The 106405-nt window shown below is 41.3% G+C and overlaps 3 protein-coding genes and 1 pseudogene across 9 annotated transcripts; 3 read left to right on the top strand and 1 right to left on the bottom strand.

The window, feature by feature from the left end:
- Positions 1–1013: 1013 nt before the first annotated feature.
- Positions 1014–19459, top strand: LOC110557856 (zinc finger protein 426-like). Of its 6 annotated transcripts, none has more exons than XM_060369922.1 (9): positions 1015–1511; positions 1760–1829; positions 7137–7228; positions 8559–8693; positions 11402–11481; positions 12301–12427; positions 14093–14173; positions 15117–15181; positions 15616–19459. In XM_060369922.1, the coding sequence occupies exons 4-9, from the start codon at positions 8669–8671 to the stop codon at positions 16855–16857; spliced, it is 1620 nt and encodes a 539-aa protein (XP_060225905.1). In that variant the 5' UTR covers positions 1015–1511; positions 1760–1829; positions 7137–7228; positions 8559–8668; the 3' UTR covers positions 16858–19459. The 6 variants fall into 6 exon arrangements, with proteins under 6 accessions (XP_060225936.1, XP_021508161.1, XP_060225944.1 ...); XM_060369940.1 differs by having other exon boundaries at positions 7133–7228; XM_060369953.1 differs by having other exon boundaries at positions 1014–1829; positions 8668–8693.
- On the bottom strand, positions 8838–8932 carry LOC132651346 (U6 spliceosomal RNA; annotated as a pseudogene).
- Positions 19460–34071: 14612 nt separating the features above from the next.
- Positions 34072–62793, top strand: LOC110557848 (zinc finger protein 26). 2 transcript variants are annotated; one of them, XM_021652470.2, is made up of 10 exons: positions 34072–34183; positions 34438–34516; positions 46187–46340; positions 46771–46862; positions 47165–47273; positions 49413–49498; positions 50238–50364; positions 51393–51476; positions 52195–52277; positions 53199–62793. In XM_021652470.2, the coding sequence occupies exons 3-10, from the start codon at positions 46316–46318 to the stop codon at positions 55476–55478; spliced, it is 2886 nt and encodes a 961-aa protein (XP_021508145.1). In that variant the 5' UTR covers positions 34072–34183; positions 34438–34516; positions 46187–46315; the 3' UTR covers positions 55479–62793. The 2 variants fall into 2 exon arrangements, with proteins under 2 accessions (XP_021508145.1, XP_060225831.1); XM_060369848.1 differs by having other exon boundaries at positions 46184–46340.
- A 1655-nt stretch (positions 62794–64448) lies between these two features.
- Positions 64449–84008, top strand: LOC110557843 (zinc finger protein 26-like). Its single transcript, XM_021652463.2, has 6 exons — positions 64449–64781; positions 75406–75488; positions 77353–77479; positions 78473–78556; positions 80517–80611; positions 80824–84008. Exons 2-6 carry the CDS (start codon positions 75486–75488, stop codon positions 82282–82284), a joined length of 1770 nt encoding a protein of 589 aa, XP_021508138.1. The 5' UTR covers positions 64449–64781; positions 75406–75485; the 3' UTR covers positions 82285–84008.
- Positions 84009–106405: the final 22397 nt, after the last annotated feature.

The raw sequence follows: 106405 nt of genomic DNA, 5'->3' as shown, positions 1-106405 counted from the left end.
TAAATTCATGTTGCCAGGATGTAAATGTTTGTTCACCAGGATTGCACAGCCATTACTCCATCCTCAAAGAACCATGCCTCTAACAGGAAGTTTAAGGGGCAGAGCACAGTCACAACGGACATTAAGCCCTGGCATGTGTCATAAAGCTGCCAGTTTTTGAAAAAAGCACAATTCTGCCGTCTGGACAGCATGATCCTGGGTCTCATCTACTTGAGAAGAAGCACACTGGTGTACTTAAATAATTCTGGCAATGTTTGTGCTGTTTAAATCTCCCATCTGCCCAAGTGGCTAAACTTGGAAGTCTCCTGTCTCTGTTTAAACTGTTCAAAGTGTAACCTGGGGTTGGGAGCGAAAAAATTTAAGATGATATGGTGTGTAAAATGGGTAACTCTAAAGTGTGTTAGCAAAATCTGTTCAATACCCCAGTCGGTGTGTGGGTGTTAGCCCCAGTTGGCCGGATGCTTTAGTAAAAGAGCTTTTCCTTCAGCTCTGTGTACAGTGATTTCTCCATGAGAAACCATTGGTATATTGTTTCTAAAGCAACACAAGTCCCTGAACAAATCCATGGCAGAGGGGACAAGTGGGTCTCTTGACGGAAAACCCATTATATCCTGGGATCACAGCCAGACATTCTTCTAAGTTCATCAGAAGGTGGTTAAAGCTCCTTTTCTCATTTACAAGAGCTGGTCTTGACTCACTTTGCCCAACAGATGTCAGAATTCAGTCCTGAAAGTTCCTTAAGAAGCTTCTAATAAACATCCCAGTTTTCAGCTATTCAACTGTAGGGTTGGTAAACTGTCCCTTCCTGTATCGGGAGCATCGGTATCAGGTTTTGAATGACTGGACATTTTTTCCTGTGACTTGAGATGACAAATGCCAAGACTCGAGCTCACGTTTTGCTTAGGGATCCGAGGGCATTCAATAAAACTGGGGGCTAGGTAAAATAATTGCTGGGAAAGATGTCGGTATTGGGTTAGGAGAAGTCTGAGACACTGCAGGATTCTCAGTCAGAAACCTCTAATATCTCAAATTCTTCGCATTGGCTCCATGAGCCTGGTGGAATAGACTGTGGTAAGGTCAATCTGCTGAAGCACTTTGAAGGTCCAGATAATTACAGCCGCGAGACTAGGAAACAGGGGTTCTAAGAACGTGGCGGAGGCAGACAGAACAGTTTCTGATGAGCTTCCTGTGGTTTGAGTACCCACAAGAAAACTTGTGGGTAAAGGGCTTGCGGGACCTGGGCGCCACCGGTTACTTCCGCCTCCTCCCGTTGTCCGGCTCATAGCCTAGGTTCTAATTCTGTCCTGTCCTCGAGGCCACCGTTGGCCTCCAGCCTCCAGCCTCCAGCCTCCACCCTCACACAGTGGAGAAACCAGAATTCTGACAGTGCCACACTAGGCCCCCAGCCCTGTCTCTGCAGCAAACGGAGCACGAGCGGAAGTGACGTCAGAGCCCGCGCCCGTCTCTTCCGGCTCTTATCTGCACTAGAGTTCCCGGGAGAACCGCCTTTTGTGAGTTTTGCGGTTCAAGGACCTACAGGTTGAGGGGGAGGCTAAAGGACGAGGGTGCTGAGCTCTGCCGCGTGCGCCCCGGCGCCTCTGGGCGCCACCTTCTCTGAGGCGTCTCAGCACGCCAGTCTCCAGGGTGGGAAAATGCCCGGAGGGCGCGTCCTGGCGATGGCTGCATCCTCGGTGCTCCCGCTCTTCAAAAGCCTCCAAAGCAGCCTTTATGGAAAAAGCTGTTTCATTTTTCTCCTCAGAAGGAAACGAATTTTTGCCGGAGTAGTTGGAGTGGCCGCCGTCATAAACCTTGCGATGCCAGCGCCTCTGGTGAGCACTTAATGAAAGGTGGCTTTTGGAAAAGGCTGTATTCCTTGGAAAAAAAAAAAAAAAAAAAGGAAACTACAGACAAATGCCTCTTGTGAGAACTTGACTCATATTGTTGGATTGTATTTTATTGTATTTCATTTTGACTGTTAGCTTCACATACAAGGGCATACTTCTTACTTGGTTACTTAGAATGTACGTCCTCCTTGCAAGAGTATAAACGTTGGTAGACCTCAACCCACTCCAGAAAACCCAGCTCGGCGTGTCTGTGCAGGCCTTTAATCTCAACACTCAGGAAGCAAGAGGATGTGAGTTCAAGACTAGCCTGGTGTACATACTGAGTTCCAGCCAAATCAGTGCTACATGGTAAAACACTATTAAAATACAAACAAGCAAAAACCCAACAAGCAACAATAGTGAGCTCTTCTCCACATCCAAAGTTTCTAGGCCTGTGTTTGTTTCTTCATCCCTTTATCCACCCTGTGCTCTTGATCAAATCCAGGGCCTGTGCATGCAATAACATTTTCTCTTAGTTCTTAGGCCTGTTAATCGCTGAATTACTTAAAAATGTGAACCTCACAGAAGAAATGTGGAAAGCTTTATTTTTAAAAATCATAGAGTTAACTATTAAGAAAATTGATAAATTAGCGTTCTCTTCCACACAATCCCCTCATTTTTCTTAAAAAAAACAAAACAAACAACAAAACCCAAAAATCTTAACTGTATTTGATGGCCCAGCTTCTGTTGTGACACATTCACCTCTTTGCAGCAGTCTGTGTGTTTGCTCTTTCCCCTGATAGATAAATATATTCTATAGTAATTTATTGCTAAGATGTAAACTGGAAAAAAAAAAAGGTGTCATGGTGGCATGTACCAGTAATCTCAGGAGTTAGAGCAGGAGGAACATGATTTCTATGCTAGGATAGTTAACATAGTTCCAGGCCAGGCTAGTCTGCGTGGTTGTACATCTGTCTCCAAATAAATAACCGTAGATACCAACACTTAACTCTTAAATACTTGCTAATGCATTACCTAGATTAGAACATTGTCTTACTGAAAACAGAATACTATTAGATTTCCATCAAGAAGATTAAAGAATAGAGTTGGGTGTGTAGTTTTGTAGAGTGTTTGCCTATTATGCACAAATCCCTAGGTTCAATCCCTAGTACCACATAAACTGAGTACAGCAGCCCACACACTGTAATCCCAGCACTCAGCTGAGAGAAACAGGAGGATTAGGGTTCAAAGTCATCCTTGGCCACATAGTAAATTGTAGGTCACCTGAACCACATAAGATCTTGTCTCTAAAAGAGAAAAGAAGGCAATTTCAAACTGGCTGGCAAGTGGTAGAACACTTGCCTAGCATGCGTGAGGCCCTAGGTTCAATTCCCAGCACCACAAAAAAGAACTGAAAATTAAAAATGATGCTATATGATACGTGGTCTGTAAACATTCAAAACTCTCCACATTGTTAAGCAACTACCACAAACAAGCTTCTGGGTGTTTGGAGGAAGTGTATGATCCGTTCAAGGTTTCTATATTGTACTGGGCTTGGTGGCAGACTCCTGCAATCCCAACAACTGAGAGGTAGAAACAAGAGTATCGTTGTACATTTAAGGCAGGTGTCGTGTAGGTCAGGCTAGTCCACCTAATATTGGCTCTAGCTGACCTTGAACTCCTACCACCATTCCCAAGTGAACAGTCACGGCTTGCTTCCAATAAATTTGGGGGCCAGACTTTTCCAGTGCCAACTCCAAAGATTTCAAAAGATTATGTGAAAGCTGATTTGTAGATGTTACATAGTTGGGTTTTAGTTTATTAGGAAGGCATCCGATTGTTTTGTCCTAATTTCGATGCTTCTGAGGGCTTTGCTTGTCTGTAGTGCTGGAGATCAGCCAGGGACGTGGGTATGTTAAGCACTGTGCACCAAGCCAAAGCTCCAACACTGTTTTGCTGATGTTCTTTTTAGCTTGAGATGGAACCCAGGACTTCCAGACTTACAGTTGAGCCACCTGAGGCTTCTGCTGGTGTTTTTCTTTTTGAATAAAAAAGTAATCGTTAGGCTGATAGTTTGACAGGGGCAATGTCTTGTGCCCCAGCTCTTATCCTACCTTTTTTTAATTTTTAATTTTTTTTTTTTTTACATCTCTTAGTTACTTGCAGTGAGTACATGTCCCTGCTTTTTTTTTTTAATTTTAAAAATAAATTGTTTATTAGTATATGTGCATGTTCATGCCTGAATGTAGGGGGCTTGGTTGTGGTCAGAGGACAACTTTGTAGAGGTGGTTCTTTTCTTCTTTATAACCCAACTCAGATAGTCAGGCTTATACTGCAAGTGCCTTCAGTCAATTTACCAGCCTCCTCCGTCCCCCTTTCCTGTATTTATGAAAGTGTATTGCCAGAATAAGCTTTTAAGGTTGTGTGTTCTAGGTTAGAGAACAAATGTATGTTTTATTTTTTACATACATTATTTTTTCCCCTTTCCCCGGGTCTCTTACCCATGTAGCAATTTCCGAATCAATCTTATATAACTTTACTTAAAACTTAGTCTGGAGAAACTAAGAAACAGATTTTTAGTTGTAACTACACGCATTTGTTTTGAAAAAGGAACGCACCTGGCCATTTCCTGGGTGGTTTGAACACTCGGCTGAACACTCAGCTGTAATCTCAGAAGCGTTATTTGCATGGCTGACACACCTGTAATCCCAGTGCCTGGGCAACTGAGGCAAAAAAGTCAGTGATATATACCTGTAACCCCAGGATTTGGGGTTACAGACAAAAGTCATTGAGTGATACACACTTGCAATCCCAGGACTTAGGAAACTGAGGCAGGAAACCACAAGTTGGAGGCCACCAGCATTACATTGTGAGACTGTTACGTTTGAGCTTATATTTTTGTGGGATGATACTTTACAAGTGTTACCTAATTTTGCTTTGTAATCTTGGTCTGGTGAATAGTTTCTTTGTGCCTCCCCCCCCCTTCCCTTTTTACCCAAGCAACATTTTTGCTGACTGTCAACTCAAATGAGTAAAATAAAGGAACGTTTAAACTTCAAGTTTTAGTTTTTTTTATTATGGGGTCTTGCTCTGTTGCATGGGCCAACCTTGGACTCTGTCCTCCTACCTCAGGCTCCCCAGCTTGTGACAGGTGTTTCCATCTTGAGTTAATGATTTAAAAGTAAGCCCTACTCCAGAGCTTGAAATACAACGTGTTGTAATAGAGTATGTGTATATATCAGTCTTTACATTTTCATTTATGTTTGTTGAGATAGATTTCTACTGTGTATCTGTAGATGGCCTAGAATTCACTATGCAACCCATTCTTCCTCTAGTCCTGCCTCATGACTGCTGCGTTTTATATATTTCTATATGTTTGTATTTTAATGCAAATAATATAAAGTGTATATACAATAAATTTTTGCCATGTGTATCAAAAAACTTTTGTTTTGATCTAATTCAAAATCCAAAATTTACATAACTTTCATGGATCAGATGGCTTCATGAATAGTCCCTTGCAGTGTTTTACTGTACCTCCCTATTATGGTTTCATAACCAAAACTTCCATGTACAATATTGAATATTGCTACTAATTCAGTCAACAACTGGCATATATGTTTTTACTTATATATTGGCTAATGTATTCCTTTTAGTACCTGTTTTATTTATTATTATTATATGTGTATGGGTGTGTGCACGTAGATCAGAGGACAACGTGGTAGGGTTGGTGGGTTCTGAGGCTTGAACTCAGGTCAGCTTGCTTGCCTGGCAAGCACTGTGCGCACTGACCATCTCAGCCCCTCATGCCTGTTTTAACAGCTTGTTAACTGTAGTGTGCCTCAGTCTTTCAGCGTGAGCATAGTGTACTGCCTTTGAGGTACCTCAGCAACTTTGTCATCACACGCAGTCTGTTCAGGTGGCACCTTAACTGCATACGCTTTTTTCTAAGACTGCAAGTATGACATTGATAGCATCTAACGGGATTTTCATTTGACACACTTTATTTTTACCTTAAGAGAGAGAGAAAGCGAGAGCTTGCATGTATGCGTGCATGTGTGCTTGTGCAGGAGCGCCACAACGTTTATGGAAATCAGTTGTCTGTTACAAAGGCTCAGTTCCAGAGATAAAACTCAGTTTTTCAGGCTTGGTAGCAGGTTCCTTTACCCACTGAATCATCTCTCTGGCCCTGGCACACTTATATTAATGACAAATAATGCAACATTTTTAACTCATCCTGTATTTTTCAAAGTCTTTTTTGTTTGTTTGTTTGAGACAGGGTTTCTCTGTGTATCCTTGGCTGTCCTGGACTCACTTTGTAGATCAGGCTAGCCTTGAACTCACAGAGATCTGCCTGCCTCTGCCTCTCTGAGTGCTGGGATCACAGGCAAGCACATGCACCCGGCTCTTCTTTATTTTTTAATTACATTTATGGGGTGGGGTGATTGTGATCAGAGGGCAACTTGGGAGAGTTACTCTCTCCTACCCTGTGGGGCTCTGGGATCGAATCTCATTCGCCAGGCTTGCTTGTGAGCACTTTTATCTACTGAGCCATCTTGCTGGGCCTTCAGTTTAGTTCTGATGGGAATACATTTAAAATTTTACTGACAAATGAAACTAGTGGCTAATCTTGTTAGTGCCCTTTGACTGTCCATCACTGTGGTGGTTTTATCAGTATTTTTCATGCCTTGTGGACTATCTGTCCAGAAAGCCTGTTTGTTGCCTTATTCTTCTGATAGAAGAAACTGCCCTCCCAGTTTTGAGCCTATACGTCAAGACAGCAGATGACATCACTTACTGGGAACAGATTATCACAAATACTTAGTCTTTGACTCTCCATACCCAGCTGCCCATAATATTCCAGGTCAACGGTACCCCATGAAAGAAATCTGGCATGAATATGAAGGTTCAAGCCAGTGTTGAATCCAATCTGGGCCTTCTGATAAATTATAGCTGTAGGATCATTGCAGTCCCTGTACCCAGGTGGAGTCTCTCAGGCTCGTAGAGAGAGCATCCTGGGTTTGCTCTGAGAATAGTAATGAGGGTTTGTGTCTCTAGGGAAGACACTGCTGCACTATGAATGTGATGTACTCAGTATGATGCTGCTGCTTTTCATACCTTAGTCTTAATATCCTTAATAAAAGACAAGTACAGGAAGTAGCACACATGTTCAAACTTTACATTGTTGTTCTTAGTCCTAAACGCTGTGGTCAGCCAGCTGTCCCATACTTACATGTATTTTAAACTACTGAACAATTGCTAAGTATATTCTCTTCTGTTTACTATAATGTCATATTTGGTTTTGTTTTGAGACAGCACTCAGGCTGGCCTTGAACTCCCTGTGTAGCTGAGGATGACCTTGTACTCACGGACTTCCTGTTTCCACCTCCTAAGTGCTGGGATTTCAGGTCTGTATCACCATACGTTGCTCACATTACCACACAGTGTGTACATTTCCCCGTTTTATAATAGCATCTTTGGTTTCAACTGAGGCCCCAGTCAGCAGCATATAGATTTCTTTTTGCTTATCTTCACATGTTTTCCATACTGAAACTAGTCCCAGTGTACAATGTCCACGTGAGTCTTTCCACTAGGTACCCCCTCCATCATCAGGCTTCTGAGTGAAATGAATATTATATTGGGCCCCCTTATCTACAGGAGAGGCTCTCTTTTATAATAAATGTGCTTTGAAATAATTTAATTATTTGTGGTTTTTGTGCATGTATGCATGTGTATTTTTGTGTGTTTAAATACACACGTGGAACTCAGAGGTCAATATCCTGTTTTTTTTCACCTATCTTAATTCTTGAGAGGATTTCTCATTATAACTGTAGCTCACCATTTCGATTAGACTAGCTGGCCAAGTCTCTAATCCCACCCTCCTCCAGCACCAGGGGTTAAATGGGTGGAGGATAGGAAAGGGCCTTAGACACCTGGCCCCTGCATGTACACATACATAGAAGACACATATACAGAAATAAATAAGAAAAGTAATGATTTTCTTGGTGTACATATAATTTTACCACTTGCTAAAGATGGGAGCAAGTTTGCATACTAATGAAAGAAACCCTTAACTGCCTTCAAGTCATGCATCACCATTTCTGAACTGGATGATAAATGAGCAATTGCTAATGAATCTGTGAATACGGACTCTTTCCTGTTTTGTTCTGTTTTAAACTTTAGGATTATTTTCTCTGTGTGTGTTATGTATGATGTGGGCAGAAGGGTGCACATGTCACCTCAAGAGTAGATGTCAGAAGACAGTTTATAGAGTTGGTTCTCACCTTCCACCTTTACCTGGGTCCTGGAGACCAAACTCAAGTTTTCAGGCTTACATTATCTAGTGACAGGTAACTTTATCTGCTTAGCCATCTTGTCGGCTCCCTGTTTGGGATGAGTTTTTTTTTGCAGCAATCCCCCTGAGTCAGCCTCCCAAGAGTTGGCATTACAAGCATGCATAACTGGCTTTGACTGTAGATCTCTTTAGGGCAGTGGTGTCTACTGTGAAGGGTGGTTATAATGACTCATTGAACATAGACACACACACACACACATCTCCTTCCTCAGTGTCTGTTACATAGCATTTCTCATAGCATTGACAGCTAGTATCACTAGATTCATGTTTCAGAGAGTACTGTGGTGAGTGGTCTTCCTGTGTATTTCCAGCATAGAATTAATGTATGACAGTTGACAGATGATAACTAAGTAATTCAGTTTAATTAGTGATTGATATTACAGGAATGCTAAAGTTGTGTACAACAAACAATAAGAGTGCCACTGTCCACAGAAAGTCATCAGCTGTACTAACATGACGAAAGGAATATTCAGATACACTTCTGTGTTACAGGATGGCAGCTCCTGACTTGTCCCATGGTAAGTTCTACTGATACTGTTTCTCAGAATGTCTAAGGTTCCCCTAATTAGCACTGTATATAGTAGCACAGTGGTCTGAAGAAAAGCTTGTGTTGCTGATTATGTTTTTATTTATTCTTCTCTCATATTTTACATCCTAAATGCAAAAACATGGAATACTTCAAGAGTTTGTATCATTCTTGTGCAGGGGCCAAGCTAATCTCTATTGTTACAGTGATTTAAAAAAAAAAAAAATACTCTGAAAGAGTTCTCAGGAGAGATGGCTCTGCTGTAAAAAATACTTGTTGCTCTTGCAACCCCAGTTCAGCTCCTAGCACCTAAATGGTAGCTTACAACTATCTGTAACTCCAGTTCCAAGGGATCCAATGCCTTCTTCTGACTCTGCGGGCATTAGATACATGTGTGATACACAGATATATGTGCAGGTGAAACACTAATACATATGAAATCTAAAAACATAAAGTAGTTCTTTGAAAAGCTATTCAGTAAGTAACAGCTGTGAAGATTCTGAGTCTGCTTTGACCGCAGGCCAGTGAAGGGGAGAGGGCATGTTTATATGATTCAAGGGTTTTCAACCAAGTATCTAGTACTTGAAATGTGCTCTAAGGGTTTTGTTTTTAATTTTTATGGGTTTTTTAATTTTAATTTTTTTCTTTTATTAATTACACTTTATTCACTTTGTATCCCCCCATAAGCCCCTCCTTCCTCCCCTCCCAGTTTCACCCTCCCTCCCTTTCTTCACCCAGGCCCCTCCCCAAGCCCACTGATAAGGGAGGTCCTCCTCTCCTTCCTTCTGATCTTAGTTTATCAGATCACATCAGGAGTAGTTGTACTGTTATCTTCTGTGGCCTGGTAAGGCTGCTCCCCCATCAGGTGAAGTTGATCAAAAAGCAGGCCAATCAGGTTATGTCAGAGGCAGTCCCTCTTCCCATTACTATGGAACCCACCTGGACACTAAACTGCCGTGGGCTACATCTGTGCAGGGGTTCTAGGTTATCTCCATGCCTGGTACTTAGAGTATGAGTCTCTGGGAAGTTCGCAGTGTTCAAATTTTCTGGTTCTATTGCTCTCCTTGTGGGGTTCCTGGCCTCTCCAGCTCTTACTGTTTCCCAGTTCTTACATAAGATTCCATGCACAATTTTTGTGGTTTTTTTGCATGTATGTGTGTCTATACATGTGCATATGTGTTGTGTGCATGTGGAGGTCAGAGGTCCACATTAGGGGTTTTCCTCAGTCATGCTCCACTCTTACCTGTCTATCTATCTGTCTGTCTGTCTATCTGAGACAGGGTTTCTTTGCATAACATCCTCTTCCTAGACCAGGCTGGTTTTGATCTCGTAGACATCCACCTGTCTCTGCCTGACAAGTGCTGGGATTAAAGGTTTGTGCCATCACACCCAGCCACTTTTTTTTTAAAGGAATGTCCTTCCTTCCTTCCTTCCTTCCTTCCTTCCTTCCTTCCTTCCTTCCTTCCTTCCTTCCTTCCTTCCTCATTTTTTGTGTGTGTATGTGTCAGAGACAGACAGAGACAGACAGACACACAGACAGAGAATATAACTTTTAGGAGCCAGTTCTCTCCTACCTGGAATTGAACTCAGGTCGGTAGGCTTGGCAGCAAGTGCCTTTATCTACTTGCTGGCCCACAAATATATCTGTAACTTTTCTGGAGTATGTTAAAAGGGAAGAGATGCAGTCTTCATTATGAGTTTTATAACTGTGACAAAGAACACTTTTTGTTTAGATTTATTTTTGTATATATGAGTATTTGTCTGAATGTATGTCTATCTATCATATATATGTAGGGCCCACAGAAACCAGAGGAGGGTGTCAGATCCCCTGGGACTGGACAGTTGTGAGCTGCCATGTGGGTGCTGGGAATTGAACCTGGGTCCTCTGGAAGAGAAGCCATTGAACCATCTCTCAGCACTTTAAAAAAATTATTTATTATTATTTATACTTTGCCTCCATGTGTGCCTGCATGCCAGAAGAGGACACCAGATCTCACTATAGATGGTTGTGAGCCACCATGTGATTCCTGAGAAATGAACTCAGGGCCTTTGGAAGAACAGCCATTGCTCTTAACCTCTGAGCCATCTCTCCAGCCTAGCACTTTTCTATTTTGAGATAGGGCCCAATGCAGCCTGTGAATTTGCAGGGTATCTGCTGGGAGCCTTGAATTTCTGGTCCTCCTGCTTCCACCTCTGGGGCTGGGGTGACAGGTTTGCACTATCACACCCGTTTTTATGCTGAGATGGAACCTGGGGCTTCATGCATGCTAGGCAAGTACTGTACTATCTGAGCTAGAGCCCCAGCCCTGATAAAGTAACATTTTCAGGACATAAACATCCTTACTTGTGAAATGAGCTTATTATTAATAAATAGAGTTATCTAGTAAGCAGCATGCCTTGCCCTCCTTTCAGGTTGTAGGTGGGACAAGACTGTTGTAGCACTCTGTGGCACATGGGGGTGGGAAAGAGTACTCAAATGTGTATCTAACAAAGAGGAGGGAAACAAGGGAGGGAGAAAGGAAGGAGAGAAATGGGTTGAGAGACACAGAACAAGAAAGATGGAGAATGGGAGGGAGGGAGAGATCAGTATGGCATTAGATTGATTACACAAGGCTTTTATAGTTCAGTGGAATGACTTCTGTGTTTTTGAATGAGAATTCTGATCAACTGAGTATTCATACCTCTTCCTTTTTCCATAAGGTCTTTCAGGGGACTCAGTCTGCTTGCAGAAAGAAGTATCAGCAGAAAGGATGTTAGTTGACTACCTGACAAATTATCAGGTAAACAAACACACACAATCTCTCCCCCGCTTCTCAAAATGTCTGTCTTGTAGACAGTTTCCTTTTGGTAAACTTATCTCTAGAGCTGTTTAAAGCAAATAGAGCCTCCCTCAAGGATCTAGTTTCTTGTTCAAGTTTCCTGGGAGACAGAGCCTGTCTTCATTTGCCTTCTGTTGCTGTGATAAACACCATGACCAAAAGCAACTTGGAGAGAAGAAAGGGTTCATTTCAGCTTTTCAGTTCTCAATAATTCATCACTGCCAAGGCAGCAACTTGAGGCAGGAACTGAAGCAGAGACCAGTGGTGGAATCTGTTTACTGACTGGCTCATGCCCTTAGCTTGCTCAGCTGCCTTTCTTACACATCCCAGGTCCACTTGCTCAGAATGACAACACTCACAGTGGTCTGGACCTTTCTTCATCAATCAGGAACCAAGAAAATCTCCAACAGGCCGCTCTGGTCTATAATGACATTTGTAGGTGCAGAAGAATGTATACCCATTGAAATAAATTAAAGCACATAGTCAAGATCTCATACTTTACCATAAGCTCACACAGCTTATTTCACATCAGGAAACAGACAGACAGATTCAAGACACTCTTTATGTCAAATGTCTGTTTATGGCATTTTCTCAGTTGAGACTTCCTCTTTCCAGATATCTAAATTTGTATCAAGTTGACAGTATTTCTGATAAAAACTGTTCCTATTAAGTAAGTTGGAAGCCAGGACATTTTCTGTAGATGTTCGGTCACACTTCATCTTCCCATGTTTATTAGCAAAGATCTTACTTGCTCAAACCAGCATGTCTGCAATATTTCAGGGGTTAGTGCGCTTTGAAGATGTGACTGTGGACTTTACCCAAGAGGAGTGGACCTCACTGAACCCAGCTCAGAGAAACCTCTACAGAGATGTGATGTTGGAGAACTACCAGAACCTGGCCACAGTGGGTAGGACTGCTGTTGCTACTTGTAGCCCCTCATGGACTGACTGTGTTCAGCAATGGTGATGGTAGCTCTGAAGAAGACACAGCTCCATCCCTAAATATATTCTCTTGTTTTGTTTTGAGATGGAGGATATTATTTTAGCCTTGCTGGGCTAAAACTTGAGATCTAAAATAGGCTGGCCTCAAACTCAAAGAGATTACCCTCGTCTCTGCCTTCTGTGTGCTGGGGAAAAGGTGTATACCACCCTAAATATGTTTTAATCTATTGAGGTAGTTTTGGGAAAGTCCAGGGTCTCTCTTCATATTTTTGCTGGGTGTGGTGGCACATGCTTTTAGTCCCAACTTGGGGAGGCAGAGGCAGGTAGACCTCTGAGTTTGTGCCCAGCCTGGTCTACAGAGCAAATTCCAGGATAGCCAGGCTGCACAGAGAAACCCTGTCTTAAAACTCTGTCCCCACCCAGCCCCCCAAAAGTATATATTTTCCCTCTCCACATTTGATAGACTAAATCAGAAACCTGAGTGTAAGTCTTACGCCATTTATGTGCCAGTAAGTTCTCAGGGATTCGAGAGATGGCTCAGTGGTTGAGACACCTTGCTTAACAACTCTGAGGATCTGCTTTCAGGGCCCCAGCACCTATGGAAAAAGCTGGGCGTGGTCTTGTAGACACCTGTAACCCTAGTGTGGAATAGAGGGGATGGTGAAATGAGGATCACTGAGACTTGCTGGCTGCTGGCCCAGCTGGAAAAGTACAAGCCAAGGTTCCAGGAGAGACTGCCTTAAGGAAGTAAAAGACAGAGTGATAGAAAAAAGCCGCTAACACCCTTCTTTGTCCTTTGCATGTGGGCACAGGCATGCACATCTGCCACACATGTGCGTATACCACATAGCATATACCACACACATACATACACATAAATACATATATTTAATTAAAGGTGTTGGAGGGGTGGCTCATTGCTGGTTACTGCTCAAGCATTCCCGACCCTAGTTAGATCCCCAGCTTTCATGTAAAGGCCAGGTGTGTTGTTAATCACTGCATACACAAAAACACACCCACATACATGAGCACATATACACACAAACAAAATAATAAGTGCATTAGAAATTTTAATTATCTTGGTGACTATGATGAATAATGGTTTATATGACCCACTTGTAGTTACTTTCCCTATAGGAACAAAAAGCTCTTTGTTGTGATTCTCTTCCTTCCTGTTTGGATTAAAGTAAAGGCCTGGGTTAAGGTATGACTCAGTGGCCAACCATCTACCTATCACATGGACCTTGGGTGCTATCCTAGGGCTGTAGAAAGCAAACTCTAGTGCTCTATAAATGTGCATATGGCTAAATTAAAGTTTTAGGCTCCAGAACAACTAAACTTTTGAGGCATAGACAGGTACTACTTGCATTATTAGCCCCTGAAAATAGTTTCTCTGTCATCACTACAACTCAGGTTCCTGGCCAGGCTTGTTGGCACACTTCTGGAATTCAAGCACCTCCAAGGCTGAAAGAGGAAGATTTCCATGAGCTTGCAGTCAGCCCAGGCGATATAGTCTCATTTGTCTCAAAAAACTGGAGAAAAAAAGCAAAAGTTCTAATTCCTGAATCCTGGGAAGTTTTGTCATTTTTCTGTATGCGCCTTTTCACTAATGTGTTTTACCTTGTGCACAGGAGATCAGCTCATCAAACCCAATTTGATCTCTTGGTTGGAACAAGAAGAGTTTAGTACAGGTCAGAAGATAGTTTTCCCAGGTCAGTATTCATGGAAATTCTATTTAATGAAAGTTTAGTATGTTTGCAACTGAAATAAACTTAAAATAAAAACAAAACCTTTGAGAGATGGCTCAGTAAGTAAATGTACCTGCAGCCAAGCCCAACAACTTGAATTTAATCCCTGGACCCCACAGAGTGGAAGGAGAGAACGAACTTCCATAGTCCTGCATGTGACCCCCACATGCAGGCTGAGGTGTGTGTGTGTGTGTGTGTGTGTGTGTGTGTGTGTGTGTACGTTCGCGTTCATACACACTCAGTAAGTGAATGAATGAATGAAAAATGCTTGTGTCTTTGTTTGTGATGTTGTATGTGGGGCATGCCTGTGCTGCATAGTCCATGTGTTAAGTTAAAGGACAACATTTGCTGTCAGTCCTCACCTTCCACTGTGTTTGACAGTGTCATTGTTTGTCACAGGAGGAGGGGGATGGGGAGGGGGAAGAAAAGAAGGAGGACGAGGGGGGAGGAGGAGAACCTTTAACTTCCAATGCTCTTTCAGTTTACTTCTGCTCAAACCTTTCCTGAAGTTTATTCCTTTGAGATATACTCTTCTCCTTGAAATTTTTTACTCTCTTTTCTTGGTAATTTCTATTTACTGTCGGTTTTAACTTTTGTATAATCAACTCTTAATATGATCTAAAAGTTCAGTCTGGTGTCTTTACCTTTGCCTGGCACGGTGGCGTGTTCCTGAAATCCTTCCCGGGAAGCTGAGGGAAGAGCTTAGAGGGAGCACAGTGTAGGCTATGCCGTGAGCTCAGGCTGCTGAATCTCACAACAGAACAGAAAACAAAAACCAAACCTTCATCTCTTTCTACCTTCTAAAATTCAAAATGAAAATAAATGAGCCCTATTATTTAACTCCTGTTAAAAACTAACTCCATTTCTTTCTTGAAACTCTTACATTTGTTTTTCTGTTTTACTTCAGAATGGAAAATGCAACTTGAAACCAGATGTTCAGCATTCCAGCATAACATTGGTGGTGTGCAGATGGTGAGAAAAAAATGCTTTTTATTTGTATCTCAAAGAGGCCAGAGATGTGTCTCTTGTGGAGTACCTACCTGCGTGCTTGAAGCCTTCTGGGGGAGAAAGCTAAGAATTTCTTTAAAGGAAATATTGAGATAAAGCAGTTAACACACAAGAGCAAATGTTGTGCTCCCAATGTGTAATGAGACTCACTGCTCCAGAACTCATACAGAGTACATCTTTTTCTTGGTATAGTACGGAAATCTCTCAGAGATTGGACCAGATGACACAGCATTCTGGAGTAAGTGTTTAATCTCACTGCTTGAGAATGTTTAACAGAGTATAAACTGTATGCATGTAGTGAAAAATAATTCTGATTATAATGTTTTGTTACCAAATGTTTATACTCCTAAGCAATCGGCTGCAGAAAAATCTTGTTTATCCCTCTATCACTCTCACAGGCAGGAAGCCAGAATGGAAGAGAGCTCTGGGACTGGACGCAGCATGGATACTCCAGTGAACTCTCATCCCTTAAGACACATATGAAAAATCAAACTACACAGGATGATTATGATTGCAGTCAGTACAGAAAAGACTTTCCAGTGCTTCCGAATAAAAACTGTGCTGGTGAGAAACTTTCTGACCTCAGTCAGAGTAAAGAAACCGGTATCACACACCCAGTTAAAGTTTATCAGAAAATTGCCACACAAGAGAAATCTTTTGAATGCAATGACTATGGGAAGTCAAACTTTCAGACACATAGGAGAACTCACAATGGAGACAAACTTTATGAACGTAATGAATATGGGAGAAGTTTTATAAACTCAAGACTTGCTGTGCTTATAGAAACTCTCAATGCAAAGAAACCGTACCGATGTAAGGAATGTGGGAAAGGCTATAGATACCCTGCATATCTAAATATTCACATGCGAACTCACACTGGTGAGAAGCCCTATGAGTGTAAGGAATGTGGGAAAGCCTTCAATTATTCCAATTCATTTCAGATACATGGAAGAACTCACACTGGAGAGAAACCCTATGTATGTAATCAGTGTGGGAAAGCTTTCACTCAGTACTCAGGCCTTAGTATACATGTAAGATCTCACAATGGAGACAAGCCCTATGAATGTAAGGAGTGTGGGAAAGCCTTCCTTACATCCTCCCGACTTATTCAACATATAAGAACTCACACAGGAGAAAAGCCTTTTGTGTGTGTCAAATGTGGGAAAGCCTTTGCTATATCTTCAAATCTTAATGGACATTTGAAAATGCATGCTGAAGAGAAGACCTGTGAGTGCAAGATTTGTGGGAAAGCATTTGGATATCCTTCATGTCTTAATAATCACATGAGAACTCACAATGCCAAAAAATCATACACATGTAAGGAATGTGGGAAGGCCTTTAACTATTCCACCCACCTTAAAATTCACATGCGAATCCACACAGGAGAAAAACCCTATGAGTGTAAACAGTGTGGAAAAGCCTTCAGTCATTCCACTTCATTTCAGATACATGAAAGAACCCACACTGGAGAGAAACCATATGAATGTAAGGAGTGTGGGAAAGCCTTCATCTGTCCCAGTTCCTTCAGAATTCATGAAATAAGTCACACTCACACTGAAGAAAAACCCTATAAGTGTCAGCAGTGTGGAAAAGCCTACAGTCATCCTCGTTCACTTAGAAGACATGAAAGGACTCACTAGTAAGAAGCCTAGTTGGTTTAAGCTATGTGAGAAAGCTCTTGTTGGCTTCTCGTTTACCTTGAAGACATGCTGGTGCTCACACTGGAGAGAAACTATTAAAATTATATACATGGCTTAGATCAATGCTGTATTGCCATGTTGGGCAACACAAATATTCCATGTCGAAAAATAAAAATTAAAAATGAACGTTGGCAAGATGGCTCAGTGGATAAAAGCACTTGATGTCATGCCTGACAGCTTGAATTTGATCCACATCCATGTAAAATAGACAGATGTAGTGGCATGCATCTGTTCCCAGCACTCCTACAAGGGAGGAGACAGAGGCAGGAGAATTTCCTGGAAGCTTGCGGGTCAGCTTGCCTGGAGTATACAGCATGACAGAAAGAACACGAGAGACCTTGCCTTAACAAGGTACAAAGAGAACTAATGCCTTAAAGTTGTCCTCTGACCTCCATGTATTTGCCCACTCTCCCACATATATCACAGTACTAAATAAAGTTTTAAAGAACTGAAATGAGGGCTATGGAGATGGCTCAGCAGATGAAAGCATTCTCCATACAATCCTGACTTACCTGCATCCTATCCCTGGATCCCACAGTGTAAGAAGAGAATTAGCTCCTAAAAGCTGTCCTCTGACCTCCACATGAATGCTGCGGCATGCATGCCCCACGACAATATTACATTTTAGAAATTAAAACGAGGGACTGTAGAGATGACACACAGGGCGCCTGCTGCTCTTGCAGAGGACTTCCTCTTCAGGGCCTAGCACTCATGGTAGCTTGCAGCCATCCGTAAGAGATTTGGTGACCTCCAGCTGCTGTGAGCATGCAGCATACAATTGAGTGCACACATGTAGTCGGTCAAAACATGTATAAAGGAAAAATAATTAAAAGGAAGTTGCAATGAGTCTGTTAGGGTGGAGTGACTGATGTCCTCAGACGGTTAAGATGCAGCAGGATGCATGGAGAGAACATCATGGAAAGCCTGCAAATAGAGACAGATGGCTACCACAAGTGTTTCTACTAATGCCTCCAGAGGAAGCCACCCGAGTTACACTGATCTTTTCTTTCCAGTCTCCAAATTGTAAGAAATAAATAACTGTGTTTAAGCTACCTGGCCTGTTACTTTGTTGCGTCAGCTCTCTCTCTCTCTTTGAGAGAGAATATATATATATATATATATATATATATATATATATTCATATATATGTGAATAAGCCTTTAGAGTACCCAAATGCTTTAGTTATATGCAGATCTGAGTGGTGGCCCTTGTTTCTATAACCCTCCAATATGAGAGGTGTAAGCAGGATTTTAAGTTAAAAGACCTGCAGTATATAGAAAGATCTTGTCTTTCTTTTTTCTTCAATATTCCATCTTTAAGTTATCAAATCAGAGGGTGGGGCTAAAATGATGTCTTATGGGTTAAGAACACTTGTGGAGGACAAGGTTTCCTGTGCCCACAATCATGTCTGTAATTCCAGTTCCATGTCATTTGACGCCCTTTTCTGGCTCCTGGGTGTGTGTGCACCATACATTCATGTGCATGCACACTCATTCACACAAAATAATAAATCTTATTAAGACAGATAACGTGAAAATGATGGCACATTAATATAGTCCCAGGGGGTTGAGGCCAGAATGATCAGGAATTCAGGCCCAGCACTGGCTACATACTGAGTTTGAGGTCATCCTGGGTGCCAGAAGATCCCATCTCAAAATGAAAATAAAGCTGGGTGTGGTGGTGCATGCTTGTCACCCCAGCATTCAGGAGGTGGAAGCAGGAGGACTTCTGGGTTCAAGGTCACCCTTGCCATGGTAAGGGTGAGGCTGGCCAGGCTAACTGAGATGCCTGTGGTGGTTTGAATGAGAAAGGCTCGTTTGAATGCTTGTCCCGTCAGTGAAACTGTTTAGGAAGGATTTAGAGGAGGGCTTTGGGGTTTCAGAAGTCCATACCAGTGTTTCTCTCTGCCTGCTGCCTACACATCAGGGTGTAAAGCCCTCAGCTACTGCTCCAGCAGCAAACCTGTCTGCTTCCCACCATAATGATTATAGACTGGCCCTCTAAAACTGTAAGCAGGCCTTCAGTAAATGCTTCTTAAAAACTGCCTTGGTCATGGTGTCTTCTCAGCAATAGGATAGTAACTAATACACTGTCTCAAAACAAAAGAAACTACCTGGCAGGGGAAATATGATTAAAGGGTGGTTTTCCTATGGCTTGACCTATTTATTGCACTCCAAATGTTCAGACATTTCAAACTGCATCTGCAGTTTCTCCATATACGGGAAATTTGTATAATTTGTAGTAATGGGGAACTGTACAGCTGCTAAGCCACTCTCTAGCCCACAAACAGACTTCATAACATGTTTTAATATATGTTATATGTATGTATATGTATGGAATGTATGTATGTATACATATGGAATGGAGAAAAGCTTTTGTATACTCAATAGCCTTAATATTCACATGTGAAACCACAGTTGAGAAAAACAAATGTAAGCAATGTGGAGAAGGCTTTCACTTACTTCAGTTCAAGTACATGAAAATACTCAAGTTGTAGGAGGCCTCATATATTTAAGGAGTATAATAAATGCTTCAATTCACAGTTTCCTTTGATGTATTTTTTCATTTCTTTTAAGATAAGGTCTCTATATAGCCCTGCCTATCCTGGAACTTGCTAAAGATCTGCTTATCTCTGCTTACTGAGTGCTGAGATAAAACGTATGTACCACCATGCTCAATTTTTAAATTTATTTATTACAATTTATTCACTTTGTATCCCAGCTGTAGCCCTCTCCTTCATCCCCTCCCAATCCTGCCCTCCCTCCCTACTCAATTATTTTTTAAGACTGATTTTTTTATGTGTCTCTGTGGGCATGTGCAGATGAGTTTCATTGCCTGTGGAGGTCAGAAGAGGCTGTTAGGTACTCTGGAGCTGGAGTTACAGGTGGTTGTGAGCTGCTTAGATATGGATGCCGGGAGTCAAAATATGGATCTTCTGCAAGAGCAGTAAGCTGTCTAACCACAGAGCTATTTTTCCAAACCTGGTATTTCCATATACTGACTGATGCCGGTGGGGCTGTGGGCATGTACATGCCATGGTGTGCAGATGGCAGTCAGAGGACAACGTGTAAATCAGTTTTCCTTCAGCCACGGGAGTCCTAGATTGAACCCGGGTCATCAGCCTTGGTGGAAAGCTGGTCTAAGGCTGAGCCATCCTGTCCAGTCTGGGGCTTTCCCTGCTCAGATCTAGCAAGAGTACATATGTCTCTTGTGTGCAACTGTTCATATCTTTCCCTAGATGTGAGATTTTTTTTTTCTGATATAATTTCACTTGGGTATTTGTTTTGTGCTGTTAGTTTTTTAATCTCAGCTCTTTCTTCCCCATGGTTTCTCATGTGTTATCTCTTTTTTTTTTCATCTCCAAGAGTGCTTGAAAATAGTATTTATGTTTTTTTCTCCATTTTAAATATTTGAGGAGCTGGAGAGATGGCTCAGAGGTTAAGAGCACTGGCTGCTCATCCAGAGGTCCTGAGTTCAATTCCCAGCACCCACATGGTGGCTCACAACCATCTATAATGAGATCTGGTGCCCTCTACTGGCGTGCAGGTGTACATGCAGACAACATTGTATACATAACATTGTATAAATCTTAAAAAAAATATATTTGAATATGGCTTCCCTTGATTTTATTTTCAATAACTGATATTCTTTTGATACTTGCCACCATGTTTTCTTGCTTGATTTACTGAGAATTTGTTTCTAATATTTCTCTTTTCTTAAAAAAATCTCCAATTCATTGCTGATTTTTGTTTTTCAGGACAGGGTTTCTCTAAGCAGCCCTAACTGTCCTGGAAATCACTCTATAAATCTGCCCCCCAAGTGCTGGAATTAAAGGCATCCATCACAATGTCTAGCTTCCTTGCTGAATTTTTCATCCACATTGCTATCTTCCTTTTCCAGTTTCTGAACTGACTGCCTTACTCATTCTTAAGCTATTTATAATTCTCTCCCTGGTCACTGATCATTTTAAAAACTGGACTTTTCAGGACTAGTGAGGTAATTCAGTAAAGGCACTTGTTGCCAATTCTGAGGACCTTAGTTCAATATCTAGTATACACCTGGTGGAAGAAGAGAACTAAGATACAAACAAAAACAAAAACAAAACAAAACCCCCAAAACTAGAATAAATTGACATTACTTGTATCACCAATGATCACAGAAAATAAAATGTCTAAAATATTGAAATATGTTAAATTAAAATAAGGTAAAAGTGGGCCATGTATGGTGGCACATGACTTTACTGCCCACACTTGAGAAGCAGAGGCAGGCAGATTCATGTAGCCAGTTTCATCTTGCTGGCCTGGTATCCTAATTTTTCAAATAAAAAATTTAAATAAAAAGTTTGAGGCCAGCATGACACATACACACACATATCCTCATGCAAAACTTCTGAATTCAAGAGTAACAATCCAACTCAAATATATAAAAGGACTCGAATAATTTCATCAAGTACGCAAAGGAGCAGCAAGTACAGCAAAAGATGGTCAAGTCACTAAATCGAAAATACATCCAAATCACAATGAGAGGGCTGTACTGTATCATATGTATTTAGCATGGGCAAGGGTATAGAAGTAAAAATGAGATCACCTTACCTCACTGATGATGGCTATTATCAACAGCAGATAGGAAAAAAAAATTAAAAAGAAATTTTAAAAAGAAAAAGGGTTGGCAAGATGGTTCAGCAGGTAAAGGTACTTGCTGCGAAGGATGATGACCCCAGTCTGATACCTGGAGTTCATATGGCAGGAAAGAACCAACTCTCCCAGGTGTCCTCCGACCTTTGCACACGGGCCCATCCCCATGCAATACGAAATGAAAACTAAGAGACAGAAAAAGTGAAAAGGTCAGGAAGTTCGCGTGACTGTTAGTAAACAGTGTAGCGGGTCTGGAGAACTGTGTGGAGGTCCTCCATTATTAAACCTCTCTATTACGTGATTCGGTGACACCTTTCCCCTCCTGCGAATCCTGTAAATCCCTCCCTGAGAACTGGAACTTAAAGATAAATTTGTACCTCAATGTTGATAGGATAACTACTGGCAATAGTGATTGTTTCAAAGCCTAAGCAAGCATCTTTTTAAAATGAAGTTTAAAATTATTGATTCTTTGTGAATTTCACACCATGTACCCAATCCCACTCATCTCCCTGTCCCTTATATCTGCCCTCTACCCTTGCAAGCTAGCCATCTAAAATAATAAAAATAAAAATTAAAACAAAACTAATTGTTGTAGAAGCTGCATTGTACCACTGTGTGTCCCACAGTATGTCCGTTTGTCCACACATTTTTGCTTGCAAATGTTCATTTCAATGAATCCTTCATTGGTCTAGTCCACAGCCTCTGGCTTCTGCTACATTATCAACACTGGATCCTCACCAGGACTCTTCCTGTCCTGTGTCATGGAGATCCTACAGCCTTGGATCTGCAGGACCAGCCCCTTTCTGTGCTCCAGCAGTTCATAGGTGGGGTGGGCTTGGTGGTGTGGGTCTGGGTGGTAGCTGGGTTGATCAGCCTGACAGCTCTCCCACACCCACACCGCTAGGGCCAGTTCTCCAGCGGTGCCCGGGCTAGCTCATCCAGGGCCATATCTGGCAAGGGATGGAGGACCAGCTCTCATGTTCTCATACCCTTGGGGGCAGTGCTGCCACCAGGGCCAGCTCTGCTGTGCTGCCCAGGTGAGATAGCGGGGCCCCCAAGCAAGCAGTGTCTTCTTCATCGTGCTTTTGAAATTGTGGTAATCTCGGTGGCTGTGAAGATCCTAATCACTTAATGCTTTCAGATCTGACACAGAAACTCCTGGATAAATTGCCAAGTAGCGTCATCTAGATGGGCTTGCAAGCCACTTCTGCCTGACTGCCTTCTCCGCTGGGAATTTTATTCTACACATTGGTCTACATGGTGATTACGAAGGTTGCAAAGGACTTGCCTCGCCTGCTCAATTGTTCAGATGCGGCCCAAATTATGCCTGTGTGCTACTGCCACCTTGTGGCCACATTTTTTCTTAATCTGCTAAAGCATCACTTGAACACAATACATTCTGTAGTTGTATTTTTTACATTTAGATTCCTAATCAATGTTAGTTTACTATTGTATATGGTATAGGGTATAGATTTTTGATTTTACATGTATTTATTTATTGGGGGTCTGCACACGACACAGCACTTGTGTGGATGTGAGAGGACAGCCTGGGGGTAGGGGGATGGTCCTCTCCTTTTACCACGTTGGTTCCAGGAATCAATCTCAGTTCTCGGGCTTGGAAGACAGCCCTCAGGGATAGCTTTTATATAACTTCAGCTTTTCCTGGATATCCTGACCATTTTTCCTTTTAATATGTGTTTGTGTGGGGGGGGCATTGATACAAAATACTTTTTAAAAAGTTTTTTTTTGTGTGTGTGTGCCTCTGTGTGTGTGGTGTGCAAATGTGTGTGTTTGGCTGCACACACCTGTGACTACATTCAGAAGCCAGAGGAGGACATTGGCTGCTCTGTTCTATTATGCTCTTCCTTATGCTCGAGATAGGGTTCGCTCACTGAATCTGGACCTCGCTGTTTTTAGACTACGCTGGCAAACCTCGCCATCCTCCTGATTTTTCTTCCTCTACCGTTGCTGGGGTGACAGGTGCACAGGATCATTCCCAGCTTTTATACGGGTGCTTGGGATCCAAGCTCAGCACTCATGCTTACACAGCAACGACTCTCCTGTCCGCCGAATCATCTCCCTAGTCCATCTTTTAATATTCTTAGTGATAGTACATTTTTCTGTATAAACTCTTGGCGCAATAGCTGGCCATATCAGTATTTTCACAATGCACAGATGGTCTCAGTCCATATGGAGAGAATACAGTATAACATGAAAATATGCAGAACAAATTATCAAGCCGCACAGTATGCTGGCGAGCATTTGTCAGTGTGATACAAATGAAAGTCATCTGTGAAAAGTCTTAATTGGGGAGGTTTCCTCATTAGGTTGGCCTGTAGGTCAGTCTGTGGGGCCATTTTCTCGATTACTGATTGATGGGGCTCAGGTCGATGTTAGGTGGTGCCACCTCTGGGCAGTTGATCCTGGATGGTATAAAAAGCAAGCTGAGCAAGCCACGAGGCAGCATTTCTCCATGGTCTCTTGCTTCACTTCGTGACTCCAGCGTTCTTTTTTTTTTTTTATTTCCTGCCCTGACCCCATCCAAAGATAAGCTAGGATTAAAATATATAAGGCAAAGCTGGGCAGTGGCAGCACCTACATTTAATCCTGGCACTTGGGAGGCAGAAGCAGGTGGATCTCAAGTTTAAGACCAGCCTGGTTTACAGAGTGAGTTCTAGGACAACCAGGGCTACCCAGAGAAGCCCTGTTTGAATGAGAATTTGTGATTTCTGCTCAGCTGTTGCTGAAGACCAGCATTGGTTCACAATAGAACACTACTACTGACAATTGCTGACTAGCTGGAGCTCAAAACTCAACTGTGACTAAGGCCACTGGTATCATTGAGGTGAAACCTGGGAATATTTCTTTAGGATCAGCACAAAAAAAAGTTGTGGTCCAGAGGAGTCAAGACTCCATCTCAAGCTGGCGGCTGAGGTTGGTAAACATTTCCTAGGTGGTAAATGGTTTGGGTGACGAGAAGGCTACAGGATGGAAGGGGTCTTGGAGAGTCACAAGGCTTGAATCACATGGCACAGAGTCAGAGTCCCTGAAGAAATGCCATTGGTGAAGGTGCAGCCTCAGGTGCAGTAGAGACCCCAAAAACTGGAGGGGACAGGACTGGCAGGTGGGTAGACTCAGTCCAGATCCATTCCACAAGTTGGGTGTGCTGTGGATGGCAGAGCTGACAAAATGGAGCTGCTTAGGCCTTTTGGAGCCCCGAAGATCAAGACTGGGTCCCAGATGGACTTTGGTTTTGCTTATTTGTTTTCAGTCTTGTTTCCCTGCAGCCCCCAGCCCCTTTTGTCTTTTTGGTTTTTTAAGACAGGGTTTCTCTGTGTAGCGTTGGCTGTCCTGGAAGTTGCTCTATAGACCAGGCCAGCCTTGAACTCAGAGAGATCCACCTGCCTCTGCTTCCCTGAGTGCTGAGATTAAAGGTTTGTATCATCATGCTTGGCTCTAGCCCCATCCCGAGGCAAGGGTATTGCTCACAGGTCTGGCTCTAACCTCAACCTTGGTGTTTCTTCCCCTACATGACTGACAGATCGTAATCCAATCATCCTAGGAGAAAGGTTTAATTTTTGTGCCTGATTCAGTTCAAATTGCTGATCCCTCAGGTACCACCTATTGTAGATTTCTAGTTATGTGAGGCCTGGGCTCTAAACATGGATTCCTTTTGAGCCTTCCCAGTGCTAGGACTGACCTGACTTCTATGATTTCCACATGACACCACCCACACTAGGGGAATGGGTGTCAATGCTGCTAGAGGACCTTAGACTCAGAAATGATTGCTTATCTCTGGTTACTAGTCTACAGGATTTATTGAGCTGTGAAAGCTCATGTATAAACCCCTTAAAATACTTAGAATTGTGCTGGGCATGGTGGCCCATGCTTTAATTCTAGCATTTAGGAGGTAGAGGCAGGCAGATCTCTGTGTGTTCCAAGGCCTCAAGCCCATTCTGTTCTCCACAGAGAGACCCTGTCTCAAAAACAAACCAAGTTGGGAGGCAGATGAATGTGGATTTCTGTGAGTTTGAGATAAGCTTCGTCTACATAGTGAGTTTTCAGGACAGCCAGAGATACATAATAGAAAGACCACCCTGCCTCAAACTGCCTGCCCTCCGCCAAAAAAGAATAGGAAAAAAAAGAATACATTAAAAAAAAAAAAAGACTTGTAAGTAGCTTTAGTAAGGGGCCAGTGAAATAGAGCAATAGACTAAGGTGCTTGCTGCCCAGATTACTGATGTAGATTTGATTCCTGAGACCCATGAAAGGAGAGAATCAATGCCTGCAAGCTGTTCTCTGGTCTCTGGAGCACACTAAGGCACATGTGTGCACGCACACACAAAACATAGAATTGCAATAAACGTTAAACAGTGTTTAGCAAGGTTTATTGTAAAATCTCTAGTGAAAAAGGTCAACTACATTTTTCATATTTACTACCAGAAATCAGCTGCTGGGGTGGCCAACTCTAGACTGTGAGAACAGGATTCTACTTGTGAATGATACGTGGGTTTCAGTGACTCACAAATGTTCCAACTTAGGCATCTGTGAGTAAATCTTGCAAGGGCCCACAGATCTTATTTCAGACATTTGGGATAGCATCCAAGGCTAGTTCATAATAACAACTCACACAAGACATTCAAAATGTGGTTGCCAACTACTCAAGTCAGTGACAGACAGGCTAAGTCACAGCACACACAGAGAAAAGGAAACCTGCATGACCACGTTCATTTCAAGAGCAGACATAACATGAAGGTGTAAAGCTCTCCTACAGGGCAAGGGCTCATTTTCCCTCTCACGATATTGTTTGTTTAAATGGAATTAAAAGTATTTCAAATGGATGCTTGGACTGCCATCCATTTTACTGCCTTCATTTGAGCTTCCTCTCCTTTGTTGTTGTTGTTTTTTAATCTGATGTATATGGGTGTTTTGCCTGCATGTGTGCCTGTATGCATAATACCTTCAGAGGGCAAAAGGCAGTGCTGGGAGCTGGAGTGACAGATAGCTGTGAGGCACATATAATTGTCAGGAATTTAACTCAGGTCCTCCGAAAGAGCAGCTAGTGGTCTTAACTGGCAAGCCATCTCTCCAGATTTTCTTTTTTAATTAAAATTTAAAGTAAAATTTAATAAGTTTTTTTTCACACATATGGAGATCAAGAGAAAAACTTTTGGGAGTTGTTTCTCTCTTTCCACCACATGAATCTTAGCAATTGAACTCAGGTCATCAGGATAGGTGGCAAGGACCTTTACCTAATGAAGCAGCCTGAGCTTCCTTTTCTTATAATTGGACTGAGGTCACCCACGAAAAAGCGAAAAGGGTTACTGCTCTTCCATCCAAAGTCCCCACAAAGTCATGTGAATCAACAGGCTCCAGTCTGGGGCTGGAGGGTTGGCTCAGCAGTTAGGAGCACTGGCTGCTCTTGCAAAGAATCTGGATCATTCCCAGCATATACATGGTAGCTCAGAACCATCTGTAGCTCCACTTCCATTGGTTCTGGCACCCTCTTCTGGCCTCCATTGATACTAGACATGCATGTCATGTACATATGTACCACAGGCAAACCATTCATACACATAACAATGATATTTAATAAAAGTGATTGGCTTTATTTTTCTTTTGTCTATGTGTGTGTCACCTGGGTGCAAGTGCCTGCAGCAGCCAGAAGAGGGTATTGGATTCCCTACATCCACAGTTACAGGCAGTTGGGAGCTGAGTGGGAGCCAAACTCAAGACATCTTCAAGAACAGTATATGCTCTTTCTTAACCTCTGAACCATTTCTCCAGCCCCTCTTTCCCTGAACTTCTGTTTCCTATTTCACTTTTTAAAATTTCCTCCTTTCCTGAAAATTTCAACATTCTAGGTTTACCTTTGGTGCTTGTAGTTGGGTCAGATTTACATTCTTGAGAGATCCACCCCAAGGTCAGCTCCTCTCATGATCTCCAGTTTGTGCTGCATGTTTTCAGGAGTGTGATGGGGGGGGGGAAGTCACTGGGTAGAGACCTTTAAAAGCTAAAGACCTTGTAAGTATGTCTTCTTAGCTGAGCCAACAAGGTTTCCTCAAACTCAGGAGTGCGGTAGGTTTTCTTGGACTTTTCTCTGAGGTGTTTTCTCTTAACACTTGGGGACCTCACCTGACCCCTTTACCCTGTTGGCTGGAGAGAATATGCCTGTCACTTTATGGTCAGGTAACTTATGCAATTTATAAATTACAAAGGACAAGGGACCATCCTGAAGCTCATGAGTGGCTCACCAGGTAAGGAGGTAGGCTTTGATGTTTTAAACCTTCTTTATTGGGAGTTCCTAAATGCCTCTACCTCCCTTCAAACCCCCTACCCTAGGTAGGAAGTAAAGTTTGGTAGGGACAGGGAATACAGACCTCTTTAGACTTAGTTCCTTGTTGTTTCAGCCAAATAGCAACCTGAGAGCAGCAGCAAGGCCTCCTTGAAACATTCTCTGGAGTATCTCTCCAGGAGAGTCTTGAAGGGTCCTCCCTCTTCCCTCTTCTCCCCTCTTCTCCCTTCTTCCCCCTTCTCCCCTTTCTCCCTTCCCCCTCCCCTTCTCTCCCCTCTCCCTCTCTCTCCCTCCTTTCTCTCCCTTCCCTTCCTCCCTCTCCCCCTCCCCCTTCTCCCCCCTCTCCCTCCCTCTCCCTCCTCCTTTCTCTTCTCTTTTCCTCTCTCTCTTCCTCTCTGGGTTCCTAATTTATACCCTCTCAGAGTCCATACAAAAATGTTTTTCGCTGGCAAAAAACACATGCCTACACGAGGCAGTTTCCAGCTGACAAGGATCACGAGCCCTCTCAGGAGGCTGTTATCAGCTGTGGATAAACTAAAAGCATTCTCACATCCCACACTTGAGATTACAGCAAAAACATTTACATACCATAACTGAGTTTTTAAAGAAACCAAAACTTCCACCATATAAGGACACTTCTTGCTGATGACTTGCATTCAAGCCAGCCTTGTCTCGAGAGCAAGATTCTGGCCAGCTAGAACTACACAGTAATATCTCAAAAAACAAACAAACAAACAAACAAACAAACAACAAAAGCTAAGTAAAGGGCTGAAGAGATGGCTCAACTGTTAAAAACATTGGTTGCTCTCCCAGAGGAAATCCCTCCCTCTGCCCAGGGTTTATATTGCCCTTGACTTCACACGAATAAAGGTACTTGATTTCTCACTTCACAGCCATCTAGGATTTGTCATTTATCTTCCACCAGGTCTCATCTCACGGGGCCTGCCCTCTGGCCCAGTGGGTCTGGGCCTCACTGGACCTGTGTCTTGGCTGCAAGTCCACCAGGCTTGGGCCTTTGCTCAGCACAGCACCTTGACCAAGAGATTTAACACTTTGGCATCACCATAAGCTTTGGAACGCCTGAGCTTCCATTGCCAATGGGTGGCTTCATGCTAAAGGAACTAAGCTGTAACACTCTGTGGAAAACCTCTTCCATATGCCAGCTTAGGGCACTTGGGCCATACCCTAAGACGCTCTAGATGCCCCTGAGAAAAATGGAACCTCCATTCTCTGTCTGGAAGCCGAACTCCAGGACCCCAGCCTAGATCCAGGCCTCTGCCAAATGGCGAATGACACAGCGAATAGTGCTGCTGTGACATAAATGAAGTGTTTTTATTTCTGTTTTTCTAGTTTCACCTGCCTCTGCTGGGAATTAAGGCGAGTACCACCACACACAGTGCACCTCTTATATCTGAGCAGTGTTTTTCTTATCAAGAAGCAAGTGACCAGAGATAAATAGTGCCATCCCATATATGGATTTAAGGCTCATGTCTAGGGAGTGGGATTCCTTAGACTATTGAGGAAACAATGATAATTTCAGTCTTTGTTCACACTTTTCTGATGGGTATTTACAACCATGCAGGTGGCCAAAATTAATCATGTCCTCTTTACTGTCAAGGCCAGTTGAGAATGTAGTCCCGGGGGTCGCTTGGGCTGGAGAGGAACCTCTAGCTTTCCTTTCACCAGTTGTTCCACTTATGTGAGAAGACCTCACAGGTTTTGCTTGACCGTAGCTTAGAAGTGTGGAGAACATTTTCCTGTATGTTGTTGAGCATCTTGTAGACTGGATACTGGTTAGAGGTCACTAGGTGGGGCCCTCATGGCCTCTTTGAGCAAGAAAACAGGTGACTCTCCACAGTTACTGGGCATTTAGAGATATCCCATAGTTCCCTGGGCCCTAGTTGACCTTGGGGGGCAAGAAGAAAATACTCTCCCTCTAACAACATCAAAATTTATTTTTGATGTGGGTTATTGAATACCCAGAAGGTCAGTTACACCAGTCTGGTACCTTCAACTACTCTGTAGTATTTAGGTAAAGCTGAGGCAAATCCCCAAACATAAAAAATATATATATATACTTTGAGCCGGGCGGTGATGGTAGATGCCTTTAATTCCTGCAATCAGGAAGCAGAAGCAGGTGGATCTCTGTGAGTTCAAGGCCAGCCTGGTCTACAGAGTGAGTTCCAGACAGCCAGGGCTACACAGAGAAACCAAATATACACACCCACAGCCTCCCCCCACCACATTTTGAGTGGAGCCAGAAGATGGATCAGAAGTTAAAAGTACTTGTTGCTTTTGCTGAGGACCCAAATTCAATTCCCAGGATGGACACAGTCATTTGCAAGCAAGCATATCAGGCATGCATGTGGTACACCTATATACATTCATGGAAATACTTCTACATGGAAAAATAAAATAAATCTTCAAAAATATATACTTTGATTAGACATTAAGCAGAGTGTTGTCATTAATACAGTGAGCTTTGACCTTAGAAGATTTAATGTCACCTTACATAAAGTCTCATCTCCTAGACACTTTCATGTGACTTGTTCAAACCCTGTAGCTTGCTTAAGATTTTCAGCTTTTTTCCCTGAAAACAAACAAACAAACAAAGGAACCATACCTAGCCATGTCAATCTTTATCAATAACCAATAAGCCAAGCTGTGATATTCCTCATAACCATGCTTTGGGGCCTGAATAAATGCAAGCAGCAGGTAAAAGCAGCAATGAATAGTAAAGCATTGTCATGCTGATGTTAACAACATTCAGAAAAACTCAGCTCAGGACGTCTTGTGAAAACTCTCATGTTTGGGGCTGGAGAGCTGGCTCAGTGGTTAAGAGCACTTGCTGCTCTTGCAGAGGGCCTGGGTTAGGTCCCAGGACACACATAAGGTTGCTCAGAAACATTTGTAACTCTAGTTCCCGGAAATCTAACGTCCTCTTCTGGCCTCCCTGGACACTAGACATGCAAATGATACACATAAAATACATGCAGGCACTTACACACATACAAATAGAACTCTTTTAAAACTGGTGCCAGAGCTAAAGAACTTAGAAAGGGATGACATCACCTTGTTCCTTTTCCTTACCCTTTCCATGCTGGGTATGACGGCATAGAAAACTGAAAGCTGTAAAGGGCAAAAGGCCTTGTGCACAAAGATTAGCACTGGAGAGTCCAGGAAGGTTAAACACACAGCTTACCTCTTCAGTGGAATGAGAGCGGGCTGCTCTTCCTGGAACGCCAAGAATGATGTAGGTTTACAACCTGGTGATCCTTTCCTGACTGAGGAGACAAAGCTGTCCCCATATCCCCCAGAATTTTTGTCTCACTTATCCCAGACCATTTCTCCCTAAAATTTGAGAATTCCTTTTAGGACATAAAATCCATTCTTATGAACGACGTCACTGTGCTTTACAACAGTCTAAGTGACTTCTATGTTATCTTAGGGCCAGGCCAAAACCTCCACCCACAGACATTGACACCTCAGTCAAGCACCCTAGACCCTAGGCACTCTGAGTTAACAGTACCCATTCTTGTGAAAGAAGCCAGTTATACTTTGTAAAGAATCTCAATGTAAACATGTCTTAGTGCACTTGGGACTGAGTTAGTTAATTGTTATCTGAACACCTTTTTCCAAAACTGTGCTGGGCTTAAATATGGCTAAAGTAAAATGATCTGGGCCAGACTCTAGAAGTCCTGCAGCACCGGTTACAATAAAACTGGCCAAGCTGAGTTTCATTCTTACCTTACCCCGCAGCCTGCTGTAAAGCCTGCATCGGAATCACCATATAAAGCAAGTACTTAATGGGGCAGAAATAGAAACATAACAGACATGGAGCACAGGAGCGTTGAGAAGGGAAAGTGTAATGGAAGTTTTGGTTTCTTTAAAAACTCAGTTATGTTATGTAAAATTGCTTTTGTTTTAATCCCAAATGTGGGATATGGGACTGTCTTAGTTTGCCCACAGCTGATAATTGTCTTGTGTGGCTCAGAGAGGGGTGTGGTCTTTGCCAGCTGGAGTTAGTTTAATTCTGAGGATTCTAAGAGGATATAAATACCAGAGAAAGGAAAAGCTGCCTCGGGGACACTGTTGGAGGAGAAAGAAAGCTGCTGGTCCATTGGACTGTTGGATATCTTGACAATTGATATTGGTATTGCCCCCAAAGAACTAGATGACCCTAACTATCCAGAACTAAGTCTACAGAAATCTATGTCTTTTTCCCTTTCTAATCTTCTTTCTGTCTTACTTAGGGTCAGGGGCTTAGAAGAGAAGTAGAGAGGCCTAGGAAACCAAAATAAAATAGAGTTGAAAATAGCACCAACAGGAAAGCATACTTTGTCTCAGAGAAAAACAGGATTGGAGATGCCAGGCAGAAAGCGGGCATTAAGACCCAACATAGCCCACAGCTACAGCCTCACACTCAAGGAGGCTGATTTCTCTTCGCTCCAGCTGTTGTCGCTGCCTACTGGCAGCTGCCGTCGCTGCCTACTGGCAGCTGCCTACCTAATACCTGGCAATCTATTCACTTGGGTACTGTTTGAGTTCTGAATTTTTCCAAGTGTTCCCTGGGCTGCTGCTTATTCACATGAACTTTCAAGGCCAGCCATTTCAAAGCGTTAGCTCCCTCTGATACATTGCTACTATTGGGGGGGGGGGCGCATGACTGTGAAACTTTAAGTGTAACCCTTCCCCCCAGAAACCAGGAAATATATAAAACGTGTCAAAATTAAAACAAAACAAAACAATCTACTATGGAGGTCTGGCATTACTTCCTTATGCTGATATAAAAATGCATTTACCTTATTTATCACTTAGCAATATAGCCCTTGTTGCAGTCTCCCATGGATTCCATTTCCATGATCCCAGAAGGCGAAACAAACAAACCAACAAACCAACAAACCAACAAACCAACAAACCAAAACAACAAAACCCAAACCAAAAACTGAAACAACAACAAAAGTGGAAAGAAGAGGCCTGGGAAACCAGACTGGATACTCTGGTGTAGGACATTCTGGAGGTGTTCCAGCTCAGCCTGGTTTACATAGAGAATTCCAGGCCAACCAAGGCTACACAGTGAGTCACCATCTCAAAAAAATTAGAGGGTCACTGGAGGGTTTGGAGAGAAGAGAGCCAGGGGATGGAATATGTAGTATTTTAATAAAGTAATATTTAAAAAGATGGAAACTCCACAGGCTGCTGAAGGTGGCAGTATAGATCTGTATCCCTCACAACTGATGTTTAGAAAGTTTTTTGTTTGTATATATATATATATATGATCACACACACATATATATGACCTTGTGGCTTTCTAAGTTATATTTCTCAAAGGATGTAATTTATAGTAAGGTTTAAAGATTACGCAAAGCTTAAAATTTAAATAACATTTAAACATTAAGTACAATATATTATCTGATTTACTTACTCTTCTTAATGAAGTTCTATTTGTAAATGAACTTATAAGATGGTTCTATGAAGTATATTGCTCAGATTTAGGGTGGAGAGGAGTGCTAGTATGGTAAAATTAAAAATTACAGACATTTTGGCCCTAAGCAAGCATGCTTTCTTTGTTGCCTTAATACATTTTATTAGAAACGGGTGCTCATTCTGTAGCTCTGGCTGGGAGATCACACTGGCCTCGAACTCAGGAAGATTGCCTGCCTTTGCCTCTGGATGTTGTATTGCGGAGGTGTACTGCCATATACTGATGGTTTGTTTTTGAATTTTTTTTTTTTTTAACATTTTAGTTTGAGCTGTCTTTACGAAAACACACACTTTTCTCTGTAGGCAATTTTTGGCTTTATCCGTTGTGTTCACATTTTAAAGTTTTCATCAGAAAGTCTCAGGGTGAGAGGGATCTTCTTCACGTCTTCGTTTTTCCTGTCTCTCTAGTCCGCCTCCCTATCAACCAATAGAGTTTAGCATGGTGCCCTGATAATAAAAATAAAAGCCTAAAGACTGTCGTGGTTGAGTGGGGTTGACAGGCTGGTTCCCAGAGCTGGAAGTTCATCAAGAGGGCAGGAAGGAAAGGTTTGTGAGTCTCCTGAGACCCCGTCCTTCCCGGCCTGTGTTTTCAACTCCGCTCGGGACTGGTCTTCGGAAAGGCCGTTCTCGCTCAGAAATCTTGCTTAAACCTCACTCTCGTCCTTTGCCCCAGTTTGTAACGTCCGCTTCGGAATCAACCCACACGCAGATGCCGGGAACGGAAATTCCTGTCCGGAACCAGTCCGACTCGGAGAGCGGAAGTGAACCGCAGCCCGCCCCCGTCTCTTCCGGTGTGGCTTCGCGCGGCCCGTCCTCTGTTCTCCGCGGGAGCAGGCTGGCTGGGCGGCTTCTGGTGAGGACGGGTGAGGGGACGGACCTGGCGGAGGTGGGGAGTGAGGCCCGGGAGTGGCCGCCGCGCAGACCCCGCTCGCCGGGCCTCGCGTCTCGGCCGGGCCTGCCTCTCAGCGGCTCGGGCCCTACGGTCCTCAGGTCCCTGCCGGGGGCCATTTCGCTTAAATGTTACTTGAGCTCCCTGAGGCTTCGAATATAGTCCTTGCTTCCTCGAACGCCTTTAAGGTAGTCTTATAAAATGTTTTGCTTTTCCAGAAGGAAAAGTATTTCCGCCGTTGGAGTCCGGCTTGGCCCCCCCATCACCCCACGGACCTGGCCATCCCGGCGCTTTCTGGTGAGCAGTGGGTGGAATTTGATGGAACAGGAAAAGCCGCAGGGTCGGAGGGGCTTCTTTGTAATGTCTTCTTTCCCCTGTCTTTCTAGCCTGTCTCCCTATCAACAATTAGAATTTAGCATCCTTCCCTTTTGGAAACAAATGTGTTCATTTGTTTGAGTTCTGTTTTGTTTTCTACTTGTCAGCCTCCGTTGTGGCTTGTTACATTTAGGCAAAAAGAGAAAGTGTGTTTAAATGCCAGGCTCTGCATATTCGTGCGTTTTGCAGACCACAAATCATCTCTTGCCCCTTCCCTTCATCCTAACAAAGTGTTCACAAGTGAAAAATAGGGAAGTTGGCACGGAAGAATGGCTCACGAAAAAATGTAACTTCGGGCTGGAGAGATGGCTTAGTGGCTAAGAGCCCGTGGCACTTCCACAGGATCCGATTTTGGTTCCCACGAACCATGTTAGTGGCTTTTAACAGCCTGTAACTCCAGCTAAGAGGGGATGGGGAGACCAGAGGCTCCATGCACCTGCAGTCATGTGGCACACATTAACAGACACGCGCACACACGAGAATAAATAGGTGAGACTCTTATGGAATGGATGAGGCGTCATTTTTCTAAATTAGTACAATATCTGAACATAATTATTTCCTCTGGGGTGAGGGAAATGTTTTAGGAAAACTTACAGTCATTACCTTAAGTTTAATTGCAGGAAAACAATGGGTCTTATTATGTGTTCATGCATGCACATTGTATATTTTGATCTTATACTCTGTTGCCTCTTTCTGTCCTCCCCTTTGTCAATTAGTCCCTCACGTTTTTGTTTATTGGGCGGAGAGACGGCTCTGTTTTTAGAGCACTTGTTGCTCCTGCAGATGACTGGGTTTGATTCCCAACGCCATGTGGTGGCTCACAATCATCTGTAATTCCAGTTTCAGAGGACTGGACACCCTCTTTTGGCCTGTAGGGGCACCAGCGCTCAGATGGTACACAAATGTACATGTAGACAAATGTTTAAAATTAAAAAAAAAAAAAAAAAAAAGCTGGTCTGTACCTCACAGCCTCTGCCTTTGTGAGTGGTGGGAACAGAGGTGTGTGCCACTGTGCCTGAGCTTCGAGCTTCCACACCTGGCTTTGTGTTATTATTTTTTAAAATAATCCCATTAAGGTCAATTTGTGCTGCACATTATTTTAGGATGTGTGGACTTCCACTGGGATAAGTTTGACCTACCTGGGGCCATACCCTGAGAGAAATATTACTTTCTCTAAGCAGCCATCAATTGAAAATAACTTCTTAGCTGGGGTGGTACTTAAAAAAAAAGTACTTAACTTCTTAGCTGGGGTGGTACTTAAAAAGCTCATCTCCCTCTCCAGGCTGGAATTTGTCTGGCTTGAGCTAGCATAGGTCTACATGCTCTTGTAACTGATCTTGAGTTTGTATGTGCAACTTTCTGACGTGGAAAATACTGTTTCTTTGTAGTCATCTACTACCTGTCTCAGTATCTTTCTTACTACTCTTCTACTGTTATCCCTGGGCTTTGGGAGGAGGGATATTCTCTCTCTCTCTCTCTCTCTCTCTCTCTCTGCACACACCTTTGTTCCCACCACTCACAAAGGCAGAGGCTGTGAGGTAGAGGCCAGCTCTTTTTTTTTTTTTTTAATTTTAAACATTTGTCTACATGTACATATATATATACACACACACACGCACACGCACACGTACATATGTATACATACATATATGTATATATTCCATTTAGGACTGAATGACTCAATCCCTTACTCTCTGTACTTAGACTAGTTGTGGATCTCCCATTTTAATGCCCATCTAGTGCAAAAAGAAACTTCTGATTAGAGTTGAGAGAGACATTAATCTATGGGTATAATGACAAGTTATTAGGAATTTGTTTAATAACATATCTTTAGCAGAACAGTAATAGCAAGTTCTGCTTTAGGGCTTGTCATGTGTCACAGATTCTAGTGATTATATTACACTGTACAGATGCTACAAATTTCAGATATGATTTTATAAGTATATTTAATATTGAACATAGTTTGAATAAGCAGAATAACTCAGATTTACATTCTTCTTGCACATGTGGTCACTAAAGTTAGTAAAACTTTCCAGAATTAAAATGTGTGAAAATGGTTCTTGAGAGTTTTTGTAAGCATTTTCACTTTTTCTTGTAATTTTGATGAACTGTTTTTCTGATTCCCATAAAACAGGAGATACTTGTGGGTAATATCCGTATTTTCACGTACAAAAGGAAAATCTAATGCTTACATATTTTAATTGAAAAGTTTTTTTCACACAATACATTCTGATCATACTTTTCCTCTTCGCAAGTTCCTTTCAGATTCTCCCTACCTTTCTACCCACCCAACTTTATGTTTTCTCTTACTTTCTCTTTAAAACAAGGTGTGTCCAAACACACATACACACACTACTCCACAAAACCAGAAATCAGGATAAACAAGTAAAAGACTAATAAGAGAGAGAGAGGAAAAAAAAGGCCCAAGCAAAGCAAAATAAGACAGTCTAGAAAAATGCTGTTGATATTGTGTTAGCCAACTACTGTTGGGTATGGGGCCTGCCCTGTAGTCTGGTTAAGATTCTCAGTGAGACTCCACTGGAGAAAGCTGGATTTTCTTTCCTTTGTCAGTGGTTATCAACTGCAGGTCGTTTTTTTGGTTGGAGGTTGGGAGCGCATAAACACTTAATCCCTGGTAGGGTAGGGTCTGATCTGGCTTGAATCTGTGAGGCTGTGTGTGCGCTGCCACTGTCTCCCAGTTCATATGTACATTGGTCCTGTTGTGACTGGAAGACACTTTTTCTTGGATTAATTCATCACCTCTGGTTCCTAGAATTCTTTTCCAAATAGATTCCTGAGCCTTGTGGTGTGGTTTTGATGAAGACATCCTATATAGGATTTAGTGGTTTGGAGTCTGTCAGTCTCTGCACATTGTCCAGTTGTGGGTGTCTGTGTTGGTTCCTGTGTATTGCAAGAAGAAACTTCTTCGATGAGGCTTGAGTGCAGCACTGATCTATGGGCATAGCAGAATGTCATTAGGATTAGTTTTATTGCTCTGTATTTCTTTAACTGGATAGTAGTAATGGGTTTTCCTCTAGGCTCATGGCCCATTGAGTCTCAGGGTGTTGGCCACATTTGCAGTGCCAGATAAGACTGTCCGTGTCATGAAGGGGCCTGAAACCCAATCAGAAAGTAGTTGGTTACTCCTATAACATGTGCCACAGTTGCACAAGATTATCTTGCATGCTGTTGTAGGTTTGCTGGGAGATATTGATAATTGCCTTTCTCTGATAGCCATCAACATAATGTTAGCCATCACATTGGTTAGGTGTGTTCTATGGAGACAACAGATAGTTTCTAATCTAAACAGTATATAGCTTTTGGTGAGTTATAGCCATTTACATTTATTTGAGACTACTATTTAAAGGAGTTTAGTATTCCCTATCATTTTGTTGAGTGTTATTTTGACTCCTCCCCTCCCATTTATATTAGGAGTTTGCTGTTTTGGATGTGATGAGTTTCTTCCTGGTTCTCCTTTGATAATGCATGTGTTCATCTTAGGCAATGTCTTTTTTTCTTGTGCTCTTGGCCATGATCCTGTCTTCTATATATATTTTTTATTTTTGCAGTGTGGGCTTGTTTGTGATAAATTGTTTTGATTTGTGCTTGTCTCAAAATGTTATTCTTGTTGATTTTAAGATTTAATTTTTCAGGGTTAGAGAGATGTAGGCTTAGATTTTTCAACAAACCTACTGTATTTAGGATTTTTAAACATTTCTACCTCCCTTAAAACCCACTAACCAGAGATAGGGGGAAAAGAAGGTTATTAGGAAAGGGGGGCTGTAGACCTTTTTAGAAGTAGTTCCTTGGGTTATGAGTCCACTCTTTGTTTGGATACCAGTCTAAATGTCAACACCAAACAGCAGCACAAATCAGCACAATTCAGAAGATTGTTAAGAGTCAGTGAAAGCTGCTAGACTCAGTTGGATTACCCTGAGAAGTTCTCTGGAATGTTTCTCTTTGCGAAGTAAAGTGTTGAAGCACAAAAACCAGCAAAGTGATGTTGATCTGAAAAGCGGTGTCTCACTGTCTGTGGGGTTCTATGTATTTCCTCTTCCACCTACAGATGTTTTCAGCTGGCCAAATCATGCCCCTTGCACAACTCACAGCAAAACATTTCAAGTCCTTTCACAAGACGGCTTCTAGCAAAACATCACATGACACAAGTCTTCAGAAACTTCTACTTCAGAGAGATGACTCACTGGTTAAGGGGTACACTATTTTCAGGGGATCTGATCCCCTCCTACCCTCCTACCCTGTTCTAGATATACATGGTGTACATATATAGAAGCAGATAAGATACTCATATACATAAAAATAAACTAGATGAATCAGAGTTTTTTGTTTGTTTTGTTTTCTGAGACAGTGTTTCTCTTTGTAGTCCTGGCTATTTTGGAAGTTGCTCCGTAGATCCGTTGGTTGCCCTTGAATTTATGGAGCTCCACCTGCCTCTGCTTCCTGAGTTTCAGCTGGGATTAAAGGCATGTACCACCATGCCTGGCAGAATTATTTTAAAAAAGTGTTTTAAAATACAGTAATTTTGGTTGACTTATTTATATCTAGGACTTAAAATATGTCATTTTATGCTTTTTTGACTTTTTAGGGCTGTTGATGAGGTGTTATCCTAATGTTCTGTCTTTGTGTGTGAGTTACTATTACAGCTCTCTAGCCATTTTATTTCTTTTTTTTATATTTCTTGAGACAGGGTTTCTCTGTGTAGCTTTGGCTTTCCTGAACTCTCTTTGTAGACCAGGGTGGCCTCGAATTCAGTGATCCATCTGCCTCTGCCTCCCTGAGTGCTAGGATTATAGGTATTTGGCATTCAAGACCACACCTGGCTTGCTTTATTTCTTAAGACAGTGTTTCATGTAGGTCAGGTGTTGCTGTAATTAAAAAATAGCTTGTTGGGCTATATAATGTTTATTACTGTTAGCCCTAAGATTATCATGGTGGTATTATTTAACCCCCTATCACAAATAATAAGACACAAAAACTTGTTAGATTTATAATTGCCTTGTTTACCTTGGGCCAAGCAGCTCTTTCACTTACTCTGTCTCAGCCCCCACTCAATGCCATCTGTCATAATTATTCTCATCTGGATTATCTTCCACCCATAGTCTTATAAATACTTGCCTTTATTTTTCATCTGGGCTTTCCACTCCATTATTGGAGTCCTTCCAGCCCCACATGGTTTCTTCTCCATGCTAACCCAATGTGGCATCATCCTTCCTCCTCTCTTGCCGTCTGTCTTTTTCCCGTGATGCTCCTGTTGGAAGCCAAAGAACCTTAGACACGCCTACCCGATTCTGCCCTGCCCAGGTATAGGCTATTTAATCAGTCAACCAGATCTAATGACTTAGGCAGGTTTACACAACAAGGGTAGATGTTTCCAGATCTTGAGGGCTACCATCAGAAGAACATCCAACATTCATGTGTCCTTCAAAGTCATACCTTGAACTTCTCTTTCTTAAGTGCTGTGCTTATGTGATTACATTTTGTGTGTGGCACCAGTAAGTGGTCATGCATTTTGGGTGCCAAGTATACGTGCAGAGTACTTGTTCGGGGGTCAGAGAGTGACCTTGAGTGTTGTTCTAAAGCTGCTACCTTTTGTTTGTTTGTTTGTTTGTTTTTGAGTGTGGGGGAGTCTCTTAACATGCTTGCTGTGTGACAGAATTTTCCCAGAGATGTGCTACATCCATCCATCTACTTAACCCAGAAAGGGAGCCCAAGACAGACCACAGTAAAGATTGTGCCAGTGTCCAGTTTGATGAACCAGTGAATTTTTATTGGGGTTACTGTGGTGTTTCAAAAGAGAATGAATGGCCCCTTAAGTTCATGTATTTTAATATATGGTCCCCACTTGGTAGAACTGTTTGGGAAGGACTAGGAGGTGTGGTTTTGTTTGGTGAGATGTGTCACTGGGGTTAGCTTCAAACCAGAAGCTATTTCCTGTGTGTGCAAATCAGCTAACTTTTTTTCAGGTGTCTCTGTGTAGCCTGGTCTGTCTTGGACTCACATTGTAGACCATGCTGGCCTTGAGCTCACAGAGATATGCCTTCCCTTTCTCTCCTGCAGTGCTTGGACTATAAGCATGTGCCACTGGACCCGGCTGCAAATGTGTTAACATTTAAGTGTGTAGATTTTTTTTTTCTTCTGGGAACTTTGTTTTAGCATCCTATATGCAATACTCCTACCCCACCCCCATACTCTTCAGTGTTGCTTTTTATGAAGTATAGCTTGGCTGAAGCTTCCCCTGAAAATTCTTTTAGCTATTTTGGATATTTGTCATTTATCCTAAAGATAAATTTTTCTTGATGATGGCAAATAGTACTTTGAATGTAGCTACTGAGTTTGCTAGTGTTTTGTTGTTTTTCCATTTTTATTGGTTAAACCAATGTACTTGAGTTAGTTACTGACAACCACACTAAATTAAACCAATAAAAAATATTTTAAGTTCTTTTATTAGCCAGTGATTAAGAGTGGACTCATGCCTTTGAAAAGTCTCTTGGGTGCTTAAGCTCAGGGTACAGTGTATTTTAAAGACAAAAACCACAATTTCATCTCTCTTTGAGGGGGTTTGGAGTACCACCTGTCCTGCAGAGCTTTTTTAGACCCCACATGCCATTTTTTAATTTGCACTTCTTCTTAGTTTTATGTTTCAGCTTTATTCACAATATTCCTCATTGTGGTTAATACATCAGGGCCATGGTCAGAGTCATGGACAGTCCCAAAAGCATTGACAAGACAGATGAAGATTGGGAGGGTGAATGGCTTAGGCGTGTCTCAGCAGACACCAAATAAAGTCAGGGCAAGATGGTGTCACCTTAGCCATTCCATAGTCAGGGGATACTGATGGTCTTTAGTCATGGTGTTCTATGTCTGGCTTTGATAGCATAGTGATGAATTTGGAAGAATTTCTTTCTCTTCTGTTTTTTTGGAAGGGCACAAGTTTTCTTGAGTTATTTAGGTACTTTTTAGAATGCAGCTGTAAAGACACTTTCTCAGATGTTTCCTAGATGGGAGAATTTTTATGTGATTGTGTCATCAATAGTGGTAGATTATTTGTGTGTGTGTGTGTGTTTGTTTTTTTTTTTAAGATTATTTTTCAGCTGGGCAGTGGCTGCATATGCCTTTTAATCTCAGCACTTGAGAAGCAGAGGCAGGCAGATCTCTTGAATTCAAGTCCAGCCTGGTCTACAGAGTGAGTTCTAGGACATCCAAAGACAGAGAAATTCTGTCTCAAAAAAACCACACACACAAAAAAATGATTATTATCTTTTTATCATAAGGATAGTTACTAGAACAAGATGCAAAAATATGTAATTTCAGCATCATCATTAGGGAAGTGCTTTCAGAAGGCACATTTTCTCTTTATTTGTAGTTTCTTTGATTAGGAAGTTGCAGCTTCACTAACCAGGCAGAGAATTACCTTACCAAGTAATTACGAATATAGTCAGTACTAATCAAATAAAATGTAAAGCTGCTAAAGAAAAGTCCAGCATGAAATGAAGCTTTAAACAGAAAAAAGAAAAAGGAAAGATTAATAGATATGTGCTCCTGTGGAATGAGGGCTCTCATGCATTAAGTGTGAAATTGATAGTGGTCATTTAAAAAAGGACATATTTTAGAATCCTTTTCAGTTATAAGGAGAGGTACTACAGAATGCTGAATGAAGGAGGTAGAGGATAACAGTTACACAGAGGGCTTGGGTCCTGGCTACTGCCATCTTAATATTTATGTGGGTATATCCTAAAGAGTTAATGTATGTCACTCAAAAGCAGCTATACTTTAGAGAACCTTGAGGTCCTCATACTTCTAGTCTGTCTGTCAGTTTTTTATTTTATTATTATTATTATTATTATTATTATTTTTTTTTTGAGACAGGGTTTCCTCTGTGTAACCTTGGCTGACCTGGAATTCTGTAGAACAGGCTGGTTATAAACTCACAGTCATCCGTTTGCCTCTGCCTCTTGAGTTCATTTTCACCTTTCTATGAAATAAAGGGTTGTTAGGAAAAAAGATTACTTTTCTTATATTTTAGTTATTTGTATTTGTCTGTGGGCTGGTGCCCATAGAGGCCAGAGATGTTGAATCCCCCTGGAGCTGGATTTGGATATGTGAGCTGTCTGGTGTGGGTGCTGGGAACTAAACTCAGGTCTTAGGCAATAGCAGTACTTGCTTTTAACATCTGAGCTGTCTCTTCCTTTCCTTCTGTGTTTTCATTGGAAATGCTTATTGCTGTAAAATTTCCACTTACCATCAGCATGTCTTTTTAAAATTTTTATCACATTGTTCCAGGTGTGTTGTTAATTCCTATATATTTTTCAACTTTCTAATTTTGCTTCTATCGATTTCTAGTTTGAACCATTGTGGTGTTCAAAGATACTTGAGCAATTTCAGTCTCCTTACATTTGGCTTTTATGCCCTGTTTGAGAAAAATGTATTTTATGTATAGGTTCTTTTGGTATAACATGTTTTGCCCATCCAGTTTCCATGGTTTTGTGTTTTGTTTAGTCAGGATGAACTGTCTGTTATCACACATTACCTTTCTGACATCCATTAAAGCAGGCAGTAAGTCCATTCAGACTTCCTTGATTCTAATACTTAGGCATTCAATAATAGGCTGTTGGTATGTCTATTCTTGACATATATCTTTATATAATATTTACTTTTTCTCTTAGTATTGGGGATGCTAGACAAGTGCTTTACCACTGAGCTACATTCAGAGCCCTTCCTTTTGTCTCTTATTACAGTGTCAGATCTCAGGCTTAGCAGCAAATGTCTTTACCTGCTGAGCTATCTCACCAGCCCCTAAAATACAGTGTAACTTCCTGCTCCTTCTCTTCCTTCTCCTCCTCCTCTTTCTCCACCTCCTCAGTCTTGTCCCCTTTTTTTTGGTAGGCAGGCAATTTCCCCAGCACAAAAGTACTCTTTAGTGGTTCTTTGAGAATTCCTACCAAATAATAAATTTTTTTTGGCACACGGATGTCTTTTCTATGTGAGCACCAGATAGGAATCAAAACACCTAGTCTTCCTTACTGTCAGACTTCAGTGAAGCTAAACTGTGGTCAGTTCTTGCTCTAATGTATCTGTAAGACAAGGAGATTCTAGTTATAATTAATGCCTTACAGTAAAATTAAATTAAAAAACCTATATGAATATGTCCTGTTTTTTTGTGAGTGTGATATAAGCTAGGGTTGCCTGAGAAGGACCTCAGTTAAGAAAATATCTCTATAAGATTGGCCTATAGGGCAGCCTGTGGGGCATTTTCTTGATTGATGATTGATATGGAATGGTCCTGCCTACTACGGGTGGTGCTGTCTCTGGGTAGGTTGTCTTGGGGTGTATAAGAAAGCTGGCTGAAAACTTCAGTGGCTAAATTTCAGAGGCCAGAAGGGAATATTTTGTAAATAATGTATATATTCAAGCAAGATGTGGTGTCCCACATCTGAATTCTAGAAATGGTGTTTTCAGACATTTCTACATTAGTGTTATAGTGTTCACTTGGCTCACCCTGCTAGGTTTCAGTCACCCCAGTGATAATGTTTACTCATGGATGACATTTATTTTATGTTGACTCAGAATGATCCTTTGGTTTCTATAGCCATTTCTCTCCATTTTTAAGATCACACAGAAATCAAAGTCAGCTTTGTAAAACTGCTTCATTTCCATCACTTATGGTAGGCCAGCATTGAAGCCATTGTGAAATCTAGAAAGTTGTGTACCCTGAGTGTGTGGCTGAGGACCTGAGGCAGAAGCAGGTAGCAGAGGTGTTATCCATGTCACTACATTGCTTCTTTGTCAGTGTGTGGGATTTTATAGCCCTTTCAGCCAAATGGGGAAAACAATATGTATATTACCAGTGTTTTTAGTTACAATAAACAAGCCACCGTGATCACTGCTGACTCTCACCTAAAGTGAAACCGTCCTATAATGGCCATGGATGTTACAGTATATTGCTATAGCTGCATGTGTCATGACGTGTTCTATATCTGGCCAGGATAATCTAGAGGCAACACTTTTTTAATGGTAAAATAAATCTAATGGATGTAAACTATCACAGTAAACCTAGTTTTTTCATCATTGACCTTTTCAAGTGTTTAAATCAATAACTGCTGTGTACTGTGGGGAAAAAAAAAGCTGGCTGAGCACACCAGAAGGGGAAGCCATAAGCTAGTAATAGACAGCATTCTTCCATGACCTCTGCTTCAGTTCCTGTCTCTAGGTTCTTGCCTTGAGTTCCTGCCCCAACTTTGCTCAGTGATGAGCTGTTAATTGGAAATGTAGTGTGAAGTAAACCATTTCCTCCCCATGGTACTTTTGATCATGGTGGACTTTTTTTGTTTTTAAGATTTTTTTTGTTACTATGTATACAGTGTTCTGCCTGCATGTATACCTGTATGCCAAAAGAGGGCACCAGATCTCATTTTAGATGGTTGTGAGTAGCCATGTGTTTACTGGGAATTGAACTTAGGACCTCTGGAAGAGCAAGCGGTGCTCTTAATCTCTGAGCCATCTCTCCAGCCCTGATCATAGTGTTTTATCATTGTAGTAGAAACCCTAACTAAGATTGTGCTTTGTATGTATGTATATCTGTATATCATGTATTTACTGATGCCCAAGGATGCCAGAAAATGGTGTTGGGTCCTTTGGGGCTGGAGTTATAGATGGTATAAGGTGCTGGAAGTTGAACTCAGGTCCTCTGGAAGAGCTATTTTAACCTATGAGCCACCTCTCCAGTCCAGGATGTTATATTTTAAGAAACTCATGTGCTTGCTTTCTTGAGTCCTTTTTGTGTTGCTTCTTATGGAGTATAATAGTTATGCAAAATTACATTTTAGAGACAAAGTTACTGAGATTAACATTCCTGTTCTCCCTTCCCCACTACTTTGTGCTTGAACAGTCATTTATTTTGAGGGGATAGATTGCTTTGTTATATAGCGATTATGATATCTGCTGTTAAGGAGTGTTCAAGTAATTAATTAAAAGGAATGATTATTTTGTGCAAGCATCTGTCTGTCTACACACACACTTATAAATACATTCATAAAAAGGTTCTAGTATTACTTAGAGTACTGTATTATTTTTCTGTTGCTATAAGATACTATGACCAAAGCCATTTAAGGAAGAAAGGATTTTTTTTTTTTTTGGCCTCTGGTTCCAGAGGTATAGAGTTTATAATGGTGGAGAGGGTATAACATAGCAGCAGGAGCCAAAGCAGATAGATCACATTTTCAACTGTGCACAGATCAGAGCAGGAAGTAAGATGAGGCTTATAAAGCCTTACGGCCACCCTCAGTGATGTATACTCTTAAGCAAGGATCTACTTTCTACAGATTGTGTAATTTTTCTAAACGGGACTGTCAGCTGGGGACCAGTGTTCAAATACATTTGGACATTAAGCCTTTGGAGAACTTTTCTCATTCAAGCCACAAAAAATACATACAATTAATTCTTAGGCAGTGCAGGTGCTATTAATGAACTTACGTTATAGGGTATACACTTTTAGGGGTTTTCATTATCTTATCTGCAGAAAGCTAGTATATAATGTTTGATGACTGCTAAGTGTTGCTTTTTGGTTGTTGTCAGCAGGAATCTAAGTCATCCAGATTAAAAGAGAAATGAATATTGTCATTTTCCACTTTGATGCATAAGTTTCCCTGACATTTCCTTGGAGTCACAGAAGAATTTGTTTACATATTTTACCATCAGACTAATAGGATGGACATTTCCAGTTTGTCCTGTGGTAAGTCCTGTTGGTACTGTTATCCAGAGAATCTGTTGTAGGTCCCTCTTACACAAGTAGAGCAAGAGTATGGACTGCTGAGGTAGGCCAAAGAGGGCTGTTTTGTATATCAGCCCTCTAGTACATTCTTGGGAATAGACACTGCATAATCCATTACTGATTTTTTCTTTATCATTGGCAAATTCAGAGTTATATTTCTCAGAATTTAAGTTTCCTTGCCTTTAAAGTTGATGTACTTTTCTTGATGGTCAAGACAGTTCACCATTACATTTTCCTGCTGTAAGAATTGCTGCAGCATTGTAGGTTACTGGAGCTTTTATTTGCAAGTTATCCTGAGTGAACTGAGTTAGGTTGCAAATAGGTGAACTCCTGTTCTCACAGTGAATATGAACTTCTTGGCAGCTTTGTATTGCTGTTTCTTTTTTTCCAGGAAGTCTGCTTTCTGAGGACCAAGTCTGCAGTCAAGGAGAAGAAAAAGAGGGAGAAAGCACACTGGTTGATTGGCTGAAAAACTGTAATAAGGTACAAGTTCTAAGACAGATATGGCTATACAGAGAAACCCTATATTGGGGTGAGGGGAAAAGTCAGGGTGTGGTGAGGTAAAAATGTTTGAAATGTGCCATTATGAAACCATGATTAGAGTATATGGACATAGAATGAGTGTGAATACAGAGAAGCTTGGTCGTCTCTCTATTGAACAGTGGCAGTGCACAGAACTTGCAGCTCTCTCTAGGCATTGAGTTCTTACTCTGAGATGATTTGTGGGATATTAACTTGGTTGAAACAAGCTTGTGTGGGTGGTTTAGGATTTGATGACCTTTCAGGATGAGGCTGCGGATTTCACTCAAGAGGAGTGGAGTACAAAGGATCCAACTCAGAACAGCACACCTAGTGATGTGACGGTGGAGGATTACAAAAACCTGACCACCGTAGGTAAGTTATTCTCATATGATACTTCATTTGGGGCAGGCACATATATGTACTTAGTATGTTTAGAAACTATCAAATCCAGTGATAGAACAATGATAGCAGTTTCTCTTCTAATATGTTTAACATGTATGTTTAATGGGAGGGTACATCAAACTTCAGTGCCTCATATATGCTGTATAAGCTTCCTTACTGAGCTGCATGCTTAGCACACTGTAGGCTTTTCTTTTTTTCTTTTTTTTAGATTTAGGGTGGCAGTGATGTGCACCTTTAATTTCAGCACTCAGGAGGCAGAGGCAGGTGGATGTCTGAGTTCAAGGCCAGCTTGGTTTACAGAGTGAGTTCCAGGACAACCCAGGCCTACTCAGAGAAACCCTGTCTCAATAAACAAATAAAACCAGAAGAGATTCATTTTTATTTATTGTTTTGTGTGTGAGTGTGCAGGTGCACATGAGCCAGCAACGTACATGTGGAAGTCAGAGGACAACTCACTGGGAGTCAGTTCTCCACTCCCACCTTGTAGTATGAGGAAGGCTCATTCTCATTTTTGCCACTGTACTGCTGGTCAGTTCTTCTGTTTCTGCCTCATCTCTCATGATAAGACTGCTGAGGCTAGACTTACAGATAATGTACCATTGCCTTTGACTTTAATATTTGGTGTCTTAGTTTGCTTTCTGTTGCTGTGATAAAATCCTGAGTAAATAAGCAACTTGGGGAGGAAAAGGTTTATTTGGCTTACAGGTTATAATCCATTGTTGAGGGAAATTGAGGCAGAACCTGAAACCATGGAGGAACACTGTTTACTGACTTACTCCCTGACCAGCCTGGTCTACAAAGTGAGTCCAGGATAGCAGGCTACACAGAGAAACCCTTCCACCCCTACAAAAAAAAAAGAAAAAAAGAGAAACGTATGTTTTGTTCTTATCTCCACGTTTGATAAGTTGAATAGCACTTTTTAGTTCGTGTCTGTTCATTTTATGACTTTATTGGATTTGATGAACTATAATATTTATAAGTTAATGGCTTATTTATTGCCTAGCAAATATTGCTATGATTTATCAGAAATGTTAATATGAAATTGATTAGTATTTCAGTGGTCAGAGATCCTTGGAATCATGGGATTAAAGCTTTGTCTTTTTAGTCCTTTTGAAATAATTACTATTATTTTCTATTAGACTTACTGACCAAAAGCCAGGTTTGATTGTGCATGCTTGTAATCCCAGTAGGTTTGCAAATATGAGGGGCTAGCTTGGGCTACAGGACACCCTGTATTGAAAAAAAAATGCATTATAGGCCTGAACCATGGAAAAGTTTGTCATCTCTTTTATTAACACAACTTTGAGTGTAGGATGTCAGATAATTAAGAAACCCAGTACTTTGACTTGCTTGAAAGAAGAATTGGTGACCACACAGAGAGGAGTTGGTGAAGGTGAATGTTATTAAAGAACAACATTGACTAGTGGCATACATCATCAGCTTCCCTGTTTTTACTTTTTGTCTCCCAAAATTCTGTGATCTCATGAGATAGCATTTAATGTTTCAAGGTGATTATCTTTTGCTTTTGTGTTTTTTGTTTGTTTTTTTATTTTGTTTCGTTTTTGAGTCATTGTGTGGCCCTGACTGGCCTGGAATTCACTCTGTAGGCCAGGTTGATCTTGAACTCACAGAAATTCACTTGTTTCTGCTTCCTGGAGTGCCAAGTTCATTTGTGTGTTTGTGTGTGTGTTTGTTTGTTGGAAGGTAAGTGATAAAATATAGTCTCCAATTATATATCCTAGGATTTGCCTTGAATGCTTGCTCTTCCTTCCTTCTTTCCTTCCTTTTTTTTCTTTTTTAATTTTTTTATTATGGTGTAGCTTTAAATAGTTGATTCTCCAGCCTTAGATTTGTGTGTGCTGGTATTGCTGGTATGTACACCATGCTGTAGTTTCATGATATTTCTTCTTCTTTTTTTAAATCTCTGATAATATGTTTTTATTTTATTGCCATATATTAATTTTTGAAGAATTAATACTTTACAAATTTTCCTCTGAATCTTTAGTTTGCTCACCAGGTTTATTTAGAAAACCATGGAGATATCTTATACTTTTTTGCTATATTGTTTTGTTATTTAAACCTAATCTTATTTTGTGGGTTTAATTCCAGAATTGGAAAAGCAACTACAAACCAAAGATTTAGCACTAGAGCAGGAATTTTTGACAAGACATACCTTCATGGAGACAAAACAGGTGGTAAGTTCAAGGAAAAGTATATTTCCTATTTTATGCACTTAGCCAAGTTTGACAGTTTCGTTTTTATTATATAGGAAGTCATGGAGAGAAATGAGTTTCTTGGTAGAAGGAACAATCTCTTATCATATAATTTGAAGATGAGTATTAAGGGGATCCAAAGTTAATGTGAAACTGACCAAGAGGCACAGTTTCTCATAAGTAGACTTGCCCTTATAGCAAAACAAAACAGCAAACAAACATCCATGCCATTATTAAATTTCTAGTTGAATTTATCTGGAAAGACATGTGTCTTGTATAGGTGAGGGATTACCCTGAAAGTTATCTCAGTATTTTAGTAATCATGTATTTTAACTTCTATTAGTGATTAAGTATTTATTATTTTGTGTTTTGACAAATGATAAAGATGAGACTCTACATTTTAAAAGAAATAAATTTATTTATAATCACAAAACAAGTTTGAAATGTGCTTGGGAGTGTGCCACAACATAGGGGAGTAAGATGAATAGAGTTCCCTTTGTGGTTGTGGTGAGACAACTTTATTTGTAAGAGGTGTGGAAATCAATGAGTACAGATGGTCTACAGAGTGACTGTGGCTAAGATACAGTCTAGGAATATTGAGTCCTGAGATAGATTATGGGGGACCTTGGTCTCTTTTATAGCGTGGATGTTACTTCCTCATTCTTCAGTGAGCACAGGTGATGTTTACTTTGCTCAAGTTGGCGTTTATGTGATGGTTCAGGATGCAGTGACCTTTGAAGATGTGGCTGTAGACTTTACCCAGGAAGAATGGACTTCACTGGATCTAGTTCAGAGAAACCTGTACAGAGATGTAATGCTGGAGAACTACCAGAACCTGGCCACAGTAGGTAAGACTGCCATGTTTTTTTCTATCTTCATAAGAGAACAGAAATACTGTTCTAGAATGTGATTTTAGCTCAGAGAACACTGGGAAATAGCAGATTAAATCCCTTAACAATTTAATCCATCATGTTCGTCCTCAACTAAAGGTTATTAGAAGTACCAATATTACTATACCAATAATGTTATTTTGAGATTCTTCCTCTTTTTGATTTGTTTTTGTTTTGAGGACAGGCCTCACTCTATATACCACAGGCTAGCTTCAAGCGCTTGGCAATTTTCCTATCTCAGATTCTGAGAGCTGGGATAACAGATATGTGTTACTATACTTGGCTGTTGATACTTTAACAACCTTTATGAATCTGTTTCTAAAGATAAGAACTGGTGCTATCATTTTTCTCTTTAAGGATGAAGACCCGTGGCTAGGTATGTTTTTGTTATAGAATGCTTGTTTAGACATATAAGGCCTTGGGTTTGATCTGCATCCCTGAAGGGGTAGGGTGCAGTGACTTTATAACTTCATTACTTATATTAGATTTTATTGGAAGAAATGTTTTACTGCATTTTATTTTTTTAAAGCGTAGATTTTTTTTCATTAATAATGACGGCATTAGGAATTAATAGTATGTTTTAATTTATTGACAGTGGTGGAAGATTTAATTTAGGACCTTGTACAGTCTAGGCAAGTGCTCTATTACTGAACATTCTCAAGCATTTTTTGGTTACATGAGGCAGGTTTCATTTTGTTAGCCCTGTAGCCATGACTAGCCTGGAACTCTTGTTTCCTTGCCTTGTTAGCAATGGGATTACATCTATGCATAAACAGACTTGGTCTTCCCTAATGTTTTTTAACTGTGCATTTAGTTCTGAATGTAGATTTGATGGGTCATAGAAGATTTCTAGTCACCAAGAGCATAAATATTTGTATTCAAAGCTTTTTGTTAATAATTTTAAATCTTTCCTGAGAAATGTAGTTTTCTATCATTGGGGAATTTATGTGAACCTTTTCCATTAATGTATCTCTCTCTTTGTCTAGGAGGTCAGCTGTTCAAACCCAGCTTGATCTCTTGGTTGGAGCAAAAAGTAGAATTGACAGTAATGGAGCAAGGAATTCTCCAAGGTTGGTATTTGTTGAACACATTTCTTGTCATTGTCAAGTCGGAAGTGTCAAGTCGGAAGTGTATCTAGGGAACTGTTAGGAGACTGCCTTGATTCTGAAGGTTGAGGTCTTAGAGAAACACAATTTAATTTTCATAAAAAAAGCTAATGTATAGCATCTGTGATTCACCAGTTTTTTGTTTGCTTTCTCCTATTATTCTATATACCATCACATTTAATTTTAATAGAAAAAAATCTAAATTATTATAGCTATGATACCATATCCTGTGCTTGTCAAATTTTAGCCTTAGACATGTCTCTTCATTTACTGTTTAATGTATTTTAATATAAAAATACACAAGTGAAATTCTGGCCTGGAACTTGGCTTTATAGACCAGGCTGGCTTTGAACTTACAGAGATCTGCTTGCTTGTGGCTCCTAAAGGTTTGCTCCACCACTCCTGGCCAATCAAAATGGGGGTTTTGGCTGTTTTTAAAAATGTAGTCTTCTAGCCAGGTGGTGGTGGCACACACCTTTGATCCCAACACTTGGGAAGCAGAGGCAGGTGAATCTCTGTGAATTTGAGGCCAGCCTGGTCTACCGAGCAAGTTCCAGAACAGTCAGAGCTATACAGAGAAACTCTGTCTCAAAAAACCAAAAACTAAAAAACAAACCAAAAAACAAAAAAACCTTCTGTTTGTTGTATAAATCCTTTTATAAGCTTTTTGGTTTCACTTTAGAATGGGAAATGCACCTTAAGACAAAAAGGACAGCACCTCAGCAGGATATGTTTTCATCAGACATGTCAAATGGAATGCAACTGGTAAGACTCACAGAAATGAAATTTACTTTTATGTTTATGGGTGCTTTGCCTGCATATATGTCTTTGTACCATGTGCATTTCTGGTGTCCTTGGAGAACAGATGAGGACATCTGATTCTCTGGAGCTAGAGTTATAGACAATCGAGAGGTGCCATATGGGTGCTTGGAAACTAACCTGGGTCCTTTAGAAGAGCAGCAAGTGCTCTTAACCTCTGAGCCATCTCTTCTACCTCAGGATATTTCTTTTTTTTAAATACTTTCATTTGAGAATATCTCGTATAATGTATTTTGATAATATTCAACTCCTACTTCTCCTAACTCCTCGAAGATCCACCGCCACCTCTCTGTCTCTCCCAACTTCACGTTCTCTTTTAGAGTAAATAATCTATCAACTTGAATTTTTGCTAAGCAAACCGTTCCTTGGTGTACGTAGGGCCATTAGAGCATGGTTGATCTACTAGGAGCCGTATTCCTAAACCGTACCTTTTTCTCCCAGAACTCATCAGTTGTCCTTAGCTCCTTAGTCAGGGGTTGGGGGAAACAAGGATCCTAGTGTTCAAGGTCAGGAAAGATTATGGATTTGCTAATAAAAATAGATAAAATGAAAGATATTTGAGAGAATAGCTGTTATAGGCAAGGGAACTCTTTTATTTTTCCCTCCTTTTCTTAATTTTTTTTCTTTTTCGTTTTCTTTTTTTCTTCTTTTTTTCAGAGAGGGGCTCACTATCACTCAAGGTAGCCTTCACTTGTGACGCTTTTGCTGGAGCCTTCAGAGTTCTGGGACTACAGTAGTACTTTATGTACTCTGCATAAAGTGATGCCCCAAATGTATTGTGAAGTTTAGTTTATCAGAATTTCCACAATTATATGTTCTTGTACAAGCCTGAAAAATCTTAATCATGTTTTTACCCTTTATCAATAGGAAAGAGAACACAATGGAGGGGAGCTTGCTGACTCCCTAAAAGTCGGAAGAGTTTTCAGTGAAGATTCTTGCCCTCAGACTGATGTTAGTACTCCAGATACAGAGAACGCATCACCATGTAATTTGTATGAAAAAGACTTTGTACTACCACTTAAAGAAACTTCTACTACTGAAGAGAACATTTTTCAATTGAACCAGTGTGTAAAACCTTTCACTTTGACACCAGATGATTCCAAGAGAATGTGCCCTCTGGAAAAATCCATTGAATGCAGTGACTGTGGGAAAACTCTTGCTAATCAGTTAGAGTTTCAGGCACATAGTTCTTCTCATAGTGAAAAGAATCTCCACAAATCAGAGCAGTGTGGGCAAGCTCCTACTCATCCTATAAGCCATGATGGGCATGTTGTAATTCCCACTGAAAAAAAATACTACGAATGTAAGAAATGTGAAAAATTTTTTACGCATCCTCTATACCTTAATATCCATATGCAAAGCCACACCGTGGAGAAACCCTATGACTGTAAGGAATGTGGGAAAGCCTTCGCTGAGCGCTCAAGCTTAATTGTACATCTACGACAACACACTCGAGAGAAGTCTTACGAGTGTAAGGAATGTGGGAAAACCTTTATTCAACCCTCACGCCTTACAGAACATATGAGAAGTCATACCGGGGAGAAACCGTATCAGTGCGACCAGTGTGGGAATGCCTTTGCATCTTCCTCTTATCTTACTACACATTTGAGAACTCATACTGGAGAGAAGCCTTTTGAGTGTAACATTTGTGGGAAGGCATTTACACGTTCCTCTTACCTGCTAGGTCACATACGAACTCACACAGGTGAAAAGCCCTATGAATGTAAAGTATGTGGGAAAGCGTTTAGTGGCCGTTCTTGGCTTACAATACATTTACGAAAACATACTGGAGAGAGGCCCTATCCATGTACAGAATGTGAGAAAGCCTTCACCAGCTTTGCTCAACTAACTGAACATATAAAAACTCACACTGGTGAGAAGCCCTTTCGTTGTAAGGTATGTGCAAGGACCTTTAGAAATTCCTCATGCCTTAAAACCCACTTTAGAATTCACACTGGAATAAAACCATATAAATGTAATTACTGTGGAAAAGACTTCACTGCACGTTCAGGCCTTACTAAGCATGTACTGATTCACAATGGTGAGAAGCCCTATGAGTGCAAGGAATGTGGGAAAGCCTTCAGTACATCCTCTGGCCTTGTTGAACACATAAGAATCCATACAGGAGAGAAGCCCTTTGAATGTTATCAATGTGGGAAAGCCTTGGCTCATTCCTCATCTCTTGTTGGACATTTACGTACTCACACTGGAGAGAAACCTTTTGAGTGTAATCAGTGTGACAAAACATTTACACGATCTTCTTATCTTCGTATTCATATGCGAACTCACACCGGAGAGAAACCATATGAATGTAAAGAGTGTGGGAAAACTTTTCCTGAACGCTCATGCCTTACTAAGCACATAAGAACACATACTGGTGAAAGGCCCTATGAATGTAAGGAATGTGGGAAAGGCTTCATTAGCTTTGCTCAACTTACTGTACACATAAAAACTCACAGCTCAGAGAGACCTTTTCAGTGTAAGGTGTGCACAAAATCCTTTAGAAACTCTTCATCCCTTGAGACCCACTTTCGAATTCACACTGGAGTAAAACCCTATAAATGCACTTACTGTGGGAAAGACTTCACTGCTCGTTCAGGCCTTACTATACATTTACGAAATCACACTGGGGAGAAGTCGTATGCATGCCAAGAATGTGGAAAAGCCTTTAGTACTTCCTCAGGCCTTATTGCACATATACGAAGTCACAAAGGAGAGAAACCCTTTGAATGTGACCACTGTGGGAAAGCCTTTGCTTCTTCCTCTTACCTTAATGTGCATTTGAAAATTCACACTGGAGAAAAGCCCTTTCAGTGTACAGTATGTGGGAAAACATTTACATGTTCTTCTTACCTTCCTGTTCACATGCGAACTCACACTGGAGAGAAGCCTTTTCAGTGTATAATATGTGGAAAGTCATTTTTGTGGTCCTCCTACCTTCGAGTTCACATGCGAATTCACACTGGAGAGAAACCCTATGTATGTCAGTACTGTGGAAAAGCCTTTACAGAACACTCGGGCCTTAACAAACATTTGCGAAAACATACAGGAGAGAAACCATATGAATATAAGGAATGCAGTGAAGCCTTCACTACTTCTGCTGATGCTAATGAACATGAAAATCCCCAATGGGGGGAGAACCTTTGAATGTAAGGAATTAAGATAATTGTTCTGGAAGCCCTTGACTCCTCCTTTGGAATCAGAAGTCACAGTTTATACAAGTCTTATTAATACAATAAGTAATGTATAAAAACATTCAGTTGAGTAAAGACAACTCATTCTGAGGATGCTCTGGGTTGAAGGGTTGTGGGAGAGACCAGCATCTCACGGTGTATGAACTCACTTGAGGTTTGTAGTATAGGGAACAAAACCCTCTGGTGTTTCCATGTATGTTGATGCAAGACGTAGCAGTGTGTCACAGATTTTCACTTGCTCTGTTCACTTATGATCTCCAGAAAAATCTTACTAAAGTTTGGGAGGTAACTTTATATTGACTTTATGTGATATTTACAGACTGCACACAAAACTACATGTGTAATAGGGGATTTGCTTCAGTGTCCTGAAGTCTTGGATGGCAACACATGGATTTTCTGGGTGCTTCTAGATGAACTTTTGACTATTTCTACGTTTGTATATTTTTATGACTTCAATTATGTTTTTAAATTCCATATGGGATTTCCTTTTTAAGCTATTCCTGTTTGATATGATTGAAACTGTTGTTTATGCCTAGTGTTTATTATATGTCTCATATCAGCATTGTGAATGAACACAAACTCCCTGCTCACTACTTGTTAGTTTATTTTTTGTCATGTATTCTTGCACTGTTTCTTTCCTCTTTGTTATCCACCTCACACCCCTTTTAAAAAAAAGCCACAAAGTCTCACTTTGTGGCTTAGGCTAGTATGAATCATGTAGTCTAGACTGATGTCTAGCTCATGGCAGTCCTGGCCTAGCCTCCTGAGTGCTTAGATTACAGGTGCAAGCCACCATTATCATCTTTGTACTGTCTTAAATGCTGTCTTTGCTAGCACTGAAATCACCATGTTTTACATAGTACTCATATACTTAACAAGTAGGTTTGGATCTGACCAATACAATCCTTTTCTCTGAGTTCCAAATCTCTGGTAGACATTATTCCATTTTCTGATTGGAGTTCAGCTTTTCTTTAGCCTCTACTTGTTAGGTCATGTAGTATCTGTATTAACTCTTATCCTTTTTTATTTTTGTGGCAGGGTCTTGCCGTAGCTCAAATTGACCTCAAACTCCTAACCTTTCTGCCTCAGATTTTACTGCTGGAGTTACAGGCATGTGCCAACATGTCTAGCTGTTTCTATGGCTTATATCAATTTACATGAGGTTCTCAAGGTGGAACCTTGTTATGGTCAGTTATTTTAAGTCACTTAGTTTTCCTTTCATTTGTGTATGGATACTTAGTTTCCATACCTTGGCTGTTAGGAGTATTGCTACATTGAATATGGGTGTAGTTATCTATCTCTTTAAATTGATGATCTTATGTTCTCAGATACAGTCCTAAAAGTGTGTTTGTTACAGGAATGATAAGTGTTAATTCAGTGTGACTGTATTATTTTTTAATCACTATCCATTTATGTTAAGTACATAGCCTTTTAATTACCTTTTTACTTTTCTGCCATTTAAAAATGTGACATAGTATTTTCATAGTTTTGATTTGCTTTTTCTAATCTATAAGCCATTTGTATGTCTTTGCTAAAATATTGATTTCAGTTATTTATCAATTTTAAAATCAAGATATGTGTATTTTGCTGTGACCCACTGTAATATATATATGGTTTACAGGTATTTTTTCCATCTGTGTACATGCCATTTCAGATTTTTTTGCTGTTTTGTAAAATCTTTAATTTGATATCCCCTAATTATTTATTTTTGCTTTTAATGCTCATGCTTTTCTGTCTGTTCTAAAATTTTTTGCTAGTATGTCTGGAAGCATTCTTCCTGGACTTTTATTGTGTTACAGTTTTAGGTTTTGCTTTCTGGGTTTTGTTTGAGTTGATCTTACTGTGTAATCCAAGATAGCATGGAACTCACTGTGTAGACCAGGGTGATCTTAAACTTTTAGCAGTATTTCTTCCACAGGCCTCCTGAGTGCTGAGATTTTGGGTTTGAGCCAGCCTACCCCACCTAACTGTATTTCCTTTACTATTATTTAATTCTGTTTTCATATACGCACACACATGCATACATACACATTCTTACACAACACAGTGTATGAGCACTTATTTTACATGCATATGCATTTTTCTCAGTCTCATATTTGTGTAACTATCTTTTTTATGTTATGATAGTTTTTGAAAATTTGCTCATAAGCATTTTTTATTGTCTCTGTTTTGGTGCTAGGAATTGAACTTGTGTCTCATGAGTGCTCAGCACGAGTTCTACCATCAAGCTATAGTTCTAAACTCATTGTTGAAATTATATTGACTGTAAAGGTGTTTTTTTGTTGTTGTTTGTTTTGTTTGTTTTTGAGATAATTTCTCTGTATAGCTCTGGCTGTTCTGGAACCTGCTATGTAGACCAGGTTAGCCTCAAATTCACAGAGGTCCACCTGTCCCTGCTTCCCAGAGTGCTGGGATTAAAGGTATGTGCTCCTACACCTAGCCATTATTACACATTTATTTCTAAACAATTTGTTATGTTGTTTGTATCACCATTTAACTGATTTCTACCTATGTAATGGGTTTTGTTTGTTTTGTTCTTGCTCCTTGAGACAAGGTCTCTAAGAGTTTAGACTGGCTTTGAAATTAACTAATGGTCAAGAATGATTTTGGACCTCTCATCTTCTTGCCTCTAGCCCTCCAGTGCAAGAAATATGGGCATGCACTACCACACTCTTTATTTTCTGCAGTGCTTGAGTATCAGTCTTCATGCCAAGTAAACTCTACCAACTGAGCTTCCTCCAGCCTTGTAATACATTGTTAAACTTAAATTTTTTTATTTATTTAAATCTTTGGTTTATCTGAAAGGTTTTCGTTTCTTATGCTTTCTGAAATTTTTTATAAGCCTGTGAAAAAATGTCATTAGAATTATTAATACAATCGCAATAAATCTACAAAGCTCTTTGGGTAGGATGAACATTTTAACAATGGTAATTCTCTCAGTGTGCATGGGATACCTTGACATTTGTTCATAGTGGTTTAGATTTTTCCTGTCTAATTTTATTCTCTATTGTTTTATGTAGTATAATTTTTTTATGTTGACACCCAGTCACCTCAAACAGTTTTACTTTTCTTACTGGGGTGACTTTTTCCTTTCTTATCCTAATTGCTTTAGCTAGGCTTTTCGCTGAATAAACAAAGGAAAGGTAGGTTAGGTATGCCTATCTTTGACAAGTTTGAGGTTTGTAACACTGAATGATAACTGCATTTGGTTTTTTTTTTTTAACTTTTTTTAACTTTATTTTTTATTAATTACACTTTATTCATTTTGTATCCCCTGCATTTGGTTTTTATGTACTGCCATTATGATTAAGTACATTTCTATCTAATTTATTGACTGTTTTCTCCATCATCTGATATCCTGTGTTGTTACATGATTCTATACGTGTTCTGCAATACAGATTTTCATTTTTGTTCATTTAGTGTATCACATTTATTTCCATAAACCATCTTTCCACCCCACTGATAAGTCATTATTGATCACAGTTTGTGTGATCTTTTTAAAAGTTACTTTTATGAAGTGACCAGGAGATTGAAATTGTCTTAATAAATAATTTTTTATCATTTATTTTTGAGACAGGGTCTTGCTATATAGTCCAGGCTTGGCCTTGAACTTATCATTTAACCTAAACTAACCCCAAACTAATGATCCTCCCGCACTAACTCTCAAGTGTTGTAGCTTCAGTAATAGCCCGTTGTGCCTGGCTGTTAATGTTCAGAAAGACTTTGCTGTTTCGCCAATAAGTGACTCATTCATTAGAGCTTAAACAGAGTGAAAAAGAGATAAGATGGTTAACTTCTATTGTAAGGGTATCATGGTTGTAAAGAGATCCTAGAAATAGAATACTCAAGTGTGGAAAGCAAATGTTAATATATATGTAGAAAGAAATAGCATAATGAAAACAAGATCATTTCAGTATTCTTGGACATATAATTTTGAGTTTGTTTTTTTAATTTATTTTATGTATGAGTGCTCAATTTGCATGTACACTTGCATGCCAGAAGAGGGCATCAGATTCTAGTATAGATGGTTATGCGCCACCATGTGGTTTCTGGGAATAGAACTCAGGACCTCTGGAAGGGCAGACAATGCTCTAAACCAGTGAGCCATCTCTCCAGCCCCAACACTGAGTCTTAAAATCACTAAGGAAACTATACTTGAACTAGACTTGAGACCAAGTAGATCTAATAATTCTATACTTAACATTCTATATAAGAGCCAGAGAATACTTTGTATTAATTTCACAGGTACATTATGAGAAATTTCACAGTAGACTTAATCAAGCTTTACACTTTTAAAATACACAGGATTGAGTTTATGTAGTTTTTGGGAGAGGGTCTCATTGTGCAGTCTAGATGACCTCCAGCTTAACCATTCTGTCTCAAAGATAAAATGCTACATTGTATTTTATTTTATTTTTATATTACATTTATTTATTTGGAGTGGGGGTGCACAGTATGTTTTTGGAGATCAGAGGACAACTCAGGAATTGGCTTTCTCCTTCCACTTTGTAGATCCTGGGAATTGAACTCAGGTGGTTGGGCACCTTTGCTTCCTGAGCCAACTTGCTGGACTACATAGTTTTATATTTGATATGAAAACACCTAATGTCTTAGCAAATTAGAAAATGTGTAGTTGCATAGAAGTGGATTTTATATGTATCTCAGTGAATGGTGACTGATGTGGCAGGGACTTGGAGTAGGACCAGGAAAGCCTGTGTTAAGCTTCACAGAGTCTTGGTTTGTCAGGAAATAAAACGGGCCATTTTACCAACATCTAATGTCTTAGCCAGTTTTCAGTGTACAATATATTCTTGTTCGCTGTTGTTATAATGGTGACATAACAAAGTGTATACTTTTAAACGGTTGTCTCCTTATTTCTCCTAAACCTTAATCACTGGTAGCCACTGTTGTAGTTTAGTTCTGTGCCTTCATTTTTTTTTTTTTTTTTTTCAAATTCCAGGTATGAGACAATGCAGAGGTTGGGTGTGTGTGTGTTGCAGGTATATGCCTGGTGGCCAAGAAGATCAGAAGAGGGTATCGGGTTTTCTGAGTCTGGAGTTACAGACACTTAGGAGCCTCCATGTGGCTACTGGGAATTGAACCCATTTGCTCTGTAAGAGTAGCCAGAGGAGTATATTTGAAGCCAACTTGAATTTTGTTTGAAACCAGTTTGGTTTGAAAGTGCATTGTTCCCTCCAAGCCTATGTGCTTGGACATGTCTCCCCCAGCTGGTGGTACTTGTTTTTGTGGGTAGGGAGTGGTCTTTGAAGGTTGTACCTGCCAATAGGTTTGGCCCACTTCTCTACTTAAGGTCTGCGAAGATGTGAGCAATGTGCACCACAAGCTCCTGCTCCCACAAAGCTACTCTGGCCACCATGCCTTTCCTGACATGGTCGATTTCGCCCTCTGAATTGATGACGTCAAACCTGTCGGGAGTTTTGACAAGTAATACAGAACCCACAGCACTTTAACTGATGAACCATCTCTCCAGCTTCTCTTTTTATATACTTACTGGCCACTTGGCTGTTTTAGGAAAGTGTCTAGGTTTCTTTCATGTTAGGGTCTCATGTATTCCAGAATGTCCTCAAACTTGGGTATGTGGTCAAGAATTACCCTGAACTTTCAGTCTTGTCTCTGCTCCCAATTGAACCTGGAGCTTTACGCATGTGATAGGCAAGAACATTATTTTCAGAGCTACATTGGCATTTTCAGATATGTATATAATGTACTTTGCTCATATTCATACACACCTTTGCCTTACGTTGTCTTATTCTGATCTCCTTCTAAAGCTCCATCTTCTCTATTTTCATGTCTTTTTTATTCTATGCACGAGAGAAAATAATTATTTGTCACTCTGAATCTGGCTCACTTAATAAGCTTTTTAGTTCCATTACTTTCCCTACAAATTATCCAGTTTTTTTTTCTTTATGACTAAATAAAGCTCCATTCTGTGTGTCATTTTTTCATTTCATTATTGTGTGTGCCCCCCATGTGTTTGGATGTCCAAGGGGGTTGAAGAAGACATTGAATCTCCTAGAGTTGTAGTTACAGGTTGTGAGCAACCCAGCAATGGTGCTGGGAACCAAACTCTGCTCCTCTGCAAGTGCAGTCTTAGCTGCTGGGCCATCTCTCAATCCATTTTTTTTTTTCCCCTTTGAGACAGGGTTATCTGGCTGTCCTGGAAACTCTGTAAACCAGGCTAGCCTTGAACTCAAGAGTTCAGTCTTCTGCCTTCTGAGTGCTGTGATTAAAGGCACATGTTACCACTGCCAGGCTCTCAATCCATTTATTAACACCTTGGCTGAGTTTTTAACTTTGCTACTTGTAGTGGTACTGTTAATGTGTATGTACAGACGTATTATGTGCTGACTTGGTTCTCTGGTATAAACCCAGCTGAACACATCGGTTTAGAGTCATGAAGGATGCAGGAGTAAAGGGTTGAGTCTTCCTCTCTGAATAAGGAAAGCCATGGAAGCCAGGTGTTTGGCAAAGGAGTTATATGGAGGCCCGAAGAGGCCGTTGTCTGAAGCTGTCTGTGTAAGTGAAGCCTGGATTGTGTTAGAGACCTCAGGGTTTTGGAGATGCCAGAGCCATAGAATATCTTTTGAGGAGAGTTGCACATGGAATGGAACCAGCTCAAGAAAGGTATATTTGCAGTCAACAAAGTTCCAAGGATTGGGGAATCCAAAGACCCATCCATCATAGGACATAGAGCTGTGGGATTTGAGATTGCCCTGCTAGGTTTCAGTTTTCTTTGATTAATGTTTCCCCACTATGCCTCCTTTCCTCCCTTTTGGAATAGTATTTCATAGTCTATGCCATTGCATATTGGAAGTATTTTTTTTTTTTTTAATTTACAGGAGAAAGCCTTGTGGGGGCTTTTGAAGTTGGGTTAAGTGTATTTTTACATTATGAGACAGCTCCAAACCTTTAGGAGTTAGGGAGTGGAGTGTGGTGGTTTGAATGAAAATGGCCACGATAGGCTCATATATTTGAGTACTTGGTTCTCTAGCAGGTGGAGCTGTATGGGGAAGGATTAGGAGGTATGGCCTTGTTGGATGAGTTGTCTCACTTTGGAGGGCTTTGAGCTTTTAAAATCCCATGCCAGGCCCAGTCTTTATGCCATGTGGTTGTCTTAATATGTAAGCTTTCCAGCTCCAGTGCCATGCCTACCTACCTGCCACCACCATGCTCTGTGCCATGATAGTTATATATTCAACCTCTGAAACTGTTAAGTAAAGCTCAGAATTAAATGCTTTTAAAAGTTGTCTTGGTCATGGTGTTTCTTCACAGCAATAGAAAAGTAACTTAAAAGACAAGATAAACACTTTCTCTCTGCCTCTCACCCCTCCCCCCCAATTAAAAATGGACAAGGTTAGAGTAGACATTTCATCTTCATCTCATACACAAAACCAGCCAGGTTGTGCACCATCTTTGATCCCAGCACTGAGAGAGGCAGAGACCGGGAGGTCGGGCTTGACAAAACGAATTCAAGGAAACCCAAAAGTCTTTGCTGATAGCAAGTGTTCTGTTTGCAGACACTGTCAAAGACTGCATGAACAAGATGTTCATGGGCAGCAGCTAAGACACTTCACAAGAATGAGCTCCGCAATGTAGCTATTCCTATCGTTTTAGTGGGTGCTGGGGATTCCAGGCCTTTATTCTTTCAGAGCAAGCATTCCTGTCATTGAGCGGCCCCAGACCCTGATAATTATTTTTTGTTTAATAATTGTTCTTTGAGACAGGTTCTCACTAGGCCTGGCTGGCTTGGAGCTCACTGTGTGGGCAAGCCTGGCCTTGAACTCCAGAGAGATCTGCCAATCTCTGCCTCTCTAATCCTGGTATTAAAGGCCACATGCCTGGCCTAAATTATCGACTACAACTTTACTAACATCATAAAAGGGCACCCCCCCCCAAGGAAGTGTTCAAAAAATATTACTAGAAAAAAAATCTACACTCCTGTGTAATGAGATTTGCCTAGCACCGATATGTATATTCGAAGACACCCCCTCTCCCCCAATTTACAGGGGAGAATAGGTTCTGGACCTTATCTCAAACAGCCAGTTTTTGGAGGACAAGTGGCATTATAAGATCAACTATTTCAAGATAGTAAGCTGCCTTGTTAAAATGTCTTAAGTATAACCCACTCAGTGGGTTATATTTGTCTTAAAACTGCGATGGAAGGCGCCCCAACCATCCCCCCCGGGGGGGGAGGGACATTCTTTTCTGCTCTCTGATAATTTGCTTATTCTCTGTTCAGAGTATGTTACTTTGTTTTTAATTGCATCGCTTTATATCCATTTTTGTATGTGTATGTGTGGTCAGAAGACGAGTTAGTATGTAGGTGGTTTTAAATTGCAGTGAAAATGCAGGCTCGGGGGTCTAGAACACCGGAAAAAACTCTTAACCGCCGAGGGATGTCTCCAGCTACCTCGGTATCTTTTCATGTAAATTCTGGTTTGGACTCCTGGGCACTGGGTCCATCCCAACAGGACAAAAAACCCAAAGTCCCAATTGTTGGAATTGAGATAAGTGTCCCAGATAAAGAAGAGAAATCACGGTCTAAAAGGTCCAGCGATTAAACAGGATTCAGTTCATTTCATGGATGCCCAGGTTCGCCACTGGAGCTAACCAACTCAGCACTGGTATGTGGAAAGCAATTACGAGCACAGTGTCTTCTAACCTTCCAGGCACCGGACCAGCCACTCAAGTCCCACCCGCAGCCCGGTTCGCCCTCGTAACTGTGACCTCAACCTTGTGGTGTGTTTCTGCCTCTCTTCCCTGCTGTCGTCCACTGAGGGTTAACTGCACTTTTGTGCACAGGAGGAAATTCTCGTTTCTTTTACAGGATTCCAGACTACAAGCGCCGGGACCCGTCCTGCAGCCTAGGCCGGAAGCGGAAGCGCTCTTTGTCGTTGCTTTCCGTCTCTTCTGTCCCGCGATTCTGGTTCCGGGATTTGTAGTTCCTTTGCTTCGCAGAGGCGGTGGCCGCAGGCGGCCTGGAAGGGGCGGGTCTTGGCCAACGCAGCGGCGCTTCCTCGGGCTGTGCGGGCGAGCACGACCGGATCCATTAATTTTTCCAAAAGGAAAATAATTTGCGCCGTCTTTTTCGGTCTTAAGTCCTCTTCAAGGACTTGGAGAGTCGGAAGTGTTCTTGCGGTTGTGTAAGCTGGAAACTAAACCGAGCCCAGGTCCTCTGCAAAAGCAGTGTGTGTACTCCGTTGAGCCAACTGCAGCCCCAGCAGCACTTCTCAAAGTAAGGAAAACACGTTATTGTTGGATGTGGCGGAGTCCTGCGGTAGGAGGATCAGGAGTTTGAGGCTAGCCTGGGTGCCCTTACAAAATCCTGTCTCAACTAAACAGTTGAGCCTGAGAAAAACTAAAAATTAACACATTCTTCCCAAAATAAATCTAATTTTAAAAATTGTTTTTAGTATGAGTATAGGATGGGCTGGAGAGACGGCTCAGCCGTTAAAGGCTAGGCTCACAACCATAAATATAAGAGTATAGGTGTTTTTCACCACGTCCATGCTTGGTGTCTGTGGAGGCCAGAAGAGGGCATTGGGTCCTCTGGAACTGGAATTATAGATGGCTTATAGCCTCCATGTAGGTGCTGAGAACTGAATTCTGGCCTTTGGAAGAGCGGCCAGTGCTTTTAACCACTAAGCTATCTTAAGCATCTCCTCTACCCCCAAAGTATACATTCTCCTTTCTTATTAAACTATCTAAGGAGATATATTTATTATTACAAATTGATTAGGAGGTAGAAATAGAGAACAGCATGATTCTGTCTTTAAATGGAAGTAGTGACTAGAAGAAAAAGGAATGTTTGAAGTGACACCAAAAATATAAATAGGAGGGGGCTGGAGAGATGGCTATTGTTCTTGAAGAGAACAAATTATACACTTCAATTTTCAACTGACAGAATAAATGGTATTCAGCTGGTATAAGTCAGAAAAATCAGTAAAGCAAGAATGTGTTTGAATTTTCCATGGACAGGATATTCAGGAATTAGAATCTTTAAGCTCACTTTGAGCACCAGTAACAAACGTTCTGACAAGGCCTTGTTTTGTGTAAATAGAGACGTGATTTTTCCTTTATATTTTTGTTATCAGTCAAGAATTCCAAGAGGATGTGTGTGTGCATTTATTTTGAAGGGAGCAGGTTTTTGTTTAAACCTTTTTCCCTTTGTGTCTGGTGTGGGTGGGTGCTTGAGAAGGCCAGAGGACAGCCTGAAATCCAGAGCAGAGCTACCAGCGACTGACCTGCCTGAAGAACCCAAGCTGGGACGACTGCTTGACAACTGGTCAAGTGTTTTGTGTTTTGGGCTCTGTCCTTTATTATGGATGTCCTTGCTAATGAATGGAAATAACATAATGCCACTAAGCTTCGTTACATATGATGCTCAACAGTGCCATTTGTATACTTTTATTTATTCACTCAGTCTTAAGGGACAAGGGACATTCTAGGAAGTTAAATTTCTAGGGTAGGGATAGTTGTCTTCAGCAACCTGAAAATGTCAAGGGACTGAGGGCAGATGAGCTCCCGCCTAACTTGAGGTGGACTATATCAAAGGATCCACGTTTGGGTTTCGTTCTTTCAGTTTCTTGTCAAGTTTAGAAGTTTCCATGTCCCAGAGTATAATGGCCGGCTGGATATGGAGGGTAACAGTCTCGGGGGTCTGTGAGATCCTCCCAAAGCCTTACCATTTGCCAGTCACTAGTTGTTAAGACGGTGAATAGCAGGTCAGTAGCGACAGTTTCTTGTATTAGAATTCCAGGACTTGCTACTGTCCTCATGACATGGTCCAGAGATTCCAGTAGGAATTAACAATCCTTTCTAATGATCCTATAATGAAGAACTGACCTTTCTTCCTTCTCCTTTTGTACCCTGTCTTTTCTTTTCATACATTTTTAACCTGCCAGAATTACTTTAATGTCTTTGTAATTTGTCTTATGAACTATTTTTGCAAATGGGAGGCAACGAGTTATTGCAATCATCCTGAAACTGCATGGTTCTCTTGTTGTTTGGTGCAGAACAAATAGAAAACAGACAGGAGTGAACACACTGCTGATGTCAGTTACACCTTCAGTGAAAAGTAATAAGTGCCGAGTTCTTGAATTAGTCATGTTTTTTCCAAAATATATTTTGTTGACTCAGGCTTCTGACAAACCTGATGATTAAAGATTATGCTGTAGATGCCACTAAGTTACAATGAAAATGGCAGAACAAGAAGGGCTACCTCTTTTTATAGAATGAAACAATGACATACTTCAAGCATAATAAAATTTTAGTTTTAATTTTTAAGTATCACTTCATTACTTCATGTATATGCATGTGCCATGGTGCAAATGTGCAAGTCAGAGGACAGTTTTCAGAAGTCAGAGTCAGTTTTCTCTCTCTCTCTTTATCCAGTGGGCTCTAGAAATTTAGACTATCAGACTTGGCAGCAAGTACCTTTACCTGCTGAGCCATTTTGATGCCCTGTGCCCTTTTTCTTTTCTTTTCTTTGTTTCTTTCTTTCTTCTTCTTCTTGTTTTTTTTTTTATGTTTGATGTTTGAGGCTAGCCTCAAACTGTTGACCTTCCTATCTTTACCTTCCAGTGCTGGTAACATATAGGCATGTGTCACTATGCCTGGTTAAGTTTTAGTTTTTGTCTGGTTCTCATCTTTGTAGTTTTAATCTTTGTCTCATGCTGCTTGGTTAGCATACTGGTTCTTATCTCTATTCTACATCATTTGATGCTTGTCAGTTTGGAACAAGTTATCTGCTATTTTTCATCATTTGCTTTCTCCAAAAGAAAACTCAGTATTTAATTTCCATCCTATATGAAGGTAAGATCTGTGTCTCCTTGAGTTTTAAAAGACTAGTATTGGTCAGAATGATGAGCAGATGGATGTGAGAAGGGTACTTAAATATCTGAATATTTGGGGTTGAAGAGATGGCTCAGCATTTAAGAGCACAGGCTGTTCTTCCAGAGGACCTGGGCTTGGTTCCCAGCACTCACATAGAAGCTCACAGCTGTCTCTAATTCCAGTTCCAGAAGGTCTGACACTCTTACACCAATACACATTTAAAAAAATTTAAATGTCTGAATGTTCCTTCCAGGCAGTTCCTATGCACTATGGCACAGAGAAACATCTGGCCTGCCAGAGCCACAACACTCTTAGGGTGTTTCATCCAGACTTTTCAATATAGGACCTAAAGTGCTTGCAGGAGATACAAGAGCTGAGTCTCAGGGCTATAGCTGGTCCCTGGGGAGTGTTAACAAGGCTGCAGTTGAAGCCATTTCAGTAGAGAGCCTGCCATGTTTTCCTGACTTCCTTCCACTGAATTCAAGGAGCCTGAAACTAATTTTCCCAGGACCAGGACCTGCGCTGCGCTGAGCCAGGGGAAGGGGTCCAATCTGTGCTGTCTTCTGCAGCTTGTTATACATGTAAATAACACTCTGGAAGGCCAGTTGTCACCAGCAAGGTGGTATGGGACATGTGCTTTAGGTCAAAGACAGATCTATCTGAAAAATCTTCAGTGGTGTTCTTTAAAATCTCTTTTTGGGAATAAGCCCTGTTTTTCTTTACAGAGAGTCAGAGAGGTATTAGCCAATAAAAAGAAAATCTCATTTCTGTTATTCAAATAACAAAGACTCTTTTGTTGTCAATCCACAAAAGGACTCTAGTGACTCCTGAGAGGTCAAATGCTTGGAAATCTTGGTACAAAAACAAAGACTTTACCACCAGGTCCTCTACAAACTCTGTGGCAACTGTGACTTCTGCCCTCCATCTTTCCCTCCTTCCCTCTTTCCCTTCCTGCCTTCCTTCCTTGCAATTTTCTTCCATTCTAGTCAGCCTGCTGCAGTCCTCTGAGTAGCTAGGGTTACAGTGCCTGCCACTATGACTGGTCCCCCTTACCAAGGTCCCACTATTTAGCTCTGCTGGTCTGCAACTGTCTATGTAGACCATGCTGCCCTCAAACTCACAGAGATCTCCCTGCTTCTATATGAAAGTTATTTATATAAAAACTGTGTTTCTCAGTTTCTCCCTTAACCCAGCTACTCTCTTAACCCACTATCACATAAATAATTGAAACTCTTTTATACTTGTCTGACAATAAGCTTCACAACCCAATAACTGAACAATTATTACTTTATTCTTAACCCTCTTAGCTAATCTTGTTTTTTCCCAGTGTATATCCCAGATCCTTGCACTTTGTAGCTTTTCCTACTCCAGCTCCTTTCCTGATGTCACCCGGATCTCTCTCTGGCAGAATCCCCTACTTCCTCCTCTAACTCCTCCTCCCCTGACTGGCAGGAAGTCCAGCCCTTTCTCCCCTGCTCAGTGATTGGCTGTAAGCTGCTTTATCGGCATATCAAAAGACAGTTGGAAGCAGTGTTATACAATATTGAGATAGGAAATTCTCAGAACAAGGACTTCATCCACATATGGGGTATGTGTGTGTGTGTATACAGAAATCAGCATTTGAATTACATAAAAACCTTATGCCTGCACTTCTGCCTCCAAGAGTACTAGGATTGAAAGTTATGCATGGCCTCACTACTATAGCTAACTTTTCAATTTAGGCTTTGGCAGAAAATTTTTTGTTTTGGACAGGGGCAGAGAGCAGCTACATTCTTCCCCAAAATATCACAAGAATGGTCTCTAGGCCACTTACTAATATTCTTGCCCTCTGAAACCTCTTGAACCAGGCCCCCTCAATACCACTGCCTTCTGTTGGGACCAATTAATGAGAGATGAGGCTCACAACAGATCTATGAAAGAGGTTTATTAGGTGGATATGAAGAGAGGGAGGGAAGAGAGAGCAGGAATGGGGAGAAAAAGAGAGGGGGGGGCACCTCGGTAGAGAAAGGACCAAGAGAGCAAGAGAAGAGAGGACCAAGAGAGAGACCACATGGCTGACTGGTAAAGGGGCAAGGTAACCACGCCTTCCAGGTGTGGCCACCTGGCCAGAGACACATGATGACATCATAAGTTGCTAGGCAACCCAGAAAGAGGTTTTGTTCCAAAATCCTAACATTCCTCCCTTTTTCTATAATTAAAAAATGAGGAACTTAGGCTGCTTTTTATAAGGTAAGTTAAAGTATATAAATTTAGGTTCATTGGAAGCAGCTCTTGGTTGTCATGCAAGGGATTAAGAGAGAGAGAAGAATTATAGCAACAAAATGGTCAGATTACATGGTCAAGAGTAAGGGAAGCCTTTGCCCTGGAAAATTTAGGGTAGATGGTTGTCAGTAGAGAGTTGCCAGCCATGCAAGGCAGCAGGTAGGGACTGAGGAACTCTGGGAAAATCTGGAGCTGCTTGTCCTGGTCCTGAAGCACACCATTTCAGCCTTTTGTTAATAATAAGTGAATAATGGGTGTCGATTCTCTTCTGGCTACTTCCTGCTGACACTGGAGGCGCTGTAGGGAGGTCAAAAGGCTGAAATGTTGGCCAAGTCCAGGAAGAGCAGACTGTTTTGATGCTGTCCAGGGTCTGTGAGAACATCCATGGCTGGGAGGGAAAGTGCAGGTCCAGCTAGATAAAAGTCTGTGAGGTCAGAGTTGGAACACTTGTAGCTGCTTTGGCACTGTTGTGGCTATAGGAAACAAATCTGTGCCTGGCAGGACACTGAAACAGAGGTGGAAGGTTTGGATCAATGAGACTTGAACATGGGAACCTCCGTCTACCTGGGGGGATCTTCATTTACCCAATCACTGGCAGTAATTAAAAAGGCTTTGTTTTGGATCTGTCATTGAGGTGAGGTTTGGTTACAGAAGTGTGTAAACTTAGAGGCTCTAGTGCTAGTTGGCACTAGGTGTAGAAACTGAAATTCTCCAGAAGATATCCTAGAGGAGAATCTGGAGGAATGGGCATCTGGGCATTTCTCATTGGGAGGCAGAGAAGTCAGTGACCTTCCAAAAGTGTCCCAAAGGCAAGGTGTAACTCAAACGAGAGGTCCTATCTGATCCGATAGCTTGTCAGCTTTTGGCCAGAGACTGGGGCACCGATGCCAGGAGTTGGGGGGCACGGCCAAGGGTATGATGCTTGCCTAGCACTAGGACTTTCCACGAGTGAGAGAGGGAGAGAAGAAACCGTATGTGAGTGGGGAAGCTCCCCGAAGGGAAAGTGAAGCCCTAAAAATCCTAACAAAATCCTTGACCCAGCCTGCAGGTCAGTCAAACCTAAGAGACCCTAAGAGAGGGCGTGAGAATGGGGTGGGGCAAGAGACATGAGAAATGAAGACCAGGACAGTTTCTCTGATCAAAGTCTCGGTTTATTATTTTTAGTATATCCTTTATATAGGCAGGGCGAAAGGAATGTAATTGCCTTTAGCAGGGTTACTAAGTGACTAGGAATCACAGGATGGCCCACCAGAGGAGTCACAGGATGTGCTAATAATGGTGTATCACAGGACCACCCAACAAACAGTCACAAGGTGTATTAATAACAACTGTTTGGAAAGTTCCTCTGAAGTGTTACTCGGGAAGCTCCGAGGGGGTGGGGGAGGGTTTAAGGTGTTTCAGGAAGATGCCCTTTATCGAAAGCTCCAGGTCAGCCAGGAATACACTATTGTCATTAAACCAAATGCCAAGAATTCTGGGGACAGCAAGGTGCCAGAATGCCCCCTACAGTCTTCCATGCTCATATTCATGTGGTTTATTAAGTCCCACTTAAAAAGCATTTGACTGCTTTTCTGATAGAAAGTTTCAAATTCCACATTCCTACAAACAAAAACATGGCCAGGCGTATCATAGCAATAACTCACTGCTGGTATCAACTTCTGTCTTAGATTTTATGGCTTTGAGCAGATGCCATAACCATAGCAACTCTTATAAAGGAAAGCATTTAATTGGAGCTGGCTTATAGTTCAGAGGTTTAGTTTGTTTTGGTCATGGTGGGTGTTGGGTTTCAGACCCTTGACAAGCTGTGAGGTGCCTATTTAACATATCAAAGCTGACCTGGCCTCCAGGTTCTTTCAGTATCCCTCAGTCCCTACCTGCTTACAAAGGAAGGCTGGTATATCTTGCCTGCTGTCTTGGACTTCACAGCCCAGGGGTCTCTCTCTCTCTCTCTGCATTTCTCTCTTCAAGAGAGTGCATGATCTCTTCCCATATGCATGGGGTCAGGAACTTGCCTGTGAGGTTAGTGAACTTGCCCAAAAGCTGCCACCAATAAACCGGCCTTTAAGCCTTTATACTTTTAATTTGGCTTGAATTGGCTTATTTCATTGGTGGAGAGAAGCTTTGTATCTGGTGTGGAAATATGGGATGGAGTTGAGCCCCAGAGCACCTTACGAAAATGGGAACCACTTTTTTCTTCATCTTTCTTTCTGCCAGATGCAACTGGTTGTGGACTCTGAGTAACCATTCTTCTGTGTGTCTCGTGACTGCTGGAATAACGTGCCAAACCGACTGGCCAGGGCAAGCTTGTCCCACTGGCAAGCTTTAGGAATTTGTATACGTCCTTTCTAAGATAGCTCCCCAATCCCAGAAGACTCCAGGCTTACATGCAGGATGATGCACATTGAGCCTTTGGTCCATGGCAAAGGCTGGGAAAATGGGCCCCAGCAGATCTAAAACTGATTCCCAGACACCCTGGGAGGCCTGCTTCAGAATTTGTCTAAATTGGGACTGTCTCAGACCTTGTGCCCCCAAACCCCTGTTTTTTTCATTGTTTTATGGCCTAGCCTATTCTGAAAATTCCTGCCAGTGTACATGCAATTGGTCTGAAATGCCCTATTTCCAGGCTTTTTGAGAATCATGCTCTTGCACATCCCTTCTTTGCCACAACACGGCTCTGGTAGCAGCTCCAAGACCCACCTCCTACTTATGTCTCCACTTCAACGTATGGATAAACTTGGTTCACTATTGCTGTCTATTTTATGCCTGTGAATTAATGTGGACAGTGCATGCTTGTTTCTGATTGTTTTGAATGTGTGCATAAAGGCTGTTTCTTTTTCCTGATGCCAGCTGTCTGGGCTCAGAATTCACCTCTGGGCTTTCTGGCCACTGGATTGAGTACAATAGAGATTCAAATGTTATTTAAATAATTTGTGCTACTTTATTGTTGGCTCTGAGAATGGGTTATGGCTCACCCCTTTTCAGACCCAGGCATGTTTTTATGGTTAAGTAATCTTAAACCATGTGGCATGGTTCCATTCTGGGCTATGAACAGCTCTGGCCACCATTTTGACTACGGGATAAAGGAGGTGAAGCCATGGCTTCACCAACATCTTGATATTGGGCAGCCACATGGCTGGCAGCCATCTCTGTTATGGGTTGGAAAAAAAAAAGAAGCTATGGCTCCATTGTCATCTTAACTAAGGGCTGTCACATGATTTATGTAATTTCTGTTGTCTCTAAAACCAGGTTTATAAAAGATAGGATTTAAAGCTCTGCTTGGTTAATGAGGTATTAAAGCTGTAACATACCTTGCTTGCTGGCCCTGGCAGCTAAACCTTGTAACATAATAGTAACCCACTTGGGATTAATTTTAGAGACATTAAATTGTTTATCCTGTTAGAACTTGGCTTTGTCTTCTGAAAATTACGATTATGCTCTGCTGGAGCCTGCCAGCAGAGTCGGACAGTATATGAGTGGGGAGTGAGGATTTAAATTAATTAAAACAAAATCCACTCTACCCAGGACGGCTTGAGAGGGCTGTCTGTATGCCTGAAGCAGCAGTGTGGGTTTATTCCAGGGTTCATTTTTTATATGTAAAACAAAGACAAGTCACATCAATTAAAAAAGAAAAGGTTTGTGGAAACGCCCAACTTACATTTCAAAAACTATCTCCCTATAACAGATAAAGTCCTGTTCTAAAACTAATTCCCTAAAGCAGTTATGGTCCAAGTCACACAAACAAGCTTTTAAGGAATTTGGAACAAGATTTTAAGGAATTTGTCGAAACTTCCTCCATTCTTTGTCAAGGTAAAGGCCAAGATGAAAACATAACAACGCAGCTTAACAGCTCTCTACAGTGCTTTGTCTTCACTCTTAAAAAGGACTGTATTTTAATATTACAAAACACAATTATGACATTTTAAACTAATTTTTAAAAATGTTGGAGGTTTATAACATTAAAAAACTTAATCATTTCTTAAAATGTTTACTCTAGTTTTTGCTAATGTTATTCAGCTATAGATATTTTTATGTTTATGGACTAAAAGGTCTTGTTTTGATGCTGAGAAGGCTCCAGCTTAAAATTGTTATTTTAAACCTAAACCTAACAGGGATGAAACATAAAGCCCAGTCTTATGAAAGCTACTGAATTGTTAAGGATAGTTAAGAAGTGTAAGTTGGTAGTGAGTAACCTTATAAATGATCAAATCCTTTAATGTGTTAAAATATATTTGAAGTCATGCTAATAACTGATGCAGTTAATTACAAGATTAAGCTTTAGTTAGCCTCCTGTTTTATGTTTGCAAGGTATAATTTAAAGCAAATAACAAAAAACAGACAAAGATTGTTTAACTCAGATATGCTTGGCAGGTATTAGCCCTCAAAACTGTCAGAGACCTGCTGGATATGACATTGAAGATGTTTAAACTTACTATGACAGAGACTCCCAAATCCTAACAGTAACCCCTGCCCCCAAACCAAGGTCTCCAAGAAGATATGGGCACAACAGCAAAATACTCCACTTAGATTATGTCATGCTGGGCAAGACTTCCACCGAGCCTCGCCCACCCTCTGCTAGGGACTGGCCTACACTGGTGTCGGAAGGCACAGGAAGAGAGCTCGACATTGGGCCTGGCTTGTGCTCCCAAGACTTCAGAGCCCACTGCCCCTTGTGACACACTTCCTCTAACAAGGCCACACCTACTCCAGTAATGTCACATCTCCTAATAGTGCCACTACTTGTGGGCCTCTCGGGGCCATTTTCACTTGAACCACCACACCCACTGGGTTTTTTTTTTCTTTTTCTTTTTATGGGTTCTGGGTGTTATAATTAGGGTTCTCACTCTTGTATAGCAAGCAATTCACCAGCCGAGCCTCTCAAGCTTATTAAATTAACTTTTTTTATATGAAGAGTCTGGTGCCTTGTTAGGAAAATGGATTCCGTATAAACAATACTGCAGTTAAAGTGAGGCATACCTTTTTTGTATTTTTTAAAAATTTCTGGGGACACAATGTTCAAGTTGAATGAGTCCGGATATAATTGTAATTTGATTCAGAGACTGAGTAAGCCCATGCTGTTTTGTTAATTGGCATCACATTTGCAGTTCTCTTGCCTTTTTTTGCCTTCATGTGCTTGGATTACAGGTGTGAGCCTGACTCCCGCTTTGTTTTAAAATCACCAAGTAATTAATGTTAGCAACATTGTGTTATTTGACTTACATTTTTCTTCATCAAACTTTTAAATTTAACCTAGTCTGATGTCTTGGGAATAAAACAGTTAGAGAGCTAATGAGATGGATTAGTGGGTAAGGGCATTTACTGCTTATCCAAATAACTTGAATTCCATTTCCGTTGCTAAATGTAATAAAAAATAATAGAACAAAACGAGAGGGCAGAACTGGACATTGATAAGTTCGGTGTAGTTGGAGGCACAATGTGTGTGTGTGTGTGTGTGTGTCTGTGTGTGTGTCTGTGTGTGTGTGTGAATGTGTGAATGTATAGGTGTATGTATTCCATAGTATAACAGTGGGTTAGAAGACAACTTTCAGGAGTCTCATCTTCTTCTATAATGTGGGCCTTGGGTATCCAAACTCTATGCATCAGGTTTCGAAGCAAGCATCTTTACCTACTGAGCCATGTCAATGTTCCACTGTATTCAGTTTGAAAACAATTGCAAATAGAAGTACAGTTTTTGCCTTCCCCTAATTTTTAATTTCTTTACTTTTTCTGTTCTCAAGCTGAAATTTGTTTTTGTTAAATTTCAGAACAGGAAAATGCTTTAAAAAAACAAAGATTTAATACATCAACAGGATTTGCTAAGAGGACTATTTCCTGTAAGATACAAATGGTAAGTTTAACAAAGGACCTCTTTCTTTCCGTGTGTTGTCATTGAGCTACACTTGAGCTCCCAATGTTGTTTTTAAATTTTTTTCTTTTAAAAATTCTTTTGCTTGTTCTAAGACAGGGTTTCACTCTGTAGCCATAGTTAGCCTAGAACTTGCTATTGAAGAGTTTAAGTTAGCCTGGGTACTCCATTTTGAAATGAGGACCCATCTTGACCGGGAGCTGAACTCAGGTACCATGAAATACCGCAGAATGTGCATCTGGCAGAAAACAAAATTAGCTCTCCTAGCAACGGCCTCCAGGAAATATCACAGAACAAATGTTTAGTTAAAAAAAAAAAGAGATAATTTCCCCTGGCATCAAGCAATGAGAATTGGCTGGGAAAATTCTCCCCAACGTTCCAGATGTAGTTTAGAAGAATGGCAATTGTGATTATGTAAAAGGTCACCTAGCCCCTATGGCTTTTACCCAATCCTGTAATGTCAAGGCTTGCTTACTGTCATGGAAACATGTACCCCCCTGCTTGCTGTCATGGAAACCCCCTGCTTGCAGTCTTTCCCTTTAAAAACCTTGCTCACTCAGGGCTTGGGGTCCCACTTCTCTACTGCTGTGTCAGTGAGACTTAGGTCCCGAGTTCGATCGCTTTCATAATAAAGCTCTCTTGCCCTTGCATCGAGTTGTCTCCTGGTGGTCTCTGAGGGTCCCATGATCCTGGCATTACACTATGTAGACAAGAACTCTTAAATTTACAGAGCTCTGCCTCTGGCTCCCAAGTGCTGGGATTAAATGTGAATCACTAGGATAGTTTTTTATTTTGTATTTTTATTTTATTAGCATCTAATAAACAATAGTAGGATCAACAGAGAACACATTTCCTCATAAGTAGAACTGTCCCCAGAGGTCATTAGAATAATAACAACAAAGAGCATGTCAAGGAAAGTTCATTTATTTATTTATTTATTTATTTATTTATTTATTATGTATACAGTGTTCTGTCTACATATAACACCTGCACACCAGAAGAGGGTACCAAACCTTATTATAGATGGTTTTGAGCCACCATGTAGTTGCTGGAAATTGAACTCAGGACCTTTGGAAGAACAGCCAGTGCTCTTAACTCCTGAGCCACCTCTCCAGCCCCACAAGGGAAAGGTCTTTGATAAACTTTCCTATGAAGGTGTGTGTCTCACACTGGTGAAGGATTAGTCTCAAAATTACCTTACTATTTTAGTAATCATGCTGTTCGTAACTTTTCTTGTACTGATAGCCTAGTTTATTTTTTTAAGTATTATAGCAGATTATAAGGAAGATACAGGTGTCTTGCTCCAAGAATGTGTTCATATGTCATTAACACATTTTCTTTTTAGATTTTAATTCTGTGTGCGTGTTTTGCCTTCATGTATGTATGTATGTATACCATATACATACCTACTGCCCACAAAAGTCAGAAGAGAAGGATGGATCCTCTGGAACTGGAGTTACAGATAGTTGTGGGTGTGTGGACCAAACCCAGGTCCTCTGTAAGAGCAACAAGTGCTCTTAACTGATGAGCCATCTCTTGTCCCATATTTTTTAAGTTTTTGTATTGTACTTATAAGTATCTATAACATAGAAATAGGGTGAAAAGAGGTCTCTTTGTAAGTTGTAGGAGTAGAACTTTGTGAGTAAGAGGTCCCAAAAGTCCTATGATTGATTTTATGAGAGGTCCTCGGAATGAGTCTGGCTAGAGATGTCTTAGTACCACTGAGCTCTGGAACAAAACATTAGAGACTTTAGACTCCTTTACAGGCATGGGTGTCACTTTTGCATTCTCCAGTGAACATAGGTGTTATCACTTTGCTCAAACTGGCATGCATGTGATGGTTTAGGACTCAGTGACCTTTGAAGATGTGGCTGTGTACTTTGCCAAAGAAGAATGGAACTTATTGGATGCATTTCAGAGAAACCTCTACAGAGATGTGATGTTGGAGAACTACCAGAACTTGGCCACAGTAGGTAAGACTGACATTATATCCTACAGCCTCTTAAGGAAGACTGATGGTGTTAACTCTGAATATAATGGGAAACAATAGAGACATCGTCATTGAGCTAGCACATTTTAATCTATTATTGGCAGTTATCAATAAATGTGGCTTTTGGATTAGTAGCATCAATTTTATTTCCTTAGAAAATCATAACCTTATACTCTATCTTCGACATAATGAATCAGAAAAATCTTCATTTGTGTTTCTATCATCTGTTTTTTACAATTCTTACATTTGAATGTTTCCACTCTAAAGATAACTACTAGCTGAGCTTGATGGTGCACACTTATAATCCCAGCGTGCAGGAGCTTTGCTACAAGCTCAAGGCTAGCCTGAGCTGTATAACAAGTACAAGGTCAGCTAGGGCTTCATAGCGTGACCATGTGTCATTACAATCAAAACAACAACAACTATAAAAATAAACAACTATTGGTATAGTCCTTCCCATGAGATTGAAGATCTGTCTCCATTTCTGTTATATCCAATTTGAAGAAAAATCTTAGTGATGTTTACATCTATATATATTTTTTTGTTTTTATTTTTTTGAGACAGTGTTTTTCTATGTAGCCTGGGGTGTCCTAGAACCTGCTTTGTAGACCTGGCTGGCCTTGAACTCAGAGATTCACCTGCTTCTGCCTCTTGAGTGTTGGGATTAAAGGAGTTCACCTCTGGCTAATACAGGTTTTTAATGAAAAGCCCTGGGTTCAGTGCCCAGTCCTGCATAAAACTAAGTATGGTGTTGCATGCTCATAACTTTAGTTCTTGGGTAATAGACACAGGGATCTGATATTCAGGGTCAGCCTTGGCCACATAGTGAGTTCATGGTCAGCCTGGACTCCCTGAGATCCTATCTCAAAAGAGAAGTAATTCTTATGTTTTATTAGAATATAATTTCTTGTACATGGGAAGGTTTTTCATCTCTTTTGTGAGACTCTGTCACTGAAATATTTTTTTCTGTGTATAGGAGTTCAGTTTGTCAAACCCAGGCTGATCTCTTGGTTGGAGGAAGTAAATTTGTTGACTATAGTGAAAGAAGGAATTCTCCAAGGTGAGCATGGGTTAAAATAATTTCTTATTGACAAGTTCAGCATGTTTTGAAGTATAAGGAAGTTCTATGAGTATTTTGCCTACATATATGTTTGTGCACCATGTGTATGCTGTGCCAAGCAGTGCTGATGGAGGCCTGGGACTGGAGTTAGACAATTTTGAGCTGCCATGTGGTTGTTGGGCATTGGACCTAGGTTTTGTGCTCTTAACTGCTAAGCCGTCTCTCCAGCCACAGGCAAGTTTTTTTTTCATGTATGAATGTATTTTTCTTTTGATCAAATCCATTCTCAGTGCTCCCCATGAAAAAACTTTTAAAGACTGACTTGAGAATTGATGAGATGACTCAGCAAGTAAAGAAACTTGCTGCCAAACCTGATGACCTGAGTTTGATCTCCTGAACCCACATGGTACAAGCCTATATGTGTGTATACACATGCACAAATGTACAGAAAGTAAATGTAAAAACAAAAAGACCTTAATCTGGACACTGAAGCCCTTGGACTACAGGTTTTGAGATATTTTCAGCATCTCTTACTATATTATTTGTTCTATTTAGACTTACTTCCTTTGAAATTAAGAAAATGTATTAAAGATTTATATACTCACTTATAAGTGGATTTTAATCATATAGTACAGGATAGACATACTACAATGCATGTGGACCCAGTAATTAGGGGAGTAGGAATCTCTGACATGGACTATGTTGTCTCTTTCTGATCATTTTCCCGTGATGGGACTTTCCTACCAGGCCACAGGGGAGGAAGATGAACTCAGTCCGCATGTGGATAGATGAGCTGGGGTGTCTGTGTAGGGGGCTCCCCTATTCTGAAGAATGGAGGAAAGGGGGTATGGGAGAGAGGGTAGGACTTGGAGAAGAGGAGACTTGGAGAAGAGGAGGGAGGGGCCTATGACTGAGATGTAAATTAAATAAATTAATAAAAAATTTGTGTGGGTATTTTGCCTGCATGTTAGTCTGTGCACAGTTTATGTACTTGATATTTACAGAGGCCAGAAGAGAGGACATCAGATCTCTTGTAACTGAAGTTGCAGCAGTTGTGAGCTATTATGTGTATGCTGGGAATTGAAACTTAGTCTTCTGAAAAAGCAACAAGTCCTCCTAACTAACCACTGATCCATCTTTCTAGCCCCATATCCAGACTTTATGATTTCAACAATGACCTACTCTTTTACACTTTAAGCTCATGATTGTGTTTTTGCAGTTGCATGCTTCCTTCTTCCCCAAATTACATTATTTTTGTTTACCATCCCATGTAGTTTTCACACACACATAAAATTGTTTTGAGGCCACTAAGATGGCTTAGTGGGTAGAGATGCTTTCTTCCAGGCCTATTGATTTGTGTTTGATTCCTGGAACTCACATGGTAGAAGGAGAGAATCAACTCTACTAAGTTTTTTTCTAACCTCACTTGTGCCATACCATGTATGCCTGTGCACACATACACTAAATAATTTATAATATTTATTTACAATAAATAAATGTTAATTTTATTTTGACCCCATATTCTTATGGCTGCCAAATTATAGTTATATAAAATTGAGTTCAATTATTTAATTATTCTGTTTGATTCTATCTTTGCTTTATTAACTTAGCATGTTTAATATCAGAAGAAATACTTAATATCCCATTTTGTTGCATAAATATATATTTTTATTTTTTTGGTATTTTTTTATTATTAATTACAGTTTATTCACTTTGAATTCCACCTGTAGCTCCCTCCTTCCTCCCCTCCTAAACCCATCCTCCTTCCTTCTGCCCCACCCATACCCCTCCCCCAGTCCACTGATAAGGGAGGTCTTCCTCCCCTTTTTTCTGATCCCAGTCTATCAGGTCTCATCAGGAATGGCTGCATTGTCTTCCTCTGTGGCCTGATAAGGCTGTACCCCTCCTGAGGGGGAGGGCATAAATATTTTTATGTATATTTTTCAATGTTTTATTTCAGAATGGAAAATGGACCTTGAGACAAAAGAGACAGAACTTCGGCTGGATAGTTTTTGGCCAGATATATCAACCGAGATACAACTGACATTAATAAAGGTATTTCTTAGTTTTCTAAGTCAGAGAATATTTGGAATTTTGTGATATTTCTGTGCATAAACAAAGATTTAAGAGAAGTAGCCTTTGCACACAGGGACCTGTTTGTCTGAACTAGTTTTGTAGCATGAAGCTTTGTGCTTCAGAGTTACCCAAGGAACATCCTGCACAAATCTCAAGAATTCTCTAATACTCATTTATCTCTTAATCAACAGGCAGGAATCTGGAATGGAGGGGAGCTCTATGACTCTAAGAAGGTTGGAAAATTCTTCCGTGAACACCAGTGCCTTCAGACACACAGAAATATTCAAAATACAGAGACAAATTCTCAATATAATTGGTATAGAAAAGACTTACTTCCTTCAGCCAGGAAAGCCTCTACTGAAGAGAAACTTTCAGTGTTCATTCAGTGTAAAGAAACCTTTGCCCTGATACCAAGCATTGCTTATCAGAGGACATGCATTCCGGACAATTTCTTTGAATGCAGTGATTGTGGGAAAGCCTTTGTTAATCAGTTGCAACTTCAGGCACATAGCAGAGCTCACAGTAAAGAAAATTTCTTTGAAATGGAGCAAAGTAAGAAAGCTTTTACTCAATCCACAAATTATCCTGCTTTAGAGAGATGCTATGAAGATAAGGAATGTGGAAAAGCCTTCACTATTCACTCAGGCCTAACTACACATGTACGAAGTCATAAAAGGCAGAAGTCTTATGAATGCATACAGTGTGGGAAAGTATTTGGTAAATGCTCAGGACTTACTGAGCATGTGAGAAGTCACACGGGTGAAAAACCTTTTAAATGTAACCAGTGTGGAAAGGCTTTTGCTTCTTCATCTTACCTTACTGCACATTTGAGAACTCACACTGGAGAAAAGCCCTTTGAGTGTACAGTATGTGGGAAAGCATTTACACGCTCCTCCTACCTTCGAATTCACATGCGAACTCATACTGGAGAGAAACCCTATAACTGTAAGGAGTGTGGGAAAACCTTTGCTGTGCGCTCGTGCCTTAATAAACATTCACGGATACACACTGGGGAGAAGCCTTATGATTGTAAGGAATGTGAGAAGGCCTTTACTAGCTTTTATCAACTAACTGAACATATGAAAATTCATACTGGCGAGAAACCCTTTGAATGTCAGGTGTGTGCAAAATCATTTAGGAATTCCTCCTGCCTTAAGAAGCACTTCCAAATTCACACTGGAATAAAACCATACCAATGTAAGGACTGTGGGAAAGCCTTCAGTGGACGGACTAGCTTTACCACACATGTATTGACTCATACTGGGGAGAAGCCGTATGAGTGTAAGGAATGTGGGAAAGCCTTCAGTACATCCTCAGGCCTTATTGAACACATAAGAAGTCACACAGGAGAGAAGCCCTTTGAATGCTATCAATGTGGAAAGGCCTTTGCATCTTCCTCATATCTTACTGCACATTTGAGAACTCACACTGGAGAGAAGCCATTTGAGTGTACAATGTGTAGTAAAGCGTTTACACGCTCCTCCTATCTTTGCAGACACATGAAAACTCACACTGGAGAGAAATCCCATGTATGTAAGGATTGTGGGAAAGCCTTCAGTGGGTGCTCATGCCTTAATAGACACATAAGAACACACACTTACCATGTTAGTGATGTGGGAGGGCATTCATCAGCTTTTCTTAACTCACTGTAACATACGAAACTCATACTGGTGAGATGCCTTTTGGATGTCAGATATGTACATGATCCTTAAGAAATTCTGCATGCCTTACGTTGTACTTCTGAGTTCACACTGGACTAAAATCACATCAATGTAAGGACTGGAAAAGCCTTTAGTGGCTATACTGGCTTTACTACAAATATGCGGACTCACGTTGGAGAAAAACCCTATGAATGCAGAGAATGTCAGAATGCCTTCACTCCATCTGCACATTTTAACATTTAAGAAGTCACACAGGAGAGCAACCCTTTGAATGAACCAGTGTGGGAAGGCATTTGTTTCCTTCTCTTAATGTTCATTTGAGAACTCACACTGGCGTGAGGCCCTTTGAGTGTACAAGGTGTGGCAAAGCACTTAGGTATTCTTTCAGCTTTTGAGAGTGTATGTTGGAGAGTTGCCCTATGTATATATGAACTGTGGGAAAGTTTTTACTGGGCACTTTGTTCTTATTAAACATGAACACATACTATAAAGAAACCCTATGGTTGTAAGGAATTGAGGAAGCTTCCATTGTTCACACTTGAGTGGATATAAGCTCTAAATTGAAAGAATATGAGAAAGGCTTTACTTAATCTTCTGCTCATGTGGAACATAAATAATCACAGAGTGAAACTCATGTAAAGAATGACAAAGTCTCCTAAGGAGTGTTCACATTTTGAAGCTCAACACAGGTAGTCAGTTGTCCTAGAAGTGGCTTAACAGATGTACTTTTCCTCCTGAGATTGGTTGGTTCCCAATGCTCATGTTGAGCCATTCAACATGAGTTCTAGGGAGATTTGATGGCTCTGGCCTCTGTGGACACTTGTACTTATATGTACATGCCTCACACACAGACTTAATTTTAAATAAATCTTGAAAATACATGAAGGCCTCACATTCAAGAAGCCCCATGAAAGTGATAATCTTGGAAAAGTAATTGGAGTCTACTCATAATCTGACAAGTAGGAGACCATACAGTGTAACACAGAAACTCCACTACTTCCTCAGATTTTGCTAAGTATGTGAAGAATTGCAGTAGAGCAAAATACTATTGATATGTAATACATGTAGTAGTTATATGTCTGCTAAGTAGTTTAATGTTCATCTTTGAACTCACAGTAGAGAAGAACTTCATAAAAAGAAATATTAGAAACACACACACACACATACTACCTTTGCTATATGTGATACACACTGAAGACAAATTACATTTATGGAATATGGCAAATGCTTCCATAAGTTCTTAGATCTTGTGTGCTCACAGAGACTTTTACGTGTATGACTTGTGTTAGCTTTTTGGGGGCAGATTGGAATAAACATCTATTCACCCTAGATAGGGCACTGATAACAGATAAATTATTCTATCCAAATAGAAGTTGGTGGACTGCTGAACTCAATTAGGGTTACTTAATAGGAATAGGGTTAGGGGTTTCTGGTTGTTTGAATAAGAATGGTCCCCATAGGCACATATTTGAATGCTTAGTCACCATGAGGTGGAACCATTTGAGGATTAGGAGGTGTGACCTTGTTGAAGGAAGTATGCCATTGAGAGGGGGAGTTGCCATAACCAGTCTCATTCTGTCTATAGATCAGGTGTATAACTCTCAGCTACTTCTCCAACACCGTGTCTGCCTGAGTGGGGCCATGTTTCCTGCCATTATGATAATGGAGTAGCCCTTGAAACTAAGACAGTCCCCAATTAAATACTTTCATAAGAATTGTCTTTGTCCTGTTGTCTCTTCACAGCAATAGAATAATGATTTAGATAGGGTTATTTTTTAGGAACATGGGTGATTCAGAGGCGTCTTTGCTATCTAAAAGACCATCCTGGCATAGGTGATTCATGAAAGCTGCCTTCTTTTTCTAACTTTTCATTCTCTCTCCTCTCTCTCTCACCAAGCCAGGGTTTCTTTGTATTGCCTTGGCTGTCTTAGACTCATTTTGTAGATCAGGCTGGCCTCAAACTCACAGAGATCTGCCTGCCTCTGCCTCCATAAGTGCTGGGATTACAGGCATGTCTCACCATGTCCAGCTCTAACTTATTTATTCTTTCTGAGTTTCATATACTGTACTCCAGTCCTGTTCATCTCCCTGTCCCCTTATGTCTGCCCTTTGCCCTTGCAACCTCCCCCCTCAAAATAAACACACAAGCAAAGAACAACAAAAAAACCCCAAAGCATTGAAATCATCTCAACATGGAAGCTGTAGTATGCCACAGTGAATGTCCCACACTATATCCCTCTGTCCACACATTTTCATTTACAGATGTTCATTGTGAGCCATTGGTCTGGTTCAAGATCTCTGGCTTCTGTAACACTGTCAATATTGGATCCGTCAGGACTCTTCCCACTTATCCTGATGTTGCCCTGTATCATGGAGATCCTGCAGCTTTGGATCAGCAGCACTGGCCCTTTCACATGTCCCAACTGAGAGACCAAAAGATAAATTAGCAGCTATTATTAAGACCTGAAGTAGGTGGGTGGAGAAGTCCAGTAATGCCCTGAGGGGAAGGACCACCTTACTGCATTCTTTCCCCACCTACTAGAGATAACAGTTGCTAGGAAACTGGCCCATCCCCCTAGGGAGGGACACCAGGTCATTATGGTCTGGGGACCTTCTTATAGCCAATCAATTAAAAATGTAGCATTGTGACCAATAGATGCTTGCCAGGCAAGAATTGCCCCTGCCTTGGGCATGCTGGGATGGACCAGAATCTATAAATCACCCAACTAACCTGGGTGCAGCGTGCTCAGCTCCCACCACTTTGGCGGTGGGTGTTGTGGGCCCAAGCTGCAGCTTGTAATTTACAATAAAAAAACCCTCATGCGTTTTGCAACGGAGTCGATTCCTGTAGATCTTTTGGGGGCTTGGGAACCGGGTGTAACACCAACCATTTGCAGATGATGTCAGTTTTGGGGTGGGTCAGTTCAGAGCCCTGGAATGGGGCCTGGGTGGTAGCTGAGCATGTCACCCCACCTGCTCTTCCTTATTCTCACCACCAGGGCAAACTCCCAACACTGCTCTGGCTAGGGCACCCAATGCTGCTAGTGGCAAGAGGCACAGTCAACTCTCCTGCTCTCCTGCCTTCAGGGCTGGCTCACCAGCACATATGCCTCCAGAGCCAGCTCTACTGTGTTGCCCAGTTAAGGTTTGGGGCCAACTCTTCCAAGTGCTGCAGCCTGTGAGGGGCTGGGCCAACTTTCTTGCTCTTATACCCTCCGGGCTGGCTCACCCATGCCCTCTCCACCAGGACCAGCCCTATTGTGCTACCTTGGTGAGCTGCAGGGCCTGCTGCAGGCTGCAGCCAGTGAGGGGCCGGGACAGCTCACCCTCTCTCATGACTCCAGCTCTTCTGATTGCCACAGGTGGGGAGGCGTAAAAGTGGAGAGGGCATTACCCCTACATCCACAACACCTCACAGCAGATGAGTCCTTGGGGCTGGCTCCCCCAGACCCCCTTGATCAGGGCCAGCACTACTGTGCTACCCAGGCAAGTTTCAGGACCCACTCTTGAGTGCTGCTGCCAGTGAGGGGCAGGGACAGTTCTCCCACTCTCATGACCCTGGGGCCAGCTCTCCCGATGGTTGCAGGTGGTAAGGGACAAGGCATCACCCCTATACCCAAGCTACCTCATGGCAGACTAGTGGCAGGGCTGGCACTCCTGAGCCCTCACCCTCAGGGCCACCAGGGTCAGATCTGCCTCCCTGTGAGGAGAGGTGAGGTGCAGGGCCCACTTTTCTTGAGTGCTGTCACTGGTGAGTGATGGGGCCAGCTCTTCTGAGCACCACATCCAGAAAGGGGCAGGGCCAGTTATAGAGCCCCTGATTACCCACTGTGATCTCCAGAAGATGCCCTGACCAGAAACATCCCCATGTTTGCTAACAGTAATTTGAGCCATGTTAAATGGTCCCTTGCTGCTGCGTAGCTATGGATCCAAATGTGACCCTCAGTGGCAGCTCCAGCTGGAACCTCACTATGGCCCTGGGTTGTGGGGCTGGCCACTCCTAACAAGCTACTCCTCTAGGCTTTCCAGTTCATCTCCCTTACTGGATGCTGAAGCTCCTCTACTTCTCTTTCTCTCCCATCTAACCACCAAATACTCACACACTGTGGGGGCTCCCACTGCAGACGGGCCACACAGTGGGTCTGTGGGCAACACTCTCCATCCAGTTCTTCATGGCATGGTAGCAAGTGGGTTTCTATGAGCTGTCTTTGCCATGTGCTGGAGAGCAGGTCTGTAGGTGGAATGGTGGTCTGTACATGGCATGGTGGTCCGCAGGTCTCTGTCTTCCTACTCCTGTGCTGCACCACCTGGATTTGATATGATTTGATTTCTATGAGTCCTAGACCTAAGAGAGCTTTGGCCAACAAGCCAGGCTTCAAGCTAGGTTGAACAAAGGCCTGCCATCTGCCCCGCTCCTGACTGACAGAAGAACACCACCATCACCATAATCTTGTCTCTTTGTCCATTGCCAGGGAAGGGGGAAAGCTGTATTCTCCAACCTCATGGCCCAACCTACAGGCAGCATTCACTGGAGAGCCTCTACCCAGTAGTTGTTTGTTGTTTTTATAATCCTGGCAAAGGGTCACTGTCAATCTTTAGCTTTCTGAACTTCCTGAATCTTGTTTCACTAGTTTGAGTTTTACACATCTCTTCTCTTAGGAAAGAAGGAATGTTTCTCTTTGGAGAAAACAGCTGCATAATATTCCAACCTTTCAGCTTCTTAGCACATGCTATACAATGTTGTTTGAACTCTGAATAAGGATGATATAGATTCTGGATTAGTTTCTTCTATTGAGAGCTAACCATTGGTTCACTAGGCCACTCTAACAGTCACTCACAGCCCCTTGATTAGTAAGGAATCTCTACAGTTACCATTGCAGTACAAAAAAAGAAGCTTCCCTTAACAATGTGTGGTGGCTTCAAATCCAATTATAAAGCAGTTGATAGTGTTCACAATAGTCATGCCACTGTTTATTCATCAGTGGATACATCACCTTACATGTTAGTAGCGAAATAATAAGGTTTCAATAATGCAGGACTCTTGTGACAGTATCTCAGTAGCCTACACTATCTCTGGTACTATGAAAACCATCCACCAGGAAGATATTCTAGCTTCATCCTAGCCTTCTGCAGCCAAAGTATGCCTTGTCTTCAGCAATAGAAAATGATCAAATTTTGGCATGGAATCAATAGCAACACACCTTAATGACTTATGGGGATTAAAGGGCTTCACTGCCAATAACTAATTAAGTAGCTCATGCTTGGCAGTGGTTCACTCACCACTCTTGTGGTTTATTGGGCACATTTGTTGGAAGTCTTAATCTATTTTTACTCTACTTTCTGATGCTTTTTCAAAAAGTTTGGCATTGTGCAAGCAAACATTTTTAAAAAGATGGTGGCAAGATCTTGGAAGGCTGACTACTCTATGTATTCTAAGCAAGTGTCAGTTGAGCTTGGATGGCTAAGAGAACAGGGAACACATTAGCAATATCCAGTGTATTATGAAAGATCCTATCACTTCTATATTTCCTGGAAAGAGCAATGTTAGGTTCACTGGGATTGATTTAGAATATGACAGTTTTAGTAGGACAAGCTTGAACTGTTCAGTCAGGCTCATGCCCAAGAGGCAGAGCAGGGCCATGCTCTAACCTGCTGGGCCTGCCACTGGAATCAGTTTCCAGTGTCTGACAGGCCCCAGGCCAGCATCATGGCTTTTGCCTTTCCTTGGTTTTACCTGATTGCTGAAGGGACCCCTGGATGAGTGAACAATGCACACTTCTAGTATTTACTCTTACAGAGAAAAGTGTACTAAGCAGTCTGGGAATAACTAACTGTTCACCCCTAGTTCAAGCTTAACAAATTTTTCATGCACTGTTTTTTTTTTTTTTTCAATGCAGTTTATTCAGGAACCTTGAACAATCATCTGACCCTGGGGAAAGCCAGCCCACAGCTTAAATAGCCTCTGGGTAGCCAACCCCAGCGTGCCATGTGGGCAATGCAGATAGGTCCACATACATGGAGGCAAGCCAGATCTTCAGCCTTAGCCAAATGTGGAATTGTTCGTGACAGAGAGCACTCACCATCGGGAAGGTGGAAGGCGGAAACCAGCTCCATCTTTAAGGCGCACCATTCCGCAGCTCTCTACAGTTCCCCCTTTTTGTTTTAGACGCATCAGGCAAGAGTAGAGGTCTGATCTCTGATATTAGAAATAAATTGGGACTTTGTACCGATGTTCATTTAGGTGTCATCCACCCAAAAAGCATCAGACCCGCCCAATACCTTTTTCTCAGAGGCGGGACCTGGGGCATCAACCCACATACAATCAGACATGCTCTTCTCTGGGTCCGAAGCGGCTGACCCTGAGTTGTTTTTTTTTTTTTTTTTTTTAAATCAGTTATAACTGTGGTAAACTTTTGGTTTGTCAAGTCCTCCAGAAACTGAGTCTGGTTTCTAGCAACTGTGCTGGGCCAATCATAACCATCTGTAACTCAGTAGCACAGCATTTTCCCCCTTTCCTCCCAGGAATTCCTTGACAAAATCTTGCTACCTTTGCCTTTGAATAACCTGGACAGACCTCTTTGTCTACATTGACCTTCTCTCCCTCTTTTGATTTCTTTAGCACTTGATGAACTCTACTTATATGCTGCTGTAAATATCTAGCTCAGCCAGGGCCTCTTTGCAAGACCTTGTGAAGATTACATTTCATTCAGGGCTAGGAAAGCAAAGCCTCATACCAATCACAGGTCCCTTCTGAATTAACATCTTCCTTAATTCTCCCATGAACACAGTCCAACCTAAGCTTGGTGAGGAGGAATCAAGCACTATCTTTGACATTCAAACCCCCTCATCAATGTCAGTCTTACTGTCTTACAGTCCTAGATATTTATGGGAACTTCAACAGGCAATAACAAGTGTCTCTAAAGGCCAGTATGTATTGATCCTCTGATTTCTCTCTCATTGCCTTAGCTTATGCAGCCTTTGTCGCAAAGAGGATGATTAGTTACATAACTCAGTTTCTCATTTGTCATTCAGACTGATCCCTTTTGGCTCCCATATTTCTGTATCGGCCAGATTATGAGCAGCTCTTTCATTTCTTATATAAAAGTTTTTTCAACCTAGAAGTTGAGTATACACCATGTGTGTCTTTCTGCTTCTGGGATACCTCACTCAGGATGATCTTTTCTAGTTCCACCATTTGCCTGCAAATTTCATAATTTCCTTGTTTTTAATTGCTGAGTAGTATTCCATTGTGTAAACGTACAATTTCTGTATCCATTCCTCAATTGAGGGATATCTGGGTTGTTTCCAGCTTCTGGTTATTACAAATAAAGCTGCTGCAAACATGGTAGAGCGAATGTCCTTGTTGTATACTTGAGCATTTTTTGGATATATGCCTAGGAGTGGTATGGCTGGATCTTGAGGAAATGCTATTCCTAATTTTCTGAGAAAGCGCCAGATTGATTTCCAAAGTGGATGTACAAGTTTACATTCCCACCAGCAATGGAGGAGGGTTCCCCTTTCTCTACATCCTCTCCAGCATGTATTGTCACTTGAGTTTTTGATCTTAGCCATTCTGATGGGTGTAAGGTGAAATCTCAGGGTTTTTTTGATTTGCATTTCCGTGATGACTAAGGATGTTGAGCATTTCTTTAAGTGTTTCTCTGCCATTCAATATTCCTCTATGAGAATTCTCTGTTTAGCTCTGTACCCCATTTTTAAATTGGATTTCTTGATTTGTCTGTTTAACTTCTTTAGTTCATTATGTATTCTGGATTTTAGCCTTCTGTCAGATATAGGGTTGGTGAAGATCCTTTCCCAGTCTGTAGGCTCTCGTTTTGTTCTGAATACAGTGTCCTTTGCTTTACAGAAGCTTTTCAGTTTCATGAAGTCCCATTAATTGACTGTTGATCTTAGAGCCTGTGCTGTTGGTGTTCTGTTCAGAAAGTTGTCTTCTGTGCCAATGAGTTCAAGGCTCTTACCCACTTTTTTTTTTTTTTTCTAACAGGTTTAGTGTGTCTGGTTTTATATTGAGGTCTTTGATTCTCTTGGACTTTAATTTTGTGTAGGGTGATAAGTATGGATCTATTTACATTTTTCTACATGTCTATATCCAGCATCATTTGTTGAAGATGCTATCTTTTTTCCATTGTATGGTTTTGGCTTCATTGTAAAAAATCAAGTGTCCATAAGTGTGTGGGTTTATTTCTGGGTCTTCTATTCGATTCCATTGATTCCCCCATTCTGTTTCTATGCCAGTACCATGCAGTTTTTACTACTGTTGCTCTATAATACAGCTTGAGATCAGGGATGGAGATACTTCCAGAAGATCTTTTATTGTAGAGGACTGTTTTAGCAATTCTGGGTTTGTTGTTATTCCATATGAAGTTGAGAATTTTTCTTTCAAGGTCTCTAAAGAATTGTGTTGGTAATTTGATGGGAATTGCATTGAATCTGTAGATTGCTTTTGGTAAGATGGGAATTTTTACTGTTAATCCTACAAAGCCATGAGCATGGGAGATCTTTCCATTTTCTGATATCTTCTTCTATTTCTTTCTTCAGAGACTGGAATTTTTTTTTTTTTTTTCATAAAAGTCTGTGACTTGCTTGGTTAAAGTTACACCAATGTACTTTATGTCCTTCGTGGCTATTTTGAAGGGTGTAGTTTCCCTAATTCCTTTCTGAGCCCTTTTGTCTTTTGTATACAGGATGGTTACTGATATTTTTGAGTAAATTTTGTATCCAGCCACTTTGCTGAAGGTGTTTATCAGCTGTAGGAGTTCCCTGGTAGAATTGGGGTCATTCATGTATTCTATCATATCATCTGCAAATAAGGATACCTTGACTCCTTCCTTTCTGAACTGAATCCCCTTGATCTCCTTTGTCTTATTGCTCTAGCAAGGACTTCAAGAACTATGTTGAAGAGATATGGATAGAGTGGGCAGCCTTGCCTTGTCCCTGATTGATTTAAGTTTCTCTCTGTTTAGTTTGATGTTGGCTATAGGCTTGCTGTATATTGCCTTTTCTATGTTTAGGTAAGTGCCTTGTATTCCTGAGTTATCCAGTACTTTAAACATAAATGAATATTGGATTTTATCAAATGTTTTTTCAGCATCTAAGGAGATTATTATGTATTTTTTTCTTTCAGTTTGTTTATATGGTAGATTGCATTGATTGATTTCTGTATATTGAACCATCCCTGCATGCCTCGGATAAAGCCTAGTTGGTCATAGTGGATGATATCTTTGATGTGTTCTTGGATTTGGTTTGCGAGTATTTGAGTATTTTTGCATTATTCACAAGGTTGATTGGCCTGAAATTCTCTTTCTTTGTTGGGTCTTTGTGAGGTTAAGATATCAAGGTGACTATGGCTTCATAAAATGAGTTTGGTAATATTTCCTCTGTTTCTATTTTGTGGAATAGTTTGAAGAGTATTGGGGTTAGCTCTTTTTTGAAGGTCTGGTAGAATTCTGTGCTTGAAACCATCTGGCCCTAGCCTTTGTTTTTGTTTTGGATGGGAGACTTTTGATGATAGCTTTTATTTCCTTAGGAGATATAGGACTATTTAGTTTATTCACCTGGTCTTGATTCAGCTTTGGGAGGTGGAATTGATCAAGAAAATTGTCCATGGCATAAAGGCTTTTGAAGACCTAATTATTGTTTGGATTGCCTCAGTGTCTGTTGTTGTGTCCCCCCTTTTCCTTTCTGACTTTGCTGATTTGGATAGTGTCTTTTTGCCTTTTAGTTAGTTTGGCTATCTTGTTGATTTTCTCAAAGAACCAGTGCTTGGTTTCCTTGATTCTTTAAATTATTTTATTTGTTTCTAATCCATTGATTTTAGCCCTGAGTTTGATTAGTTCCAGACATCTACTCTTCTTGGGTGTGTCTGCTTCTTTTTTTTTCCCCCTAGGGCTTTCAGGTGAGCCATTAAGTTGCTTGAATGAGATGTTTCGAACTTCTTCCTGAAGGCACTTAGTGCTATGAACTTTCCTCTTAGCACTGTTTTCATTGTGTCCCATAAGTTTGGGTATGTTGTACCTTCATTTTCATTGAATTCTAGGGAAATTAATTTTCATTAATTTCTTTTTTTCATTTCTTTCATGACCCAGTTGTCACTGAGTAGCAAGTTGCTCAGTTTCCATGTGTGTGTAGGCTTTTGCTACTTCTGTTGTTGTTGAGGTCCAGCTTAATCTATGGTGGTCAGACAGGATACAAGGGCTTATTTCAATCTTCTGTTGAGGCTTGCTTTATGACCAATTTTATGGTCTATTTTGGAGAAGGTTCCATGAGATGCTGAGAAGAAGATAAATTGTTTTGTGTTTGGGTGAAAGGTTCTGTAGATGTCTGTTAGTCCATTTGACCTAACATGACCTCTGTTAGAGTCATTGTTTCTTTGTTTAATTTCTGTTTAGTTGACCTGTCCTTTGTTAAAAGTATTGTGTTGAAGTCTCCCACTATTTTTTTTTTTTCAATGCAGTTTATTCAGGAACATTGAACAATCCTCGGACCCCGGGGAAAGCCAGCCCCCAGCTTAAATAGCCTCTGGGTAGCCAACCCAGGCGTGCCACGGGGGCACTGCAGATAGGTCCACATACATGGAAGCAAGCCAGATCCTCGGCCTTGGCCAAATGTGGAGTTGTTCGTGACAGAGAGCCCTCACCATCGGGAAGGTGGAAGGCGGAAACCAGCTCCATCTTTAAGGCATAGCATTCCGCAGCTCTCTACAGTTCCCCCTTTTTGTTTTAGACGCATCAGGCAAGAGTAGAGGTCTGATCTCTGATATTAGAAATAAATTGGGACTTTGTACAGATGTTCATTTAGGTGTCATCCACCCAAAGAGCATCAGACCCGTCCGATACCTTTTTCTCAGAGGCGGGACCTGGGGCATCAACCCGCATGCTATCAGACATGCTCTTCTCTGGGTCCAAAGCGGCTGACCCTGAGTGCAGTGCTTAGCCTCGCATCCTGAGCGTATCATTTTAGCTTTTTATGGTATCCAACCATGCTTGGGGAGAATGTCCTGCTTCAATGGCTGTAAAGGCCTGAATGATCATGGCTGCATCACACTGTTGTGAGACTCTAATCTTGCATATATACCACAGGCAAACCAAGGAGACCAACACCAGAAGGCCTGCTAACACTCCCATGCCCGCCCATTCCTTCAGATGATTCATGGCTGCAGCAATCCATGTTGATAATCCTGTGGCTAGTCCTGCGTCCACTCTGGTAGAATTTACTGTGACAATGGCCACTCTCAGCTGCTCCATCGTAGTATCGAATTCTCCAGTCCAATTGCCTAAAATATAGCTCGACAATTGTTTAGACAGATTTGCAGCACAGGAAAAATTCTCATGTTGTATGCTAGTGACACAAAGTCCAGCATACTTTCATTGACAGCCAGGTTGAGCGATTTGCCATAGGGTATCAATTTGCTCCTGCAAGAGGTCAATCCTCTGATTGAACACCATCAAGCTTCCTTTTAGTTGAGCATTAATTCCTTTATGTACAACTAAGGCATGAGCTACATTGGCTAAATGATTATTCAGGGTCTGAGCAGTCTGCCCAGTATGACTCATGGCTAATGCCCTCGTGGTAGCTCCAACAGCCGTCAATGAGATGGTAGTAACAATGGTGGCTGTAGTTCCAAGATCCCTTTTCTGTCTGAAGAGAGTCATAGCGTGAGGGGCATCAATGGGCACAGGCACCCAGTGAGGCATGCGAGTAACCAGGGCATACCTAAATTTACTAGCATTCCAGCATTGGGCAAAAAAGCAAGTATCATTACCACAATTACTTGGCTCTATCTGGCTAATAATGAATAAAAATGGGGGATATAGACAAACAGGTGTGGGCTTATAGGAAATATTATGAGAAGCCTTAACCCCTCGTTGGAACATCCTGCGTCAGTTCTAGAACTAGCAGTGGTGGTGTCCGAGGTCTGAGTAGGTTCAGGAGACCATTGCCCCAGGGGCGAGACGTGCTCCATGCCAATTGACTAACTCCATGTTTTCCTCCAATTTTGAAAGTCATTTAAGGTTCTTAAATTATTTTTTTCCCTTTTTTTAAAAATTTTTCATCAATTACACTTTATTCATTCTGCATCCCCCCATAAGCCCCTCCCTCCTCTCCTCCCAATCCCACCCTCCCTCCTCCCTCTGCTTGGAAGTCTCCCACTATTAATGTGTGGGGATCTATGTGTGGTTTAATTTTTATTGTTTCTTTTACAAATGTTGGTGCCCTTGTATTGGGGGCATAGAAGTTCAGAATTGTGATGTCTTCTTGGTGAAATTTTCCTTTGATGAGTATGAAGTGTCCTTCCCCATCTCTTTTGATTAATTTTGGTTGAAAGTCTATTTTATTAGATATTAGAATGGCAACTCCTGCTTGCTCATTAGGTCCATTTGCTTGGAAAACTGCCTTCTAGTGCTTTACTCTCAGGTAATTTCTATCTTTGTGACTTAGATTGTTGGGTCTTGTTTACGCATCCATTCTGTTAGTCTGTGTCTTTTTATTGGAGAGTTGAGCCCATTGATGTTGAGAGAGATTAATGACTAGTGGCTGTTAGATCCTTTGATTTTTTATGTTGGTTGTGGTAGTGTGTTCGTGTGCTTGGCTACTTTTAGTTTTGCTGTAGTGTGGTTATTTTTCTCCTGTGTTTTCCTGAAAGTAGGTAGATTTCTTGGGTTGTATTTTTCTTTCTAGTATCTTCTGTAATGCTGTATTTGTGGGTAGGTATTGTTTAAATTTGTTTTTGTTGTTGAAGATCTTGTTTTCTCCATCTATGATGACTGAGAGTTTTATTGGGTATAGCAGCCTGGGCTGTCATCTGTATTCTCTTAGGGTCTGCATGATATCCAGGCCCTTCTGGCTTTCATAGTCTCTGTTGAGAAGTCAGGTGTGATTCTGATGGGTTTGCCGTTATATGTTACTTGGCCTTTTTCTCTAGCAGCTTTTAGTATTTTTTCTTTGTTCTGTATACTTACTGTTTTGATCATTATGTGGTAGATTTTCTTTTCTGGTGTAATTTATTCGGTGTTCTGTAGGCCTCTTGTATGCTTATAGGTTTATCTTTTAAATTTACGAACTTTTCTTCAATGATTTTGTTGAAAATATTTTCTGGGCCTTGGAGATGGGTATCTTCTTTTTCCTCTACTCCTATTATTCTTAGGTTTTTGTCTTTTCATGTTGTCTTGGATTTCTTGGATGGTTTGTGTCAGGAATTTTTTAGATTTATCATTTTTTTTGAAGGATACATCGATTTCTTTCATTGTATCTTACACACATGAGATTTTCTTCCATTTCTTGTAGTCTGTTGGTTATGCTTACCTCTGTAGTTCCTGCTTTCTTCCCAAGTTCTTCCTCTCCATGATTTCCTCTGTTTGTGTTTTTGTTAATTTTTTCAATTTTATCTTCAGATCTTGAACTGTTTTGATTTCCTTCACCTGTCGGACTGTACTTTCCTTCAATTTCTTCACCTGTTTGTTTGAACATTCCTCTGTTTCTTTTATTTCTTTCAGTGATTTAATCATTTCCTCTCTGAAGGCTACAAACTGGCTGTACCTTTCCATATTTCTTTACAGATGGCCATACTGTTTATCTTCCTCTATTTCTTTATGCATTGCCCTAATCTATTTGACTTTATCTTCCTCTATTTCTTTATGCATTTTGTTTCCTCCATTATCCTCTTCAGAAGCATAGATGTAAGGTCATTTTCTTGACTTTCACTTATGTTAGGGTGTCCAGGGCTATTTGCCTCTGGATAACTGGGTTCTGGAGATGCTATATTGCTTTGCCTTTTGTTGGTTGTGCTTTTACACTGGCCTCTAACCATCTGGGCTGTATTAGGTGTTGGCTGTTAGTTTCTGGTGCCTGCTGGAATCCTGGGGTGAGGAGAATCCCCTGGGAAGAAAGATGGTTGTTCCTGAAGGAGGCCTTGTCAGCTTTTTGGGTATGGTGAACTTAATGCCAGTGCTTCTCAGGAATTGATACAGCTCATCTCAGGCCTATGGACCTGTGTGGTAACTGTGGTCACTGCTAGTCAGGGGGGCTGCCCTCTCACCAGAAGTTCTGGAGATAGCTGCCCTGCCACTGGGTTTCTTGCTCTCAATTTAGTAAACTGCTGCTGTTGCTCTTACACTGTATTTGCTGGGTACAGCTCTCTTGAAGAACCAGGGAGCCCTATGGTTTGGTCAGTTTAGCTAGGGATAACTGTTGTTCCTGGGATCAGTATCTGGGGGCTGATTCTGTGGATCTCAGGCTTCTGTAGGTCTGAGGTTGGAGCTCTGTGCCCCAGTACCCAAGCGGTAATCAGTGTCAGGTGAGCACAGCACTCATGCATGCAGCAAGAGGCTAGAGCATGGGGCCTGCCAGAACTCAGAAACTTTTCCAGAGCTGGGTGTCCTAATTGGACCTGATGTTTCCCCCACATGGTGTTTCCTCTCACCTTCAAAACACAATTGCTGGTGTTTTAGGGCCCATAGTTCAGTCTGTTGGTTGCTGTGCAGTCACTGCTCTCCTGCTTGTCAGACACAGTGTTCTCTGGGCATCACCATTTTGGATCTCCTGGCCATTTTCACTATATTAATACTACTGATCCATGAGTATGGGAGATCTTTCCAACTTCTGATATCTTCTTCAATTTCTGTCTTCAGAGACTTGAAGTATTCTTCAAACAGGTCTTTCACTTGCTTGGTTAGAGTCACACCAAGGTACTTTATGTTATTAATGGCTATTGTGAAGGGTGTAGTTTCCCTAATTTCTTTCTCAGCCCTTTTGTCTTTTGTATACAGGAGGGCTACTGATTTTTTTGAGTTCATTTTGTATCCAGCCACTTTTCTTAAAGTGTTTCTCAGCTGAAAGAGTTCTCTGGTTGAAGTTTTGGGGTCTCTCATGTATACTATCATATCATCTGCAAATAGTGATACTTTGACTTCTTCCTTTCAGATTTATATCCCCTTTAGTTGTCTTGTTGCTCTAGCTAGGACTTCAAGCACTATGTTGAAGAGATACAGAGAAAGTGGGCAGCCTTGTCTTGTCCCTGATTTCAGTGGTATTGATTTAAGTTTCTCTCTGTTTAGTTTGATGTTGGCTATAGGCTTGCTGTATATTGCCTTTACTATGTTTAGGTATGTTCCTTGTATTCCTGATCTCTCCAAGACTTTAAACATGAATGGGTGTTGGAATTTGCCAAATGCTTTTTCAGCATCTAAGGAGATGGTCATGTGGTTTTTTTCTCCTTCAGTTTAAATATATGGTGGATTACATTGATGGATTTCCATATATTGAACCACTCCTGCCTGCCTGGGATGAAGCATACTTGGTCATAGTGGATGAAATCTTTCATGTGTCCTTGGATTCTGCATTAATATTCATGAGAGATAGGTCTGAAGTTCTCTCTTTTTTTTTGTTGGGTCTTTGTGTGGTTTAGGTATCAAGGTGACTGTGGCTTCATAGAATGAGTTTAGTAACGTTCCTTCTGTTTCTATTTTGTGGAATAGTTTCAAAAGAATTGGGAGTTTGCTGTTCTTTGAAGGTCTGGTAGAATTCTGTGCTGAAACCATCTGGCCCTTGGGTTTTTTTGGAAGGGAGACTTTTGATGACTGCTTCTATTTCCTTGGGGGACACAGGACTATTTAATCTATTTATCTGATCTTGATTTAATTTTGGTAAATGGACTCTATCAAGAAAATTGTCCATTTCATTTAGATTTTCAAATTTAGTGGCATATAGGCTTTTACAGTAAGACCCAATGATTGTTTGGATGTCCTCAAGGTCTGTTATGTTCCCCTTTTCTTTCCGATTTTGCTGATTTGGACAGTTTCTCTTTGCCTTTTAGTTAGTTTGGCTAAGGGTTTGTCTATCTTGTTGATTTTCTTAAAGAGCCAGCTCTTGGTCTCCCTGATTCTTTGAATTGTTTTGTTTCTAATTCATTGATTTCAGGTCTTGATAATATCGTCTCCTCCTTTTGGGTGTGTCTGCTTCTTTTTTTTTTTTTTTCCCCTAGGGTGTTTAGATGTGTTATTAAGTTCATTGTATGAGATATCACAAACTTCTTTCTGGGGGCACTTAGCGCTATGAACTTTCCTCTTATAGCACTGATTTCATTGTGTCTCCTAAGTTTGGGTAAGTTGTGCCTTTATTTTTATTGAATTTTAGGACGTCTCTATTTTCTTTTTTCATTTCTTCTCTGACAGAGCTGTCAGTGAGTAGAGAGTTGTTTAGTTTCCATGTTTGTGTAGGCTTTTGTTGAGGTTTAGTTTTAGGCCATGGTGGTCTGATAGGATCCAAGGGATTATTTCAATCTTCTTGTATCTATTGAGGCTTACTTTTTGCCTGACTATATGGTCAGTTTTTGAGAAGGTTCCATTAGGTGCTGAAAAAAGGTATACTCTTTTGAGTTTAGGCAAAAAGTTCTGTAGACATCTATCAGGTCCATTTGATTTAGGACCTCTGTGTCATTATTTCCCTGTTTAGCGTCTGTCTGGATGATCTGTCCCTTGGTGGTGAAGTCTCCCACTATTAAGGTGTTGGGATCAATGTGTGATTTCAGCTTCAATAATGTTTCATTTATGAATGTAGGTGGTCTTGTATTTGGGGCATAGATGTTCAGAATTGTGATGTCCTCCTGGTGAATTTTTCCCTCGATGATAATGAAGTGGCCCTCCTCATCTTTTTTGATTAATTTTGTTTGAAAGTCTATTTTATTAGATATTAGGGTAGCTTCCCCAGCTTGTTTTCTGGGCCCATTTGCTTGAAAAACACTTTTCCAGCCCTTTACTCTGAGGTAGTGTTTATCTTTGTTGCAGAGTTGTGTTTCTTGGATGCAGCAGAATGTTGGATCCTATTTCCTCAACCATTCTGTTAGTCTGTGTTTTTTTATTGGAGAGTTGAGTCCATTGATGTTGATAGATAATAGTGACCAATGAATGTCAGTTCCTTTTATTGTGGAGTTGGTGGTGTTACTGTGATTCATTGTTTTAATTTTTGTTGAGAAATTATTTGTATCCTATGTTTTCTTGGATGTAGTTGTTTTTGTTGGATTGTAGTTTTCCTTCTAGCATCTTCTGTAGGGTTGGTTTGCTGTGTAGATATTATTTAGTGTTGTCATGGATTATTTTGTTTTCTCCATCTATGTTCAAAGCTTTGCTGGGTAATAGTAGTCTGAGTTGGCATCTGTGGTCTCTTAGAGTCTGCATGACTCTATTTACCCAGGCCCTTCTGGCTTTTATAGTTTCTGATGAGAAGTCTGGTGTGATTCTGATAGGTCTACCTTCATAGGTTACTGGGCCTTTTCCTTTGCTGCTTTTAATATTTTTTCTTTGTTCTGTAGATTTAGTGTTTGACTATAATGTGGCATGAGGAGTTTCCTTTCTGATCTAGTCTATTTGGTGTTCTGTAGGCTTCTTGTATGTTTATGGACATCTTTTCCTTTAAGTTGAAAAAATTTTCCTCTATGATTTTCTTGAAAATACTTTCTGGACCTTGGAGCCTGGAACCTTCTTTTTCATCTATTACTATTATTCTTAGATTTAGTCTTTTCATATCATCCTTGATTTCTTGGATGTTTTGTGTTTGGAACTTTTTTGATTTTAATATTTCTTTGAGAGATGTATCAATTTCTGTAACTGTATCTTCAGTGCCTGAGATTCTCTCTTCCATCTCTTGTATTCTGTTGGTTATGCTTACCTTTGTGGTTCCTGATCTTTACTCTAAGTTCTCCAGCTCCAGTGTTTTCTTTATTGATTTTAATTCTGTGTTCATGTCTTCAACCATTTCCTTCATCTATCTGAATGTGGATTCCTGTCTTTCCTGATGGCATCTTTTTTTATTCATTTCCTCTTCATGTGCCTCTATTTCTGTGGCTATATTTGCCTGTATTTCTTTCAGAGCTTTTTAAATTTCCTCTTTATTTGCCTCTATTTGTATTTCTATTTCTTTGAGTTTTGTTCATTTCCTCCTTATATGCCTCTAATAACTTGATAAGCATAGCTTTAAAATAATTTTCCTCTGTTTCCAATGAATTAATATATCCATTGATTTATTTTTGGGGTTGCTGGTGAAGCCATGAGGTCCTAATTTTTGTTGGATGTGTTCTTACACCAACCTCTAGCCAGCTGCTTATCCTTAACTTTCACTGTTAGTTCCTGAAGTCTGTACTTTAGATTGGGTCTGTCTGTCTCTGGTGTCTGTAGTATTTTTCAGGATGATGAGAGAGGTCCACAGGTTTGAGAGTGGGTGTTGGTGTTTTAGCTGTAGCTAAGGGAGGAAGGTTGCAGGCACATGTGCACAAGAACTGGTGTGTGCATGGAAGTGTGCCTTCCTTGAGGGGCAGCATGTAGATGCCTGGAAGGGTGTAGTTTAATGCCTGCAGGAGTGGTGCTGGTGGTTTCCTGGTGCAATGTGCATGCACAGGTTCCCTGAACATCTCACTGGCTTACATGCGTGTCATATTGTCCTCCTGGTATTCAGATCTGTCTGGGTTCCAGAAATTGTTTGCCTGGACTCCAGTGGTAGATCCATAGTACCGGGCCTTCAATGTTAAGAACACTGTACCAAGGATCCACAGTAGGGGTATGGGTGGGAAGGATCCAATGTCTGGTTGCCAGTGTAGACAGACCTGGATCTGGTGCTCTGCACACATTTATTTGAAGGTACCCTCACTTATGCACAGGCCTAATTGGAGAGCACAGGGTTCCCCCTGTTTTGTTCTCTACTCTCAGGTTTGGGCCCATGGGGCAAATGAGAGTGTAGGAGATCCGTCAGCTTACTGGTGTCCACTGTTTGCCCACCGGGCAGGGAGACCTGTACTTGGGACAACTGCCTCTGACTTCTCAGTCACAGAGCACCAGAGGTTCCTGCTTGGGCTAGCCTCAGCTGCAGACCTGGGAAGCCCATATTGCAGCTGCTTCTGCTGTCTCAGTTACTGAGCATGAGGATTGTGCTTGGGGCCACCACTGCAGCCTCCGCCAAGCAGGGAGACCCATGCTTAGGGCAGAGGGAAGTGCAGGAGGGTTAAATATTCACCACTCTCAGAGATGGCCACTGGTGACCTGGATCCAAACTGTCTCAGCTCATGGGTTGTCTCCTCTTGACCAGGAAGCCTCATTCTTGATGTTCTGGCTTCAACTGCACCTCCATTCAGGAAGTTCAGAGGTTCAGACCTTGTGTGCCTCAGATACGGTGCTCACTGGTCGCTGCCATCTTGGATTCCCTGGATACTGCCTTTCTTAACTCCCCTTTTCCTTCTTTTCTTATAAACTTCTCAAGACTTCTTCAACAACAAATTCAAAAGATTTCTAAGTAGACCTTTAATCAGTTGTTATTACAAGATTATCAGCCCCTAACTATGCAATCACAGGCCTACAATCCCTGATTAAGTCCTAACGGTAATGATCAAGCTGGCTCCAAGAAGCTGAAAATCCCATACAGCAGGAAATAGTCTAACAATAATGCTACCCACTTTCCAGGCTCCTAATTAGTTACCAATAATAAACAAAAAAGGAGGAATACAGGGTAAACAGGACAATGGAAAATCATCCTTCTTTTGGTCCATCCTTGATCCTGGAACTTAGAAATACCCACTCCCATGCCTCAGTGTTAATGGCCAAGCAATTGTTCCAACCATGATGTACTTTTCCACTAGCTTACAACACATGCTACAAAGACCCTATAAAAGCTTGCCCTTCTACCTGGTATGCTGCTGTTTCTGTTTCCAGCCAGAGGCAGCCACCACTCTGTGTTTCTCCCCAATAAATCTCTTGTGTGAAGCTTGTTATGTGGTGTGACTTTCTGGTATTCCCTGGCTCCTAACTGCCAAGATCCCTTTGCAACAGAAAACACTTTCATATATGGTTATTTACTTGAGCAAGGGTAATTTACTTGTAACTATCTCACCAAATATTATGATTCCCTCTCCTCCAGCAACCTTTAACAACCATAGCTTATAGTTCTTTAGGGAGAGTTGTGGGTCTCACAAGCCCTTGTTGTGTGACACTATTCATGAGGAGACATAAACATCTATTCATATCAGATAGGGAACTGATGACATACCAAAATATGGATACCAACAAAGTACACTTTGCTTAACAAATGAGTTTTACTGGGGTCATTTAAAGGAATATGGGTAAAGGGATACTTACAGGAGTAGAAATAAGTCCAAGTATCACCGAAGCCTAACCAAGCATGGTGACAGCTCACAAAGGCTGGGACCCTGGATCACTGCACAGCCTGCAGGCAGCTCAGCAGTCTGTAGAGTGTGCTTTCTAGGTAGGACAGTCTAAATCTCTTCCAGGTAGCATGGTTAATCTGTTTCTTCCAGGCCATTCAGCTGTCTCTTCTAGGCAGCCCAGTTTACTTTACAGAATCTATCAGCAGTCCATACTGCTAACATGTGCTTGGAAAAGGAGGGACCTAGTGAATCTCTTCTATTTTAGGAACTTCCTGATAGAACTGAGTTGTTTACTTCTTGAGCCTGTTTTTTTTTTTTTTTGAAGAGTTCTATTTATTTATTTATTTATTTATTTTATCAGTTACATTTTATTAACTCTGTATCCCAGCCGTGTCCCGATCCCTCATTCCCTCCCAGTCCCTCCCTCCCTCCCTCATCTCCACCGTGCCCCTTTCCAAGTCCACTGATAGGGGGGACCTCCTCCCCATTCATCTGATCCTGTTTTATCAGGTATCTTCAGGACTGGCTGCAAAGCCCTCCTCTGTGGCCTAACAGGACTGCTCCTCCCTTCAGGGGTGGGGAGACCAAAGAGCCAGTCATTGAGTTCCTGTTAGAAATAGTCCTTGTTCCCCTCACTTTGGGAAACCAATTGGTTACTGAGCTACCACAGGCTGCATCCGAGTGGAGGTCCTAGGTTATATCCATACATGGTCCTTGGTTGAATGTCAGCCTCAGAAAAGACCCTGTGTCCAGATATATTTGGTCCTTGTGGAGCTCCTATCCTTTCCCCATCAGACTAACTCCCCTTCTTTCTTATGATTCCCTGTACTCTGCCAAAGGTTTGGTCATGAGTCTTTGCTTTGAAAACACTGCTAGTTAGAGTCTTTCAGATGCGCTCAGTAGACTCCTGTCATACGTTCAATGCACATCCCATCTGTCTTTCTGAACGAGGACTGATCATCTTACCCCATGTCCGCTCTCTTGATTATCTTTTTTTAGGTGAATCTCTTCTATTTTAGGAACTTCCTGATAGAACTGAGTTGTTTACTTCTTGAGCCTGTTTTTTTTTTAAACCTCCCTTTTAACATCCTGTGTTTTACCAGATTTCCTAAAAAAGACAGAAAGTTTTCATCTTGCAGGAAACCACTACACAAAAAGTGCTTCACTCATCCAAGATGAAATACTGATGGGTCCAGCCACTGCTCGTAGGAGCTCATGAGTGCACAAGTCATGTTCAGAACATAGTGCTCACAGCACTCCTTTCCATCCTCCAGCTTATACTCTTTCAGGCCTCTCTTCCTTGATGTTTTCTGGGCCTTGGAAAAAATGATACTTTTTATTTAAGGCTGAGAACTGATAGGTCATTTAATCTCAGCACTTTGACCAGTTATAAGTCTCTGTATTAACCACTGCCCAGTAAAAAATAAATAAAAAAAAGGAGAGGCCAAGGTTGAGAGCATCATTACCAATACCCAGGTATTAATCTTTAGAAGACAACAGAACCACCTAGCAAAGACACAGTAATAGGAGGCCTCCACCCTTGCACAGTCTACAGGGTGCCTTAATTTTTCTGAGTCCATCAGCTAGTAAGACAAGGCAGATCTACTTTTTCAGGCTTTTCCTCTTTTCATGTCTCCCAAAATATTCATTCTTCTATTCTGCCTTACTAGTGCTCTAGAAAATAGGCAGTCTCTAGAAGGGTGTTGTGACAGGAGAGACTTGCAAGAAGCCACACCAATATTAAACATGAAAAAGTACCCAGATGGCAGAAAAACACGTTCTCACTGGGCTTTATATAACAAATGGAGCATGCTCGAGAGAAGCCCTCACATACTTGGGAGAGGCAGGTACTATATAAATATTGTATAAAGGGTCATAATGCTCTTGGTTTATTGTTTTTGGAAGATTCCTTTTTTTTTTCTAGGCTCTTTGCTTTCTAGACCACTCCCATTTTCCTGCAGTGCTCCATGTTAGCATAAGGTGTCGCTGTGTAGCCCTGACTAGTTTTAAACTACGTAGACCGGGCTGGAAGGGACTCTGGCTACTTTTGCCTCACCGTCCCAGCACCCCGCCCCCTCCAGCATTGGAACTAAAACTGTGGGCCACTATGCCTGGCCCCAAATTTCTTTTAGTTATTATTATTTTGTATAATGCGTGTGAGAGTGCAGGTGCACGTGTGAAGGTCAGAGGACAACTTGTGGAGTCGGTTCTCCAGTCCTCAGGCTTGGAGGCAAGCTTTTTCACCCCCCACCCCGTCATCATGTCATTCACCCTACTTTCCTTTTCGAAATAAAAGCTGTCTTTACTTTTAAGCACGTGCTTTCGTCTAATTCTGTGATTAGAGACATAAGTACCTGGATGATTAAGCGGGTACATAGGGACTCACACACTTCTGACAAGTGCAACACTGTAGTAACACGCGTGCTCTGACCGGTCTGTCCTGGGTCCACACAGCCCGGGGTCCATACATGACTCCTTCGTTAGTCTGGTTGTAGCCTTAATAAGGCTGGTAGCAAGGCCGCCCTAGGAGCAGAAAACTGTTATTTCCCTGCCCCAAGGGGCGGAAACCCAGGGTAAAGCGAGGCCGGAGGAAACTGGAGTCGAAAGCGGAAGTGTCACTGGCCGACCTCCACGGTCTCTCAGGCCCCAGCGCTGGGCTGGGGAGTTCTTTTTCCGTTTCAGTGGTTGTCGACCTGGATAAGACGTTGTTGATGCCACGTAACTAATTCCCTGAAAGTCTTCCAAACCACTAGAGCCCTAACGGATCCGGCTCCAGGCCGGAAGCGGAAGTGATGTCAGCGCCGCCGCACGTCTCTTCCGGCGCGGGTTGCGGGGTTTGGAGTTCCCTGGCTCCTTGGAGGCGGTGCCCGCGCACCGCTTAGGGAGGCGGGTCCGGCCCTCGGCGGCGGCGCTTCCTGCGGCCCTGCGGCCCCCGACGTCCGCTGCGCGGCTGGGCGTCCGTTGTGCGTCCTCAGGAACTGGCGGGTCCGGCGCCTTCAGGAGAGCGAAAGGTGAAAGCTGCTGAAAGGGCGGCGTTGCCACTTAGTATTTACAGACGTTTATTTGTTTCCAACAGTTACATTTGGGTAAGAGGCCGCCTTTGTCGTTGTCCGTGTGCGTGTAAACTGGAGTATAACGGAAAAAAAAAAAAAGTACTAAGTTATTTCGTCCGGCCACAGAGGAAGAGGATGCAGCCAGTTCTGATGAGACCTGATAGGCTAGGGTCAGTTAGTAGGGGAAGGGCATGGGGGAGATGAGGGGTGCTACAGCTCGGATACAAGGTGAAAAAATTGTAATAAATAATAAATCAATAAAAAAGAAAAAAAAACAAAAAATGAAATACATTTAGTCCCGGTTTTTAAAAAAAGTCATTCTGTCCATTCGAATTTATTAGGTCCTACCTACAGGGATTCAAAACAAGGGCCTGCAGAATGAACGGGTGGAGATAATTGAAGTATTTTTATTGATTTGTTTCTCCAGGAAAGAGGTGGGTGAGCTGTGTTGATGCAAAAAAACAAAACAAAGAAACCCTCTCACCTCAAAGGAAAGAAGAATTGTTCCTGAACCAAATAATGACCATATGTTGTCCCAAATTATATGTTCCAGTGTGGAAGTGGTTACATGATTTCTTTTTCTTTTCATTTATTTTTCTGCCAGCCAGACTACATGACAGGTGTGACACGGTGCAGCCCTGGCTGGCCTGGAACTCTCAAAGTAGACCAGGCTGTCCTGGAACAGAGTTTGGCTGGCTCTGACTTCTCAGCCCTAGGATTTAAAGGCATAGGTGACTATTCCTGGCAACATGAACTTTTTATAGTTCCAGACCAAAGTCATAAATCAAAACCTTGGTGGAAACATCAGGTAGAGGGGCTGTAGCCAAGCAGGTGAAAAGCTGCTACAGGCCTTTGGCCTGGTGGTAGAGCTAGTGTTCTGCAGAGGATACAGAAC

The sequence above is a fragment of the Meriones unguiculatus genome, chromosome 1, assembly GCF_030254825.1.
Source record: "Meriones unguiculatus strain TT.TT164.6M chromosome 1, Bangor_MerUng_6.1, whole genome shotgun sequence".
In the NCBI taxonomy this organism is placed as follows: domain Eukaryota; kingdom Metazoa; phylum Chordata; class Mammalia; order Rodentia; family Muridae; genus Meriones; species Meriones unguiculatus.
Note: the sequence above shows the minus strand (reverse complement) of the source record. Positions and strands in the feature narration are given on the sequence as shown.

Coding starts and splice junctions, on each gene's coding strand:
- LOC110557856 (XM_060369953.1), top strand. CDS start 8,669: ATGGCAGCTCCTGACTTGTCCCATG. Junction 12,428..14,092: donor CCAGAACCTGGCCACAGTGG/GTAGGACTGCTG, acceptor CCTTGTGCACAG/GAGATCAGCTCATCAAACCC. Junction 15,182..15,615: donor ACATTGGTGGTGTGCAGATG/GTGAGAAAAAAA, acceptor TCACTCTCACAG/GCAGGAAGCCAGAATGGAAG.
- LOC110557848 (XM_021652470.2), top strand. CDS start 46,316: ATGGACATTTCCAGTTTGTCCTGTG. Junction 51,477..52,194: donor GGAGCAAGGAATTCTCCAAG/GTTGGTATTTGT, acceptor GTTTCACTTTAG/AATGGGAAATGCACCTTAAG. Junction 52,278..53,198: donor TGTCAAATGGAATGCAACTG/GTAAGACTCACA, acceptor CTTTATCAATAG/GAAAGAGAACACAATGGAGG.
- LOC110557843 (XM_021652463.2), top strand. Junction 77,480..78,472: donor CCAGAACTTGGCCACAGTAG/GTAAGACTGACA, acceptor TTCTGTGTATAG/GAGTTCAGTTTGTCAAACCC. Junction 80,612..80,823: donor TACAACTGACATTAATAAAG/GTATTTCTTAGT, acceptor CTTAATCAACAG/GCAGGAATCTGGAATGGAGG.